Here is a 107,684-nt window from a genome sequence, read left to right as displayed (position 1 = left end):
CAGGCTATATGATTCTTTGTTCTGGCATGCAAAACTGTTTTATACCTTCCTCTCCAGTACCATGCTGTCAAATCAGCAAACAAACCAAGGATGATGTTTCAACTTTGGTCATGGTTAGAGAATACAATGGCCAATTAATATACTGAGGTCTCCCCATAATTATCACATAGGAGCAGTGCTAGAAGGGCACAAGCTTAAGAATTTTTTAAAAAATCCCATTTATATCCCGCCCTTCTTCGAAGACTCAGGGCGGCTTACAATCTAAAGCACAAATCAATGTGCTTAGCAATAGCCTTCATTCTATGTATATGCTTGCTTATTAGGGCTTTCGCCCCCCCCACACACACACAAGCGGCATTATTACAAAGTCAGAATTACTGCATTATAGTTTCAAAAATGGATCTTGGTACTCTATTGAAAGGCAAAGGCTTTAATATTTTTCAAAAAAAAATAAGAATTGGTCATAAAATAAAAAAGGGTTCTTTGGGTTATCTGTGATGTACATGTTTAAGTGTTTCATAGAACTTCTAGACGAAAACTATAACTGTATTTTCTATGTGTCCTAACAGTTAAAATATGGAGATACGTTTATTCTGTTTTCCATGCTGATTCCTTCATTCAATAAAGTTTTACATTTTGATGTCAGTTCCGTGGATAATAAAAGTAGTAACTTTAAAACACTTACTTTACAAAACCTCAAGAATCATGTTAAATTAACACTTTTAATTATGCAAACACAAACTAACAAAAGCTTTCAGATTTTTCAACATCTTTTGTCAAACTCATTAACGAGGAGTGATGACTGATCTCCATACACATCCCTTTGCTAGTTTGCTATGGGTGCTCCAGTGCTGGTACTCTGACTTTTATCTTGTTATATTCCGCTGAGCACAGTCCAAAGCCCTGATAGTCAGTGCTGTCTTTGAGTGAAGCTTTATGGTTTGTTTTTTTGTCACGCTTGGGCTTAGTATTTCTGCCAGGAAGCAGTTGACTATACCTGTCATAGCCAAGTAGTTAAAGATTAATAAGCTGAGGAATAAAACTTGGCTTGTTATAGTTTAACCTACAAGATATTTATTTATTTATTTATTTATTTATTTAGTTACATTTATATACCGCCCTATTCCCTGAGGACTCAGGGCGGTTTACAGGGAATTAAAAAATATCCTGTAATATGCAGAAAAAAATAACTCGAGGAACAGGAAGAAGAGCCCCAAACAAGATACTGGTCAGATTAAAAAAAAATACAAGTCTCAGACTGAACCCTCTGTAGTTCTCATAAAGATAAAACCAAGGAAGAGGAAAGTATGTTTAGATTTGCAAGATTCCGTTACTATAGTCTTATAATAAAAGTAGTATCAGCATTCAGAATTTTGGTTTCCTATTCTGAGGTGTCCTGAAGGGCTGACATCTCTCTAAAGGTCCTATTAAATGTTCACAGAGGAATACCATCAGAACACTTTACTTCAGCATATTTCATGTCCATGAGTGGCTTAATGCCTAACTGATTTGTAGGGAAACTACAAATATTAATACATTAAAATAGATCTTGGTTCCTTCTGACTCACAATGATACATTACAACAATTATATGCCTGACTGTTCTTTTATTTAAAAGTAACTTTGTCAACCAACTTATATAGTACGGTAAATGTTTTTATTTACCGTAATAGAATATACAGTCCACAAGCAGCTGGGCTTGTAATGCTCTTCTAAAAACTACTTTTTCTTGAAGCGTGTAATTTACTTTTTTCTTATCTGCCGTATGCTAAATCAACATCTTCAATGAGCTATGTATAATGACTAGAAGATATTTTTCCTGGTTAGTTACAGACTGCTCAGCCCATTACAGCATGTGTGACATTTGTGTCTTTTGAGGTACTGCACTTCACTTTGTATTTATTTAAATTGAACTGCATAATATGCCAGCTGACATTCACCCAACTTAATGATGTCCTTCTGGAGATTTTCACAATTACTTTTTTCCCATTATCATGAACTTTTACTATCATTTATAGACAGGAACAGTTCACTACTTACCTATAAACTCAATACAGCCTTTGTCACTTACTGCCATGTAAAATTCAGTGTCATAATTGGTAGGTTTGATCATAGTGGGGGGGAAAAAGGAAAGATGACTTGAAATCTCAGGAGACATACATAAAGTGTATTCAATGTATCAGGAGGCAATTATTTGATAACTGTTCTTAGATTTGTGAGTTCTAATTGCAGCTGTACTGCATGTATGGAGCATACATCAAGTAAATAATATGAAGTGAGAATCTAAAGGACCACACATATAGAAGCATGCACATGTTTATCACCGTATAGGAACAGTGATACACAGCGTTCATGAAGTTCAGCAACAGGTAGGTTTTGGATGAGTAAACTGGTAAATGTTAGTGCTGAGGAAAAAGAAATGGGGAAAGTTGTTACAAATTGGGAAATTGTTCACATTTATAATTAATTATAGTCTTAATTATAATTGTGTAAAATGAGCTTTATGAGCCAGTTTCCAGAACCAACTTAAAATGCTATCTCAAATCTCTAAAGCCTTAATTGATGTGGGAAATCACAGCAATTACTGCATAAAAGTAGCATCAGAATATGACTGACAGAGATGGAAGAACATAATCCAAAGTAATCAAAGCAAAGGATTTTAATAAAATGATTCCCTTGAGCATATATACAAGTTATTTAAAATATATAGTAACACTATGTTATCATAATCACTATAGAATTTAATCCATTCTGTCCTTCCTATTAAATAAAAATGATATCCTTTCAGACCTTCAGTGTTAAACAGTTATGGTTTCTTTGATATTTTAGAGGACTATAAGCTTTAATTCCCATTTTGTTCAGCAGCTGTATATTTTAAGTATGCCTTTGGTATAATTTTCCTTTTAATTCTTTTTAGTCTTCCCTTTGAAGTAAGGCTTTTTTTAAAAAAAATCTATCTGAATCCTTGCACTTAACATTTCTTAGCAAAATTTTGAATTTTTTTTCTTTTCCTTCCTTATTACATGTAGAATCCTCCTAAATTCCACAGAATAAGCAGTATAAATACAAGTAAACCTGGACTTATGCATATAAACGCCGTGGTGACCCCGTGGTTAGAATGCAGTATTGCAGGCTAATTCAGCTCATTGCCAGGAGTTAGATCCTCACCTGCTCAAGGTTGACTCAGCCTTCCATCCTTCCGAGGTTGGTAAAATGAGGACCCTGATTTTATATATATATATATGCCATTGACATCCCGCCCTTCTCCGAAGACTCAGGGCGGCTTACAATCTAAGAAGCACAAATCAATGTGCTTAGCAATAGCCTTCATTCTATGTATATGCCTGCTTATATTGCTATTGGTATTCGTTTGAACTTATCATAAAATTGAAAAAAGTTACTTATGACCGTAATTTACTTATAACAACCACAGCAAAAAAGGTGACCCACTTAACAACCAATTTGCTTAGTAGTGGAAATTATGGTCTCAATTATGATTGCAAGTTGAGGACTACCTGCAGTTAGTAAGTTTGAGAAGTTCAACAAGAAGAATTTTGAAGAAAACTGCCAGCTGTCTGTGTCACATTCTCTTGCTCTTGAGAGAAATGCTTGTGAGGATCAACGAGAAGCCACTGATCGTGTCCCTGATGACCTCAACACCATACCAGCCCAGCCTGAAGGCAAATCCCACGCAGCACCAATGGGTCCTCCAACATTCTGGAGAAGAAGGTTGGGCTCAGAAGAGTACAAGGTCTGCTTCGAATGCTGTGAGTCTGCAGATCATGTGGCCAAAGCTTGCACAGCAAAGGGGAAGTGTCACCCAAGAGAGGATGACAATTGCCCGGGAGCACTGCATCCAGACTGAGCAACTACAGCAAGCAACTTCTACTACTCCTTCAACCAAGGAGCCCCAGCATGGCTCCAAAGAGTGCCCAGAGACACTCACCAAGGTCAACTGCACATCAGTATGTAGTGACTCACCATTACCAAGTGCACCCCCAAGCGCAGAAATGCCTTTCGCAACGTGCACTGTGTGACAGAGCATGGCAGAGAGGAAAGACACTGAACTCCACATCCAGTCATTAGATGGGAGCCCACAGATCCTACCATCATCATTGCTAAAATGGGAGGCCTCACAAGACAATCGCAGTCAAATTTCAACACCAGAGGTAACATGCACCATACCTCACCTGAAGCACATGATCACCTTCCTGATCACCTAAATCCTGAGGCTGAAATCTTGCCTCTGTTGAGAGTAGATGCCCCTGACACCTTTGCCTACCAAAGAATGGTCAGAGGCCCAACAAGTTCCCCAATTGCCTTTGGGATGGAACCTGGATGGTTCATCCCAAGAACGGTCCGTGTTGACCAGCTGCAAACTCTAACCCAGGTGAAGTTCTCAATGACCTCCATTCTCAGTAATGGGAGAGTATCCCACATCTTCACCTTTAGAACCCCAGCAAAAGACACTTTCACAAGAAGAGGAGTCCTGTCTACCGTAAACAAACTGTTTGACCTTCTAAGTTTTGCTGCAACAGCCCAAGGAAAGCTTCTTCTGCGCTCACTCTCCCAACATGTCTCGGACTAGGACGAGCCGCTTCCACCAGAACAGAAGCAAGACTGGGATATGTGGCATGGATCTCTAAGTTGTCTCAAAAACGCCCACATACACAGCATGCATGTTCTCATCTCACTTGCTACCGCAACCAACAAGGAGCAGCACGTGTTCTCAGATGCTTCGATGAAGACAATAGCAGCTGTAGGATACATAAAAGTCTAGAGCAGGGAGAGCTGTAGCGTCGGTTTCATCATGGGAAAGGCAAAGCTAGCACCACTACAAGGTCACATTGTGCCCAGATTAGAACTCTGTGGTGCCGTTTTAGACATAGAAACAGCATACCTGATATCTAAAGCAATGAACCTTGAGTTGCTGAAGAAGACCAAACTTGAAGACTGAACCTTGAACTATGCATATTGCGTCTACCTCATGATTGCATTGTTTGATGTAACATTTTGCTTATCTCAGTTATAGTTATACATGTTTTGTATTTACCTTAAAGTTATGCATGTTTTGATACCATGTTTTTTATTCTAGTCAATATTGCATGCTTGATGCTATGTTTTTTGCTTATTCTAGTTAGTTATAGTGGAAACCGCTAGGTGAGATCATTCGTGGTTTTGGAGTCGGGTATCACCAGTATGCTGATGATACCCAGCTTTTTATTTCAACCCCAAACCACCTCAGTGATGCCCTTGATGTGATGTCCTGTTGCCTGGAAGCAGTTCGGGTCTGGATGGGGAAGAACAGGCTTCAACTCAACCCTGACAAGACTGAGTAGCTGTACGTACCGACATCTCGGGATATTCAGAACATTCCATCTCTTTCTTTTTTTTTTATTGAAAAGTTTTAACATACAATTTTCCTTTAAAACCCCCCTCCCCCTCCCTTCTCCCCCCCTACCTCTCCCCCCTCCCCCCTCCCCCCCGACTTCCCAGAGCTAAATACAAGGTATATATATAAAAAGCAATCATAAACAATCATATACTAACAACTATAAACTCTAAAATCCATCACTCTCTAGCTTATATAGGATAAAACAAGCCTTAGTAATATTAAATATATATAAAGAAACTAAAATAAAAAAAAGAAAAAAAAAGAAAGAAGACTTATTCAAATGCTACATAAAACTTCTTAACCCTATACTTGTTCTGGATAAACTCAATCCATTTTCTCCATTCCATAATATAGCGTTCTTGCGAGTGATCTTTCAAATAGGCCGAAATCTTCGCCATCTCTGCCAGGTCGGAAACCTTTAAAGTCCACTCTTCTATAGTCGGCAGTTCCTCTTTCTTCCAATACTGACCTATCAAAAGTCTTGCTGCCGTAATTAAATTCAACATCAACTTGGTGTCCACAACTGTAGCATCTGCAATTATTCCCAACAAAAAAAGCTGCGGACAAAACTTTATCCTCTGTTTAAAAATCTTCTGCATGTTCCACCAGACTTTTAGCCAAAAAGCCTTAACCTTTTTACATGTCCACCATATATGAAAATATGTTGCATCTTCATCACCGCACCTCCAACATTTAGGCTGATAATTCGGATACATACTTGCAAGCTTTTTAGGATCTAAATGCCATCTGTAAAACATTTTGTAAAAATTCTCTCTTAGATTTTGAGCTTGTGTAAATTTTACGTTCCTCACCCAAATCTTTTCCCATGCGTCCATTGTGATAACTTCCTGGATGTTCTGGGCCCATTTTATCATACAATCCTTAACAAGCTCTGTTTCTGAGTCAATCTCTATCAATGCAAGATATATCCGTTTAATATGTGCTGGACCCTGATTTCTAATTTGCTTTATCAAATTTTCATCAGTCATTGTAAAACCATTTTTCTGGTCTTCTTTCCACCTGGCCCGTAACTGAGTATATTGAAACCAGTTTTGAACAACCTTCTCTTCTCGCAAGAGGCTATATGATTTCAAACACCAAACATTTCTTTCCAAACTTAGGATCTCCTTGTACGTAGTCACATCATGTTTGAAACCAGCATGTATATTTTCTATTGCGTGTTTTGGAATTGCCCACAGTGGTATCTTGCAATCTAACTTATGTCTGTACTTCTTCCAAACTCTCAGCAATGCCTGTCTTAAAATATGCACTCTAAACACATTGTCTACCTTCTTGTCATACAACAAATATGCATGCCAGCCAAACAACAAATCATGGCCCTCAAGATTTAATAATCTCTCTTGTGTCAAATTAATCCAATCACTTATTCCTACTAATGCAGCAGCTTCATAATATAGTTTAAAATTGGGCATTTTAAGGCCACCTCTCTCACGAGTATCCTGCATAATCTTAAGTTTGACTCGTGGCTTTTTCCCTGCCCACACAAATTTATTGATACCTCGCTGCCATTCCTCCAAATTAGAGTCTTTCTTAAGAATAGGTATCATTTGAAATAAAAATAGAAATTTAGGCAGGACATTCATTTTCACTGCTGCAATCCGTCCCAACAAAGACAATTGCAATTTTTCCCAACTCTCCAATTCTTTTTGAATTTTCCCCCATAGTTTTTCATAATTATTTTTATATAACTTTGTATTAGAGGGCGACAAAAGCACCCCCAAATATTTAACCCTTTTAACAATCTCAAATCCAGTTAATCCTTCTAAGAGAGCCTTTTGCGAAACTGTCATATTTCTGGCCAAAATTTTAGTTTTCTGTATATTAACTTTAAATCCAGAAACCTTCCCATATTGTGTTATTATCTCCATCAGGTCCACAACAGAGTTCTCTGGCTGGGTGACTGTAACAACCAGATCATCTGCGAATGCTCTCAATCTATAATCCTGATCTCTAATTTGTATCCCCTTGATTTTTCCCGAATTCCGTATTTTAACCAATAATATCTCTAATGTTAACACAAATAACAAGGGCGATAACGGACACCCTTGCCTTGTGCCCTTCTCGATATTACATGCCTCTGTCAGGCTATTATTAACTATAATTCGGGCAGTTTGTTTTTGATATAATGCCCTAATCGGTTGCAAAAATTTTTCCCCAAAATCCATTTTGTCTAAAACTTTCAACAAAAATTGCCAATTCAATTGATCAAAAGCTTTTTCAGCATCTAGAAAAATTAACACCGCAGAGATCTGGTTGTTCCTTTCCAAAAACTCTAACACATCAACTATATGCCTCACATTATTTTTCATTTGCCTACCACTAATAAACCCCGTTTGGTCCCCATGAATCATCTGTTGCAGAACCCTCATCAGCCTATTGGCCAAAACCTTAGCAAATATCTTGTAATCTGTATTTAAAAGCGATATCGATCTGTAATTTTTAACTTGAGTAGCATCTTGGTCTTCCTTCGGAATCAGGGAAATAAAAGCTGTTCTCCAAGACGGTGGCACCTTTCCCCCCCTCTGGATTGCCTGGAACAGTTCCTTTAACGGTTTTATCATCTCTAATTGCAAATTTTTGTAATAGGCCGCAGTCAAACCATCCGTACCTGGTGCTTTATCCACCTTCAGTTCCTTAATTGCTGTAAAAATTTCTTCTTCTGTAATCAATTGATTAATCCCCTCTTTTTGTACTTGCGTAAGAACCGGATGCTAGCATTCTCCAAATATATATCAATGTCTTTTTCATTAATTTTCTCCTTAGCATATAATTTAGAATAAAAATCCACAAATGCGTCTTTGATAAGGTCCTGTTGAAACACAACCCTTCCTTTATGCTCAATCTTATCAATATTAGAAGCCCTTTGTTTTTTCCTCAATCTATAAGCTAACCATCTGCCTGGTTTATTAGCGTTGCAAAAAGTATTATGCCTGGCAAACCGCAGATTGGTTGCCACTTGATCAGCCATTAGTTTATCAAATTGTCCTCTTAACAATTTAATAGCCTCCTTAGTCTTCACATCCTCTGAGTTCAAAATCAAAGCCTTTTCTTTTTCCTTTATTTCATTCTCCAGTTCTTTCCTTCTAGCTTCCACAGCACGTCTATGTTTATTATTCATATATATCAACACCCCTCTCATGTAGGCCTTGCTAGCATCCCAAACCATATCCATAGAGGTACCCTTGTTCATATTAATTTCAAAAAAATCCTTCATCCGCTGTTTGCATTCTTCCACATTTCTCTGATTTCTAAATAAGTTCTCATTTACGCGCCACGAGCGCCTGTCCCTTTTCTCTTTATCAATCTCTAACCAAACTGGACTATGATCAGAGATAATTCTTGCGCAAATCTTCACCTTTTTAGTCCTCAAAAAAAATCATTAGTCAACAAAATAAAATCAATCCTCGAAAAAGATTGATGTCTATCAGAATAAAAAGTATAATCCTTTTCCTGTAGATGTCTCTCACGCCAAATATCTCGCAGTTCCAAGTCATCCTTCATTTCAAAAAAAGATTTAGGCAGTCTAGCATGACTTGGAATGCGCTTAAAAGCTCCAGCCTTGTCCATCTGTACATCCAAAACACCATTCCAATCCCCCATAAAAATAAAAGATTTATAATCCAGCTGGGTAAGCTTAGTGTGAAGTAAACTAAAAAAGTCAGCTTGTTGTTGATTAGGTGCATATAATCCATCTCTTTCTATAGGGGGTGAGTTATTACCCCCCACAGATAGCGCTCGCAACTTGGGAGTCCTCCTAGATTCACAGCTTTCCTTGGAAGACCACATAACAGCTGTGACTAGGGGAGCCTTTGCCCAGGTTCACCTGGTGCGTCAATTAGGGCCCTATCTAGACCGAGATGCCCTACGTACGGTCACTCATGCACTCGTGACCTCTCATTTAGACTACTGCAATGCTCTTTACATGGGGCTGCCCTTGAGGACCACTCGGAGGCTCCAACTGGTACAGAATGCAGCCGCGAGAGTTGTGTTGGGAGTCTCCCGATACTCCCATGTTACACCTCTACTCCGTGAGCTGCATTGGCTCACAGTTGTCCTCTGGGTAAGATTCAAGGTGCTGGTAATGGTTTTCAAAGCCCTACATGGCATGGGTCCGGAGTACCTTAGGAATCACCTGCTGCCAGCGTCAACGTCCCTCCGTCCAGTGCGCTCCCACAGAGAGGGCCTCCTAAGGGTTCCGCCGTTCGGAGAATGCCATCTGGTGGCTCCCAGAGGGAGGGCGTTCTCTGTGGGCGCGCCTGACCTATGGAACCGTTTACCGGTTGAGCTCCGGATGGCTCCCGAACTTCGCTCCTTCCGATGCAACCTAAAAACATATCTGTTTGAGCAATCCAGTCTGGTCTGACGGGTTCTGTTGTAATTATTGTTTTAAGGTAACTATCTTCTGCATTTGGGCAAAATTAGGGTTTAATTTGTTTTCAATATCTGTATTTGTGCATTCTGTTATTTATGTCACTGTTCACTGCCCTGAGTCCTTAGGGAGAAGGGCGGTATACAAATCAAATAAATAAATAAATAAATAATAAATTTATATTTCCAAGCGGGAAGTTTGCTGGACCAGTATACTTTCAGCTGCTCCATTTTATATCTAGTTTAGGAATTAAGAACTGTGTTAGTGTATTCAACATTTACAGGGTTAACCGTTATTTCCTGAAGAGATGCCTTATGGGAATTGTAGTCTGTTTAGTGAATACCATGCTTACTTAGTTAAGTGGGTGGAGTTTTAAGTTTTATGGTAGGACTTCTTGCCTTTGTCTTTGTACTATCTCTCTGGAATGAACCCTGGCGTGGCTGGGGATCTCGCTCCATCTTCATCATGTAGCTTTGCACAGGATGGAAAGATCATCATTTTTTCACCTAACGAGATGGACTTCAAATTACAATCTTGCATTCCGAATGGACCAGTGCTGTAACCGTGAGTTATTGACATTGGAAGCATGAAATAAAAGTAGTTTGTTTATTCCCTTTCATTTGAGTTTATTCTGGCTGTTTCAAGAGGGATTAGCATTCACATCTTTTTTTTTTGAAACAGGACAGGTTGTTTTTTTTTTATAATGAAAAATAGATAAACTTGATTTAAAATAAATATTGATATGCCAGTGCAGCAGGGCAGAAATGCTTTTCTGGAAATAAAATTATCTCATAGTAATGGAGTCCTAAAAATAATATGAATTATGAAATCACATTGTATTTTATGACGATTCTTTGTTTTCCAAGGCCGTGATACATACAGCATAGCAGGTAACTGAAAATAATGCAGTTATTGTGTCACACACCTTCCCCAAAAATAGGTTGTTGCTCTCAGTGAACTTGCCAGTTGATGCTGACTGGTAAATAGCTCTTTAATACATTACCAGGCTTTAAACTGGCATGCACCTTTTTGTCTCCCTTGAAAAGTTCTTGCAGTGGCTGAAGTGATGGGCTGCCTCAGTGTAGTTGCTCTTTTTCTCTGGTTGCTGCAGAGATCCAGGCCAAGCTCCAAACTCTGCTTATAAGCAGTGTTGCTTTTGAACACTTCAACTTACCTCCCAAACCAGGTTCCGCGCAGGAATCAAACCAGGATATGCTACTTACTGGAGTTACGATCCTAGTAGTTGACCTCTTGCCTGCCTGGAATAGTTGTAAATTCTAGACATCACCTTTTGCTCCCTCATCCGCTTTCTTGTCTTCTTTTCTCCTAACCTCCCCACCACACATACTGCCTTAACATTCATTTTTGTAAGCTAAGGGGAAGAGGCTGCCTCTGAACATTGGCACATTCCTGAAAATATCAGTATGGCTCAATTTGCGAGGCAGCTGAAATGCAGCATGGATGCTTGTGAGTAAACTGTGAGGGAATAAATGAATGAATGAGTTGATCTCTCAAATTTCTGAAGCTGCAAATTTGTACAGCCCTTTGGGAAAAACATGAGCTGCGATGAGCCTTTGGAATGTGAGGGTGGGAAGACTTTCTGCCTGGTTGGCTGCAGCATCTTTCCTCAAGCATAGACAGCAAGTTCAGCTTCAGTTCCTCAAGCATCTTAGTCATGAATTATTACAATAGTTGTTTGTTCTTAGTCTTCTCTGATATTTGCAATGTAGAGATAATAGTGGTCTGTTTTTTAGGATTTATGTCAAGATTATAAGGATCAAGCACTGCACACAATACTAGTAATTAGTTTGCAACTAATTAGTATAATTATTCTGGCCTTCTGAACATAAATGGGAGTATGCCCTCAGTTGTCCCTTATATATTTATTCAGATTATTTTGCCACCAATTCTCATTGCTACTATGTGAAGAAATGAATTCTTGGCTACTGATACACCGGAAAATGGGCTATCTACACCTGTGAAAACAGTATATGCAAGACATTAATGATCCACTTTTTGAATTCCCCAAAGATTATTTGTTGGTGATATCATCCATATTAGTTTTCTAATTGCAAAATATACTGATATAAGATTTTCTCTTCTGTTAACAGGTATATGCTGTTTCATTTATTTTACAGTTGCTTTTGATAAAACATCTTATTGTAAGAACTCTTGGGGTGAAAGTGATAAGGTGATAAAGAAAGCAATTCATCTTTGTCCTATCTTTGGTAATAAGAATTTATGATCACTAAAATAATAGTAATTTATTATTCTGTTCTCTACAGAGAATAATTTTTTTAATACTATTCACAATTCAGTTTTACCTATTATTCTAACCCTAATCACCATTTCATGTATTGGAAGAAAAATCTGGGTTCTACTCTAGCCGGGTTCCCATACAGAACACAGAGGGCAAGCGATAAAAGAGTTTATTTTGACATGTAACATGGAGTACAGCAATTGAAAGTTAGGCTATAAAGTTAAAAAGCTGAGGATAGTACTTAAGAGTAACAATTGTGAAGTAATGGACTTTGAGATGAAGTATGTTAGATGTGCACATCACTCTGGGGATCTGAGAAGTCCAGGAGAGGAAGGTCCATTTCTTATCCTGGTGGATGTGATCTTAGATGGATAAATGTCTTCCTTGATGTGAAATTTTATGAGGAATCTGGCATCAGGGTGGATTTTGTAATAAGAGGTTTCCCTTATCCTGAAGGGGTTGTTTTATGTTTGTTTATTCGTGTTGGCTGATTTCCTGGAGAAAGACGCTAATCTATTTCAGCCTTCAGCGTCAAAGCGGGTGGAAAAAGTTTAAGCAGTTTATCTGTATCTTTATTTGAGATTGCCAGTAGACCAGAGGTGGTTGAAGTTGATGTGTGACCTCACTAAGGAGGATGTCATTTAGGCTTTTATTCTTCCAACACATCATCTATAATTTATTCCCATAGGGACACTCAATTCATTGTTGCTGAAAGTTCATATATGACAACCAACCCCTCTATTTATTTTAAATTTGCAGTAATAATATTGCACTCATAATTCCTCAGAAGCAATTGGCTAAGAATGGTAACTTATCACAGTAGCTTCATAGTGTGTGTTTGTAAATGTTGTTTAGTTGCTAATTCATGTCTGACTCTTTGCAACCCTATGGACCATAGCATGCCAGGCTTCCCTGTCCTCCACTGTCTCCCAGTTTGCCCAAATTCATATTCATTGCATTGATGACACTGTCCATCCACTTCTTCTTTTGCCTTCAATCTTTCTCAGCATCAGGGGCTTTTCCAATGAGTTGTGCCTTCTCATTTGATGGCCAAAGTATTTGAGCTTCCTTGACTGGTTTAATATCTTTGGAGTCCAAGGGACTCTCAAGAATCTTCTCTAAGACCACAGTTTGAAAGCATCAGGTCTTTGGTGCTCAGCCTTCCTCATGGTCCAACTCTCACAGCCATACATGACCAGTGGGAAAAACCATAGCTTTGACTATCCAGACCTTTGTTGGCAAAGTGATGTCTCTGCTTAATATATTTGGATTGGTAGAGTATGATCAGAGGAATAATAAGAAATAATTGATCACAATCACGCAAGCTTTGATTTCTGGACTTGGAGTACAATTTCTGCAGGAAAAAAGTACACTACCGTATTTTAAAATCTATAATCTAAGAATTACTCTTGGTTACAAAGATAACACAAAGAACACCACCCAAAATAACATTTTTTAAAGAATGCCAAATCTTTGTCTTTTTTTGGCCCAAATCATGCAAGATTTGTAAATAGAAAACAAAATCTTAGCAAAGGGTATCATTCTTGTACAATTTCAACCATTTTAAATTAAGTTTAAGTTTAAATTAAAATTGGGGTTCTGCAGCAGAAATCATGTGTCCAAGCCCTTTGAACTGCAATACTAACCATTGGCTAATGAGGTGATCTACAGTGTGGGAAAAAATTATTTGATCCCCTGCTGATTGTGTACGTTTGCCTGCTGACAAAGAAATGATCAGTCTATAATTTTAATGGTAGGTTTATTTTAACATAGTTTCAGCTGATGCCAAAGAGCTTGATTTTGGTCTCATCTGACCACAACATTTTCACCCAGTTCTCCTCTGAATCATTCAGATGTTCATTGGAAAACTTCAAACTGGCCTGTACATGTGCTTTCTTGAGCAGGGGGACTTTGCAAGTGTTGCAGGATTTCAGTCCTTCACAGTGTAGTGTGCTACCAATTGTTTTCTTGATGAATTTGGTCCCAGCTGCCTTGAGATCATTGACAAAATCCCCCCATGTAGTTCTAGGCTGATTTCTCACTGTCCTCATGATCACTGAAACTCCATGAGGTGAGATCATGCATGGAGCTCCAGACTGAGGATTAACAGTTATTTTGTGTTTCTTCCATTTGCGAATAACTGCACTGTTGTCACCTTCTCACCAAGCTGCTTGGCGACAGTGTTGTAGCCCATTCCAGCCTTGTGTAGGTCTACAATCTTGTCCCTGACATCCTTGGACAGCTCTTTGGTCTTGGCCAGGGTGGAGTTTGGAATCTGATTTGAATGCTCCTGTGGACAGGTGTCTTTTGTACAGGTAACAAGCTGAGATTAGGAGCACTCCCTTTAAGAGAGTGCTTCTAATCTCAGCTCATTACCTGTATAAAAAACACCTGAGAGCCAGAAATCTTGCTGATTGATAGGGGATCAAATACTTATTTCCCTCATTAAAATGCACATCAGTTTGTAACTTTTTTGATTTCTGGATTTTTTTTGTTTTTATTATCTCTCTCAGTTAAAATTAACTTACCATTAAAATTATAGACTGATCATTTCTTTGTGGGCAAACATACAAACTCAGCAGGGGATCAAATAATTTTCCCCCTCACTGTATATCACCCCTCTATCTCCAGGGCACAAGAAAAAGAATGGCTCAACATGCCCTGTAAATAAAACTTGTATTGTAAGGGCAAGAGCAAGCGTACAAATTTCATGAAAAATACAAAATAATGGAACTTGCATTTTAACATACTTCTATCAATTTATTTTAGTTTTTAGTTTACTTGCACAATACCATGCAAAGGACTTGAAAACAGATCTAAGATGCTCCATTGTGTATTCTGACTTATAAGAGAAACAATATATATGGAAAGTTTTCCACAGCTTCATTTTCTACTTTACAAATGTATGGCTTAATTAAAATTACTAATGTAGTAAACTAGACATGTGACCTGTTGTGTCATTGTTTCAGAAATATTTATTTACATAAATGGACAAAACAGAATGACTGATGGGCAAAAACATCACTTAGAGCAGGAGCATTTTCTGACTTTCTGCTGGCTTCCCCACTGGCTTTGTTTTTGGGAAGTTCTCAATGGGGAGGTCAGTAGGGAAGGTCTTATGTTGTTCGACTAAGTCTTTCCTGTTCATGAACCCTCCATTTATTTATTTATTTATTGGATTTATATACCGCCCTTTTCCGAAGGACTCAGGGCGGTTTACAGGGTATTTAAAACCAAGATCAATACAAAAGTTAAAAACAATTAAAAAAGATTAAATCAAATCCCTAGAAAATAAAAACCCGTTAAAAATTCTCAGCCTGGGCCGGAGAGCTCAAAGAGCCAGGTCTTCAGGTCCCAGTGAAATGAACGAAGGTCGGGGGTAGTCCTAAGCTCCACGGGCAGCTGGTTCCAGAGGGCAGGCGCACCCACAGAGAAGGCCCTCCCCCTGGGTGTTATCCGCTGGCAGTCTTTTACCAGCGGCATCCTGAGAAGACCCTCCCTGTGGGAGCGCACTGGACAAAGGGAACTTGATGCTGGCAGCAGGTGTTCCCTCAGATATCCCGGACCCAAGCCATTTAGGGCTTTATTGGTCATCACCAGCACCTTGAATCTCACCCGGAGGGCAACCGGAAGCCAATGCAGCTCGTGGAGTAGAGGTGTTACATGGGAGTATTGGGAAACCCCCATCACAACTCGCGCGGCCGCTTTCTGCACCAGCTGAAGCCACCGAGTGGTCCTCAAAGGCAGCCCAATGTAGAGTGTTGCAGTAGTCTAAACAGGTCACGAGCGCATGAGTGACTGTGCGTAGGGCATCTCGGTCCAGGTAGGGTCGCAACTGGCGCACCAGGAGAACCTGGGCAAAAGCCCCCCTGGTCACGGCCCCTATATGGTCTTCAAAATTGAGCCGTGAATCCAGGAGGACGCCCAAGTTGCGAGCCCTATCAACGGGGGGTAACACCTCACCCCCATCTCTCAGGCAACCTCTCCCTCACCAGCATCATTCCTGTTGTGCACCCTGTACACCCTCCCCAACCTTGGCCGCATCTCATGCAACCCCCTCTCATTTCCTTCCCCACTGAGCAAGTCACCTATCTGCTTCTGGCCTTCGGGTTGCAACTTCCTGCTGACTTTCCCACTGACTTTGTGGGAAGCTGACAAGGAGCACTGCCAATCACAATCTAGTTTATATTTCCTGCTGCCTTTTCCATTAATTTGTGGGAAGCTGTCAAGAACATTGGAAATGATTACATGACAATAACAACATGGCACTGCCCACGACTTTTCCAAATTTTAATCTCATGGGAGTAATAGATCCTGGACTTTGGACACATTCTGTAAGTTAGCCCATCTGAGGTACCTTAATTCAAAAATTGTTCCCCTATGATGTACCGTTTCACCCAACTGAGGGTTACAAACAAAAAACCATAAGAGTTTTACATGTGTGGGGGTGTATTTGTATGTGAGTGTGTATATCTATATCTGTATCTATACATATATCCACCCATCCATCTAAACACACACACACAAAACATAATTTGACAACTGCAGTCAATAAAATACTAGCCCAATTTAAAATACTAGTTTCCAATTATTTCAGAAGTATACCAAACTTAAAAAGGATTCAAGGAAAAGTTTTGTATTCAAGTAGATATTTTGAGAAGGAACATTTTCAGAATATTTGGAAGAGTTTTAAAATTCACATGGTTTATTTAGAAGTTTAAAACATTTTGAATTAAAAATATTTTATAAATTAGTTATTATCCTTGGACAGTCTAAAATAAATATCTCAAAATTGTATTTTTAATAAAAGGGGATTGATGAATGTACTTACGATATCTATAGTAAGACTTTAAGGTTCAACTAAGCTTATTAGGATAAAGCACATGGACTATCCACGTACAACCCTACTGAGAGTACTCTAGTGAATTCTGTAATCTTTATCATCAAGAAAAATCCTTCCTTATAAGCCAACATTCTGCCCATTTCATCATACCCTTTGTTTCCAATATTGGGAAATCTGATGAGGAAATGTTGACATCTATAAACTAAAATGGGGGAGTCTGAGAAATCTTATTTATTTCAGATTAAGTCCTAGGAACCTACAAAAGTAACTCCTGAGATGAAACTCAAGAGCATCACAGTGCATTTGAAATTTAATGATTCTTCCTCAGCTACATATTGAAATTTAATTTTATGATTCTTGTTGAACTGGGCTTTAGACTATTTAGCATGTCTTTGTAAAGACAATGTTCTAATGTTTGCAAAACATTAGAAAAAGAAACAGTTAACATGCCTGATTTAGTTTAAGACAATCTGACAAGTTTATAAAGATATTCCCTTAAATGTCACAATTGACTTCCTATAGGACAGGTCCCCGGCCCATGGACTAGCACTGAACCGCAACATCCCAGAAACTGGGCCAAGCAAACAATCGAAGCCCCATCCATGGGATGCAGGCTGCACCTGAAACCATGCTCCCTCAGGTCCACGGAAAAGGCCCTCTCCACAGAATTGGTCCTTGGTGCCCAAAAGGTTGCGAGCTGCTGTCCTATAGCATTTCAGCAGCCTTCATTTTTTAAACAATTCAAAAGAATTTTAAAGTAGATTTTTTTAAAAAAATCCATCTGAAAATTTGTACTTTATTACAGACTTCTATTTCAGATTTATAAAGTCAGCCATTTATTACACCACTGAAATTGAAAGCAAGCAGAATATGCACATTTGTGAATGTAAAGACTGAAATAATGTATTAAAAAGTAATAATATATTGGTATTTTTTTTACTTCATCATTTGTATTATATGAAATGGCATAAAGAATGATTTCCCTTGTAATATTCACGTTAGATTATACAGAAGTTAAAGCACACAGAGCATTAAATAGTCTGAGCATATATATATGCCACATTCTTGAATTTTATCTGCACTATTTGCATATATAAACTCAGTTGCACCATCCATAATTTTAGGAAAGAACAGTGTGCAAAAACTTGTTCCAAAGACTTCTCCCTCTCAGTTATCATAATTGCACAAACTGAATGAGAAATGAATAAATGAAAAATATAATTTAAAAAAACTGAGAGGTCAAGTCTTCATGAAAATATCACAATTTAGCCAAACCACTAAAAATAAATACCTGTTTAATCCCTCAATATTCACATGGCACTTTTCACCAAGCAACAGCAGGATCAATCACTTTGAAACCACATCACATAAATAAAAAGTGCTAAGCACTAAAAATGAATAAACTTTCTGTGTATGTGACTTCTTATAACAAGTTCACATACACAAATATTGCTTTTAAGTTAGTTACCATGTGCCTAACAGTTTATGCAGATAAACAATTCTTTCTAGAACAAGCAATGAATAGAAATGCACGTCTACATCCTTCCTCTGTAAAGATACAATTGGTTTGTATTGTAGCTTACTTGATAAGCACAGGGTTTCCCCATTTATATATATTCCAATAGATCTATTGTACATTATTCTTTAGTTTTATTCAAACTTCACATATACTTAGCAGCTCTTTTGCCTATGCCTGTAAGCTCTCTAGCAAATGTGGTAATTCATCAACAAATTGAATATAATCTGTCTATACACAGTCCCATATAGTGCAGGAAATCAACTCATTCACTGGAATGGTACTAGCACAACTTCAGTATATTGGTATTGAAATGGAATGGATGTTTTGGGTATTTGGAAACAGAAAAATGCTCAATTTTTAGTTATGTTGCCAATAGGTTTCTACCTAACAATAATGTTCTATCATTCCTTTGATTATTAGTATCTATGAGAATGCTAGTTTGTACTTTGTCATGGGCTACTTAAATATATATAAGGAAGTAACAAGAATTCATTATAATAGGTGTAAATACTATTATTTAATTCACCATCTCTGTTGAATTAAATTCAAGCATATTCCTAAATTTGAGATATGACAATTTCTCATGTTACAATTTTCAAGCTATAAAAATGCTTATTCATGTTCCTCTTTGAATGCCATATGCTTAATAAACAAATCTTCATTGAGCAATAAATCAGAAATTAATATATTTGCAAAGTATTAATGAGCAAGAGCTATAATCCAGAAAAAGTCAGGATATCCTATATGCAGTAAGATGTCACATCTTACCACATCTTATTTTGTGGAAAACAGGCTAACTATTTATAAAATCAAGGTAACTAACTTACCTTTCATATAAGGCAGCCTGATAACACACTTTTGACATCAAAAGTTTCCCACACAGGGATGATTAAACAGAGAAGATATTAATGAAATTGAAAGCTCTCCAGAAACAAAATGCTGTTGACATCCTTCCACTACTGCTTCATTCATAATTGCCCATCATTTCTTTATATGCTAAGAATTACTAATTTAAACAAAGTAGCATTATCATCATAGCCAAACATAATCATATATGCTACTGTTAACTGAAGGGGGAAAAAAACAAATTCTCACTCTAAATGTATAAATTTACAAAATGAATATTCTCCTAACCATACAAGGGATAGAAAAATCTATGGTGCTCCAGTACTTCCTTTACTGCTGACTAAGCTGTCTTGAGCTGCTAGGAATTGTAATCACATCAGAAGAGCCACAAAATCAATTCCTTTCTGTATAGTCACAATCGGAAAGGATCTAGCATTTAAAAGAAAGAGCATTGAAAAAGGCCATCAAAGTTTAGAAACAAACTGTGCCATTTTCTTGGATCAACAATTCTATTGTTACTAACATCATGAATCTGAAACACTTTTAGGACTATTTTGTGTATGTTATGATTTTAACTTTAGTGTTTTAGCAGTTCATCTAATTTACAAATGTAATCAGAATTCTCACATACTTTATTAATAATCACCGTTATGTGTCTGCTGAAAATTTTTATACTAGTTCTTTTTTAACGTTTTCCCCTCACATATTTATGCCTTCAAGAGAGGAAGAATAGATCATGCTTGCTGCTACTACTCCTGATCCTTGAGATCCACACACAACATAGATGGGAATCTATGTTGCACCAGGAATTCCTTACATACCATTGACTAACCATTCAATGGCTTACATAAGAAGCTGACTATAGATGCACATATATAATTGTGACCTGACCCCATTTAAATAATTCAATCACAAATGGTTATACTATTCTATCTTGCCTTACATAAAAATGAACCATTTCTTTTCCTCTGCTGTTTGCATTATGAACTTCAAATATATAAAACAATATATTTTAACAAAAATGATCCTGAACACATTTGTAGCTTCACTTCCAATTTTCAACAGCATAATTCCAGGTTAATCTCATCAGTCTTGTACATCAAAATAGTCAATAACAGTCTCTTCTTTGAACCGTCTCTCTGTGCTGCTATTCCCAGGTCTGAAAGTAAAAGCAAAAGATGAAAAGAATTTAGTAAAAAGTTTGTGGCTGAGAAAAATACAGTTATGATTTCCCTTTTCAGGGACTTATGCAACGACACTTTCTTTTGTTTGGCAAGATCAAATTACTCTAAGGAGAAGAAAGTTTCCTGGTTATATATGTGTGACTTAGCCAACTCTTCCACAAACAAGGCGAAAGGAGACCTGAAACAAGGAAGTATGTTTCCAGAGAAATCAACAGCTCTATGGGTCTTTATATCCTATGTACACTTGCTATAATATTTTCCCCATTATCCACTTCTTTTGTTCTCATTCATTCATGAGGCTTTTCATTATTCCTTTGGTTCCACCATTTGTCACCCCCATCACCACTGATTTGCCTCTTCTCAAAATGGCATCCACAAAAGAAAGGAAGACATCCTTTGTGTTACAGAAATATCTGATCAAAATAAATGTGAGGATAAGGTGAAAAGAAGATACCACAATGAACCTTCTTCAGGTTTTCTGCTTTGAGAAATAGATCCTTCCAACTTTCTCAGTTTTGCCTTTTAATTAACTTTTGAGAATTCTGAGGCTCTTCCACTTATATATTATACAAATTTAAATGATAACCATAACAATAAAAATACAACATGCTATGAAATTCTAAATTGCCAAGGATTATGTAGGATGATTTCTTTTGATGAAAATTCTTATGAGGAAAATACAGCCTGACTCTCAATTTTCATCTTCTGGTTCAAACTTGTGTTTTTACTATGTTTCAAATTCAGTTTCAAATGACTAATGGTGAGAAAAAAATCTGCGTGAAAAACAATTTTTACACTAGCATTATGGTCATCTCTTTTCTTTCTTATTGGAATGAAGTGGATACCTACTAAGCAAGTTACCAATGAATACATTTATGCCTAACCTCAAATAAACTATCACTAAAAATATATTACATCAACCCAGATATTTAAAAGAAGTGATACTTACTTTTCTGATTGTTTGTGATGAGGAATAGGTGGGGGAGGCCTGGTCTGCTTCTCCTTCGTAAGTACTGATGTCAGAGTAACAGTTGGGCAAACTGATTTCCCTCTACAGATTAAAAAAAAAACACCACGAAACAGTTACTTTCCTGCATGCTTATATGCAGTACCTATTCATCTACTTGCATTTGTATGCTTTTGAACTACTAGTTTGGTAGGAGCTGGGACAAGTGTTGGGAACTCACTCTGTCTCACAGTGCTTGGGTCTCGAACTCCAGAGCTATAAACTTTTAACTAAGACTTAGCATCCTAACCACTAAGCCGCCATGTCTCCCTTGTCTACGGAAAGAAAACCTTACTATTAAAGAGCTTTGTTATATGATGCCCTAAACTACCCTTCTTATTGTATTACTGCGACTCCTATTTTGAATTACAGGAATTTTGTAGATATGGGATAAGCATTTTTTTTAGCTCTCTGGAGTAAATAGATTTTCAGGTTAGATTACTGCTTTCATTAGATCATCCAATTTGCTAGGAATCAAAAAATACACTCATGCCATATAGAAGTATTAGTGACAAACGTCATATATGTTGAGGTATATAAACAGGCTTTTCTTAAAAAACAAACAAACCCTGACATCTCTGCAGAGACTCAGGGGAATGACCCTATGTAACTTATGATATTTATGATTATTTATGATATTTATGATTATTTTGTTTCAAATTATGTTTTAATCAAATTATTACAATGTTCCTGTATATAAAGAGAAACTATTTAATCAAGGACATTTTCAATGAAGAAGTGATCATGGGAATATATCTTTCCTAAACACAAATATATTAAATTCCTCACGCACAAAGAATGCTTAAAATGTTTGCACAAGATCAACGTAAAATCAAATTGGTTCAAAAACAGAACATAAAAATTGCATCATTTATTGGAAGATGGTAAATTTGCCATTTATAACAAGAAAACAGAACAACATACTTCACCGCACTGATAACAACATTGCGCTTTGGTTCGTTATCATAGCTCACACTCTCAATGCCGTAAACCTGAGCAAGTTCGTGGATGATTCGACGGTGTTCTCGGTTCATGGGTGGAAAACAATGACTCTTCTTTGTGTGCTTGCTCTGCATTGGAGAGAGGTAATATTTTGATAAAGTTTGGAGAAGTCTGAGCCATACCATCAATGTTTGCTTTGTGCATGAATTGGGCAATGATTTTAAGTGTAGCTAATTCCTTGGGGTAACTATTTACTGAACAAAAAATATCTGTAATTAAGTCTCAGATGATTTTTTTAAATTTGTATTATATACATTTTATATATTTATATACATTTTATGCAGCTCTGTTTATATTCTTACAATAAACAATTTTATAATTGAACAGAGCCGAAATAAAAGCTCATACTTCAACGTATTAAAACTTATTGAAAACATTGCTTGGTTGGTGTTTCACGCAAACACCTCCTTCATTCTGAACTGAAATCAAGAAATATGATACCACTTTTATAGAAGAAACTTGAGCCATGAAATCAGCAGGATTCAAGTCTTTTATTTTAAGAGCAACCTCAGTTCCTATAATGAACATTCTTGTGGTGGTCTTTGTATATTAACAGGTTCGAAGTTTATGATCCATTAATTCTGCTTTACCTGTTAGTCTTACAGTTCTGTATCTCTGAACCCGTACGTGAATTACGATACATTTTATTATTTAACATCTATATTCCTCCTCAGCTGCTCATGTCCCACACTGAATGACATCTGGAACATCTGAATTCTCTATTCTGAAGAAGTACATTGCTCCTGCAAATCTCAAATGAAGCCAAACAACAAATCTTTACTTGCTATTATTATGATTTAATAGCATCCTTCCTTGTTATGAAGGAATATTCCTCCTTGAAGTTCCAAAGTTTGGAATAAACTAAGGAGCTATTCCAAATGACAGTTAAATGTGATTTTTATATATGGAATAATTCTGTCATGGGTAGTTGTGACAAAAAGTTCACCAAGTGAAAACGGAATGATTGAAAAGCATTTTTAATGGTTTCATCTGATTTGACATGCATTATAATTTCCTTTCTATTCGCAGATGTTTCAATAATGACCACATTCTAGTGATCATAAGACTGTTAGTTTATGGCCCTGACCATAATCAGAGATTCTTGATTCATATTATTCATCTGGAAAAAAAGCATATGTTCTTGCAGTCTCTATGGGATCAGATTTAGAGTTTAAAATTAGAAACTTCATTTGTGAATGATTATTTTTTACTACAGGTAGTCCTCAAGTTATGAATGGAGCCTGCCAATTCCATTTGTAACTCAAGGATTCGTTGGAGTGAATCACATACCCTGAACGAGATCACTCTGTTTTTATTTGCTAATCGAATGTGCGGGTCACACATAAGGTATCTCAGGATGTGGAAGGCCATGGGGGAACCTAGTGATGGAACAGGCCATCTGCTTAAGACCACCCAAGGCTTCCCCCAACCCACTGAGACCCATGCAATTGCTTCCCCCCCCCATCCTGCTGCACTGGGTCATTTACCTTGTGAGGATCTGTTTCCTCTCTGCCATTGTTTCTTTGTTGATTTCTCTTCCAGCATCCAATTGGCTTGCAAACGCTTTTCAGCTTTTCACGAAGTGAGTGTGAAATGTTCTGGGCGCCATGATCTCACTCAGGCTGCAAGGTCACGGCACCCAGAAGCTTCCAGTCTCCATGTAAAAAGTTTGCAAGCTGACAGGACTCTTTGAGGCAGCAAAATGGTGATGCCTCAAAGCGTCCTATCACCTTGCAAATGCTTTTTGCATTCTGAGAGTGAAATGTCCTGGCTGCTGTGATCTTGTGGCCTGAAGTCCTGCAAGATCACAGTGCCCAGAAGCTTCCAGTCTCCACACAAAAAGTCTGCAAACCAACGGGACTCTTTGAGACAGGGCGATCTCACTGCCTCAAAGAATCACGTTGGCTTGCAAACTTTTTGTGCAGAGACTGGAGGATCAGACAGCCCAGAGCATTTCACTCTTGGCATGAGACAAGCATTTGCAAGCCGACAGGACACTTTGAGGCAGTGTGATTTCAAAGTTTTTACGTGGAGACTGGAAGCTTCTGGGCACCGTGGTCTTGCAGTCTGAAATCCCGTGAGATCACAGCACCCAGAACATTTTACTCTTGGCACGTGAAAAGCGTTTGCAAGCCAATTGGATGCTGGAAGAGAGAGAAATCGCCAAGAAACCGCAGCAGAAATGAGACAGATCTTCACAAGGTAAGTGATCCGGAGCAGAAGGATGGGAGAAGAAAAGCAATTGTGGGGGCAATAGGCAAGGTGAATGTTGCAGTGCCTCTGTGGTCATTCATAAGGGTGAACAACTGCTGTGGTGCTGCAACATTTGTAATTTGGGGATTGTGTCGTAAACACTGGGGCGCTTATTGCGTAACTTCCAATGGGCGCTAAGTGAACTGTTGTAACACAGGAATTACCTGTAGTTAATGATTTCAAATAAATAAAATAGGAAGCCTATTGATCACTACAGAAACTGGACTCAAACAAAAGTTCAAAATTTAGTTTAATCAAGAATGTCACAGCAAAAAAAACTTATGAAAAAGTGTAAGGTATATAGAGCTTCACGTTGCAGTATTTCTTGAGGCAGCAATCTTGAGAAATAAAAATCAAGAAATACTTCTAAAAAAAGCAGCAGCTTAAAAAAATGTGAAAAATTGCCCAAATCATGAAAGGAAACATTTCCTCTTCATTCTGGCACTTTATTTTGCCTCCCCCCCCTTTTTCTGAAGATCGTCTTGATAGGTTTAACATTTTAATTCAGTGACACTATCACGCCATTCTCTTCCTACTCTTCTATACTCCTACATACTGGAAAAAACAAATAAAGAGATTGCTCCCTAGTGATCAAATTCTCTCAGTGTTTTCCAGAGGATTAGGGAGGGTCCTTTTTGCAACGCTTCCTCTATCTCCATTCTTTTTTGTGGCTGAGATCTCTCTTTTAGGACAGTTGTCTCACTTCCTGCTGTCTCCCAATGTTATTCTGAGAGCCCATTACACCTCATTGTATTTCTAATTATTTACTTAGTGCAGAGATTGACTAAATATGGTGGGCTGCAATCAACAAAGTTAGAAAGCAGATTCAATGGTACTACTTTACAGGAACATCTTTATCCATGCCACTGAATATTTTTCTCTTCTGTCTTTTTTTAACTTACCTTGTTGCAAGCATTTAATTATATTACTTTTATCTAAATATTGCAGAAAGCCAAATGAAGAAAATTCTGTTTTTTTCCAGCTCACAGGATGTCAGCTACAACTTCTAGGAATATCACAAAATTTGTGCAACTGCCATTCCAATCTGTCACAAGATGGTTTAGTGCAGGGGTAGCAACCTCAGCTCTTTTATGACTCATGGACTTCAACTCCCAGAATTCCTGAGTCAGCATAGCTGACTTCGGAATTCTGGGAGTTGAAGTCCATGACTCATAAAAGAGCCGAGGTTGCCTATCCCTGGTTTAGTGTATCTAACTGTCCATGGTAAACATGTTGATTGTGTTACTGTCTGTTCCCTAAAAAATGTAATGTATAGCACTGGGTTTAATTGCTTTCTGCCTATATTACTGTATTGGTTTTGATACAAGATTTAAGACTCTTATGTACTTGGAAATGAAAATGTTTTCTACATTACCAACCTTATTGACTGCTTCTATAAGAGCTTTCATTTCTTTCTCAACTTCACTGACAAACTTTAAATCTTTTCTGCAGCAGAAAAGAAATAATAATTAGGACAAAGAACAACAGTTTTGTAAATAAAATTTTTTCTTTCAATCTAATTTAAGCTCCCCCACCCCCCACCCCCAGCATAAACTGGATATATCTTCAAAGGTTTCCGATTTCCCATGAATTTCATTTTGTTTCTTAGAGAAGGAAATTTATTCTGGTTTTTAAACTCTGAGATTGTAATTCCATATATTTTTTAAAAAAATAATGTTTTTAAAAATGAAAGTATAGTGTCCCCAAACCTGTGAAGATATAGTAGGAAAAATTATCCTTTTGATATTTTGTAGTTGTTACAACAAGCTAGTCAACAATTTACAATGTCTTTTCTAACGCTGAATACACTTATGCACTGTGGACTGTGCATGTATGTCATTAGAATGACCAGTGACTGATTATGTGCCACCAAGTTGGTGCTGACTGTTAGTGGCCATGAACATTTTCTCCATGATGATCTCTCCACAACCTAGTCCTTCAGGTCTTCCACCAGTATCCTCATTGCCAGTGCAATTGAGTTCATCAACCATACTGCAGGTTGTCTTCTTCTCTTTCCTTCCACTTTCCCAATTTTACAGACTTCCCAAGGGAGCTGGGTTATTGCATTACGTGGTTAAAGTATGATAATTTCAGCCACAAGTGAGTATACTGTGCTGATACATGTGTTTGTTTCCTTGGCTATCCATAGTATTGTCAGAAGTCTTTCCCAGCATTAATGTTCTTTCTATCCTGCTTCAAAGTCCATCTTCCACACCCATAGACTGTCACAAGGAGACTGTAACCCTGCTCCATTCTGTTGTTTGTAGGTATAGAAACATAGCAGCATCAAAACCTTTCAAAGCTATCTTATCAAGTGCTAGTTTGTGATCTATTTCTTGACTGTTGGCTCTTTTATTGTCCATAGGTAAAGGTAAAGGTTCCCCCGCACGTGTGTGCTAGTCGTTTCCAACTCTAGGGGCCGGTGCTCATCTCCGTTTCAAAGCCGAAGAGCCAGCGCTTGTCCGAGGATGTCTCCGTGGTCATGTGGCCGGCATGACTAGACGCCAAAGGTGCACGGAACGCTGTTACCTTCCCATCGTAGTGGTCCCTATTTTTCTACTTGCATTTTTACGTGCTTTCGAACTGCTAGGTGGGCAGAAGCTGGGACGAGTAACAGGCGCTCACTCTGTTACGCGGCACTCGGGATTCGACCCGCCAAACTGCCGATCTTCTGATCGACAAGCTCAGCGTCCTAACCCACTGAGCCACCGCGTCCATAGTTGCTCCTAAAAGTGAAACGTGATCTACCACTTCAGAATATTTATTGTTAAATTTAAGGCTGGTTTTATACCTGTTGCTTGGTCTTTTTAATAAGAGTAAGATAACTTTATCTTAATGCCTTAGTTTTTTTTAAATGTGCTCCTTGATTTTTATTTGCTAGAACTAGAAACTTCAAAATCATTTGAATTCTCAGCTATAAAGAAACATTGTCAGTGTAGCACCGGTTATTGATGCTTCCTACAGTTTCAAACCAGCTTCATTTAAAATATATTCAAAATTTAGGAACAATGAATAATGGGATTATATATATCCCGGTCTCTCTTTTTTTCATCAACCTGGGGTTTTACCTAGACTGGTCTGTGTATAGCTTTTGCATGAGGGCAGTGAGATTTCTGGGCTTCCCATTTTTCTAAGTATGGTCCACACACTCAAAAGCCTTTCTATAATCAATGGAACACATACTCTTTCTGGTATTTTTTTACCTAGGCAGTTGGGTAAAAAAATACCAGAAATCACTTTGGTGATTTTGTTGGGATTATATACTCCTGGTCTACATTCTTAGCATTCTTTGCTTATTCCTCCCAGGAATACCCGAACACTGCAGGTAATCCTTGTTTAGCAAATGCCTTATACAGCAGCCACAATTATGATGATGATGAAAAAGTAACTCTGAAATCAATCTTTACATTTACAACCTTTGTAAGTCTGTAAGCTGAAGCAAGACATAAGCAGTTGCAGCTTCACCTAGAGACTTTGCTTCACAACCAAATTGCCGGTCCCAATTATATTAGCTGAACAAAGACTATCTGTACCACAATGAGACCACACAGCAGGACTTGCAGGAGACAATGGTGTATAGTTTAACACTGTAAAGACATAACAGAATAGCAACCAGCGGACTTTTTGTGACTGCAGGCCAAATTATTTCTCACAGCAGAACTTTTGATTCAAATGCATGTTGTATGAACCATAAATAAAATAGGAATAATATAAAAGGCAACAGAAATATATCGATAGGAGTATCTCTGAGAACATGGGTGGGTTAGAAATAGGAATTATAAAGAAACAGATAAAATATCTGATCTGTTTCTGTCTAGCCTGAGATACGCAATAAGAAATAAATCTATTTCCATTATACCAAATTTAGATACTGGAAGAGAATTGACTGAAAAGAAAGCAAGGAAAAAAGGAAAAAAAAGGAAGTACAGAAAAATTCCCAACTGCATTGTACAAATGTCCCTCAGCTACTCTTTTCTATGCAACAGGAGAAACCAACTCTTAGCATTGGTCATCGTATACTCTGAAAATTCCTCCAACTTTAATAGAATCTTTATTAGAAAAACAATGGTTAGAAAAACGGATGGAGCTAGCAGAGATGGCTAAACTGACTGTACTGATGAAAGAAAGAAAAAATACAAAGACTTTTATTGCCAAGTGGGAACTGCTTCTAGATTTTGCGCCTGAGGTGGAAAAAAAAATGAAATTTGATTGTGGGCTTTACCAATTAGATAGATTAGATGTTATTGAAATGGCTAGTTTATATTATTTTGTAAAAGTAAAAAGTTGAGGTTTGAAGTTGACATTCTATTGCACCAAAAGAAGTTAGAAGTCAATGCCTTCCCCCCATTTTTCCCTCCCTTACTTCACTTCTCTACTCCCTTTTCCCTTCCCCATCTTTCCCGCTATATTTACTTTGTATTTTGATTGTATCGTATATTATAAACTAATAAAAAAAATTTTTTTTTAAAAAAAGAAAAACATTCAAAGAAATTTCTCAATCATGTGCAGGGAAAAGGTCACACACCAAGTCAAATTAAAAAAAACAACCCACCTTTAGTAGCAAAACAATTCAAATAATTGTCAGATTTTAATATCTTCACAAAGGTCAACACAATGCCTGATTATGTGCGGAAAATTACATGACACAGAAACCTATGAAAAATAATGGTGCATACCTTCCATCCTCTTTCAACGCATCACTGTACTTGGGTGAAGAGACACGAACATGGAATGGATCAGAATTGTCATCTATGTGAAGAGCCTCAGCAAACCGTCTAATAATAAAGAAATATTTCATGTTACCTGTTAAGTCGAAACAAAAGTAGAATGTGCAGAATGCCTTATTCAAAGCTGGCAATGCACAGAGGATAGTGTACTGGGACCTTTAAGAGGCAAACAGTAAAAAGCAAACTAACTTGAGTTGTATATTTTTACTCAGACAACATAACACAAAACAAAAACACACAATTAAATATAGTCCAGTTTTCAATCCAAGGTAAGTAACGAAGAATCACAGTTGAATAACAGTTCAGGAGTAAACAAAGTCAAAGTCAAAGAATCCTTACCAGTTACAAGTCAAATATCAATACACACAATAACAAGTCAGTAAGAGAAAAAACACTAGAGGGAGAGTAAGTCTAACATCTGAAATTCATTTATGCTGTATAGAATTAGTCACACCCTTACGCCATTTCTCTTCTTAAAGGTACACAACCATATTATATGTATTTCACCCAAACCAGGTTAGGACTTTAATTCCTAACATTACCCAATCTAGCAATAGTCAAATCCCAAATTTTAATTTACTGTAAGAGATTATCTATTTCCTTCCAGTCACACATCACATAGTTTACAGCATCAGAATCAATAAAGCAATTTATCTACCTGTTTCTTTCAAGAGCCAAGCATTCTTCATCACACTGCAACCTAAATGAACAAGACACAGACATATGAGAAATGTTTATTTGAAAGTGATATTGCATTTATGCACAAAGAAAGAATCTTTCACAGAACAGGAACTTAAATTTATCATGTTTGGCATAGCACTATGCCAGACAAGAATGCAATTGATAATCTCAAATTAGCAACAATAATGGATTAAACAGAACTGGAATATTACAAAATAAGTTCTGCAGGCATGCCTCCAAGCCAAAATTGCTATTTAAGAATCACATTTAATTACTTTATTATGTGTCTATTGTTCCATTTCAAATATTAAGGTGATATAACAATTTAAATTATACATAATGAAACAAAATCAGTGAAAAACATATCAATAAGTTGCATCCACCAACTAAAATGTAAATAATATATATTCTAGCAAACAACATAAAAGCCAAACTCTAACTGAATTTTAAAAGTCTTCCCCCACTGATTCATGATTTAGTACCTGGTTTGCTTCATTTCTTTTTTGGTAATCAATCTACTTATCTCTACTGAATCTCCAAGTTGTGGATCTGTTAACTTAGAGGCAATTGATATTGCAGCTATTCTGAAAAAAAAAATGAAGAGAATATTTTATGAAACATACACAATTCTTTAAAAGAAGCTACAAAAATTTACTATGTGTGCTAAAGGCAAAGGCAGAATGTACACTGAAATTTCTGAAATCTTTGCCACTTTGGACAGAATTATTGTTTCAATCACAAGCAGGGGAATAATATATCCTATGAATGCAACTTTGGCATCAATACTACAAACTGAAAAACTCAAACTAATAACCAGTACATGCACTTGTGATCTTAACTACACTATCAAATTACTTTTCTTAACAGGTTTTCGTGTTAGACTTCAAGAATATCAGAACTTATTTTTTTTCCACTGAAATTGTAATTTAAAAATTAGATAATGGTCCCCCTTATATTTAGTCAACTATTCAAAAATTTGCTATTGAGCTCATACAAAGATATATAAAGTGATGTTCTCTGGCTGGCTCTCTGGCTGAGTCCCTAGTTATAATCTGATGAATTAACAGCATTTGCCAGTAAAATTAATTTATTCTTTCACCTCTCTCTCTCTCTCTCTCTCTCTCTCTCACACACACACACACACACACAAACACACACACACACCCTTATGAGAAATGAGTGATGGGAATTCCATTTTCGTAAGACTGGCTATAGCCTAATATATATACATATAGCATGAATAATATAAATTTTAAATATTAGCAACTTCACACAGAGCCAAAATTATTTCTGGCACTAGAAACACCAGTCTGCTGCTGTGGAATGTTAAATATCTCCCAGGAGATGTGTATGTGCATGCAGTATATATTACACAGCCATCCAATTTGGAGCGAGAAAACTCATTATAGACTTGTTCAATGTGAACCAAGGGAGTAAAATTATTTGAGCAGGAATACTATGACAGATTAATTGGTACTATATGAATACATTCAGAAGGAAATGAAATTACAGCTACGCAAGGTTTTTTGATTCTTCTGCTTCTATGCAATAAAAAAAATGCAGTAGTCATTGCCTCAACAGACCTTTGATAAGTACTTGCTGCTTCTGAGCAAATCATGGATTCTTTTTTTCTTCCACACTCACACTGAAGTTCAACCTATAACACCAGAAAAACAGTAATTAGTATCACAGAAATTTAACATCTTAATTGCTAAGCAGCAACAAAAGGCACATTTATTGACCAGAATGAAATGGACTTAATTTCAAGACAGCTTAGTTTTCCTATGTCATAATTATGACACTAAACAATTCTGATTATTTGCTAAAATTTGTACTGAGCGGACTAGAGGAATTTTAAGGCAAAATCCAAGATATTATGCATCTTAATCACCTTGCAATGAGAAAGACTCAACAAACTGCATTACCGGAAGTGCTGGGGCAGCTATATCCAGAGACCTGTACCTTGGAGAGTGTTTCAGGCCTCTCTACTCTCCGCTTCTTTTTAACACATACATGAAACCAATGAGGAAAGCCAAAGCAAGGGTATATTTATTTTATTTTATTTATTTATTTTAATTCCATTTATATCCCGCCCTTCTCCGAAGACTCAGGGCGGCTTACAAGCTTAGCAGTAGCCTTCATTCTATGTATATGCCTGCTTATTAGGGCTTTCGCCCCCCCCCAGCAGCATTATTACAAAGTCAGCTTAATTGCCCCCAACAATCTGGGTCCTCATTTTACCTACCTCGGAAGGATGGAAGGCTGAGTCAACCTTGAGCCTGGTGGGATGCGAACCTGCACTAATGGCAGGCAGCTGGTGTTACTTAAGGAGGCATTAGCCCACTGCTCCACCAAGGAGCAGGAATATTGTAGTAATACCCAACTATATATCATGGTCCCAGGCCAAACAGGTACTAACTGTGTTCCTAGAAGCCATTAGTCTGGATTGGAAAGTAGGGACTGAGATTTAATCCCTTCAAGACAGAGGATCTTTGTGGTTATGGCTAAACAATTTTATTTTATTTACTTATTTTATTTTACTTTATTAAATTTGTTTGATGTTCATCTTGTTGCAAGGTGACTCTGGGAGGCTTACAACAGTAAAAGCAGTAAAACCATACAGACACTTATATCTAACTACAATGGAAAGACAAATTCCAGGAGAAGACCATCTTTGATTGCCCCATTCAGAGGCAGTTTGCAACTGAGTCTTCCTCAATTCATTCAAAATCTTATAAAGCTGTGGGCTGGGTTATTTATGGGGACGTATTCCCACATATTCATCTACCCATTCAATCAGGTTGAAAAAGGTACAAACCCTCCAGGTACTGTTGAAAACGCTGGCAAGTCAGGCTTAGTAACTGGCTTTTTTTTATCACCCCCCTCCCTACTTTGAAATTCCCTTTCCACAAAGATCTGATCTGTTTCTTCACCAGGAAGACGGCATGGTGTGACTGAATAGCTGAATTTGGTGGGTGCACGTTTATGTACATTTTCTTTTGCATAATTTTTTTCTGCATTTTTCTGGATTTTTGTTGTTATTCTGTCTCTCACTGTTAAAACAAAACTACCATTTACAATTGTAGACTGATCGTTTCTTTGTCAGTGGGCAAATGTACAAAATCAGCAGGGGATTCAATCATTTTTTCCCCTCACCCTACACATAGCAAATATTTCAACAAAAAAATGTAACAAAGCAGTATTTATCTGAAATACTGTACTGAAGTGGCAACTGTGCTCGAGAGGTGTAATGAATAGACACAGCCACCTACCTTTGAACGGCAAGAAGTTGTAGGACAAGGTAAAGATGGATGGCATGGAGACATACATGGATGATTACAGTGAAGCCTAAGAATAGTGCATGGCTGTCTGCACTCTTCATCTATGAGGCACTCCCCCTTGTGACAGATCCTTTTACATTTGTGCATTCCACATTTTAACATTCGATCACAGCAAAGACCACAAGAAATATCAGTGAGGTAACAAGGAATATTGCTCCGTAACTGAATTAGAAAGAAAAAAAGCAAAGAGATGGATGCCACCTAAGTTAGAAAGGAAGTAGTTTAACATGCTAGATTACATTTCTGTAGTGAGATTTGCTACAGTAAGATAAACTCATCTAATTTTTTTTCTTTTTTTCCTTTCTTTTATTGTTTTTTTGTTTTATTAAATCAAAGATAACAATAAAATAAACCTATCTAAAAAGTTTATTGCAGAGCTGTACAGAGTTGTTTTTGCGTGTCTCAAGAAGAAGTAGGACAATGCTAGGTTTGGGGAAAGTGAAAATTTATCACATTTGTAGCTTTGGTTTCACTGACTATTTGAGACTATATTAGGTTTAGGTTTTAATTGTACAGCCAATTACATACGTTCAATGCTGGGGTTTTGATTGTTTATACCTGAAATTTTAATTATAGCTCATCTAAAAAATAACTGTTAAATATTTTACTTTCACTATTACTTAGGTGTTATAAATTGTAGAATTTTCAGGAAGAAATTAGGATTGAAAAAACTGCCTGAAAATTTTCTCTCTGTATCATAAGGTATATATTAGGAAAAAAAGGAAAAAATAATAAAATTTATCCCTAACAAATGTAAAATACAATATTCACTTACTTCATGCCTTCCCATACACCATTTCTGAACAAGATGTGTACATGGTGGACATTTCTCTTCACTATGACAGGAATGATATACTATATATACAGAAAAAGGGAAAATAAACACATGAATGCTTTCGAATAACACCTAATGCATTTTAGTATGTTATTTCAGCATTTTATTTCCATATTCTACTATTGAAGTATGAGTGTAAGCCAATTTTATGTTTGAAATTACTGTATAAAAAACTTCATGAATGTATGAAGCTGCAATCCCATCCAAACTGTGTTTCTTTTTTAAATTAAGTCAGCAACCATTCTAACATTTGAAAAATACTCAGAAAACCTTTACAACAATAACCTTCATAAAGCTAAACAAACATGTCCAGGTATCCAAGTGTAAGTATAACAAATTACCCATAACGTACACATTATCTGTCAGGTATTAAAGAAAAATAAAAACATTCAGAACCATATGGATCCTAAAAACAAAACAAAACTGAAAACCTGTCACACTTGATCTTGATCCAAAAAGCAAAGGATGGTAATCCTTTATTAACAAATAAAATCTAAGCTGGGGTTTCAGAACAGGCTTAATTTCTCTATTGGAAATTGTGGCATTGTTTTCAATTAGAACATGCTCTGTGGCTTCTCCAAAAGAAACTAGTTCGAAAAGGCACTTCCACTTTTCTATCAACAGTTCTTCAATTTCTAGTAAAACATCTAACACAATGCCCTTATCTAGCCTAATCAAATTGCACTGATTTGTTCAATAATCTGTGACAATACTTGTGTAGCTGAAATTAAACTACTGGATATGACATTCACACAGAGATGAAAATGGGGCTTAGAAAGTAATAGAAGCTTTCTGCTAGCAGAATGAGAGCACGGGTTATAAATTGTGATTTCAAAGACTATTTCAATTTTAGCAATCCTAGAATGTTACTCTAATATTTCTGAAATAATCTGATCAAATTATTTTGTTCCCTACACACATGAAAATGTTCTGCACCTTTACCAAATAAAAAACACCTTAAATGTATACTTTACCTGGATGATCACATTCATGAGGCCTAGTACATGAATTTTTACATTCTGGTGGTCGAGTACCACAAGGTACTGGGGGATAAATCACTGATCCACCACAATAACAAGTTAATTCCTCAAAACCTAGAGGAAAACAAAGGTAAAATAAATTACTTCTCAATATTAATAGGGATATGCAGTATAGATAGTTCTTGATAAAAGAGCCCAAAATTTCTGTTGTTAAAGTGAGACATTTGTCAAGTACGTTTTGCCCCATTTTATGACATTTCTTGCCACAGTTGTTAAGTGAATCAATGAAGTTGTTAAGCTAGTAAGCTGTTTGTTAAGTGAATCTGGCTTCCCCACTGATTTTGCTTGTCAGAAGATCACAAACGATAATCACTTGACCCCAGGTCACAACAACCATCATAAATATGAACCAGTTGCCAAGCATCTGAGTTTTGATCACAAGACCATGGGGATGCTGCAAAGGTTGTAACTGTGAAAAACAGTCACAAGTCACTTTATTCAGTGCCATTGTAACTTTGAATGCTCACTAAATGAACTGTTGTAAGTCAAGGACTACCTATACTTCTGATGTGGTGCCGTGGTGGCACAGTGGTTAGAATGCGGTATTGCAGGCTAACTCTCCCCATTGCCAGGAGTTCGATCCTGACTGGCTCAAGGTTGACTCAGCCTTCCACCCTTCTGACATTGGTAAAATGAGGACCCAGATTGTTGGGGGCAATATGCTGGCCTTATGAACTGCTTAGAGACTGCTATAAAGCACGATAAAGTGGCATATAAGTCTAAGTGCTATTGCTAGTGGTATGTGATATCCAGAAGATGCTTTGGAAAGCCTTGTAGTGCAAAAGTAGTACCCCCTGCTCCTTGATCTCCCCCACATTGTTCACTTAGTGTAGAATCTAAGACAAACAACTGAAATGGATTTAGATAATTAGAAATCATGAATATATGCAGTTCTACATTCAATAACAACTCAAGCACTATGCCCAGAAAAAGTAGTCTTGCAATCAACCATTATTAAAACAGTCTGGGTTCTGAGAAGGTTTTGCTATAAATGGCATTCTGACTTCATTAAGATATTTTTATAGGTATAACAGTGAGCAAGACTGCAATCTAAATGTAGTAGGGGAGGACAGTGCATTCAATACAAAACTCCCAAGGAAACAGGCTATAAATAGCAGGCACCTAAACATAAATAGATGCCTAAAGCAAATGCCACAGGGTTTAGTCACTAACCTTGGATTATGCACAAAGTACTAAATCATCAAAAGTGTGTTATTCTAAAATAAACTGACAACCTACAGACAATCGTGATGAATGCTTACTGGTCTGCCAACACTTTTGACAATTGCCACGGTGACAAGGTTCCTCACATCTGTGGATACCACAATTCAGTTTACGTCCACAAATCAAAGAGCACTTGTGCTCCTTATCCTAAAAAAATGAAAATAAAAATAAATAACATGACCAGGAACTAAAAAAAATGACAAATTAGAAGTGTTCACTAGGCATATAAATTCTAAGTGCCGGTAAGTATCCGGTCAAAAGCATTGGCACATACCTGTCTTCTCCCAATAATGATAATTCAAAAGTAGTATTTTATAATGAAAATTTGGAATAATATACTGAGATTTTTTTTATCCTTTCAAAATAAATTTCTAGCACTACAAGCACATTGTTTTACCCAGTATCAAAAGGGAAAAATCAAGTGCCAGAAAGCCTTTATATAGAAACTTCAATACTTTGAGGAAGCCTTCTTTAGCTATCACGTCCTTCATATCAGAAGATGCAAACTGTGGAACAAGGATACTTTAACACACACGGAAAGAGATGTAACATAGACAATCCTTCAGACTGGTAAGGATTGCCAGAGACTGAATTGGATGGGAATGCACTCTGAAGAACACGATGAATCTTGCACAGCCTAATAGGGTGGGAGAGAAGTGGGTCAGGCACAGTATAGATTATTTATAGAAATTGCTGTGTGTGGTTTTTTTTTTTTGCCAAAAACTAACATTTTCATTTTGGGGCACAACTGTGTCCATAGTAAACCATTGGTTTGCTTAATAACCACAGTATTTGCTTAACAACTACTGCAGCAACCGCCACAAAAAAGGTCATTAAATCACACATTTTATGACCATTATGACATACTACCATAATGGGAAGGCTCCATTATGGTCCTATGTCAAGGACCACCTGTAAGTAGACATAATGTGGGTTAGGCTGTTTGCATTCAGTGTTGGCACTAGTGCATTGCTTTCAATGTATATGCCTTATTGTGAGACTGCTTGCTCTCTTGCAATCCCTTCTTTTGCTATAAGTGGGGGGGGGGGAAAGAAAAAAAACAGGTTAGGCACAGGACAACACATATTACTGTAATGTGAGTCTGCTTACTCTCTTACAATCCCTTCCTTTGCTACCTCTCAAAGGGGGGGGGGGGAAGGAAGCCAATATGTTAGGCATAGGACAACAGATTACTGTAATGACAATCACATGCCTGAGAGATAGTGTGAAGGCCTTAAATGTGGGTATTAGTTGTAAAGTTATTTTTCAGCACCACTGTAACTTCAAGTGATTGCTGAACAAGGCATTCGATAAACAAGGACTACCTGTACTAAGCTTGTCAGCTTTGATGAACATGCCTTTGTTACTGTCAGGCCCAAGTCTGAAGACTACAAAGTGAGATCCAATTCAGTCCAATCCTTTATTTGCTTATATGTACTGGACAGAAACTAGCCAAACTAAAGTTAAAATTTTCTAGCCTACTAGACATATACTGAGAGATTCTAGAATGGGGTCATCTTGAACTATTTTCCTCTCCCATCCAGTTTGGGACTGTGCAGTCTCTTAATCTGGACCCACCTAGACAGTAAAGCTAGGAAGAACCTCTGAAAATCTGTGTTTGATCCTATGCTTTCTGATTTTAGGAAAGGAGTCAAAACAGTTTAGTAAGACTTTTTCTTGAATAGAAATAATGAATAATAACATTAAATATTTCTATTACATTGCAACTGTTTATGTCTTGGTTTTTTGTCAATTACCTTGAATAGTTACTTGATAAAAATCAGAAATCAAAATATACTCATCAATAATAACAATACGGAAATTATTTCCAATTCATGTCTTCAACCAATTCAGTTTCAGTCACTAAAAAGTAAAAAAAAAAATTCTTCAACTGATTTATTAGTAAAATTTAGGATGATTATGCATTCTGGTTATTGGTCAATCTTGCTAGATCCACACAATTAAAATAACAATGTAATTATACCGACACAACTCTTCCTTTCACACGTTCATGAACTTACCACACAACATGTTTCATTACATTTGTGTCGTCCACACGACAACTTCTTGTTGCATCTTTTGTCACATAAGAATGGAACTTTAACTTTTAAAAAAGAAAATGTTTAAATTATTATAAATTAACCGTTACTTAATGTAATTTAAGTAAATGTTTTATGCTCCCCGATATTAGATATATTTAGCCAATGCAAAACCTTTACAATCAAAAGGAAGGAAAATTGTGGCTAACTTCAGAATTCAAAAAGCTTTTTTTAAAAAACACTGAAAATATTGAAAAATACATTTCAGTATATTTATTTTGTTGCTTATTCAACATATAATAGAAAGAGAAAAGCTAGAAATTGATTAATGGTAATTGCAGGCTATCCTACAATTATTCTGTACCTAAGAATTATCTGTGCATTTCATAAACGTGAAATAATTTTCTTCAGCTTCCATGAAAATGTCTAAAATATAATCTTGATGGGAATAGATTAACTAACTTTAAAAGGTAAAGGTAAAGGTTCCCCCGCACATGCGTGCTAGTCGTTTCCAACTCTAGGGGCCGGTGCTCATCTCCATTTCAAAGCCGAAGAGCCAGCGCTTGTCTGAGGACGTCTCCGTGGTCATGTGGCCGGCATGACTAGACGCCAAAGGCGCACGGAACACTGTTACCTTCCCACCGTAGTGGTCCCTATTTTTCTACTTGCATTTTTACGTGCTTTCGAACTGCTAGGTTGGCAGAAGCTGGGACGCTTCTCACTCTGTTATGCGGCACTCAAGATTCGACCCGCCAAACTGCTGACCTTCTGATCGACAAGCTCAGCGTCCTAACCCACTGAGCCACTGCGTCCCCATAACTAACTATAATATCACATTAAGTTCTTTCCATCTTCTAATGGATATCCTTCATATTTTAAACTTCTTTCTCTTTTCCATATGACCTCCTGCTGTTCTGGGATCTCTAAACCAATGGTAAATGTTGATGGTATACAGGAAGATGCATTGTTTTGCCTTCATTCTAATAGAAAGTAGACATCACTAACTAAAACCCAGGTTTTTTTTAAACATATCACAGAATAACATTTTCAATAAGCTCTGGCTCTTTCCAACTATTTGTGGTATGAAATATCAAGATTGTAATATCAACTATTCACATAATTTGTATATATATTGGCTTTCCAACATAGGCTATTATGTGGGCCTTAAACTTTTAGTGGCCAGTAGCCAAAAGTTTCTGTCTAATATTTATTATATGCTAGTATATGATGTTAAGCTTATTTACCTTGATTTTTGAGAGAGGCACATGGAACTTCCTAAAAAGGAAATTAAATTGTAAATATTTATAATATTATTCTGATATTCAAGGAAGATAAAGCAGTATGTTGCAATGTTCACTTCAGAGTCTTTTTAATTTGTTTGCAAAGAACAAAAGGTATTCTTTACAACCAGCTTAACAGTTGCAAAATTTCCTATATCAACTAAAGTGACTCTGGTTTAGTAGGATTTTTCTGACATTGACTCAACAAAAGGTTGACTCAGCCTTCCATCCTTCCGAGGTAGGTAAAATGAGGACCCAGATTGTTGGGGGCAATTAAGCTGACTTTGTAATAATGCCGCTTGGGTGTGTGTGTGAAAGCCCTAATAAGCAGGCATATACATAGAATGAAGGCTACTGCTAAGCTTGTAAGCCGCCCTGAATCTTCGGAGAAGGGCGGGATATAAATGGAATTTAAAAAAAAAAGCCATGGTCTGCAAAGATCTTACAAAGTATTCCAGGGACCTCATTATTGGAAGGTAGCAGTCAGGAGAAGGGTACAAAACAATTTCCAAGGTATTGGATATACCATGGAACAGAGTAAAAACATCAACAAGTGGAGAAAACATAGCACATCAACTGAATGTCCCTCCAAAATTAATGAAAAAAGAAGAAAACTGGTCCAAGAGGTTGCCAAGAGACCTACAGCAACATTAAACGAGCTGCAGGAATTTCTGACAAGTACTGGTTGTGTACTATGTGTGACAACAATCTCCTGTATTCTTCATAGGTCTGGGCGGTGTGATAGGGTGCCTTTTCTCACAAGAAAAACAGCCAAACCTGGCTACGTTTTACAAAAAACCAGATCAAGCCTTACAAAAGCATGTGGGAAAATGTATTATATGGTCTGATAAGAACAATGTTGAATTTTTGGCGATAATTCCAAAAAGTATGTCTGGCGCTAATAGCACACTGTGTGTCATCAAAAGTACACCATACCACAGTGAAATATGGTGGTGGCAGCATTATGCTTTGGAGGTGCTTTTTTCCACAAGGAACTGGGATCTTAATCAAGATGGAGGGAATTATGAACAGTTCCTAATACCAGTCAATCATGGGACAAATCCTTCAGGCCACTGCTAAAAAGCTGAAGAAAAATTTCACCTTACAACACAATAACAATCCAAAGCTTTACCTCCAAATCAACAAAAGAATGGCTTCATTAGAAGATCAAAGTTTTGGAATGGCCCAGCCAGAGCCTTGACCTGAATCCAATTGAAAATCTGTGGAGTGACCTAAAGAGGGCTGTGCCTAGGAGATGCCCTCACAATTTTACAAATGGAGTACTTTTTCAAAGAAAAGTGGGCAAAGATTCCCAAGACAAGATGTGCATTGATGTGCCATGCTGATAGGCTCCTAAAAGACTGAATGCTGTCATAAAACCAAAAGGTACTTCAACCAAGTATTACTTGAAGGGTGTGTGCGCGTTATTGTAAGTTTACTGTTACTGTGCATTGCTATTTTCTCCCTAAATGATTTCACTTTGTTATTCAACTGTATTGTACAGCTTACATGTTAAAGGTGGAAAGTGATTGATCTTGGTCTGACTTTTTTTTTACATCTCAAAAACCTGGCATTTTAAGAGGGTGTATTACTGCATGCAAGTAATCTTCAATTAACAATGGTAATTGAGATCAGAATTTTTGTTGCTAAGTGATGCAGTCATAAGCGATGCAATGTCACAATCTTATTACTTAGTGATGGCAATCTTAGGACTCCTTATTGGTATCATTAGGCAAGATTATGTGTTATTAAAGAGTCCCAGGTGGCTTGCAAGCAGACCAGCAGAGACACAAGGTGTAGTGGGGCACCTGAGTGGGGAATGTTGTGGAGATTGCCCACAAGGCCTGAGTGTGGCAGAGTCAGCTGCTGGGGAGGGACTTACTAGAGCTACTTGTGATCCTCCCTGAAGCTTTTTTAATGACTTTGCTTGTAGAAGTTAATAGGGAAGGTTGCAAATGACAAGTGTGGGATGCAACATTCTAAATGTGGGCCAGTTGCCAAGTACTCAGATCACAATCAAATAAAAGCAGAGGTGCTGGGTCAGAACTTTGAGGATGGTTCTAAGTAACACTTGTCCATGGATGTCATAACTTTGAACAGATGCTAAGCAATGGTTGTTAAATAAGGGCTACCTATAACTCTGCTACATTTTGTGTAAGCTTTGCCCACAAACCCTTGATGGCGGTGGTCAAAATGCAGTATTGCAGATAAACTCTGCCCACATCCTGAAGTTCGATTCTGACAGGGCTCAAGGTTGACTGAGCCTTCCATCCTTCCAAGATCAGTAAAATGAGCACCCAGATCATTGTAAACATTGTAAACCACCCAGACACTGCTGTAAAGCACTATGGGGAAGTATATAAATGCTATTGCTCTTGCCAATAGTCTTTGATGCTATGGTTAATTTTGCTTATCGGTTTTATTGACTATTTTCATTGGTCAATGACCAAAATAAATCTTAATTTTGCAAACCCTTAATTAAGAACCTTAAGATGCAATATTTCGATTTAGATATTGCCCCCAAATAGATACATTTAATACAATATAGTTCAGAAAAGCTTAAAAATAAAATGAAACTTAGCCTACAATTATAATTTGTGAAATGATATTAAGAGAAATTATGCAAATTGCCACAACATAATTTTAAATTTAGGGATGCCCTCTTTCCTCAAACGATCCATTAAAGATACATACACATAGCCTTTTGGATTAAATTGTTAAACAGTGTTGCAATGAATAATTAGAAAAGCAATTAATGTTTCATAAAGATATTGGAGAAGACACAAAACAGAAAAGATTTTACAAGACAAGATTTAAGAATAATCTTGTACATGAAACACAGACATAGCAGGTTTTATTATCTGCATATGTAAGGTTTTCACTTTCAACATTCTTCTTTTTTATTACCTTTAATTTTAAGGCACATCTGCAGTAGACCTTTGATGTGCGAGAACACTGCCCACATTCACCTTCATGGCAGAGATTTTCACAGGTATGCACAGCATCTATGCAAAATTTGAAAAGCATTCCTAATGTAAGTTTTAGTGTTCTAAGATATTCCAACTGTGATTTTTATTATTACTCAACAGTCACAACTAAGTCAATTTAGACTTTTTTTAAAAAAAAACCAAAAACAAATGCACTACTTTCAGAACCAATCTTGAAATGCAGTTTTTTTAATTATGTATACAGATAGCTAACAAAAGATTTTGTGAGGCAGGGTAGGAAGATACCCCACTACTACACGTAATCCTCAAACTAAGACAATTGAGACAGAATTTCCGTCACTAAGCAATGTGGTCATAAAATATGACACCACATGACTACATTGATTAGTAATGACAATTCTGGCATATACTTTCAGGTAAGTTTTTTATTCATAGGTATTATATTTCTCAGGGATTTTTTGAAAAGCAAAAATCTGGTCTCTATAGCATGCATTACATGTGTTTCACACTGCAGCATCCCCCAAATTCATGCACAACCTACATTAGGCATTGCAGCGCCTCCTCCATCTTTGAAACAATCCTGAATTCCTTGTCTGGGACTCTGCTTGACAATCTGCAAAATCACTTAATGACCACAACTGGGAGAGCTGGGATTGTGGTCATTGAGTTAAGCAGTAATACATCTCATTTAATGACTCTGTTGAGCAACTAGCTTCTGGTTTCAACTGGGGTGATATGTCAAGGACCACCTTTGTTTTCTTCATCCATAGTCCCTTACACTTCTTCATTCCAGGAGTGTGAATTCATACTTCCCACACACTTCTGAAGCATTCTGTAACTTATTTCATTCTGTTCCACATCTTTTCTTATACCCACTTCACATTGTGCTGGAAGATTAATCTATTTATACTTTCTGATAAATAATCTGTAACCTTCTGCAGTCATTCTTCATCCATTCTTTGTTTTTTCTCTCCCATATCTATTTTTCCAAATTCCTGACACTATTAAAAATAAGTGTCCCACATTCAGAATATTCAGTTTTTACTGATTCTTTCAATCTTCCATTATAAACAAATCAGCCACAAACATCAATTTCTTTTCCATCTTTCTCTCAAAATGTGTTTTTCTAAACTAAAATTTTATCACCATGGAAATGAGTTATTTTTGTTCAAAATTATGCTCTTAGTATTTCATTTTGCAAATGTGATAATTAAAGCACAATACATTTTAAAATATGGAAGCAAGTAATGTTTAATTACCATAGCTACTACAAGGTAAAGGTTTTCCACATGTTCTTCCACATGATGGGATAGGATCTGTGCAGAATTTACGTTCCGTACACCCCAACTCTAGTAATTTACTAAGAGGAGTCTGTCCACAAGGACAACAGTGCACTATTTCTGGAAGCCGTGGACAGGGCTGACAGGGCCGTGGATGGCATACTTGTTCACAGCTATGCATTCCACAGGATAATTTTCTGAAATTAGAATCATAATTTGGTTGTAATCTTATACTGATAATAAATATGGAAAAATAGATAAATAAAATATATGTTAAATAAGCTATTTCCTTACTTCCCACAAGTTCTCAGGCATGAAAACCAATCTTCACTTGCTCCACATAACACTTCTCGAGAGGTGCTCCCACAATAACATACTAAACAGAAACACACATCGAAGGATTATAATAAAAATACTTAAGAAAAGGTCTTTTTTTCTGAGAAGAAAGAATTATTTCCTTGGAAATATAACACATATCAAGCACTAATATTTGGGTCAGATAAAAAAATTAATACAAAATTAATGCACTCACCTATATTTTCCCTATATATTCATTTAATAAGTGTATGCTATTGAAAATTATTTTAATCTTTTACCCAATGATTTTTATGCCCATAATTGTTCCAGAAAGAATTTTTAATAATTTTATTATTGGCCAATAGACACTAAAGTCCCTCATGAAGGGTCTTTTTCACCCAGCTACTCCGAGAGCAAAAGTACTGACCGCCAGAGAGACTCCACCCTAACTGGGGCAGAATCTCTCAAGCAAGCAGCATTTTTGCTGTCAAGGAAGCTGGGTGAAAAACATCCCTTATGAAGGGACTTCTTCACCCAGCCTCTTTGACAACAAAAGCGTTGCCTGACAAATTGATTTCACTTCACGTGGGGCGGAGTTTCTTCAGCAGGAAAGAAGGGAATTGCAATGCTGAGCTGCAGAAAAGAAGCTTGGATCACAAATTTCCCCAGCCCAGGGTTGAAGTTCCCTACTGCGCACCAAGGGGAATTCCCTGTCTCCCTTCAGCAGGCAGTTTTCTCTTTGTCTACTTTCTGTCCATCCTGGGAAAGCCATGTTATAGTCGTAATGTTGAGTAAAGTCATGTGGTGACTTGTTTAATGACCACGTCAACTTACAACTGAAATTTCAGGCTGAATTGTGATCATAAATCGATGAGTACCTGCATCAAACTGCAAGCTGTACTATGTTATTTAAAACAAATCAAAGAAGACATTCATTGAATTATTGTATTACATAATTTAAATACTCAACTATATACTTGGGTTATAGGTAGTCCATGACTTATAACCAGTCACTTAGAGACAGTTTGAAGTTACAATAGATCTCCCAAAAGTATTTAGGACCAAAAAGTACTTATGTTTACATATAACTCAAGGTAGTGAACATACCTAACATAACTTCTCCTCTGATTTTCCCTATAACAACAACCCTGTCAGGTAGGTTAGGCTGAAAGAGAGTGACTGGCCCTTAAGTCAAACAGCTGGTTTTCATGGGACTTGAAATTACAATCTCCTGCTTTCTACCAAAATGTCTGAATTTTTAGTAATCAGTTGACTTTTTTTAGCCTTCAAGGTTTGCTTTTACATGGAAATAAACAGAAAAAGAAATTTCTAGCCTATTACATATTATATTTTTTCAACATAGTAATATCATTATCATTCTACCATCATAGCAATTGTATTTTTCATTATGCATACATTAACAGAGCACACCTAGACCTAACCCTAGTAGAAAGTTGGTCCTATATACACAGTAATTCTGTAAATCTCACACAAGTAGTACTTATAAATAAATTTTAAAAAATTATGAAATCCTTACTCACCTTGTTTTACAGTCAATTCACATGGCAGGCATTTTCCCGAATGGCATATCTGGGTACAATTATGTTTACCACAATTCAAAACATTCCCACATGTATTAGTACACTGAATTGCAGAAGAATACCCACAGCGAACTGAATGGCTATAGAAGAAGAAAACTAAATCAGTCAACAGCAATGACCGAGCAAATTCTATATTCACACTTGAACCCTTTACTCAAATTTTTTTTTCCAAAAAGCTGTTGATTAGCAGGCATGAAAATCGTTGAAAATTTTAGTGTTTGGTTAAGGGTCTTGCTAAATTAAGGGGGTATAATTTCATAAAATTGCAAACTGTAGGGAATTTTATTTAAACAGAAAAATTCTTCCCACACAATAGGATCAACACGTTAAACATATCATTTTTGCACTATTGGAGAGCTCAAACCCATTCTTTACAATTATACAGTTGTAGCTACACATAACATTTTATTCTGAAACTTAAGTTCAAATTAGCAGTTTCAAGAAAGGTAACTGTATTTATCTGCTGTTGCAAAAGCAGGTCTTGTAGCACCTTAAAATAAAAACTAAACCATTCCTGCAATGAACTTTGATCCATGAAAAACTTGACAAAATATGAATTTTATAAAATCTAAGCTTTAACATGGTATAAACTCTCTATTTTTAATTAGTAATTTGGCTGGGGAAAACATTTATCTCCTCCCTTTCAGATGCATATCTTTCATTAAGCTCAGATTAACTGTGTGTCCATATGCCAATATAACAAAAAATATAGAATAAAGGCAAAAATATCTAAAATTTATCTCCTCTATTTGTTACATTATTTGTGATCTTAAAAATAAAACAGTATTATAAGATCCTCACTAATAATTGCCTGGATAGTAAGATGTAATGGTTGAGTTTACAGAAGCCAAGTAATAAATTATGGTTTATAAATCACAATGGCTGTGGTCACACATCATATACATATACATAGAATGAAGGCTACTGCTAAGCTTGTAAGCCGCCCTGAGTCTTCAGAGAAGGGCGGGATATAAATGGAATTAAAATAAATAAATAAATAAAATACCATGTTTCCCCAAAAATAAGACCCGGTGTTAAAAAAAATTGCCCCCAAAAGAGGCACTAGGCGTTATTTTCGGGGGATGTCTTATTTTTTCCTCTGTCTCGCCTTGCGGTGGCAACACCAACAGCCCCACCTGGCAGGCATGGTTGCTAGTGGTTCATTTCTTGCAGCCACTAGCCACCGTGTTGTGTTGCCTCCGGTCTCTGTTTCGCCAGCAGAGGCCTCTGCAGTCCAGAATGAATGAAGCCCCAGGTTGACATGCACGTCACCTCCCTGGTCTCCGTTCTCAGCTGAAGGCCTCTGCCAGCGAAATAGAGGCTGGGAGCGACGCACATGAGCGGCGGCAAGTGGCTGCAGAAATGGGCTGGCATCAGCCATGGGCTCTTGCTGGATGGGATTTTTGGTGCTGCCACTGCAAGGCAAGGCAGGTGTTGGGATGTGGGACTCCTGGCTGAGGCAGTTCTGAGGTAAGTCAGTGTGGGGCTTGAGGGGCAGCTCCACACATCCCCACCCCAGCTTGATGTTAAACCTGCAACGAATGTGACTGAAGCCATCTTGCTCATTTTTGGTTGCCACAGGATTGGGGTGGAAGAGGAATGAGATGTTTTATTCTAACCTAAACAATTTTCTGTCCTGTGGGAACCAAAGTAATTTCTGTTCCCTCGATTGGGGGTGGGGTGGGGGTTGAGCCTAATGTTAGAAAACCCGCCAAACTATTCTATTGGGAAACGTAGTTGATGGCCCCTAGGTTATGGGGTGGGAATTTTAACTTTGTATTACTGTTGCTTTTGGAGGGAACTTTAGTCTTGGTTTCACTTTTGACCGTGCTGATACTTTGTATCCAATAAACATGTTCTTAGAGGAAAGTTCAAGTTCTGCTTTAATTGATCTCATCTATCAGCACCATAACACTTGATTTTTACACATGCACCTTGCCCCACCTCATGCAACCAGACCATCCAGTGGGATGGAGTGGGCAGACTCTTAACCAGGGCTTATTTTGGGGGTTGGGCTTATATTAGGTGCATGAGTAAAAATTAAGCTAGGGCTTATTTTGGGATAGATCTTATTTTCGGGGAAACAAGGTAGAAAGCCAAAATCTAACAAAATAGCTTACCCATCGCATCTGAATTCAGATTTCATCTAATCTAGAACTGTGCATCATAATAATGCTAAACTTTATACATTATACTGTTTACACATTAATATAATATAACATTAGAAACCTGAATATTGCCTTACAATATTAGCCATTCATTAGGAGGGTTTTTTGAATGAAAGGATGTCATTTTACTCCAAAGTGTAAAAAAAAAGTATTTTAAGAATAATTTTAAAAATAGGATTGTCAAATTTTGGCATTTTCAATCTCAACAGCATGTGGAAAAAAAATTAATGATAAATTCATAAATTATCCTTCACGTCTTTAGCTCTATCAACATTATTTCTAAACTGAATTGTTCTGAAAATTTTTATTTTATGGAATTGACAGCAAGGGCACAATTAATCCTAGGAACTACTTGAGGTTGATCATAAAACATCACACTGCTAGGAAATCAAAGATAACCATATATTTTTGATATAGTTTTACTGTAAAACCTTAAGTATTATTCATTGTATCTACAGAAAACATAAAGAAACATTTAATTCCATATCCTAAATATTAATCCCTTTTCCGTGACTTCCTCAAGATTTTTTTTTCTTCTAGCAGCACTATTCCAATTTTGGTAACAGATTGACTGTCATAAAAAAGCACTGGTTGAAACCCAAATGAGGGAGGGCACTACACAAGCATATTCTAACTACGCATATTCATATGTTGTCTAGGAGACTAGACCCTTAGAAAGTACAAGCCAATTCCCCAAGAATAGATATGTTATACTTAACATTTGTAATTCCCCAATGACACTTTAAAAATAACTTATAAAAACCAAGGTTATAATTTTTCTAATGCAGACTGTATTACCTTGTACGTCCACATTCACATTTTTTGGTCATGAAAGCAGGGCAGGATGGACAAGGTCCTGGATGACAAAGTCTAAGAAACAAATAAACAAATAAAACTATGTGCAGTATTTTTATTTCATTTTTACCCAGCCATGCTAACATACATTCCTATATAATTAACATTATTATGCTAATTTATTTCTGATTTAGAACCAAAATGTGTTAATTCTGTACAAGTATACATTCTGCATTTTATGAAGAATAAACAATTAACATTTGGTTAATAAAATAATTTTGTTCTTATAATAACCTATCTTAGCATGTCAGCTACTATCTACGTATTTATGTATACATTTTATACATAAAATGTACACAATTTATATACATTTTCTGATTCTTTGCCTAGACTCATATGTTCAAGAAATTATGCAATTTCAGAAAGAGCTGCAATGTAAAGTTAAAGGATAGAGAGGGACAGATGAAAAATAGGTAGATAGCAGTTGACATGCTAAGCTATAAGAACAAATTTATTGTATTAACTTAAATCTTGTGCCCAACTAATGACTATGGTGTCCCATATTATCTAAAACCCCTAGTCAAGCTGTAAAGAAATATTTTTTAAAAAAATAAAGTATCAGCAGACTTACATATTACATAAATGTGGACAATCTTGAGCTGATCTTTTCTTTCTACACAATTCTCCACAACTATGTGGTATTTCATTTCTATTCCATTCAGGATTTTTTACCCGGCCTAGGAAGAACCCAGAAATATTTATTTATAACATTTAAATGTTATGCTTTCTGCAAAATCCAAATATAACAACAACAACAACAATAATAATAATAATAATAATTATTATTAGTAGTAGTAGTAGTTAGAAGGGACCTTGGAAACCCCATAACATTTCAGACAAATGGCTGTCCAGTCTCTTCTTAAAAACCTCCAGTGTTGGAGCATTCACAACTTCTGGAGGCAGGTTGTTCCACTGGTTAATTGTTCTAACTGTCAGGAAATTCCTCCTTGGTTCTAGGTTGCTTCTCTCCTTGATTAGTTTCCATCCATTTTCTTGCCTCCAGGTGCTTTGGAGAATAGCTTGACTCCCTCTTCTTTGTGGCAGCCCCTGAGATATTGAAACACTGCTATCATGTCACCCCTCGTCCTTCTCTTCATTAAACTAGTATATCCAATTCCAGCAACCATTCCTTTCTAGAGTCTCGACATCTTTTTTACATCGTGATGGCCAAAACTGGATGCAGTATTCCAAGTGTGGGCTTACCAAGGCATTGTAAAGTGATATTAATACTTCACGTGATCTTGATTCTATCCCTCTGTTAATGCAGCCTAGCACTGTGTTGGCTTTTTTGGCAGCTGCAGCACACTGCTGGCTCCTATCTAAGTGATTGTCCACTAGGACTCTGAGAACTCTTTCACAGTTGCTACAGTTGAGCAAGGTACCACCTATACATGTGGTGGCGAACCTATGGCGCGTGTGCCACAGGTGGCACACAGAGCCCTCTCTGTGGGCACACGTGCCATCAACCCAGTCCTAGGCCTTGAGCTGGATTTTATAAAACCTTTTCAATTTAGGCCTCCACTGCTTTGTGCAAAAAAAAAAGGTTCAATCAATCAATAAATTGCAACTTCTTGCGGGGAAAAAAAAGATCTTGCAAAGTTGGGATTGAACTTTTTAGTCCCACCCAGTCTGCCGTTACCACCGCAGCCACGCCCACCCAATGGGCCACACCCACCTGGCACCCAACAATACATAAGTGGGGCTTGGGTTGCAGTTTGGGCACTTGGACTCCAAAAGGTTTGTCATCACTGACCTATACTATACCTGTGCATTTGGTTTTTCTTGCTTAAATGTAGAACCTTACTTTTTTCACCACTGAATTTCATTTTGTTAGATAGCACCCAGTGTTCAAGTCTGTCCAGATCCTCTTGTATCTTAAGCCTATCTTTTGGAGTGTTGGCTATTCCTGCCAGTTCCGTGTCATCTGGAAAATTTGATGAGTTCCCCATCTATCTCCTCATCCAAATCGTTGAAGAGCACTGGGCCTGGGAACAGATCCCTGGGGCACCCCACTATACACTTCCCTCCATGTAGATGCAGTTCCATTGAGAACCACACACTGAGTACAGCCAGTCACCCAGCTACGAATCCATCTGGTGGTGATGCTGTCTAACCCACATTTTTCTATCTTATCAAGTACTAGGTTGTGATCTACTTTATCAAATGCCTTACTGAAGTCCAAGTAAATTATATCCACAGCATTCCTCTGGTCTACTAATTTTGTCACTTGGTCAAAGAATGCAATAAGATTTGTCTGGCATGATCTGTTTTTGACAAACCCATGTTGGCCTTTAGTAATGACTTTGTTTGCCTCTAGGTGTTCGCTGAATCTTTGTTTATCTTTTCCAGAATCTTCCCAGGTATTGAGGTCAGGCTGATAGGTCTGTAGTTTCCTGGATCTATTTTTTTCCCTTTTTGGAAGATGGGAACTACACCAGCTCTTTTCCAGTCCTCTGGTAGTTCCCCAGTGCTCCAGGATCTTTGAAAAATATAGTTCAGTGGTTCTGAGATCACGTCTGCCAGTTCCTTGAGGACCTTGGGGTGTAATCCATCTGGTCCTGGTGATTTGAACTCATCTAGGCTGGACAGGTGCTCACTTACCATTTTCTTGCCTATCTTGTGTTTCTATTCTGTTTTTTATGGCACCGTTTTTGGTAGGTTGGACTGTTTTTTCCCTTTGTGTAAAGACAGATGCAAAAAATGAGTTTAAATAGTTCTGCTTTCTCCCTGTTGCTTGTCACCTTCTTGCCACTTTTCCCTACTAATGGACCAGTCATTTCCTTAACTTTTTTCTTGTTTTTTTTATATTTTGAAAGAAGCATTTTTTGTTATTTTTGACTTTGGTCGCAAGCCTTAGTTCATTTTGAGCCTTAGCTTCCCTCACTTCATCTTTGCTGTTTGCTGATATTCTGCCTTAGTTATGTGCCCCTCTTTGCACTTCTTATATTTGTCCTTTTATCTTTCAATTTATCAGAGTGTTCTTTATGCAGCCATGCTGGTTTCTTTTGAGAGCTGTTATTTTTCTTCTTTGTTGATATTGTGTTAGACTGGGCCTTTATTATCTCACTTTTCAAAATTTCCCAAGCTTCTTGAGTTGTTTTCCCCTTTAGGATTCTCATCCATGGAATTCTTCCCCTAAGTTTATTGAAATTAGCTCTTTTAAAGTCCAAGACTCTAGTTTGACTGTGTTCTATTGCTTGTGCTTCCAGAATGTTGAACTCCAATATTGCATGATCACTTCCCCCAAAAGGTTCCTGTGGCTTCAACACCTTCTATCATTTCATCTCTGTTAGTGAGGATTAAATCCAATATGGCTAATTCCCTAGTTCCCTTCTCTACTTTTTGGGAGACAAAGTTGTCTGCTAGGTTTGTCAGGAATCTGTTTGATCTTCCACTTGGTGCAGAGTTTGTCTCCCAGTTGATGTATGTATGTATGTATGCATGTGTATACATATACATACACACACACACACACAGAGAGAGAGAGAGAGACTGGCTTCATGCAATACAGTAAGCTATAATGTGAACTGTTAAGGCATATTTAGTGTACTATATGAAAACACTTAAGTTTTAACACAATAGATTCTACTGAAATTGCATGATGATGACAAACACGGTCAAGTTCCTAGAAATACCTTTTATTATTTCCTTTTTTATTTCTACCATTCAATGTTTACTTTATATAAATTCCCATTCAATAAATGAGAAACAGAAAAAATTGTACTTGTAGCTACATTTTTATTGTATGTCACCACTTCACATTTTGTGAAATGGGTGGCCATATAAATATGATAAATTAAATAAATTCAGCTTTCTGTCATTCTAACAAGTTTAACCTATAGCATGTATCCTTTTTTTTCCATCAGACCTTTAAAAATATACATATCAGTCTTTAAAGAACTAAAACAGTTACATTTATAACTATTAGTACTTTACTATGCATCTTAAATATATCTAATTTTCTAATTTTATTCAACATATACTTTAAAACATGGAACTGAATGTTTCCACGGTGATAAGCTATATAGCAAAGAAAAACATGACAGCCTCTCTGTTATGTAAGACAGGTGTATTTTATAAAGACTGTTACCAATACCAGCAAATGAAAACTACAGGTAGTCCTTGACTTATGACCATATTTGAACTCATAATTTCTTTTGCTAAGTGAGTTTTGTCCCATTTTATGACCTTTCTTACCACATTTAAATGAATCACTGCAGTTGTTAAGTTAGTAACTCGGTTGTGAAGTGAATCTGGCTTCCCCATTGACTTGGCTTGTCAGAAGATTGCAAAAGGGGATCACATGACCCTGGGACAATACAACCGTCATAAATATGAATCAGTTGCCAAGTACCTGAATTTTGATCACATGACCATGGGGATGCTGCAACGGTTGTGTGAAAAATGGTCATAAATCACATTTTCCAGTATCGTTGTAACTTCAAATGGTTACTAAACAGTTTTAGTTGAGGACATTGCAACTTCAGTTGTTAAATGAACAGTTATAAGTTGAGGATTACCTATATATATATATGTGTGTGTGTCTGTATGCCCACAAAGAGAGGTATACACAATGCTTTCCAGATTTTTATATCACTTTTACTATTCCAAAGGCAATCTTTTTATTTTTGTTAGCAGAAACCAACTGGAGGAAAAACATTAGATTTATATGTAGATAACTTTATAGTAAAAGATACCAGAATAGTAGAGCAGCTTATAAAACATGAAAGATTTCTTATAAATATAACCTATAATATCCAAGCTTTATCTCTAAAATCCTAAAAGTAAAATTCACTATAAAAATGAACATTAGTCTTAAGAGGTGGCACACAGAATAAATGATTCACACAAAACAATCTGATAGTAAATATAGGTAATTTAAATATATGAAATTTAAAAATCAGTTATTTTGGTGCAAATCTTAAAGTCAGCCAAGAAAAGTAAAGGGAGGAAGGTCAGGGGTCATATTTTAAGATTGAGTAACCCCGTTGTGAGCCGACTTCTTAAATAACAGTGCCTTTTGCAGAGCATGAACAATAGCTACATATGCTCAGAAAAACAAACCTGAGACTGCACAATCACCATGCAAGCCCAGAAGACATGTCTCCTTTAAAGAGTGCTGATAGGTAAAGTTACACTAGTTAAGCCAGATCTGAAGCAACTTTATTTGTTCCAGATGCAAATACTACTTCTCTATTAATAGCTTACTCCCTATGGAGTTTCAATAATCTCAAATTGTTCGAGAAGACCCTGAAGAAATTCCAAGGAGCTGTAAGAGAGAGAAGGGATGGGTATTTTCCTTCCATTATTTTCTTAGAAATCAAGCCTATATATCTAAACAGAGCAGGCACTTAAGACCCCTGACTAGGTATTAAAAAACAAATTAGAAAAACACTCACCACAAAAACAGGTATAAATACTAGGAACTTGTGATGAAACATTTTGACATGCAGGGCATCGCCAGCCACAGTTACCATCTAGAAAAAAAGCAAACACCACCCAATTTAATTTTCCCTATTTCAAGGTATAGTTGATCACCTGTTATTTATTTTTATTAGTTTGTTTTAGTATTAATATTGTTTTAGATAACTTCAGGTAGTGAACATACCTAATATTCCCTCCTCCTCCTCCTATTTTCCCCACAACAAGAAGGTGTGAGGTGGGTTGTACTGAGAGACAATGACTGGACTAAAGTCACCCAGCTGGCTTTCATGCTTAAGGCAGGACTAGGATTCACAGCCTAGTTAGTGCCTTAACCACTAGACCAGACATATCAAACTCGCAACGTCACGTGACGTCGTGCAACCTATCAAAGCCTTTTCGCCATTGCTTCCAGATGATGCATCCAGCCCGCGGGCCAGCAATTTGACACCCCTGCACTAGATCAAACTGGCTCTCATGTTTTAAAGGAGTAGCAACACATTGAATAACAAAGACTTGTGTACTGAACCATTTTGTTATACTTGAAATTACCTGATGCATTCTTCTAATAATCTGGTTTAATACTGTATGAGAAAAACAGAATGCTTGATTCCAGTGTAATGATTTTTTCAATACATTTAACAGGAGGACATACTAACCTTCAGTCTGTGCTGCTGGAGATCTTGCCCACTTCTTAATGCAGCTTAAGTGGAAAACATGATAGCAATTCCGGCAACTCCAAACTGGGGCTACCACACGGATCACCTCACAACATACCATACATTCATATTTTTCTGAGGTAAGCTGCTCTATCAGAGACCCTAGGAGATTTTAGTTTAGAAATATTAAACATACTAAATACTAGTACACAAATATTTATTTAGTATATTTACTAAAATGCAGTAAATCAGAGGTATAAACACATTAAAGTAGCATATTTGTAGCAAATTTAGTGGCAAGATTTACTCAGGCACAGTGTTGTAAGGGAGACTATTTGGTCTGAACTAGTATATAAAGCCAGTAACCCTTTCATTATGTCAAAGGCACCTTTTCGGAAGTACATCTGTCCCTGTTGTAGCTAAATAGTCCCCTTCAAACATCAATTTATTAAAAAGCATCATGTACTGTGCTATTCCCAGATACTCATTCTTTCAAGCCCTGGCACTAACACTACTATTATCTAAATATTCACTTTTTTCATTACTGAAGCAGTCAATCTGATTTTCTGCAAGCACCAGTCCACTTATGCAGCAAGAGTATAATAGTCATTAAACATCAGACAGTGAGAGAACATCAGGCTGCTGAGCAGTACAAGAAAGATTAAAAACATCATGCAGATGCTGACATTACAATATTAGTTCAGTGCCTTCCCAGTGATACTGCATTTCAAGAAGTTGTTATAAATAATAGTCTCAAATACATTGTTTTCAAAATGTTCAACTGTGAGAGAACACTTTGACAGCAATTTCATAAGCCATACCATGGTCTAAAAATCTGAATGCACATACTGTAGTTTGTAAATTATAGTTTCTGATTTAACAGCAGGCATGAATCCCACAAAATATAGCTTAGGCAAAGCATGATTAACGAAATCATATCTTGGTATGATGTGTGAACTATGTCATTGCCTCAGCTGTTATGGAAATTTACATGCTTGTGAGCTAAAGAAAATTTGGGACATGTTCCACATATTCCAAAGGCAAAGATTAACTCTCTTAGGATTCACCAATAACCTTACATGAACAAAGACTATCTTGCACCATTGCACCCAAAGATCTTTACAAGTTTGAGACTTCTTTAGACATTATGAAGAGCTGCTGATAAATCTCTAACAACTACACAGTTCTCAAGGACACATTTTAAAGCTATTAGTGCTCTATTTGGAAAGCAAATAAACTATCACACTCAGTTCAAAATCTGAACTGAATCAAAAAGTAACCAGCAACATTATTCAATAGGAAGAAGAGCTGTGAAAGTGATTTTTTTTCTCTTTTATATATACCGTATCACTAACTGGTATAACAAGCGTTTCTAAATGCTATGTAAAATTAGGGGCATGGGAAATGGGTGGAAAGAGAAAAATAAAACCACGCTTATTAAGAGATGGCAATTTCTATTGCCACATATTAGTACAAGAACCAAGTTTTTGCTTCTTTATCAATGGTTTCATACTGCAACACTACAATCACAAATTATATATCATAATCTTTTTACTAAAGCATCTTTCTACTATATGACTTGGCTACAGTAATAGGTCTGCTGTATTAAGCATTTCTAAATTTACCTGTATGAGTTTCTTTGCTCTTTGGTGCATCGTTTTGCTTTTTCCAGCGTCTGTTTTTATATCCTTCTTGAAGAAGTGGCTTCCTCCCATCACGTGTAGCTGTTTCACAGAACGACTGTGTCTCTGCCGCACTCACTAAGTTTGAACCTCTTTCATGCAGTACAGATTCTTTCCTCTTCTCACTGGTGCGTTCTCTGGGAGGATGTGGAAGAGATGCATTCTTAACATGTTTTGCATTTTTACTTCTGGATGTATCTTGCTTTTTGCCAGTTTCTTTATTCCACGCAGATTCTCTAAAATGCCTGTTTGCAAAAGGGTATTTTCTTCTTGCAATGCTATTGTCAGAAAAGCCATCAGATACTGTTTTTCCGAGAGATGTTTCAGATGAATCTGAGTGGGCCGGATCTACTGCTGGAATATTTTCAAAAGCCTTTTCTTTCCATTTAGTTGATATTCTTTTTTCCCTCTCAGATGAATGTTTCTCTTTTTCTTTCAATCCTCTTCCACGTGAATGCATCAAATATGTCTTCTTCGGCTTTGCTCCTCTGTTATTTGCAGTAGCAGTTTCTTTTTCACTGTCTGAAGAGAAATCGCTGTATTCTCTATGATTCATCCTACGCCCTACAACTAATCTAGTGCCTAAACATGTAGAATCCTCTGTGCTCCCTGCAGGTATTTGCTTCATTTGATTTTTCCCATGTGTTCGATCATTCCTTGATCTTTGCCACCGCTGACTATGTATGTTACTGTTTTTAGTTTTACCAATACTGTGAAATCGTGAAGAATCTGGCTGACATCCATGCTGGCTTTCTGTGCTGTAGAAAGTATTATGATCTGTAACTGAATCTTCACATTTACCATGCCTAGGTTGAACAGAAGAAGGTAAGGAATTTCTGCCTGAATCACAATCAAATTCCAGCCTGGATTGATTGTTCCAACTTGGATTGAAAATTTGTCTTTCTCTTGGAACAAAATCAGTTGCATCTGGATTTAAGACACCTAAGAAAAAGGACAACATATTCACCACTTTTAGAAAAAGGTTCTTGTGAGCCAATTGAGATTATACATTTATTATCAAAGACAGTTGTTTCATTAGACCACAATATTGCCACTTTCTCAAACAGTAAGATGCAGCAATTACAACAGTGTTTTAAAAAGCATTATAATAATCATATTCATAAATAATGTATGTTATAAAGTGGTTACATTTTGTAAACATATCATCTTTGAATCTCTTATTTAAGTTGTTTTTTAAGCTGTAGTACAGTGTTAAACTCTCCATAAACATCTTGCTGTTATTTTAGGGAAGCAATTATTCTTTTAATCACAATTAGCAGTTCCTACCTGGCAACTACTCTGAAAATACTAATGCATAATAAAGGCAACATTTTAAAAGAAAGCATTTATTAAACTCAGGGTACTATTTTTAAAGAAAATAAATCTGAGATAATTATAAATTTCATTTCAAACTATCAGAGCGGTTGACTCCAGAAAATGAGGAAAATATATTTTCGGAGCTAAGCCACTGCTGTTCAGAACTAACATTTAACAGCTACTGCCTTCATCTTTCAAAAAATTGCGATCTGTGGTGCACCCAGACAAAACCAAAAAAGCATCTCAATAACGCAAGGCAATCGGAAATAAGCCTAATTCCTTAGGGTGACCTTCCAATGGATATTTTGAAGTTTTCCAAAGCATTCCGGTCTTGGGTCTTTTCTGTCCCGCTGGCAAACGATCTGGACTGGATAGTCAGGATGCCCCTTTTTTATATGAGCGTCACATCTGTTGATGCAAGATGCACTGCAGCAGCAGAGCACGGCTGGAATGAATATTCATTCCCCCCCACCCCACCCCACCCCACGCTTTGCACGACACATTCCCAGTGTCCCTCACCTGGAAATATATGCCATTTAATTGCCTTGGTGATATGTTAAGATATGTATGTATGTATGTATGTATGTATGCATGCATGTATACATGTGCATGCATACACACACACACACACACACACACACACACACACACACACACAGAGGGAGGGAGAGGGAGGAGAGCACAAGCACCTTATCCAGACAGGTGTACATAAGAAGGACCTACAATAAATAGAGAAGCCGTTCTTGCTCCCACCGTCTCTTAAGTCCCTCTGCAGTCAGGGAAGGCAAGAACTTGCCCCCACGGAGGTCGCTGCACGCCAGCCATTCCCTTCTCGGCAAAGCTGGGGCCTCAGGGGACCCCAGCTTTGCCGAGAAGGGACAAAGAGCAGAATATGGACAGAGGCACCGTTGGTAGAGATGGTGCCCGAAGAACCGAAGTTTCCGGGTTTCTCCCCCCCCTCCTTCCGGGAACGGGACGGAAAACTCGGCCTCCCGCGGTCGAGTCGGGTCTGGCTCAGTCACCTCGGGCTTCTTCCACTCGTGGGTTGGCTAACCCCCCCCCCCCGAGTCGGGGTCACCACGGGGTAACTCTCCTCCCACCCTCCCCTTCTCCGCTTCCAAGTCCCCGGAGGTCTTACCTGAGTTCGGCAGGGCCGCCTCCGCCATGCCTCGCGCCCAACCACGCGCCCAACCGACCCGCCACCTCAACTAGCCGAGCTCCCGCCCTTCCGCGAAGCTGCTCCCAAGCGCTCCTACCCGTCCCTCCGCCACGCGCAGGCGCCCTGCTTAGCCCGCCCCTCTTCGCCTCACGCCACCCGCCGCTCGGCTCGGCTCGGCTCAGCTCAGCTCGGCGCTCCTTTGCTGGGGCTCCCGCCTGGTAGAGCAGGAAAGGTGTAGGGCGGGAAAGGTATAGGGCGGCTGCCTCTGTTTAGGCGGCCGGGGGTTGCCCAAATAGGCCGAGGAGGTCAAAGAGTGTCGACTGGCGGCCCCCAGCGGGAGGGCGTTCTCTGTGGGCACGCCAGACCTTTGGAACCGTTTACCGGTGGAGCTCCGGACGGCTCCCGACCTTCCTAAAAACATATTTATTTGAACAAGCCGGCCTGGTCTGATGGGTTTAGGGGTATTTTAACATTTTGTATTAATCTATTTAATTGGGCGACTGTATTTAATATTTCTTTTAATTTTTATATATTGTATTTTATTGTATTGCCCTGTACACCGCCCTGAGTCCTTCGGGAGAAGGGCGGTATAAAAATTAAATTATTATTATTATTATTATTATTATTATTATTATTATTATTATTATTATTATTATTATTATTATTAAATTATTATTATTATTATTAGCCAGTCTACCCTTGCCTGCCAAAAATGAGGAAGCTCTCGGCCGCAGGGGGGAAATTGGGAGTGCCACGCTCACACCGAGTGCTATAGAGCCTTGGTGGAGCAGTGGGCTAATGCCTCCTTAAGTAACACCAGCTGCCTGCCATTAGTGCAGGTTCGCATCCCACCAGGCTCAAGGTTGACTCAGCCTCCCATCCTTCCGAGGTAGGTAAAATGAGGACCCAGATTGTTGAGGGCAATTAAGCTGACTTTGTAATAATGCCACTGGGGGGGGCGAAAGCCCTAATAAGCAGGCATATACATAGAATGAAGGCTACTGCTAAGCTTGTAAGCCGCCCTGAGTCTTCGGAGAAGGGCGGGATATAAATGGAATTAAAATAAAAAAATAAAATAAAAATATTGGATCTAGCCGCTGTCTACAGGAAATCGAAGCAGAGGTTCGGTGTGAGCTTTCCCTCTCCCCCCCCCACTCCCGATTCTCTTTTAAAATTACAGTGAACAACGTGCCTTAAAAACAAGCGGCTTTTCCCGCCTCCACGATTTCATTTTGAGCAGAGAAGCAGGCTATTGGGATGGCACCCGGACGCGTATGGTAGTCTGAACGTTCCCTCTAAGGTTGCGAGATACAGCCCTGACTTTAATGTCAGTGAGCTTCGGTTGTCAGATGTTGGGAGGCGGAATTGCCTCTGCTTTCAGCATTTTATTTTATTTTATTTTTTATTTATTTTATTTTAATTCCATTTATATCCCGCCCTTCTCCGAAGGCTCAAGGCGGCTTACAAGCTTAGCAGTAGCCTTGATTCTATGTATATGCCTGCTTATTAGGGCTTTCACACACACCCCAAGCGGCATTATTACAAAGTCAGCTTATTGCCCCCAACAATCTGGGTCCTCATTTTACCTACCTCGGAAGGATGGAAGGCTGAATCAACCTTGAGCCTGGTGGGATGCGAACCTGCACTAATTGCAGGCAGCTGGTGTTACTTAAGGAGGCATTAGCCTACTGCTCCACCAAGGCTCAATTTTACTATTTGTTGTCCTTAGGTACGTGTCCCAAAGGTGGATTTCCTTTGTTTTCCTTGAAGATGGACATTTTGCTTCTCATTCAAGAAGCTTCTCCAGTTCTGACTGCATGGCGGATGGATGACCGAGAATCTCCATAGTCATTAGGTGCAATAGAAGACACTATCCTATTCTTTTTCAAGCAAAATCCACGCTACTAATCTAGTTACGTGTCTGGAGTTGGAGGATAGCCAATTCTAGATGGCAAAACAAAATATCTTGGGTCATCCTTTAAATTCTAAATCTGATAGCAATAGCACTTACTTAGATACTGCTTCACAGTGCTTTACAGTGCCCTCTCTAAGCAGTTCACAGAATCAGCATATTGCCCCCAACAATCGGGGGTCCTCATTTTACCAACCTCAGAAGGATGGAAGGCTGAGTCAACCTTGAGCTGGTGAGAATCGAACTACTGGCAGTCAGCAGAATTAGCCAGCAATATTGCATTTTAACCTCTGCACCGCTATGGCTCTTCAGTGGTATATATCAGACATGTCAAACTCAAGACATCGGGTAACGTATCAGGACGGTTTTGCCACTGCCAGCAATGGGGTGGGCGCAGTTTTTGCATGATGCATCCGGCCCGCGGGCCGACAGTTTGACACCCCTGGTTTATATCCTAATAATACATAATCAAATTTGGCTACCTAATAACTATATAAGTTAGCATCTATCTTAAATCCTGTCAGAATTTTGTACAAAGTTTGTTTTCTGGAACAGCTCCTGTTCCCTTATCTATATGAGACCCATAAATTTCATCAGTAATGCCTACCCTATTATGCAAAAATCTTGTTACTGTATATCCATGGAATAATTTGCGAGATGTAAGCCCTATTGGAACTAACGATAGCCACCTGATGAATGCAGTAGTGTTAAGTATATTAAAACATCAAGAATATTTGCTTCTCATTTTCTTAATTCAAATTATGTGAAGACTTGCGTTATACATGTTTGAATCTGAAAATGAACTGAATCTGAATTATTTATACAAATTTAGAATATTTAAAAAGGAAAGACAGGTTTGGATTTTCCATATTTTTGATAATTTCCAGCTGAGAGCATTGTCAAGTGGGCACATCCTAGGAAGTTACATGCCATTTAAATATTATATGTATCCAGTGGTTGAAATTAGAGGATAATGCTGTAAATCTGAAAAACAGTCCTTTGGATGATTCCATACTTAAATATATTTCTAGTTAAAATACAAGCTTTGTAACACATACTGTCCCCACCAAGCTATTATCCCAAATTTTAACTTCAATCCAATCTGATCAATTTACTTCTGTGAAGCCCAATAAGAATAAGCATGTTCATTAATAAATAGCAATAGTAATAATCAATCTCTCCCAAATAAAATCAGAATTCTCTCTATAAATTATGTGATTTAATTTACAATTTAATTTATCCCATTCAACACAATTGCAAAAGCTCAGTGATTCACCCAACAGTAAAAAAAATCTACAGCAGAGTAGTTACAGAAATGATATAGTTAAAAAAAATTAGACACCTAAAGAAATGATGGCATTGTTGATATTTTCCAGCCTACAGACTCCGCAAAATAGTTCAGTTTTTAAAAGCTTATAGAAAGCCAACAACATCAAGATCAATCAAATTTCAAGGTGAGGCTATTTTAGAGCATACTTACAAAGAAGAGGTGTCTATTAGCCTTCTGTTCTTCACATAAATGGGGAATCAGACAGTTTTTCATGGAATTTCCCTATCAGGTTGGTATAATCCTATTAGTTCTATAAGTGCTTGGATGGTGAACTATGTAGAGCTTTATAGGTTATAATAGATTTTGAAGTATCCTCAAAAGCTTAGAGGGAGCAATTGCAGGACCTGCAGCACCAATATAATATTGGTAGTCCTCAATTTATAACCATCTGTTTAGTGACCATTTGAAGTTACAATCGCACTGAAAAAAAGTGACTTATGACTGTTTCTTGCACTTATTTGCAGCATCCCCATGGTCACGTGATCATGGTTGCAGCATCCCCATGGTTGCAGCATCCCCATGGTCACGTGATCAAAACTCAGATACTTGGCAACTGGCATGTATTTATGACGGTTGCAGTGTCCTGGGGTCATGTGATTACCTTTTTTGACCTGACAAGCAAAGTCAATGGGGAAACCAGATTCACTTAACAACCATGTTATTTAACAACAGCAGTTATTCATTTAGCAACTACGGCAAGAAAAGTCGTAAAATGTGGCAAAACTCAATTAACTCCCTCGCTTAGCTGTAGAAATTTTGGGATCAACTGTGGTCATAAGTCAAGGACTATCTGTACACCTGTACCAGGGTATATCAATCAATAGCATGGATGTTGAATCCTAGACCAATTTCAGGCAGTTTTCAGAGGCAACCCCGTATAGTAAGCATTGTATTAGTCCACACAACTGAGGATTATGAAAGGAGTTGTGAAGATTACACTTTACAGTTGCGAGGTCATCTTGCTACAGGTAGGATTCAACTGGCAAAATCCCACTTGCTCTTGTGTCCACCTGCCCATTCAGCAATAACTTTCAAATTATTTAGAGACCATTAAAGGGCAGTTCAATGACAATAATTTCATCATTCTTGGTTTTAACCTGTTTCATCCATCTCAACCCTATCAACTTTCAGACATTAGATTAAGTCATTGACAACATTCTACCCAGCCTGCGGTAAAATAATACAATTGGGTATCATCACTCTCCTGATCTGTCCTGCCCTGATGAATTAGCTCTTCGTCCCAGATGTTTTATGTAAATATTAAAAAGGAGAGACTCAATTAAAGTACAGCCTGATTGCTAAAAGAAATGGCCTTAATTTACCCAGTGTTCTACATTGAATCAAATCAACCAATTTGTTTATAGTGAAAAATCTCTGGCCTCCAAAATAGTGAGGTCTGTGTTTTAATGACAATATATCAGGAGAAGAACTGAGGATGCATTCAGCCAAAACAATTTCCACATTCTGTTTCCAGAATTAGAAGCAGATTGCAGCAAAGATGGCATTAACAGTTTTCCTCACATATTTTCTTCTTTAATGATTGTTATCAGGCTGTCAATATATTTTCAACACACCCAGAGAGACAAAAAGAAGTAGGAATATGCAGAAATTCAAATCAAGATATGATAGTTTAGGAGAGTTAAGCAAATCTGTTAATAATAATAATATGAAAATGGGGTTTCACCAGCTCGATGAAGCCATTATGGGCAGATCTGCATTCCTACAGAAAGAGCAGGTTTATGCTTTATTAATATTGCTGTAGATGTCACTGTTTTTGAAAGCCTGAATCAGAAATGTGGTTGGAACAATCTTTCTTGAAAACAAAATGATGATAATTATTGCAAAATTATTTCTACTCGTAATGTTTTTGACCATCTTATCTTTTCTCCATTTTCGGAAGGACACAATAGTGGAAATTATTTTTTTACTATGAAATCTTCTTAACCTCTGTTCATCATATACGATACTCTTCCCATTTAAAAAAAATATATATGGAGGAACCCGAAACAGCTTTTCTTTGTGTTATACAGGGAGTCCTCAACTTAACGACCACAATTGGGACCAGAATTTCTAAGCAAGGTGGTTATTAAGTGAGTCACAAATTGTTTTATTATTTTTGTTGCCATGGTTGGTAAGTGAGTCATTGCAGTTATTAAGTGAATCACATGGTCAGCAAGTGAATCCAGTTTCCCCCATTGACTTTGCTTGTTGGAAGCCCGCTGGGAAAGTCACAAATGGCAATCACGTGATCCCATGATGCTGCAACCGTCCTAAATGCATGCCGGTTGCCAAGTGCCCAAATTTTGATCATGTGGATCGCGGGGCTGCTGCAACAGTCACAGTTGCAAGAACCTGTCATAAATAACTATCTTCAGTGCCATTGTAACTTCAAATGATTGCTAAACAAATGGTTGTAAATCAAGAGCTACCTGTATTTAGCAATATTTATTGAAAATTAAAGCTGACACATTTGCTGTCACTACTGCTTCTCATAATTGTTTGATAGAACTTCAATACTGTGTTATTTTTCAACAGACTGGGAAATAATTTTCATGGACCCCTGAAAGAGGGTTGACGTACCCCCCCTCCAGTTCTTCAGATCACACTTTGAGAAACACTACGCTAGGACAGGAGTGTCAAACTCGCTACGTCACCTGACGTGTTGCGAGGTATCGTGACTTTTTTCCTATTGCGGGAGCTGGGGTGGATGCGATTTCAGCATGACACATCCAGCCCGTGAGCCGGCAGTTTGACACCCCTGCTCTAAGAGAAAGAGCTGCTGGAAAAAAAATCTGGTCATGATTTTGAATTATTTGCTGGGGAATTGAGAAGCATTTAATATGCCACCCCATTCCATCTTAGATATTCTCTCAGCAAACACAAATCACCAATATTTCCAAATGAGAAAAAGATCAGCAAAGTCCATATTAAGCATCTAGGATTTTATATTCCTAAACAATTAAGTATGTTACGAGTTTTAGAGAATGCCTTAGATGCATTAATCCCTTAGATATTAATGGATGGATCAACATTCTGCTAAATTGATTGGGTAAAATAATACTAAAATGAATGTTGCTTCAAGATTAATCTATTGTATGTATTAAGATGTATTCCAGTGTTTGTGCCACATAAATATTTATTTGAGATAGATACATTATTGAGGAAAATAAGGAATTTATATGGGAAAGAAGATCATCTAGGGTATCAGTAGCTAAACAGAGATAATCTATTAAGGATGGTGGTTTTAACTTGCCAGGTTTCCAAAAATATCATTAGGCTTATATTTCAGCAACTACATGTGCGCTGAATGAATGTTTGTGAACTCTGTTGGAAAGCTTGCATGTATTTCCATTAAGGACCTGGCAATTGCTAGGATCAATAACATAATAGACAAGGTATTCCCTTCTCAGATTAAGAGCAGCGAGACACGTTTGAGTCTTGTGGGTTTTGATGTTGAGGCTCATGAATATTTAATTTTATGGAAAAACTGCTCTAAAAGTAAAGGGCAAAATGTCCTACTGGAAGTTGCAGGCAGTTGATTGGAACCAGGTGAGGGAATGGAACTGTTAAATCAGTGTCTAGCTGCAATGATGGATTAGGGCCAAAAATGATGTAAAACAACAGCGCCGTTATTAAATTGTTTGTCAAGATAAGTAGTTATATCTACTGTAGATAGAGCTGCATTCTCCTAAAACATTTGTTGCTAGGGGCTGCTTCTAAATCCAACTCTGACACTCAAGGCACCAGTGACTTCTATATGTGAAACATCTTTCACCAGCTGAAGCAGGAGATCTTACTAGATAAATACCGGTAGATAAATTAGATAAATGCAGTGCATTACATGCAAGGCTGCTCCTGAAGGCAATTCAGAAACTTGATATAATACAAAACTCTACAGCAAGAGCACTGGCTGGAATTGAAGCATATGAATGCATCACATCAGTTCTTTATGAACTTGATTGGTTGTCAGTTCATTTTTTTAGCCCTATTTGAGAAACTCTTCTTCCAGGCTGAGAAGTAACAAATTTCTTGTTATTCACCTACTACAGTGCCTGTGCAGGTTCAATGATGTTTTCTTTCCTCATTTCAATAAAATAAGGACCACACCATTCAAATATGACCAGCTTTATTAAAACTAAGTCTATTTTACAAATGAAGTACAGTTTCTGCTATTAACACAATATATTTCCAGCATAGTCCACAATGTAAAGTTGCAAAAGTGTACTTGATCTGTATTTCATGTTTCTTACACTGGTTCGAAGTTTACCTCTTGGTAGGAGATGGTTCCTGTGGTCTTACCCAGCATCCAGGTGCTGTAAACACAAACACATATAGTACTTATTGGACTGTGTGTATAGTAAGGAGCTAAACTTTTATTTCACATGAATGCAACTATGAGAAACTGTTCTTTTAACACTGTACCCCTCTCCCCAAATGCAGAGTAAGATACTGTAACTCAAAGGTGTCAAACTGCCAGCCCACGGGCCGGACGTGTCATCCAGAAGCCACGCCCACCCCATTGCCAGCAATGGCAAAATAGTCCCAATACATCTCATGACATCACGTGATGTCACAAGTTTGACATGTCTGCTGTAACTGGTAAGCATTATTTGCTTCTCATGCTCCACAGAAAGAGGACAATGGAAGTAATTATTTGGCTCTATCTTTTCCCCATTGAGTATAAAGAGATAAAAAGCTGAAATCTGATATTCCTAAGTAGAAACAAAGTTAACTGAAGCTTTTTTTCAGTGTCCGTCCTTCACTTGGGTAGAAGATTTAAAGTGAATTAAAAAAACAATCCTAAAGAAAGCGTGAGCTGGCAGGACTGCTTGGAATTAGTCTCTTCTACTTCTTATTCAATCATCTATGATCTGACACTGGTCTTGATGTCATCCTCCAAAAGCCTTCCTCAGATGAAGCTGTCTTTATGTCAAAAAGAACTGTCATGGGAACAAGTACCCGGAAAAGGCAGAAATAACTTTCCATGGACTCATGTTTTTTTCAAATGAATCTAATATTTTAAAAACAGCTTACAAGAGGGATATTAGAAAAAATGGCTTCAGATACTAATTCAGCAATTATGTATAGTCTGATTTGAATCAATTCAATTTGATTAGAGTGATGATTTGAGAAAGCTATAAATTAAGAGTATGGGATGAACCTGAAAAGATATTTTGAAATAATTGAATCCTTCCCATGGGAAATGGCTAACGTTTTGAATTTCAGAAAAATATGATAGAACAGGTTTTGAGGATTAGACACTAGAGAGAGCCACAAGGAACATTATATATAATTAAAGGAAAAGAACACCTATTCAACTTGTTAACACAGATTGAAGCAAAATACTTTAACATTGGAAGTATTGAAGGAAAGTGGAGGCAGAAAGTTTATGCCTTAAGATTTGCAAGATTCTGTTAATGTAACCTTACAATAAACTAGAATTAATTAATCTTGACATGTTTCTTGTCTGGTTTACCTGGGAGGATTGACAGAAGTTAATTTTAAGAATGTCACCATATAGAGACTGGTGTATGTAAACCTACTTTGCAATCCTATTAAACAAACATAGATTGATAGACTTCTGTAGGCTTTCATGTCCAGTATCTATTGGGCAGTGTTGGATTTCAGTATTCAGTAACTGGTCTAGATCAGGGGTGTCAAACTGGCGGCCCACGGGCCAGATGCGTCATCAGGAAACCACGCCCACCCCATTGCTGGTAATGGAGAAAAAGCTCCGATACATTGCGCGACATCACGTGACGTCGTGAGTTTGACATATCTGGTCTAGATAATAGGTTTCCTGGTGCTCCTGGTGTTTCATTGGCAATAGTGAAACACCAATGAATGGCAACAGTGAATGGCACTTTCAGAGGCAAGTTGATCTGTTGCATCTGGCTATAAAGAGAGGAACAAATCAGTTTCTGCTCAGCTGCCTATGGTCTGCATAGCAGACCACATTGCTTCTGAAGATGCCAGCCATAGTTAGTGCTCAAACATCAAGAAATCTGTTGTCTAGACCATGGTCACAAAAACCTGAAGACCACAGTGCCCAAAAGATACATTGCCTAGAATATAAATGATTAATCTGCCATGTTTATTTCAATTTTTTATTTTTGTTTTAAACCACCTAAAATGAATTTCAAATATATTCAGTTTGGCTCCAATTTTAAACTGGTTTTAAGAGGTCCAGGAACTTGCTAAGAATCAAGTAGCTTTTTTCATGCAACTTCTTTTATGTTTGTTTTCATCTTAAAATCCATGTTATTATTCAATTAAATGGTTTGGAAGCATCTCAAATAATTGAGGGTTATTTTGGTATTGTTTTCTCCTTTATTTGTTCCATTAATTTAATAAATATAAATAAAAGGATATGAATTGTTGTTCTTGTTGTTGTTAGTTGCAAAGTTGTGTCCGACCCATCGCGACACCATGGACAACGTTCCTCCAAGCCTTCCTGTCCTCTACCATCTTCTGGAGTCCATTTAAGCTCACGCCTACTGCTTCAGTGACTCCATCCAGCCACCTCATTCTCTGTCGTCCCCTTCTTCTATTGCCCTCAATCTTTCCCAGCATTAGGCTCTTCTCCGGTGAGTCCTTCCTTCTCATAAGGTGGCCAAAGTATTTGAAGGATATCAATAGGCAACCAATATTAGTGTATTGTTTTCTACGTACTCTGTGGTTTCCCAGGGCTTGTGTTGCTGACACTGCTTTCAAAAGATGAATGGAAGTTGTGTATTGTCTCCTGTAAAATTTTTCTCTCTCGTCCCTGTTGAAATTCATAATTAAAAAAGGAACAAAAGCTCAGTTGATATACTTAAATATATTATTACAATATTTAGTGAAAAATCCCCTAGATCTACCTTTCAGACATACTTTATCCCAGCATATCAAGAAAAGGAATGCAAGTGCTTCTAAGCTTTTACACATTACCAAGGCTGCTCAGCTTGAATTACATCAAGCTAAACATCAACTATCCTACCAACTATGTATTTTGGTCTGATACATACTTAACAAACTTTGTTTGAACTACCAAAACTGTGTTTGTAGAGTGGAATAATACCGTAAGTGTTTGACCCAAAGAGAATTGTATAGGCTGTTCAAAATTGTATTGCTAGATCAGAATAATGACCAGGTAGGCAAAGTGCAATCATATGATGTGAAGTCTCAAAATATTTCAGCAATGCTGATTATGTTTATTCATCAATAAACATATAAAAGGGGATTCCATAAATTCTGAAATTCCAAGCCAAACAATCCCCTGTAAATATCTACTATAGGCGTCAGCCCAAGGGACTAATATACTGGTCATACAATGATTATAACCCTCAATGGTTAAAATTGCTCAGTAATGATTACTGTGCTGTAAATAATTACAAACACTGTACTTCATTGGAAATCAAAATGCATAATGGCAAAATAATAACAAAGTATTTCTTCTAGTTATTTGGAATTACCTTTCCTGCATTTAACTCTGAAATAGCTGCTAGAATTTGCTGTCTAGAGCCATCAGTCTTAATTCCCAGTTCCTTCAAATCCCCGTCTGTAAGAGTGAGAAAAGCTTCCATATCTACCTGTTGAAACAGGAATCATGAGTAAATCTCTCTTAAATTATGAATCAGCCTGTGGACTAAAAGAAAAAGGCACTGCACTCTTCTCTACTACTTTGATTTTGAGAAATTTAAATCTGAAGCAATTTTGTATATATAAACTCTTAAGAATCTGAAGATTTCTTACTGTTAACAACTTTTCAGGTGTCTCAAATGTAATATATCTTAGAAAATCCCAATTTTAAAGTTAATATAAATTCAGTAGCTGGCTTTATGCAAGCATCTTTCAGCCTAAGTGCTTGTTCTGTTCCAGCCAACAACCGGCCCTCTTTGAATGTCAGGGACAACCCCTTTTTATAATCAACAGGCTGGAAAAAACCCAACCAAATTTATTTACAAAGAGTTCAAACAAAAGTTAAATGAAAAGTTCAAACAAGACTTAAACCAAAAGGTTAAACAAGAGTTAAACAAGAATAACAGACCAGGACTCTAGCAGAAGATCTTCAAACGGTTGCCCTCAGCAACCAGCACCTCCCACACATTCCCCTTTTATCAGCAGTCCCAAGGCGTGGCTTCTCATTGCCTTCTCCAGAGTTGCCTCATTGCTTTCCTCTGTTCTGCTCTGCTAGATTGCCTCCTGCTCCTAGCGTCCCTGAACAGAGCCAGATGTGGATTGTCTTCTTCCAATCCCTCATGATTCCAATCCCTCATGATCCACAGCTGAGTCTGAGGAGGAACAAGACAGGAGGGGCCTGGCTGAGAGTTCTGCAGTGCATCAGAACCTTCCTCTGACACCAAAGGCTCTCCAAACTCCTCCTCCTTCTCCTCTTCAGAATCATCAGACTCAGCTGCCGAAACCACAGGCTGACGCTGAATCACAACAGTGCCCACCTTCTTGATAATAACTCTCCTACTTTAGAAATGTTGTTGGGATCAATAATAATGTATGTGTTGTGTAGTGAGTTCGTTGCGCAGGAATGGAGACAAGGGAAGTGAGTTCAGCAGTGGTCATGTTTATTTGCTTGTAGGATCTGAACTGAGAACTGGGCTGCAGCCTGCAGCAATTTATAGCCTGGTCCCTAGGCGACAGCCAATAGGTTTAAAGCAACCTATTGCCACCTAGGGGCAGCCAATAGCAGCACTGGAGACAGGGAGTCTGAGTTGCTGGAGAGCCGTTAGCTAGCTCCAGCTTACCACATGGTGTTACAATTGAGCCCAATACATAACACCCCTCCCCTCTTAGAACAGACAACATAATAGCAACAATTAGCAAAACAATACAAGTTACACAATTTAACATCATAGCAACAGTTAGGCAAGTTACACAATTTTAACACCAGAATGAATAGGCTTCCATTAACAGCACACTAGACAGTTAACAACATCATGTAGTTCCATTATTGTTTCAGTACAGCAACAAGTCAACAGTACAGACATTATAGTTCCTTTATTTTACAACATAATCTGCTAGATAAGTAGGACGCTTGCGTGCCCTTGTGGAACGCCTCAGGGTTCCAGTCACTTTCTGGTCTACCAGCTTACCCATCGGGCCAGGCAGACCAGTGTCCCTTTAATGCACTTGAGTCAAAGGAATTAGGTTCTCTCTGGCTGACCTCTCCAGGTCGGCCCACCCCAGAGTCAGATTGTTCAGCAGAGTTGGCATAGCGGTTGTTAAAATCTGGTTGGCTTGCTCCATCGGGATCCATGTTGCACTTCTGGACTCCCCTCCTCTATGCCCAATTCCTCATTGCTTATGAAGGAAGAGTCTTGATAGTCCATGTGTGGGCTGGCTTGGCTGCAAGTTTGGGGACTTTGGGAGGGACTTATGATGCAGTCCTCGCTTAGTGGCCATTCTGGAAACCATTTTCTGAGTTGATCAATGTGGCGTCTGACGACTCGCCCTCCCTCCAGCCTCACTTCGTAAGAGAGGGGACCAGATGATTTGGCAATTTTACCAGGAACCCACAGATTCCCATGTCCATAGTTTCTGGCCCATACCCAATAGCCCACTTGCAGCCCCCTTGGGGGTTTTGGTTGAGAGGCTTCTGCTGCCACTCTATCTGGATGCAACCTGTCCAGTTTAGTGATCAGTCGCCTCCCCCAACGAAGTTCTGCAGGACTTTTGCCTGTAGCAGTGCGTAGAATGCTGGCAGAGTAAAAAATCTGCCAGTCTGTGATGCCAGTCCCCTGTTACTATGCATTTAAGTGACTCCTTTGTGGTCCTCACCATACATTCTGCTTGACCATTAGAGGACGGGTGAAAAGGGGCAGACGTTGCGTGTCTGATGAGATTTGCTCTTAGGAAGGCCTGAAATTCAGCAGCAGTGAATTGGGCTCCATTGTCTTGAAACTAAGACATCTGGCAACCCATGTGTGGCAAAGAGTTTTCTCAGCACCTGGATGGTCCTAGCAGCAGTCATGTTTGCAACTGGGATTACTTCAAGCCATTTGGAGTGGCTGTATACTACTATGAGGAAGAGCTGCCCCTGAAAGGGCCTAGCATAGTCTATGTGAATTCTAGACCAGGGAGTGTGCGTCCCACCTGTGAACTGGAGCCTGTTGCATTTCAGGCCTTGATTGCTGGCATGTATAACATCCATGTACCTGTGCCTCAATGTCCTTGTCTAGACCTGGCCACCAAAGGTAGCTTCTTGCTAAAGCTTTCATTCTGACAATGTCTGGATGGCCTTCATGTAGTGACTGTAAAACTCTCTCAGTGATGAAGGAATTATGACTCTGTTCCCCCATAGGATGCACCTCTTGTGAGCTGATAGCTCGTGTCTTCTAACAAAGTAACTCTGGAACTCAGAGCCTGGGCTTTTATCTAACCACCCTGTGTGTACCCATGAAAGCACTCTACTAAGTGTTTTATCAGTAGCTGTTTCTGCAGCTATGTCCCCTGCATGGAGGGGAAATTCTGGCAGGTCCTGAATGGACGGAATTCTGGCCGCAGGGGCCAGGTCTGGTTCTGTTAGTGGCAGTGGGAGTCTGCTCAGGCCATCAGCATGGCCCATTTCTTTGCCACGTTTGTGAACCAGCTTAAATGTGTATGCTGACAGGAAAATAGACCATCTCAGCATTCTTGGGGAAAGTATGTGGGGAGTTTGTTTGTCTGTTGTGAAGAGTCCCAGCAGTGGTGTGTGGTCTGTGAAGACCGTGAAGTCCCTGCCATATAAATAGTCATGGAACTTTTTAATTCCTGCTACAATGGCTAAGGCCTCTTTGTCAATTTGAGCGTAGTTACACTCAGCAGAAGACAGTGTCCTTGAATAAAATGCAATAGGGACTTGTGTTCCATTCTTTTCTAAATGACTCAAGACTGCCCCTACCCCATAAGGAGATGCATCACATGCTAAACAGACTGGTTTAGACTCCCTAAAATGAGTTACAGTAGATTTAACTGACAATAGTGCCTTTAGGTCCTGGAAACTTTTCTCGTGAATGCTGGTTCATTTCCATGGAGCATTTTTATCTAAGAGCCTGTGAAGAGGCTCTGCCAATGCGGCCTTGTTAGGCAGAAACGCATGGTAGAAATTGAGGAGGCCCAAGAATGCTTGTAGCTCTCCTTTGGATTTAGGACTAGGAGCCAACTGAATGGCCTTCACTTTGGACTCAGCAGGGTGAATACCGTTAGCATCAATTCGAAATCCCAGAAATTCAGTTGAAGAAACCCCAATACTACATTTACTCTTTTTAAATTTGAGGCCTGCTTCACGCAGCCTTTGTAGGACAGCTCTGAGCCTGCTGGCTAATACCTCTGTGGATTCTACAGCAATTAGTACATCATCAAAATAAGGGCAAACACCCTGAATGCCTTTAAGTGTGCGTTCCATGATTCCCTGGAAAATGCCTGGAGCAACACTAACCCCAAATTGTAAACGCTTCACTTTGAAAGCCCCCCTGTGAGTCACAATCATCTGAGCTGTGGCTGTGGCCTCATCGACCGGCAATTGCTGATAGGCCTGTGCCAAATCTAACTTTGCGAAAATAGTGCCCCCTTGCAAAGAAGCTAAAATGTGGTTCACCACTGGGACAGGGTTTTCGTGTTGCTTAAGGGCTTTGTTAATAGTACATTTATAGTCTGCACATATTCTAATTTCTCTGTTGGCCTTGAGTGGTGTGACTATAGGAGTTTCCCACTCCCCACCATCAACTGGTTGTAAAATGCCCTGTTCTACAAGCTTGTCTATTTCTGTGTCAATTTTATGTTTGAGGGCAAAGGGGACCCTTCGAGGCTTAACCGTAATGGGGACCACGCTGGGATCTAGCTTGAATGAAATAGGCGGGCCTGTGTATGTTCCTAGGGCTGAATCAAATATGTCTGCAAAGTCCTCGCAAACTGATGTTAGATTCGCGGCTTGTGTCCAGTTGATACTGGTTACTTGAATGCCTAAAGCATCAAACCAATCGAGTCCTATTAGACTCGTTCTCTGGCCCCCTACTACTAGGACATCCAGGTGCCCATAAAGCCCTTTAAATTTTACAGCCAAGGTGGCTTCCCCTTTAACTTTGACTTTAGCGTTTTGAAAATCAGTTAAAACAAAGTCAGAGGGCCTTAGCTTGGCCCATTTTCTACTGCGACTGCACACAAAATTAAATGTGTCCAGGGAAATAATGGAGACAGCTGAGCCTGTGTCCAACTCCATTTTACAGGGGACGCCTTGTAGCTCCACCTGAAGTTTAAATTTTGGTTTGAGGGGGCGTTGGGCCCCGGTGCGGCATACACTTCTGCGGCTTTTACAAAACCCCACACCAAATGGTCCCTGGGCCCCGGTACCTCTCCTGGTCGGAACTTCCGACTGGTGTTTCGGTGGCCGGTCCCTCTGGTGAGCTCTGCAAACTGCTGCGATGTGGCCGGTTTTGCCGCAGGCCCTGCACATGGCTGACCGGAATCTGCAATCAGCGCGTTGGTGGCTGCCGCCACAACCTTTACATCTAGGTAAGAGAACTGCCTTGTAATGAGTTTCTTGTTGCTTGCTGCTGTGGTGCTGTGCGTCCGGCTGCTTGTGTAGCTTGTTGACTTCGGCATCTTCTTTCTCTGATGATTCCTCTGAGCGTTTGGCGTCCTCATGGTGGACTGTTTCTTCGTGTTTCATCATTTTGGCAGGCTGGACTGTTTGGACTGCACCCCCGGCGACTTCGTCTGCCATGATTTTGTCCTGGGCTTCAGTGAAGGTTAAATTCGGTCTAGCAAACAGTCTTTGCTGCAGTATTTAGCTTTGTAGGCCGCAGACGAGCCGGTCTCGCAGTCGCTCTTAAACGTCCGCAAATTTACACAGCATGCGGCCTGCCTCAAGGCCGCAATGTATTCTGACGCAGTCTCACCGGGCTGCTGCATTCACTGTTCAAATTTATAACGCCAAGCAATCACTGACATCTTTGGCTGGAAATGTTCTCCTAGCTTCTTCTTAAGCTCAGCGTAGGAGACTGACTCCAGCGGTGTCGGGGCGAACAGATTTTCGGCCAGTTCGAATGTGGCTGGGCCGCACACACAGAGCAGCATGGCGGCCTTCAGCCCACCTTCTGCAACCTGATTTGCCCGGAGGTAGTTTTCTACCTGGGACAAGTAGGATGGCCATCCCTTGATATCGAACTCTTGCAGCCTTCCAACCTTAGGCTTTCTTCAGATCTTCTCAACTGGTTACTGCGTCTTCTGATCCTGCTTCTCCGATGCCCAGGGACTGATCCACTGAGCACGTGGTCGCTACAGTGTCTGGCTAGCCAACCAAAGGGGGAGGGGAAATGCCTTTTCCCACCAGGCCTGTGCTGCCTCTCCCCTAGTCAACTTCAGCTCTTTCGGAGAAGCAGGATCCCATCCTCATCACCAGTGTTGTGTAGTGAGTTCGTTGCACAGGAATGGAGACGAGGCAAGTGAGTTCAGCAATGGTCATGTTTATTTGCTTGCAGGATCTGAACTGAGAACTGGGCTGCACTCTGCAGCAATTTATAGCCTGGCCCCTATGCGGCCAATAGCAGCACTGGAGACGGGGAGTCTGAGTTGCTGGAGAGCCGTTAGCTAGCTCCAGCTTACCACGCGGTGTTACAATTGAGCCCAATACATAACAGTATGTAACATCTTTTAAATAGTCTAAAGCATTTATCAATGTTATACATTCTCACCTATCCTTCAATTACTAAAGTTGTTTAAGCTTATGCTAGCCATATGTTTCTATCTTTTCTTTCCTGTAATAGTTAAAAATTAGAAAAATGCATTAAAACTGTAAAATACATAGCTAATAAAACAAAGTGCAAGTAGTCTATACAAGTTTATTTAAGTGGAATATTGATAAAAAAACACCAATTATTCTATTTGAGCTCCAAAGCATTAGAACATGAACATTAGTGGAGCCTCATTTGCCTGTTGGTGTGTGACTTAACAGAGTTCAATGGGACCTCGGAGGTCCCCCGCTCAAGCAGGAAACCCTATGCCACTCTGGACAAATGGCTGTCCAATCTCTTTCTTAAATACCTCCAGTGATGGAGCACCCACAACTTCTGAAGGCAAACCGTTCCACTGGTAAATTGTTGTTACTGTCAGAAAATTTATCCTTAGTTCTATCTAGGTTCTCTCCTTGATTATTTTCCACCCTTTGATTCTTGTCCCACCTTCTGGTGCTTTAGAAAATAGGTTGCCCCCTCTTTTTTGTGGAAGTCCCTCAAATATTGTAACACTGCTACAGTATCATGTCACCCCAGTCCTTGTTTGCAGTAGATTAGACATATCCAATTCCTCCAATCATTCTTCATGTTTTATCCTCCAGCCTCCTAATCATCTTCGTTGCTCTTCTCTGCACTCTTTCCAGAGTCTCAACACCTATTTTATATTGTGGCAACCAAAACTGGATGCAGTATTCCAAGTGTGGTCTTACCAAGGCACTATAAAGCAGTGCTAACACCTTACATGTTCTTGATTCTATCGCTGTTAATGCAGCCTAGGATTGCATTGACTTTTTTAGCAGGTGCAGCACATTGCTGGCTCATATTTAAGTGGTTGTCTACTAGAAATCCTGGATCCCTCTGCAGTTGCTGCTATTGACCCAGGTTCCATCTACTCTATACCTGTCCATTTGGCTTTTCTTACCTAAGTGTAAAATCTTACTTTTCTCACCATTGAATTTGATTTTGCTAGATTAGGGCCCAGTGTTCAAGTCTGTTGAGATCCTTCTGGATCTTGAGCCTATCTTCTGGGGTGTTTGCTGTTCCTGCCATCTTGGTGTCATCTGCAAATTTGACAAGTTCCCCTTCTATTCCCTCATCTACATTGTTTATGAAGATATTGAAGAATATTGGGCCTGAAACAGAAGCGTGAGGTACTCCACTACTTCCCTCCACATAGATGTACCTGTATTAAGGACTATTAGTTGAGTGTGGTTTTCTTACGAATCCATTTGGTGGTGATGGTGTCTATCCCACATTTTTCTAATTTACTAAAGATGTATGAGAGTAAAAGAATTGAAATCGAAATGGGCTGGTCACATAACAAGAACTGATGGCAGGTGGACCAAGGCAGTCATAGAACAGATCCCACTTGATAAAAAGTGTCCACAAAAGAGACCTAAAACAAGATGGATTTACGACATCAGCAAGTATTGCAGGCCCAATTGGCAAAAGAAAGCTCAGGACCGTATTGGTTGGAAACACGCAGAAGAGGCCTTCATCTTGCAGTGGATAGACAATGGCTAAAATGATGATACTGTATTGTGGTCTAATTCGTCAAATGCCTTAGTGCAATTGAAGTATACTATGTCCACAGCGTTTTGCTGGTCCACTAATTTAGTCACTTTGTCAAAGAATGAAATAAGATTTGTTTGGCATGATCTGTTTTTGACAAATCCATGTTGGCTTCTGATTATAATTGTACTTGCTTCTAGGTGTTTGCAGATCTGTTGCTTTATTATCTTTTCCAGGATCTTCCCACAGGTTGATGTCAGGCTGATTGGTCTGTAGTTTTCTGGATCCATTTCCCCCCCCCTTTTTTTGAAGATGGGAGCCACTTAAGCTCTTTTTCAGTCCTCAGGTAGTTCTCCTTGCTTAAGGGAGCCTTGGTTAAGGCTTGATTATAATTCTTAATGGCATTTGGACCATTTGATGTTGGTTTCTTATTAATATAGTTTTATGTATTGTTGCTACCAAACAAATTTAGCTGTTTAGTCATATACCTTTTTCAAATACATAAATATCCTTAAACATTTATACTTAAATTTCGGAAGCACCGACTTAGAAAAATGACATATTACTTTTTGAGATGTAGGTTTTTAGGAACCATTGTTTCTGGAAAAGTCATCTCTGTTGCTATGTAATAAATGCATGTTGTTTCCAAGGATGGTTGAATTAACTGTTTTTGCATTTTTAGAAGAAAAATGATGTAAGTTGTGAAAAAGATATAGACACAGACACATACATAAACGTACACTCAGAGAGAATTGTACATAAACACACCCCTCTCCCCCAGAAGGATCCTGAACAGATGAAATATTTTATCTTTTCCTCCCTCCCTTCTACTCTTTGACTTTTGGCTGCCAAAGGAATGGGTGAGGGCTTCAGGTTACCCACAGACCTTGAGTTTTTCAGGTAGTCTCTAAAATGTTCCAAATATAGCTCCATCAAAACAAAATACCTATACAGAGGATTGATAGGAGTGTCTATTAATACATTTGAAAAAGTAAAGGCAGTTCCAAAATAGTCTCACATTTTCTACATAAGATTAAACAGAAACCAAATGTTATTTGCAGAATTAAAAACGTAACAGTTTTGACTAGGATTAAGACAGTTCACAGAAACAACCATCACCATCTTTCTAGATGGGATTATTGTGTTTCACACTGTTTCTGGAAAAAAAACCAGATGATAAATTTTGAGATTACATTTTGGTTAAAAAAATCAAAGTAATTCTTGCAGTGCTATTATACACAAGCCAGGTTTCCTCAAGTTTCCAGCAGTAAAGAATGGAAAACAAAACAAAAAGATTTACCTCCTGTTCTTCAAAGATAGGCTGGTACTTTTCCAGAGAGAGCTTTTTCAGGATGCCTGTAAGTTCATCTTTAAATTAAGAAAAAATAAATGTTTTAAATTTATGTTAATTGCATTATAAGAATTGTAAAATAATGCTGCACAGTTATGCCTGACCCAGTATGCAAATCAAGGTGGAAGTGAAAAGAATCCTGTTTCCCAACATCCTGGGCAAGATAGTTCCTATAATCTGTGTGAAACTACTATAACAGACACAGAACAAAATAAGAATGGTTTGTTTATTCCAGATATAACAAATCAATGAGTCCATCTTTTTCTATTGTTTCTTGCTTTAAATTGCTGTTGTGAGCCACCCAGAATTGTGTTTCTTAAGACTGGCAGCCAGACAAGTCTTTTAAATAAATAATCATTATAATACAAGTATATATCACATTCACAATGTGAAAACAGGATATGTACAAAAGGTAATGTGAAAGAAATGTATCTTGTACACCTTATTACCTCCATTCTCTGATTATTACCATTTCATTTCCCCTCCCCCATTTTGCTATCTAAATACAGTATACAATAAATTTCCATTTATCTTCTCTGGGAGATAAAATCCTTTTTCATTGCATACTGCCAAGTGGGAGTTAGACTGCCCATCCAAATTTTGCCTAGGTCAAGTGCAGGAAACATTGGTGATTTTGAATGGTTTGTGCCTTATCATCCACAAGCAATATTGATTTTCAGTTTGCCCAATTTCTTCTCCACTTGCCTTCCTTCCCCAGTTGCCACAGCTCCCTTCTTATCTTGAACAGTTTTGAGCAAACTACAAAACATCTTCTCACCTTCCTTATGTAAGTTGTCTTGAAGCCATTGGTCAAAGTTATGGGGAAAAAATATATTACTAATTAAACGTAGCATCAGGAGTACGAGTTCAGATGTGCACCTTCTGTCCCAAGAATAAGAAATAAATCACAGTGATGGACTACCCACCCATGTTCATTCTGTATCCAATTTTTTCGGCCCAAGAGACTAAAAGGCACGTGACATTCTGGAATGGCGTAGTCTAACAAAACTTTTCAGTGTTACTGCCGATTATGAAGCTTATACTTACTTACCTTCATCAGTTAAAGTCCCACTGCTGGAGCCCCCACTGCTTTTCCCTTGTCTGTGAGACGAAGAAAGAGAAGACCCTGCACTCTGTATCTTGGGGGATGGTAATGGAGATGGTGAAGGTGTGAGAGTTGGGGATGTGCTTTTAGAGGTAGAAGAATTCTCAGAAGGAGGTTTTTGGTTCGCGTCCAATTTCTGTTTTACCTAGCAAAAATACAGAAAAATTCCTGTTATTAAAATATGTCACAATGTTGTTGTTTTTTTAAAGAAAGTTTAAATAAACACATCTAGTGGATATTTTTCTCTCTATATAAATTATCTTAATGGTCATTAAAATGTAGCCGTTAGTAATAAGCTATTCTGAGTACCGGAAAACAGACTTCTGGCTAGATAGTAGTGTGAACACTACAAAAAATATTTGCTGAAAAACTGGAACATTTGATATCCTCAGCTTCCTTTATGGATTAATGCCAGAAAAGCCCATATCAATTATTCTTAAGAGCTCAAGAAGTCTGCTAGTTTTAAATATTTTGCATTTACAGAACACAAATAGAAAATACAGCTTATCTCAGAGCTGATCTATCATTTGAAGTAAAACATACATAATTAACTGAAAATATGTAACTTGAGGCAACTGTACAACTATTTCCCAGAATTGCTTCTTTCCGTTTTTACTTTATTGCTAAATGTATGCCGCTAGAATTGAAACAATGTAATTTATGCATTTAAATATTTATTTATATTCTAACAAACACCTGCTTTTCTTTCTCTTCTAAAATATGCTCAAAAAATACAGTGTCAAAAAAAATATGCATTCTTTTTTTTAATTCTAAAAGCTCTTTAACATTTGGGGGGAGGTTGTGAGAAGCCAAGATATGACACAGCAATGAAGACCCTTTTTTTTCAAATATTCCTGGTAGCCATTTATTTTTGTAAAAAATTATAGAAATGCCTGTTCATCAAAGAATAAGGAATATGTTTTGATTTTTTCCTACATGTATAATATTGATAGAAAATGATAAACTATGTTCCACTATTCCCTTATGCTTAGAATAGAATTATATTTCATATGTTTTGAAAATAATTTTTTCCTCAATTATAAAAGGCAGCTTTTCAGTTATAAAAATCATAGAAAAAGGTGAAGCTAATGTTTCTCCTGTCCAGTTGATTCCAACTTCAGGGGACAGTGCTCATCTCTGTTTCTTAGTCAAGGGAGCCAGCGCTGTCCGACATTTCCGTGGTCGCATCACCAGCATGACTATACCACGAAGCGCACAGAATGTTGTTAATGTACTAAAGAACCTTAGTATATTAAGCCAACGGTCTTCTATTGCAGGGGTCCCCAACCTGTAGTCTGCGGCACAATACCGGGCCATGGCCTATTGCCCACTGGGCCGTGTGAGTCGCTAGCCAGCCTGCACGTATGCATGTGCATGCATAGCCACACTCGCACATCACCACAAGCATTGCGGGCATTCATGGTCCCACTCACACAAGCGTCTCTGCGAGTGTCACATATGTTCGCAGCCCCACTTGCGCATCTCCATGATCACTGCAGGCATTCACAGCTCCATTAGTGAGAGCATCGTGCGAGCACTGCAGGTATTTGTAGTCTCACGTGTAAGCACTCACATCACCGCAAGCATTCATTCACCTGAGCAATGGGTGTTCATACGCGTGCATGCGCACGTGCATGCATTTACACACACACACACACCAAATCATCCCTTCTTTCTCCCTCTCCATTCCGGGCCAACCTTGAAAGTTTGGGGAACTCTGTTCTATTGTGAGCATTATTAAGGAAAGAGTATGTTACAGAATGGAATAGACTCAATAAGCCTATATTTGTCACAGGCAGGTAGAAATCTAACACTGAGCAATCTGCAAGGATCAATATAATTTTATTCTTGGCATCAGGCAATGACAACCACAATGAATGAATTCCCATATCAAGATCTCATTAAATACAATTATACTAAAGTATGCATTTGTCTAACTCTATTCAATATTGAATGGTTGGGTGGAAAAGGAGAAACAGGTGGGGGGAGAAACAGCATTGGCAAATACAAACATTACTTGGAAAGCATCTGAATAATCTTTATTTTGTTAATATGCCCAAAGCTTATGGCAGGGGGCAGTTCGTAGCCAATATTCAAAAAACAAAACTTATCAAATCTGTTTAGGATAGATATGGAAGGCTATGTCAAAACTATTTCATGTTGCCAAGAAAATTTTGTCCACAAAATCACAAGAAGTAAAGCGCAATTGGACAGGAGATTAATTTATGTATATCCAAAATCATATTATACTTTAAACTTGTAACATAAGCTTACAGATCCTTCTGTATCTCCTTGGACTACTTACTTCCCTCATAAGAACTGCTCTTGCTAACAAGTAGTTTCAATAGAAAAAAATGACAATCCCCCAGAAGCCATCTTAATTTAAAAGGAAGTCATAAAAAACATTGATAAGCTGAGCATTATTTGCAATGTAATTTTTAGTAACTGGTTTATAGCCACCCTGACAAAGAATACATTTATATTTATAATTATGGGCGGATCAGTGTATAATTTTGGTATACCTGTAAACTATAGTTTGCAAACCATGGCAAATGGGTTTAAACAATAGCTATCAGAAACAAAGAATCATTGTACCGATCACTGAGTCAAACTATTTGGCCATCTAGCTTTCAGTCAAATCTTTATTTCAAGCTTTTACTGAAGAATAGTTAAATTTGGTAACCTCCAAAAAATTCATTTTGTTTATTCAATTTATGATCGTAGACCAAATTATACAAAATGATACAAAAGAAAAAGAAAGAATATACCTTACAAAGTAAGGTTATAAAGCCAGAAAACAGGAAGATTTAAAATTCTTATCTAGGGACAGAATATTAATGTTGATGGGTCAAAATTTTACTTCTGATCTTGACAACAGCATGACAACAGAATTTGGCTACTGCTGAGGAAGTGAAATTGTAGTGATCAACCAGCAAAAGTTGGATATAGAAACAGTCCTGGAAAAACTACTAATATACTTCTCAACTCCGCTTTCAACAGAGGACTTCATCTGTCCTATACCTGACTTCAAGATGCATCTGTATATTAGTGTCTCTACTACTGGCATTATCGTTTTGCACACAGTACTAGAACTGAAGTAGTGGTTCCTATATCAAAAACCTTGGAAGCTATTCTTCAAAATGCTGTAATAAATATATTAATAGTCTACGATGCCACGCACCCTTTGTATAAATAATAGCGTTATTACTGTATTTACTGAGAGCCAGTTTGATGTAGTGATCATCAAGCTTGAACTGAGAGGCTGTGAGTTCTAGTCCCACCTTAGACACAAAGGCAAGATGGATGAATTTCGGCCAGTCTCTTTTTTTCTCTAGGAAGCAGGCAATACAATCCACTTTGAAAATTTGCCAAGGAAACTGCAGGGACTAGTCCAGGAAATTATCAGGAGTCAACACAGACTTGATGGCATACATTTAAAAGGCATTTATTTTTAGAAATATATTTTTATTATTAAATGGCAGAGTTACATTTAAACCCAGAAATATATTTTATATGTTGTTTTTCTAAAAAAAACCCAATTACAATGCATGCTTGTTTAGTAGTTTTGAGATAAGAATAATAAACGTAACCTTAAGAATATGTCCATTTTCAATGGTCTGTGCATTTTCCACATCAGGAGGACAAGATGAAATTAAGCCTACTATAATTGGCTGTTGACTTGATTTTGGTTCAGATAGACCAGCAGCTTTTTTTCTTTGAGCTGCAATTTGGGATAAAACGCTGTCCGCACTGCCACCTTAAAATAGATAGGAAGATATTTTAAATTCTGACATACCTCACTTTATTCTTTCTAAATTAAAAAAAATGTTTTAACAAGTAGCATTAAAAACAAACTGTTTAACAAAGGTGCTTTTTAATTTAAAAGAAATTATTTTAAAGATGTAACTGAGACGTACAATTTCAGATGGTAATGGCAGCTCAATTAAATGCATGTATGTAGGAGATGGATTTTAACTATTGTCTAAAAATTTGTCACAAGACAAGCAAAATTAATAGGTCCAAGTGCAAGATGGATTCAGATCCAGGACAGAAATACCAAGTTTGAGAGACAAGAAGCCCACAAAGACCGAGTGTGATAATATTAAAGGTGAGTAAGGCTTGAAGAGAAGGTTATCAGCAGCTACCAGGGTACACAGAAACAAAGGTCTAAAAAAACAAATACTGTATAATTCGTGGATGCATGTTCCTCTAAATAAAAAGGCCAGCCTCTTTTCCCCCCCTATTAATTAAATGATACAATGTCAATTTCCATTTATCAGCATCTGCATTTCCTGCGTCAGATGAGGAGAGCACATCTTTCTCCTTTTGTCCTGGCCACTTTTTACAGAGGCACAATTGAGAGCGTCTTAACAAACTGCATCACTGTTTGGTGTGATGGTAGCAGTGCCTCAGATAGAAAATCCATACAGAGAGTGGTAAGGACAGCTGAGAAGATTATAGGAAGCCTGCTTCTTGTTGAGGACACTGCTTATAAGCGCTAAGTGCTTAGAGCTCAAAGCATTGTTAGAGACCCCACATACCCACTTCACGGTCTGTTTCTGTTGCTCCCCTCTGGGAGGAGGTTTTGAAGTATTTCTAGCAGGACTGCCAGATTCTGTAACAGCTTTGTTCCCTATGCCCTTCATCTGGTAATCTCACAAGATTTGTTTTTCTCACTATGTATATGTATAGATCCAAACTAGACTCTGTTGTTTCTCAGGACCATATATGTGTATGCATGTGGGTGTATGCATAATTTATTTTATTTTTTTGTCATGTTGGTCACCCTCTGAGAGCTGCATGCAACAAAATCTCATTTTAATATATGCTGATTAGTGTACATATAAAATGATAATAAAAGCTATTCTATTCTATTCCTATTCCTATTCCTATTCCTATTCCTATTTATTTCTATTTCTATTTCTATTTCTATTCTACTCCAGGGCTTTTCAACCAGTGGTATGGATACCACCTGTGGTACATTGGAACCTGGCAGGCAGACAGGTGTCATGCTCGGCTGTAGCTTGGTACAATGGGTGAAAAGGTTGAAAAGCCCTGCTCTACTCTACTCTACTCATTTACTTGGTAGCCAGCCTAGAGGACTAGCAGAGGAAAAACTGTTCTTCTGTGGCCCACTTAGTTTCCAGTTTACTGTCATAAGCAACACACAAGAACTGCAGGCACTGGCTTGAAAATAAGGTGCGCACATATATGTACAGTATAAGTAGCTTTGGAGGAGGATGGCCTTCCTTTATAGCTGCAATGGGCAAAAATAAATTGTAACAATAGTAAAACAACTATCCAAATACAATACCTCTCTTGAGTTTTAGAATTTGTGTTGGTTATAATTCTGTCAGTATTCACCACTACATGAATTTATTGGATAACAGTATAATTAATGACCACTCATTCAATGACCATTCAAAGTTCAAAGTGGTGCCAAATGAAGAGACATACGACCGGCCCTCGTTGCTGCATCATAGCATCCCCACAGTCATGATTGCAATTTGGATGCTTGGCACTTGGCTTGCAGTTGCAGCAGTCACAGTTATCTCGTGGTCACACGATCCTTATTTGTGAGCTTCACTACTAGCTTCTGACAAGCAGAGTGAATGGGGAAGCTGAAGGAGGTTGCAAATGGTGATCAAATGATGTCATATTTTATGACCACACAAGATTCACTTAACAATGGCAACTGGAACTGTCACAACTGCAATCATATATTGGTGCAGTCAAGTGACAAGCCTTAAATCTATTGGGATGCAAAGAAATCAATATACTTTACCTGTAAACACAGAATGTAAACTCTCGGTTTGTAACCAACTTATTAATTCTAATTTTTAATGTAGTCTTTAAGGGAGCACAGTGGCTCATGAGGTTAGAATGCTGGGCTAACAATCGGCAGTCTTGCAATCAAGACCTTTGTCACAGAGTGGGGTGAGCTCCCATCTTTCGCTCCAGCTCCCGCTGACCCAGCAGTTTGAAAGCAGGCAACAGCAGGTAGATAAATGGGTATCACTTCAATGGGCAACTTCATGGAGACATAAAGAGAGCCCCCAACTGGGCATCCCCTGGGCAACAGTGATGTCACCGGCAAATACTTTCACCAAGGAAGAAGTATTAGTCTTTGCTTATCTGGCTGGTCTAGTTAAAGCAGGGATCTTCATACTCGGCCCTTTTATGACTCATGGACTTCAACTCCCAGAATCCCTCAGCCAGTGTGCTTAGCTAAGGAATCCTGGGAGCTGAAGTCCATGAGTCATAAAAGGGCTGAGTCTGAAGACCCCTGAGTTAAAGTATTAGGGCCATGTAGTCTTTTTTCAAAAACAAAAGAGTACTTCAGAAAACACCCACCTACTAGTGTAGCCTTTGTCTACAACTCCTTAATGCAGCTGCATCTTTTCTGGGGATGCAACTGACATAATCCGTAGTTATCTCTCCATCCCATGAAAAATATATTTCATTTAAACAATTGCTGTCAAATGCTACATATGCATTTACACATACTTTGAAGCACCTTTTGGCCTTCATGTCCAAAGTACTGCCTAGCCCTTTCTTATATTATTATATTTAAATTTATATTTTCTACATTTAAAATGTATAGACACCTGATTTATTATGCAGTTCTCCACCATGCCGGCTAACTCCTCCTATGCTGCTGGATCCACCAGAAGAATGAGGCGAATGGTTGAAATTACTTGAATTGCTGGGAGTTGGAGGTCTTCTTGCAAAAGTGGATAGTTTAATTGGTCTACTACCTCTACTTAAGGATGTCTGGAAAAATAGAGTTTAAATAACTTTTTTTTACTAATATTTATAAAATAAATTCATTTTCATACGGAATTACGCATTCAACAACAAAATGAGTAAATGCAGAATAATGAAAACAAGTGGCATAACATAATACATTTGTGAAACTAGTTTTGGGGTAACATTGAGAGATAAAACACCATGGTGGTTAAGAATTCTGAATTAAACCTTGGAGAAATGCCTAATCATTTTAAAAGTTATTTGGGGACTGACGGTGACATCTTTCTCAAATCTAACTGTAAATGGATCATCAAACGCTAGTGTCTTTGTACTTTTACAGTCTAAAGTTCTGCACTTGTTTTATTAATCACATGAATAACTATTTTTAAAGAATTCAAGACTATAGCACAGAATGCTATATGGGAGTTCTTCTGTACATGTATATTACTTATATTATTTTGTTTTCTTTTTGCATTGTTGTGCAACCTCCAGAATTGTATCATTGGGCTGTTTGCCAAATACAATAAATCAATCAATAAATGGTGAAAATAAAGTATAGTCAAATTTCAAAACACCAATTTCATTCATACAGTAGATGAACAAACAATGTATTTAAGGAACTCAGAAATTTGACTATTAAAGTTTAAATAAAACTTTAAACAGGTCTCTTACTTTGTCAGCACTATAGTCAATACTTGTAGATCTGTGTGGAAAACCAAGTCTTGTTTGTTCTTTGTTGCCTTCTTTGTTCTGTGTTCTATCAGAATTCCACAACTCGAAACTTGAGGGGGGCAAGAAAGGTGGAATAACAGCCTTCAATTTGTCATTGGGCAGCCGTGTAGATGGAGCCCCACTTCTTAACTGACCAGGAGGGGGGAGGAAAGGCAACAAAATTTTCAACAGGTACAATCTTTCATTACAACACTAATAAGAATATAATTAATTCCTAAATAGCATTTACATGCATCATTGAATATAATAGATTAATCAAATAAAAGTGAAGCTGAACAGATTTTCCCCCCCAAAATTAAGCAATTTTCATTCAGATTTAATTATGATGATCCTGGCTGAAAGGGAGACCTAATATCACACTAGGTCAAGCAAGTTTATCTTTGGAGGGTGAAATTATGCTGAAAAGGCTTTGTTCAGTATAATAGAAACAATTAGATGTATAGTATTACTCTATAAAAAGGGACGCGGTGGCTCAGTGGGTTAGGACGCTGAGCTTGTCAATCTGAAGGTCAGCAGTTTGGCGGGTTGAATCCCGAGTGCCGCGTAACAGAGTGAGCGCCTGTTACTCATCCCAGCTTGTCAACCTAGCAGTTCGAAAGCATGTAAAAATGCAAGTAGAAAAATAGGGACCACTACGGTGAGAAGGTAACAGCCTTCCGTGCGCCTTTGGCGTCTAGTCATGCCGGCCACATGACCACGGAGACGTCCTCGGACAAGCGCTGGCTCTTCGGCTTTGAAACCGAGATGAGCACCGGCCCCTAGATTCGGAAACGACTAGCACGCATGTGCGGGGGAACCTTTACCTATTACTCTATAAGGCCAAGAGAATATTGTCTGTACCCTGATTAGGCCTAAGGTTTCATCAATCCTCTACAACAAGCAATATCTAGCTGTGGAGGTTTCTGCCCCAGTAAGTTATTCACTAATCCACACTTCAATATCAGTTTGAAGAATTTGAGAAACTCAAGGGGTAAAATAAAAAATAAAAAAAATTAAATGACTCAATGGTGAATTGAAAACAACTACAGCCCCATACTGGAACTTTTTTTTCTTTTAGTTTACTTTGGTTTCTGCTCCAAGTCTTTGCCTGTTTAGCCACTTTTTCAACTTCATTATACTTACTAAGACAAACAAAGAAAAGAAACCCCTTCATTTCGCATTTCAACTTTTTTAGCTTTCAGCCATTCTCACCCTTTTTTCTATGAAGCAGTACTTGTCTCAGTTCACAGGTGTCAAACTCATCATGTCACGTGATGTGTCGCGACGTATCGCGACTGGGGTGGGCATGGTTTTGGTACGATGAAACCGGCCTGCGGGCTAGCAGTTTGACACCCCTGTCTTAGTTGAATGTTCAAGTCCCAAGTAACTTTTGATCATTCCTAATTTTTCTCTTTTCTTTTTTCAAGTCATTCTACTTTGTTTCATTTTATTGATTTTTTTTTCTTAGTAAAGTTTGGACATCGCTATTTATTTAGCATTTTTGTTTAATTTCCTTCTGCATTGGTCTTCCAGTGGCATATCTGAAATCGTGATCAGGTAATCTTCAACTTATGATCAAAACTTCAGTTGCTAAGCAATGTCAATCATCTCATGACCAGACCCAATTTTAGGACCATTTTTACCATGGTTGTTAAGCAAATTATAAAGCAAATACGGCTTCGCCAATTGGTGGAAACTGGCTGGGAAGGTCACAAATTGTGATCATTGTAATTTCAGGACATTGCAAGCAGTCATAAATGTGAGCTGTTTGCAAAGTGCCTGAATTTCAATCAGATGCCTGCAGGATCTGTTCGACTATCAAAAGTTTGAAGATAAGATTGTGAATCATTTTTCTGAAGGCCGTTGTAATCATTGTTAAAACAAATGGTCTTAAATTGAAGATTACATGTACAAGAAACCCTTGTATTCTCTTCTAAACAACAGCATCTACAAGTTCCTTACCCTTATATCCCTGCAACAGATTTAATACATACGAAGATGTTCTCTTTTTCTCAATCTGTAGGCCATGACTCTTCATATTTGGAGCTACATTTCTCCAGTTATATTGATGGAAGTTTAGGATGGATCAAAGTTCAATAATATTATTAAGCTCAGCAATAATTAAAAGAAAAAAATATACTAATTTTAACTGTCATAATATTTATATATCTATTTTGCTTAGTTTTATTATACCTTTCTGTATAAAATGAATTAGAGTATATATATATATATATATATATATATATATATATATATATATATATATATATATATATATATATATATATATATATATATATACCAATTGGAGACATTATTCTGTAACTTCTACCAGTTCAACTAGGTTTTCTACAATCCCAAGCACTCAAAATTATCCACTTTTATAATAGTAGTAATAATAATGATGATGATGATGATGATGATGATGATGATGTTGGAAAGGACATTGGAGGTCATCTGGTCCAACCCCCTGCTCAGGCAGGAAACCCTGTACCATTTCAGACAAATGGTTGTCCAGTCTCTTCTTAAAAACTTCCAGTGGTGGAGCATTCACCACTTCTGGAGGCAGGTTGTTCCACTGGTTAATTGTTCTAACTGTCAGAAAATTTCTCCTTAGTTCTAGGTTGCTTCTCTCCTTGATTAGTTTCCATCCGTTGGAAACACTGCTATCATGTCACCCCTCATCCTTCTCTTCATTAAACTAGACATACCCAATTCCAGCAACTGTTCCTTACATGTTTTACCCTCCAGTCCCCTGATCATCTTCGTTGCTCTTCTTTGTACTCTTTCTAGAGTCTCAACATCTTTTTTACATCATGGTGACCAAAACTGGATGCAGTATTCCAAGTGTGGCCTTACCAAGGCATGGTAAAGTGGTATTAACACTTCATGTGATCTTGATTCTATCCCTCTGTTAATGCAGCCTAGCACTGTGTTGGCTTTTTTGGCAGCTGCAGCACACTGCTGGCTTATATTTGTCCACTAGGACTCCAATGTCCTTCTCACAGTTGCTACTATTGAGCAAGGTACCACCTATACTATACCTGTGCATTTGTTTTTTCTTGCCCAAATGCAGAACCTTACTTTTTTCACCATTGAATTTCATTTTGTTAGATAGCGCCCAATGTTCAAATCTGTCAAGATCCTTCTGTATCTTAAGCCTGTCTTCTGGAGTGTTGGCTCTTCCTGCCAGCTTGGTGTCATCTACAAATTTGATGAGTTGCCTATCTATCCCCTCATCCAAATCATTGATGAAGATGTTGAAGAGCACTGGGCCCAGAACAGAGCCCTGGAGTAGCCCACTATTCACTTCCCTCCATGTAGATGCAGCTCCATTGAGGACCACACGCTGACTACGGCTGGTCAGCCAGTACTCAAATTTCTAAAGCAATTTCTCATATACTGATAGAAAGTGAAGAGGAAATACTTTGGGAAACCATACTAACTGTTCCATTCCAAACAATCTACAGCATACAGTTGCTTCTTACTCTAATTATAGAAAAGAATATTATATTTTATATGGCTCTTCAACAAAATGATGTAGCTGCTATTTCACTGTTGAAATAACAGCTGATATGAAGATATGAAGAAATGCTAACTTAATATGTTAATCATCAACATTTTAGCTGCAGGATGAAGGCCTCTATTAACATATTAATATTAACATATAATATTAATATCCAATTGAATATTCAAGGAATAGTAACCAATCCCTCTCCCCCCTTTCCTATTCTAGTGATTGTACATAGAGTTAATCTCCATGGTTAAATCATGACTAATAGGGAACCTCCTGATATACACAATGGCTTTCATGTAAGCTGGTATCTGCCATGTTGGGTATAGAGCTAGGCTACCCATTATATATATCCCTTGGACTGCAAGGCATTCAAACCAGTCAGTCCTAGAGGAGATCAACCCTGACTGCTCTTTAGAAGGCCAGATCCTGAAGCTAAAACTCAAATACTTTGGCCACCTAATGGGAAGGAAGGACTCACTGGAGAAGAACCTAATGCTGGGAAAGGTTGAGGGCAAGAGAAGAAGGGGACAACAGAGAATGAGGTGGCTGGATGGAGTCACTGAAGCAGTAGGTGTGAGCTTAAATGGACTCCAGAAGATGGTAGAGGACAGGAAGGCCTGGAGGAACGTTGTCCATGGGGTCACGATGGGTCGGGCATGACTTCGCAACTAACAACAACAACCCATTATATATTTGTAAGCATAGACACAGTCTCCTCATATATATAAACAGTGTACAGGTATTTAGAGACTGCCTCATTTAGCCACTGTTTGCAGTTACGATAGTAATAAAAAATAATTTTGTGACCAATCCTTATATTTAAGACAACTGCATATCTGTAAAGCAAAGAAAAGCTGAAGTAAGATCATAAATGTGTTCATGATTTCACTTAGCGGCCACTTAACAACTGAGTTGTTGGTTCCAGCTGTGGTCACTAAACAAGGACTACCTGTAACTAGGTATAAAAAAGCAAGGATGCAGCCTTGAAGAAGGAACATAGTTGCAATTACTAAAGAGCATCCTGTCATACAGCATCACAGTCTAGTTTGGAAGCATCACTGCTTCAGATAGGAAGGCAGTGCAGAGAGTGGTGAGGATGGTTGAAAAGATCATTGGCAGTTCCCTCCCTTTCATCCAGGACATAGCACATAAGCGTTGCTTGAGCACCGTCCGCAAGATTGTCTGGGACACTACACATCCTCTTCACGACCTGTTTTCCTTGTTACCTTCTGGGTGGAGGCTTCGTGGTGTCCGAAGCGGAACATCCAGATTCAGTCACAGCTTTGTTCCATGCAGTATTAACCTTGTGAACTCTAAAGCTTTCTCGTTCCGTTATGTATTCAAGATGGACAGTGAATAATATTTATATGTTACTTATATGCAAGGGTGTAGGTCTATACATATGTTGTATATAGTATGTTTGAAATGTGTTATATATGTGTTCACTTTGAGAGGAAGCAACTAAATTTCATTTTTAATGTGTGCCATTGTGCCCACAGGAAAAAAATGACAATAAAGGTTATCTATCTATCTATCTATCTATCTATCTATCTATCTATCTATCTATCTATCTATCTATCTATCTATCTGATAGAGAGGAAGTGGTAAGAAAGAAGTTGAAAATTGTCCTACCTAAGTTCTCTTGGCTATAAGATGGGGACAGAGAAACTCCATGGTCTTTCAAGATTCTGTTATTATATTCTACATCAATAGAGTTCCAAGTGTCTAGTCAGTTTTGTCTCCTGGCTCAGCTTGTTGCCTCCTGTGGCAAAGGACTGACACTTTGAGGGGAGGGGATGTTCATCATTCTTTATAAATTGAACTGAAGACACAAAGGAAATGCTTGAACAGAGCTAGTGGTTCCTTTTTGCACAAAGTTGCTAGTCAATCCGCCAACATTTGATACTGTATGTTATAGTAGCTGTATAAGCTGACTTACCACAGTGGTCAAAAAATCATCATCCTTTCCAGACTTGGCAGTATGGATAACTGAAGGGAAAACATATCCACACCAATGTTAATTGTAACCAATGCCATTGTAAACCTACAAAATAATTTTTGTTCAAAAAAAGTAGCATACATGCCACTACAATTTCTCCTAGTAATACAATGACTCAGTTCAATTAAGAATACAATTCACTGTATTTTATGAATTCCTGTGTTCATTTACACATTAAAAAGATCATTTAAAATATAAATAGACATTTTCTACAGCCCTAAACATACAGGAGTTTTCTTTTTATCTCTATTTTTAAAAATACAAAGTTACTATAGGTGTGTCCTGATCTTACATGGGATTTTCAACATCCTCCAAACAAGAAACTAATGGGATCCATGCTTATGTAGTATTATGTACTATTAAGCCACTCACAGACCCTTCAGTCTTCAATGACTAAATTACTGTACTTGCACTCAAGAAAAGTTAGGATGATATCATATCTACGTTACAAAAATCAGTTATGGCAGCAATTATAGCTGGATGGCAGCAAATAATTAGAATTTTCTGGCAATCTGTTTCCATTGTTGGTGCTAGTTACATTGTTTAGGAAAATATTTATTATTCAATAAGGTAATGATTTCCAATTTCTAACAGGTTTTCATGTAAACATTGGTGTTACATAAACATTTGAAAGGGGCATCTCAAAAGCCATGCTAATACAAGTGAATCACCCACTGTAGAAGCTTTAAAGCAGCATGTTCTCTGAAAAGACTGCCCAGCTGATCTGAAAATTGTTACTAGGTTTTTTTGCATGCACTTGTGTGCACAAAAAACATTCCCATTACCAGTTAGATGTAATGGCTATCCATGCATCTGTACACACAAAAAGTTTGGACAATCTCTGAAATAACTGTGCAAACTTTGCAGAAGCTTCAGCTGTTATAATGCTTTAAGAAGGGGTATATGTGCTAAAATGCTTTGTGGAGTGCCCGTTCAAATGTGTTGATTTAGTACATCAAAATCTGTTAAAAATAATTTCCTAATCTTCCATTAATCCAAACTTGAAATGTTTGATTATGCACGTGGGCGCACACAGATATACACATGCAGTTAACATTTGTTACCATTAGACTTGCTTTTTATTGCCCACGCTGTTGTGGCATCATGATTTACAGTACTATCGTTTTGTAATGCAGCCTTCATTGTACAGTCAAATGGAGATTTTGATTCTTCTGGAAAAGGTGTAGATTGATTCATGGAAAATCCATAATTTAAGGTTTGGGTCATCTTCAATTTGCGAAATCTGTTGGACATTCTGTTCCACCATGACTAGAAAAGAAAATATAATTCTGTTATCTTCCTTAGACATATAACTACGGATGATAATTAGGACTCTGATTTGAAATAAATTAGTATTAAGTTTAAGAAATATGCAGAAACTTGGAAAACATTCCTCTGTCCTTCCTTTAATCTCTTCCTTTGTCTAACGTTCATGTGAATGAAAAGGCCTTAGCAAGGAGCCAGTGGCAATGAAATAAGCAATGACATAGAAAAAGAAGAAAGTATTACTGGGAAAAAGTCTGAAATTGTCCCCCAAACTGACAGAATAGAAAGTAGCTGAATCCTGCTGTCAGATTTCTGTTCAAAACAAAAGGTGCACTGAAAAGGTAAATATATTATTTCTGTACCTTCAATCCTCCCTTGTCATCTGGCAACAATGGAATACCTATGGACTGCTTATTTCTGGAAAAGAGCGCAGTTACTTTGCTGTTCTGCTTATTCTTTTCTTGCATGCAGGCGGAGGCCAACAACCGCACAAGTTCCGCATCTGCAAAATTCACACAGTTTGGTAAAGTGTTTCTACTCTAACTGTAGCAAGACTGTGATATACAAGATAAGCACACAGAAGTACCTGGATCATTCAGCAGCATTATCAGGTCAAAGGCTGTATATCCATTTTTAGCACGCAGGTTGACATCAGCTCCTTGATTTAATAAATACTTAACAACTTCTTTATTTCTTTAAATAAAACAGAATATGAGCTACATACATATATTAAAGACAGATTTATTAGAAGATGCTACTAAAAAGAGATGAATTCTTCCTGCCTCTAATCTCTCTTAAACCGTTGTTGATTTCTGTTCTTTACATAGGTAGTCCTTAACTTACAACCATTTGTTTAGTGACCATTTGAAGTTATAGTGGCACTGAAAAAAGTGACTTACGCTTAATAACTGTAGTATCCCCGTGGTCACGTGATCAAAATTCAGATGCTTGGCAACTGGCATGTATTTATGACTGTTGCAGTGTCCCGGGTCATGTGATCACCCTGTGCAACCTCCTCCTGACAAGCAAAGTCAATGGGGAAGCCAGATTCATTTAACAACCATATTACTAACAACTGCGGTGATTCACTTAACAACTGTGGCAAGAAAGGTAATAAATTCACTTAACAGCTGTCTTGCTTAGCAACAGAAATTTTGGCCTCAGTTGTGGTTGTAAGTCGAGGACTACCTGTACCTGGTTCTTGTACTAAAGCTCTGTAGTAGTAAAGAGATTGCATCACTTAGTATCACATCTGCATTTCAACTCAGTTATCATCAATAATTCTATGGCTTGCTTAACATATTGCTTGTCCAAACTGATGTTTATAACTTACTGTAGCCCTCATCTCTAGAAGTAATTAGAATTTTCTGATTATAGGTCTATCTATTTGCAGTCAACCACCATCAAATGAATTCTACTTCCCAGACATAACACTCTAACTCAGAGGTCCCCAACCCCGGGGCCGCAGCCCATTACCAGGCTTGGCCTATTTGCAACCAGGCCACATGAGCAGCAGACCGGCACGCACACACGTACATCTCAACTTATGCAAGCTAGTATGCATGCATACACACAAGCAGCTCAACTTGTGTGCACATCTCAACTTGCACAAATCAAGCTGCACGCATGCACGCATGCTGCCCTACCGCTCACGTAGCCCAGTTCCTCTCTCCCCCCACTCCACCAGGCTACTAAGCCGCAAAGTTTGGGGACCACTGCTTAACTGCTACTTACAAGTTCACATAAAGCTGCAGCAACAAAGGTTCTACACTGCATTCTTGCAGTTTTATACAATGCATCTTCACTTGGCCTAAACAGCTTGGTAGCTGATGCCTATGTTCACCCGACACATTTCTCCTTGATTAACTGAAACATGGTTATCTCATTTAACTCAATTTTCAAGCTTCACACAACCCCAAAAACTAACCATACAGACTGGATTCATATAGCTAATTAGATGAAAAGTAACTGGCTTATTTGTAATTAAGTGTGTCGTACAAATTCAGTCATCAGAAACCTCAGCAATTGTGTTCAGTGTATTTGAATAAATATATACAATAAGCACCACTACTATTGGAACTATTTCCTTGTATGCTTTGTCTGATAAATATAATTTTATCAGAAAATGGGAAGAAAAATGTTCCCTAAAGATATCAGATAGACTTGTCCATAGATTGTAACATAAATAACAATGTTGTCTACAATTCTATCACAGAGAAAGGAAGAACATATACTACTGCAAACATGACATTGTAGCTGTTAGCTACAGAGTAACTTAACTTACATGTCACTAAATCACAATTTAATGATAGAATGTTGAATAAGCTACCATTATGGCTTAGTACAATGTATGAACCAAACTAATCCTAAATGTTTATGTAATTGGGTTGCCATCATAAAGAGATTATAATTTCATCCCATGAGATTGCTGGGGATAATCAAAAGGCAACAGTAATTTTAAGGGAAAAAAGGAAAAACTTCTCCCAAATCACATTAGCAAAATAAATGTATTTACCCATGATATGTAGCTTGCATTAATGCTGTCCAGCCATGGACATTATCTTGTTTGTCAATGTCTACATTTCTTGAAACAAGTAACTGTATAAGGGGCATCTGTCCAGTAACAGCTGCAATCATCAGGGGAGAAGCACCCTCGTCATTAATGACATTGGATTGTGCTGGGTCTTCATCAATAATTTCTTTCACCAGCTGAAAATTTCCTACAGAGAAAATAACATTGACTTGAAGCATTCAAAAGGTAATATCGTGATAGTTTTAGTTCTCTTTTTTGGCTATTAATTGATTTTCTATAGCTATATTAATCTTTTCACAGGTGGGTCCCACACAATTTGAAAACTTACTGTTTGAACAGAAGAGGGCTTGTAAAGAATCAGCCCTGAATTTTGATAAGGACTGAGTGCTGGCAGTATACGCAGGGGTGTCAAACTCAATTTCATTGAGGGCCGCATCAGCATTGTGGTTGCCCTCAGGGGGCCAGGTGGGTGTGGCCTGGGTGGGCATGGCCTACTGGGTGGGCGTGGCTAAAGTCCATATGGCCTACTGGGTAGGCGTGGCCAGCTCTACATCGTTCACATCAAGGGTGCCTATGGAGGCCTGGGCAGGAGTGGGACAGATCTGAGGGTCTCTGGCAGAAGGAGGGTCTCTGGGCCAAGGCAGTGGGGGCCGTTCCCTCACTGTTTCCAGGATGGCTTCGCGGGCCACATGAAACCACTTCACGGGCCGGATCTGGCCCCCGGGCCTTGTGTTTGACATGTCTGCAGTATAGTATATACTCTGAACCTAAGGTCCTCTGGCTGGCATTGATAGCCCTGTTCAGTTCCTACAGGCAGGCAGAGCAGCGTAGGAAAGAGGGCAGAAATTACAGGGATCTAAAAAAGAGTAAGAGCCAAAAAAAGAAGAGAGAGATGGATTTAACAGAAAAATTGAACAGTTCATATGAATGAGGAAAAAAGCAGAAGACTAGAAGACAGAGAAGGGAAATAAACTAATGGAACAGAAGGACAGAAAGAATTATACATAACAACAAGCTACCCAAACTCATTAACCAAAGTTCATATAACGATTTCAAATCTTTGGTTGCAAATCACTATTATACTTCTAAAGCAACTGCAGAGCCAGGTCTCAGATTAAAAACCACATGTATTAAAATTATAATGCTCTTACCCATTTTTAAAGCATGGAAGATATCAGGTTGACTTTTCTGCTTATCTAGTCAAAGAGGAAACAGATACACGTATATCATTTACTTATGGTAACACTACAGACAATACATTAGTACCAGCATTTTAAATGAACCGATTTATTAGACAATTTGCATTTCAATTTCTCAATTCTGAAAAGCAAAAGCAGCGAAAACATTGAATAGAATAACATGAAGATGCTTATTCTTGAGGACTGTTGAAGATACCAGAGTCCTTTTCTTTCCCCCTTGGCCTCTTAAGATGGCAGTTGTTGGCATTGTGAAAGGAATGTACTGTAGTGTTCTTTCTTTGAACAGAAAGATTACTGAGATAGTATATCTCTCAGAATGCAATGTTAAAAACCTTCAGCAACCTAAAAAAATCAGGGATATTTCCATTAATTTTTAAAACTTAACAGCTGTATGAAATAATACTAAATTCATTTAGAAATCATATTTATCAGATCACCTGACACCAAATACTATGGTAAGCAAAGAACAAAAATAAAGTATGAAAACAATCAAGAAGAGCAAAATGTTTCAGCTGAAGGGAACAATACCCAGCCTCAAACACACACCTTCCCATTCTTCCATTCATCTTAGTCCATGGCCTGGAGGAAGAACTAAGTCTTCAAGACTCTCTTGAAGGAGATGAGATGGTGATTACCTCCTTACCATTAGGTGTTTAGAATACAGGAAGACAAGGTAAACTATTAATTTATTATTTATTATGACTGGCAGTTCATAATTTCAGTCTTCTCTAGCCTAACTGAAATACAAAGGATTGTATTTCTTGAGATCTGCGTAGGTGACCGACTCGAGCGTAGCTGAGGCGACTAGGTTCTCAGCTATATTGAATGTCACCTGGCCGCACATGCACAGAAGAGTTGCGGCCTTCAAGCCGTCTTCGTTAACTTGATTAGCTTGCAGATAGTTCTCGACGCGAGAGATGTAAGAACGCCACCTCTCAGGATGCGCCACATCGAATTCTTCTAATTTTCCGACCTTGGCCATGGTGAGTTGTTTTCTTGTTTTCGTCCTCGCAATGCCTTGTGCTGCTGTGCTTCTGTGCTGGCCCTAGGACAAATCCTCAGGCGTGGTGGTCTCCAGCGTGGCTTGCTGGCAGACCGAGGGGGGGGGAAACGTAGTTCCTGCTAGGCTTTGATGCTTGCCTCACCCCCTAGTGACTTCTGGCTCTCTTCATTAAGCAGCATATCCCACCCTTGTCACCACTGTTAAGTTTTCAGTTTGGTGAGGCATTGAATGAGGCAGAGTGGTGAAACAGCAACACGTTTATTCAGTAACAACAGAAACAGCACTAACTGCTGCTAAACTACTATTTATACGGATTGCCACTAGGCGGCAACCAATAGAATTAAAGCATTAATTCACATGCAAAAACGCAGTTAACAGTCCTGGAGACAAGCAGTCTGGGTTTCAAACAACACGTTAAGCAATCACTCAACTGATTACAGCAATTAAGGCCAATATATTACATTCTGTAATAGAATGACATCCCACCTTTTCTCAAATTTCATTATATTTTCATTTACTGTTGTCATCAAAGTCTTAACACTTTAAAGTAATGTTATGTCTGGCTAGTACTGCTAAGGGAGACTACCAAAAAGATATCGTGTTAGGTTAGTTTGGATATACAGAAACCCTGGGCTACATGAAGCAGAGTCCATGTTTGAACATAGTAAATCTCTTTACAGGCTTTCCAGGAACAACCTTTGCTAGTAATAATAATGGACATTAAACCTAACTACATTATGAATATTCAGCTTTAATGCAATACATAGAATCCATCTGAATCCACAGGGTAGATTCAAATGGATTAACAGCACGGTAGGGTGAATTGAAACTATAGTATGTCAAAAACCAGAAAAAGATCTCAGCATGATGGATAGATACTGTAGTACCAAAAATTATATATGAACATCCATAACCAAAAACTTCCCAAGAACTAACTGCCCAATTCATTATTAATATAATTTTCTAGAAGTGTAACAATATTCCTTAACAAGATTGATGAATGCTAGCTACTCAGAATCCAATATTTCTTTATTTTAAAACAGAAGACAAAGGAGAGTGTTTGTGAAACTACAAGTATGAGTGAGTTGCTTGCTGCTTTTCTGCATGTAACTTTTCTCATAATTTTCTTTGTAGAATTAAGGCACTACAAGCCGATTTATGGCAACAATCTGATTGCTGAGTTAAATAATTTCTCTGCTTGCATTAGTCTGAAACTCATATTGTGTGTCTCAAATTAGTTATGCTGTGATTGAGAAATGTAGTAAAGGGACAGTTGTAATTCAGTTGTACAGTACTTTAATTGTCCTCAATTTCAATAAACCCATGCAGTCCTGAACTGCATATTGTTGCTTTCTGTGGTAATTGTTCTCATTGGGAGTGAGATGCTGAGAGTAGAAGGTAAAGTACTTTATGATTTCCTCCTCCAAAGAACCCATACTGTATTGTAGACTAGGCAATTAGAAAAAAAAATCCTAGGCAAATTACTCTTATATCATAGTGAAGCAAAACAAGTGTTTTACTTTAGACATAATTTATATCCAGTTATACAGTTTATAACCATATCCAGTTCTAATGCCTGATGGTCAAATATTGTTAAAGATTTTTTTTCTGATGTATACGCTGTGGTCATATAATGTTTCCTAATTCAAAGATGAGCAAGCAAATTATTTGTGACCTGAAACCATGCATTTCTTGAGAGATTAAGCCTGCTGAGGGCTGGAGAACAAAGTGGGTGTAGCCATGCATAAGGGCTGGACAAGATATCTTTTTCCCCCAGGTTTGTGAGGGAGGTAATAGAGGTGTTTCTTCATTATTGTTATTTTTTTTTAAAAAAAAACATGTTAAGCTTCTGTTAAGGCTTACTACATTATAGGTTTTATCGTGTTTCCAGCCTTAAAAGGCAAAAACTGCTAATTTTTAGCAATTGTGGCTGGAAGGGATACTGGATACTGGAAACTGCAAAATCAGAATTTGTGGCTATATATACTGTGGTGTTAGGACCTGTTTAGTTGATTGCACATTATGCAAAAATATTGTCAGGTAAATAGGAATTAATACTTACATTAGTTTAACTATTAACAAACATTGCATATGAAATATGCACTTATTTTATTTCAAGACAGCATAGTCTTGTGATGCATGAATTCAATAATCAAAAGTTTTTAAAAAACTCTTAACTTAGCAATATACATTTCATTAAGTTGCAATGTGGTTTGTTTGTTCTGTGCATCCCAGGCCTAGGCATTTTGGATTATATTTTGGTCATAATTTACAATTTAATGCCAGGCATAAGCTCTGATAATACATAAAAGATGTATCATGTAGCTTTTGTTATTCTGGGTATAAGCACATAATGACATCACTTTTTTTAAAAAAAACTGATATGATAAAGGATAATTTTTCTGAACAGAAAAATCTGGACTGTGTATTTACATTGAAGTAAAAAAAAAGAACAGTGACAGTTAAATATTTTATGTGTTGTATATCTTAGGCCTCAGTAGACTTGACTTAACTCCATTAGAAGTTATCTACCGGTATTAGTTTGCTAAAAAAACAATTATACCAAACCCCAAGATAAAGTGAAAGCAGCTCATACCTGTCTGAGGTCTAACTGTTGTCAATGGTGCCAAATAATCCATCATATCTTCCTGTTTGAAATCCACAGATATTTCATACGGTGTTTTATGCAGAATATTCAGATGATCAGGATTGGCTCCTTTGTTCATAAGCTGTTGGGCTAAACTAACTCTTCCACTAACAGCTGCCAACATCAGGGGAGTCCAGCCCACAGTCTTCACTGAGTAATTACAATCAGCTCCCCAGTCCAATAGAAGATGGACCACTGCCTCATGTCCATGTTGGACAGCCGTCATAAGGGGAGTGACAGCGGGCATTTCCTCTTTACTGCTATCCAAGCTGACACTCAAGTGATCATAATTGTCGACATAAGCACCAGATTCCAGAAGCAGCTTAATCACACCAATATGGCTGCCCCGTGATGCTATGGTGAGTACACTGGCTCCCAATTTATTCTGTGCATTAAGATCAGCTCCATTTTCCAGCAAGATGCGAGCCACATTTAGATGTCCAAACCTTTGATTGGAGAAAAGAAAAAGAAAATAATTACAATATCCAAGAAAATAAATGTGCGTTACTTAGATTTAAAAGGATTCTGCATTAACATAGCAAATATTTGTGTGCCGGGACCTCCCCAGATTCGTTTTCAATCTAACTAGAATACTGAGGCCAAGTTCAATATCATGTTTGCCTCAGCCTCAACACATCTCATGTGGCATTCCATCTGAACATCTTAAGAGAAAGATTTCTGTATTACTTAAAGCTCATACAGTGTATTGCAAAAATATGAGATTAATAGCTTGTATATAGTAACTATACAGAATAACCGCAATAGTTGTGGTAAAAGCAGATCTAGCTCTTTAGTTTAATTTTAAGTAAAGGTCAACCAATAAAGTAAGCTTTGGAAGTGTTCTAACGTTTGAAAAGCAGAGTGGGATATCAAAACTTTTTGATAGAAGGATGTCTGTAGGCATTTATTTTGATAAGTGGTAAAGTTGGAGAAACAAGACAAATTCAAGTATCTCAAAAGCAGTTTTCTCTTTCGCATACTACTGTAAATGACCTTACACTCTGCCCAAAGGGCTAAGGCCTGTATAAAAGAGCAACTCGGCTTTTGAGTATTTTACTTCTGCTATGTGAAACTTCTGCCAACCTAGCAGTTCGAAAGCACGTAAAAATGCAAGTAGAAAAATAGGGACCACTGCGGTGGGAAGGTAACAGCGTTCCGTGCGCCTTTGGCGTCTAGTCATGCCGGCCACATGACCACGGAGATGTCCTCGGACAAGCGCTGGCTCTTCGGCTTTGAAACGGAGATGAGCACCGGCCCCTAGAGTCGGACCGACTAGCACGCATGTGCGTGCGGGGGAACCTTTACCTTTACCTTTACCTTATGTGAAACTACTACAGTATGGGTAATAAAAAAATTAAATACTGCTTTTCTTTTAACAGTGACTCCTAGTTCTAGTTTATTATATTTCAGGTTTTATTACATTTTTAAAATTTTATTATTCTTCCTTCAGTATCTCAGGATTATTCCACATATAATGTGACTGAAGGACCAGACCTAAAACTGTAACTATATCCAAAAGAGCTGCAATTGTTTTAGCTTCCAGTATCAAACCAAATTATTTAGCAGCATATTTCTTTTTTTTTATTCCAAACACTTAGTACCCAGGAAGTTTCATTAAGGCACAGCATGCCTAGATGGGAAATGTACTGAATCTTTCTTCAACCTCTGGTTTTTCTTCAACATTGTTTCTCAATGCTGTTTTTGTTTAGTCTCATACTAGTGAAGAGAGATGGTTGGAAAGAAACAAACTCAAATAAAGTGCAGTGGAAGGAAGCCAGAATCCATTCCATGCCACTGAATCTGAGATTAAAATGCCTCCCACTAATGCTTTATAAGAAACTAATAATAACACACGAATATATTGTACGCCGAAATATTGTAGATTTTCCGTAGTTTAGGTTTAGACATGGATTTGGTGGCTCAGGCATTCTGTTTAGGCAACACACTTAAGATATAAAATCCTGCACCTGCACAATAAGGCAACATTAAAATGACTTCTAAGAGTCACTTTAGATATTGATGGTATAAATTTATAGATATAAAGAGGTACAAGTTTGTTTACATATCGTTGCATTTCTACACGCGTGTTGTTGTTGTTGTTAGTTGCGAAGTCGTGCCCGACCCATCGCGACCCTATGGACAACGTTCCTCCAGGCCTTCCTGTCCTCTACCATCTTCTGGAGTCCATTTAAGCTCACGCCTACTGCTTCAGTGACTTCATCCAGCCACCTCATTCTCTGTCGTCCCCTTCTTCTCTTGCCCTCAATCTTTCCCAGCATTAGGCTCTTCTCCAGTGAGTCCTTCCTTCTCATTAGGTGGCCAAAGTATTTGAGTTTTAGTTTCAGGATCTGGCCTTCTAAAGAGCAGTCAGGGTTGATCTCCTCTAGGACTGACCGGTTTGATCGCCTTGCAGTCCAAGGGACTCAAAAGAGTCTTCTCCAGCACCATAGTTCAAAGGCCTCAATTCTTTGGCGCTCAGCCTTTCGTATGGTCCAGCTTTCACTGCCATACATTGCAACTGGGAAGACCATAGCCTTGACTATACGCACTTTTGTTGACAGGGTGATGTCTCTGCTTTTTAGTGTGCTGTCTAGATTTGCCATGGCTTTCCTCCCCAGGAGCAAGCGTCTTTTAATTTCTTGGCTGCAGTCCCCATCTGCAGTGATCTTGGAGCCCACGTACACGTACACGTACACGTGTGTACTACCTTTCATCTCTCAGTTTTTAACCACACTAAGAAAACGGCAGCAATTTGGAGGGGGGGAAATGGAAGAGAATAAAAACTGTGCAATAAGCGCAAACGAGTCAGGGAAACCAAAGACCCAGGAGAATCTAGTTGGAGAGGCAAAGAAGAGCGATCTTGGAAACTACGCAAAAAGCCAAGATTCCCACTCAGCTGGGGTGAGGGGGGATATCTATTTAAGCATGGTCTGGTCTGAAGGGTTTAATTTTAATTGTGGTTTTAACTTATCTTCTACATTTGGGCAGTAGGGCTTAATTTATTCTCAATTTTCTGTATTTGTGCATTTTGACATTTATGTCACTGTTCACCGCCCTGAGTCCTTAGGGAGAAGGGCGGTATACAAATCAAATCGAATAAATAAATAAATAATAAATAAAAGCAGCTTCAGGGGCCTCCCCACCAGCTGTTCCACCGTTGTTTTATCCCGAGCTTGAACTGTAGGGAGCGCGCTTGAGCCAGACAGCCAGGCCAAATCTGCCCAGCAAAGGACCGCTGAACCACCACCACCACCCCCCGCCCCGCCCCGGCTTCTCCCGCCGCGCTAACCTGGCAGCTTGCATGAGCGGGCTCCAGCCGCAGTGATTCCGGCTCTGCACCGAGGCCCCCCGCCGCAGTAGGAAGCCCACCAGCTCTTCGTGTCCCCCGGCCGCTGCGAACTGCAAGCCGGTGTTGCCCGCCTCGTCCGTGCAGTCCACTGGCACCGAGCCCGGAGGAATGTCCGCCGCGGCCCCAACCCCACCTCCGCTCGACGAGCCGCTGCCAGCCTCCGCCGCTGCGTCTTCGGCGGCAGGCGAGGGTCCGGCTAGCAAGCGCCGGGCGCACTCGCAGTCTCCCTGATCGCAAGCGCGAAGTAGCAGCTGAACGCCGGCGGGCACCCCGCACTCCCCCATCGGCCGACTCGGCCCCCTTCCGAACCCGTCCGCAATCCTCCTCCTCCTCCGCTCCGCCCGTGGATAGAAAGAAGGAGGGAGAAATCCGACCGAAGCGCCAAGTTCTCCACAGTTGGGAAAAGGGAGGGCTGCGCTGCTGAGGCCTCCGGCAGGGGGAGGGAGAGAAGGATGGTTTCAATTAATACGGGAAGGGGAATCGGTTTAGGCCAGGGGTCCTCAAACTTGGCCCTTTTATGACTTGTGGACTTCAACTCCCTGAATTCCTCAGCCAGCGTGCCTGGTTTCGGAATTCTGGGAGTTGAAGTCCACAAGTCATAAAAGGGCCAAGTTTGAAGACCCCTGGTTTAGGAAGTCTTCTGCTTGTGACACAGCTCTCCCCCTTTAATTCAGGCAACTAGGGCAGGGGTAGGCAACCTCGGCTCTTTTATGACTCATGGACTTCAACTCCCAGAATTCCTGAGTCAGCTGACTCAGGAATTCTGGGAGTTGAAGTCCATGAGTCATAAAAGAGCCGAGGTTGCCTACCCCTGAACTAGGGCCAACACACTAAATAGCAGCTTTATTTTTATTTTATTTATTTTTATTCCATTTATATCCCGCCCTTCTCCGAAGACTCAGGGCGGCTTACAAGCTTTAGCAATAGCCTTCGTTCTATGTATATGCCTGCTTGTTAGGGGCTTCTTTCTCCGACCCTGCCGCAGGGACTTCCTTTCGAAACAGGGTAGAAAAGTTTACATCTTTCAAATTATTAATGTGACGGGTGGCATACGTGTTGGGGATTTCTAAAAGGAGCCGGCGTGCAACATTTGAAATAACGAGTTTCAAACAAGACATCACATTTCTATCGTTGTTTTAAAGCACAGGATACCTAGTTTTCACATACAAAGGTAAAAAAATTGTTTTCCAGTCTAACTCAATTTGGACTTTAGGCAAAAGTTTTTGGAAAAGTTGCCAGGGGATGTTTTCACTTGATAAAATTTGATTTCGCATTCAGAAATTCAGCACTAATAACTACCCTGAGTTGGAGTATTATCCAACTATTTTTAATAATGACCCCAGTAACGGGATCGATGGAATGTTTCTCAATTTTTGTGGATGGCACAAAATAAGGAGATTGGCCAATAATCCAGGAAGAGTGCATCAGGTTGCATCTTTAGCTAGTTTCATTTCCAGCCAGGTTCAGCACAAAGACAAGCATCTTAAGGCAGCTGTACAGAAGTGGCTTCAGGCTAGGTGATGTTGTTGTTAGTTGCGAAGTCGTGTCCGACCCATTGCGACCCTATGGACAACGTTCCTCCAGGCCTTCCTGTCCTCTACCAAGGTGATGTTACTAATTCTTATTTAAAGGCTCTTATTCTTAGGCTGCCAAATAGATGATAAATGAAGGTAATCAATTTTTTACTCTAATTGTCTTAATAATAAAAAATCAGTTAATGTAGTTGTCTATTCGATTCTGTGTGCGCGCGCGTGTGAGAGACAGAGACCTAACACTTTCTCTAGAGCTTTTTGTTTTACAAGTATTTGTCTGTTGTTAACATTTGCTTCATGAAAACCTGTTTTGTTTTGCTTTTTACAGCTTTAATATTGCTTAGTATTGTTGCTTGACATTTTGCAAGATCTGGCCTGGAAGACTGTCAGTCCTTTGTTATTGCTTTTCCATTTTAGTAACACCATAGTGCTTTTTTTGGTTGCCTTTTACAATTGATCATCTCTGTTTCTATATATTTTTAGATTAAAGGAAATGTTTTATTATTGCTCAAATAAGTCTTAAGTTTTTTTAAAAAAAGTTAATTCAGCCAATTTGCAATATTTGCAATACAATAAAATTTATTTTCTGCACCATATCAAATATTGATAGTTGCTGCTACAGTTGTAGTATTATGCTAATATATTTATGCAGTTTAATGTGCAAAAACAAATATTTAGATCTGTACACTGCAGGCCTTGTTCAATTTCTACCAAACTCCTTTTTTACTCTTGCAGATTGCAAAATTAGTCTGCAGGGATTGTACCTACATTTGTAGGGTTTTAATCTGGTTTCATTTCTTTTGAAAAAGGAAATGTAAAAGATTTGTGGTTGCTTTGAACTTTATCTTTCATCTGTCATTCCTTCTTTTAGTTGCAAGGAGGATTTCTTGTCTTTAAAGCACAACTTTTGTTCTTTTTACATTCACGACTCCATTTTTCATGAAGTTTTTTATCTAGTCCTTCAAGTTTCTCAAAAAGTACAAAAGTTTTTGTGCTTTAATTTTTTTCTTC

At 38.3% G+C, this 107,684-nt stretch overlaps 2 protein-coding genes across 3 annotated transcripts; both read right to left on the bottom strand.

Annotated features, from left to right (window-relative positions):
• Positions 1–18,165: 18,165 nt before the first annotated feature.
• Positions 18,166–59,316, bottom strand: NFX1 (nuclear transcription factor, X-box binding 1). Its single transcript, XM_083358539.1, has 24 exons — positions 59,231–59,316; positions 56,719–57,717; positions 55,094–55,255; positions 54,413–54,490; positions 49,585–49,690; positions 48,957–49,028; positions 45,931–46,070; positions 44,387–44,468; positions 44,072–44,289; positions 42,772–42,869; positions 39,829–39,859; positions 38,567–38,649; positions 36,584–36,692; positions 35,256–35,375; positions 34,222–34,301; positions 33,378–33,608; positions 31,689–31,762; positions 30,588–30,689; positions 30,083–30,124; positions 29,374–29,472; positions 26,077–26,143; positions 22,367–22,512; positions 21,386–21,487; positions 18,166–20,411 (listed from the first exon to the last, which is right to left on the bottom strand). Exons 1-24 carry the CDS (start codon positions 59,256–59,258, stop codon positions 20,339–20,341), a joined length of 3,342 nt encoding a protein of 1,113 aa, XP_083214665.1. The 5' UTR covers positions 59,259–59,316; the 3' UTR covers positions 18,166–20,338.
• A 7,232-nt stretch (positions 59,317–66,548) lies between these two features.
• On the bottom strand, positions 66,549–105,452 carry ANKS6 (ankyrin repeat and sterile alpha motif domain containing 6). Of its 2 annotated transcripts, none has more exons than XM_083361112.1 (16): positions 105,082–105,452; positions 101,742–102,238; positions 98,095–98,139; positions 96,926–97,130; positions 94,997–95,103; positions 94,773–94,912; positions 94,209–94,413; positions 93,085–93,134; positions 87,590–87,778; positions 86,776–86,941; positions 83,758–83,924; positions 80,114–80,312; positions 79,012–79,079; positions 69,948–70,064; positions 69,166–69,259; positions 66,549–66,806 (listed from the first exon to the last, which is right to left on the bottom strand). In XM_083361112.1, the coding sequence occupies exons 1-16, from the start codon at positions 105,423–105,425 to the stop codon at positions 66,757–66,759; spliced, it is 2,643 nt and encodes an 880-aa protein (XP_083217238.1). In that variant the 5' UTR covers positions 105,426–105,452; the 3' UTR covers positions 66,549–66,756. The 2 variants fall into 2 exon arrangements, 1 of the variants encoding a protein (XP_083217238.1); XR_014492308.1 differs by having other exon boundaries at positions 66,755–66,806; positions 69,948–70,060.
• Positions 105,453–107,684: the final 2,232 nt, after the last annotated feature.

This window comes from Vipera ursinii, assembly GCF_947247035.1.
Source record: "Vipera ursinii genome assembly, chromosome: 3".
In the NCBI taxonomy this organism is placed as follows: domain Eukaryota; kingdom Metazoa; phylum Chordata; class Lepidosauria; order Squamata; family Viperidae; genus Vipera; species Vipera ursinii.
Note: the sequence above shows the minus strand (reverse complement) of the source record. Positions and strands in the feature narration are given on the sequence as shown.

Bases quoted from the DNA above. Each gene is read 5' to 3' on its own strand.
- NFX1 (XM_083358539.1), bottom strand. From the start codon at position 59,258: ATGGCGGAGGCGGCCCTGCCGAACTCAG. The intron at 55,256-56,718 runs GTAAATTTAGAA...AAAATCTCCTAG, and splicing joins GAGCAAAGAAACTCATACAG to GGTCTCTGATAGAGCAGCTT. The intron at 22,513-26,076 runs GTTGGTAATGTA...TCTCCAATGCAG, and splicing joins TTATAGAAGCAGTCAATAAG to AGCAAGCACACAAAGAAGAG.
- ANKS6 (XM_083361112.1), bottom strand. From the start codon at position 105,425: ATGGGGGAGTGCGGGGTGCCCGCCGGCGTTCAGCTGCTACTTCGCGCT. The intron at 97,131-98,094 runs GTAAGAGCATTA...TTTTCTCTGTAG, and splicing joins CTTCCATGCTTTAAAAATGG to GAAATTTTCAGCTGGTGAAA. The intron at 80,313-83,757 runs GTTACGTTTATT...TATTTTTGCTAG, and splicing joins AAAATGGACATATTCTTAAG to GTAAAACAGAAATTGGACGC.